This window comes from Pristiophorus japonicus, chromosome 2 (genome assembly GCF_044704955.1).
Source record: "Pristiophorus japonicus isolate sPriJap1 chromosome 2, sPriJap1.hap1, whole genome shotgun sequence".
Taxonomy (NCBI): domain Eukaryota; kingdom Metazoa; phylum Chordata; class Chondrichthyes; family Pristiophoridae; genus Pristiophorus; species Pristiophorus japonicus.
The window spans coordinates 56,935,104-57,079,282 of NC_091978.1; the positions used below are offsets into that span (position 1 = coordinate 56,935,104).

The window sequence follows — 144,179 nt, forward strand, 5'->3', positions numbered from 1 at the left end:
GTTGACCAAACATCCCACAGGATAGACAGTTTCAGTGCTGTTGGGGAGGGAATATCATCTTCAGGACAGCAGATCAGGACGGAATAGCAGATATAGAACATAAAAAATAGGAGCAGGAGTAGGCCATTTGGCCCCTCGAGCCTGCTCCGCCTTTCAATAAGATCATGGCTAATCTGGTCTTGGCCTCAACTCCACTTCCCTGCCCGCTCCCCATAATGACACCCGTATCATTCAAAAATCTGTCTATCTCCACCTTAAATATATTCAATGACCCAGCCTCCACAGCTCACTGGGATGGAGAGTTCCAAAGATTCACGACCCTCTGAGAGAAGAACTTCCTCCTTATTTCTGTTTTAAGTGCGCGACCCCTTATTCTGAAACTATGCTCCCTAGTTCTAGATTCCCCCACAAGGGGAAACATCCTCTCAGCATCTACCGTCAAGCCCCTTCAGAATCTTATATATTTCAATAAGATCGCCTCTCATTCTCCTCAACTCCAATGACTATAGACTCTTTCTTCATAAGACAACCCCTCATCTCAGGAATCAACCTGGTGAACTTTCTCAGAATTTCCTCCAATGCAAGTATATCCTTCCTTAAATAAGACCAAAACTCTACCCAGTACTCCTAGTGTGATCTCACCAATTGCTACAGTTGCAGCAAGACTTCCCTGCTTTTATACTCCATCCCCTTTGCAATAAAGGCCAACATTCCATTTGTCTTCCGAATTACTTGCTGTACCTGCATGCTAACTTTTTGAGTTTTGTAAAGTCCTTACACAATACCACAAATCCACACGAAGCACATTCTATGGACAAGGTCACTCTGTGACCTGAATCTTTATTCACAGGACCAAGAAGTGATGACCCTGCGTGGGACCTCCCTTTATATACCTGGATGACCAGGTGAGGAGTGTCTCCCACATGTTCACTCCCTGTGGGTCAAGATGTGCATTTCTCAAGTATATACAGTATTGCAGTGTTGTTACAAAAAGGTTACATACATGACATCACCACCGCCCCCCCCCCCCAACGTCTTATTGGGATCACAGCTCAAGTCTTTCGGGTGGTCTGCGCTCCCTCGTGGAGCTGGCTGTTGAGCCTTGGCCTGCGTGTCTGTCACCTGTGGTGATTCCGGCCTGTCCGGGCTGACCGCAGGGACTGTGCATGCTGCTGAATGTTCTTGTTGCTCATTCACTGGCGGTGGTGTGAATACCATCTCATGTCTTCCTCAGGTTTCTCAGTGTCCATGCTGAACCTTTTTTTTACTTGGTCCAGATGCTTGCGGCATATCTACCCATTGTTAAGTTTAACCACGATGACCTTATTCCCCTCTTTGTCTATTACAGTACCTTCAAGCCATTTGGGCCCCAAAGCGTGATTGAGAACAAATACGGGGTCACCAATTTTTATACATCTCCCCCTTGAATTACGGTCATGGTACTCATTTTGGGACTGGCGCTTGCCTTCAACAATGTCGGACAAGACAGGATGAATGAGGGAAAGCCGAGTTTTGAGTGTACATTTCATAAGGAGCTCTGCGGGCGGGATCCCCGTGAGCGAGTGCGGTCGGGACCTATAGGCCAGCAGGAGGCGCAATAGGCGGCATTGAAGGGAGGGACCTTGAATCCTGAGCATGTCTTGTTTTATGATATAGACCGCACGTTCCACCTGGCCATTGGAGGCCGGCTTGAGCGGTACTGTCCTGACATGGTTAATGCCATTACCCGACATGAACTCCCGGAATTCGTAACTAGTGAAACATGGGCCATTATCGCTAACAAGGATGTCCGGCAAACCGTGGGTTGCAAAGACAGCACGTAGACTCTCCACAGTGGTGGATGTCGTGCACGAATTCAAAATGAAGCACTCAATCCATTTCGAGTACGCATCAACCACGATGAGAAACATTTTCCCCATGAACCAGGGCCACGGGCTGAGCGGGGCCTCCTTGGGGGAATTTCCCAGCTGAGCACACGTCGTGCACCTGCGAACACAGTGTTCCAGGTCTGGATCATTTCCCGGCCAAAAACGTGTAATCAGCACGATGCCTGGGTGCTCGCTGTGGAGTTACATAGAAACATAGAAAATAGGTGCAGGAGTAAGCCATTCGGCCCTTCGAGCCTGCACCGCCATTCAATGAGTTCATGGCTGAACATGCAACTTCAGTACCCCATTCCTGCTTTCTTGCCATACCCCTTAATCCCCCTAGTAGTAAGGACTACATCGAACTCCTTTTTGAATATATTTAGTGAATTGGCCTCAACAACTTTCTGGGTGAAGAAGTTTCTTCTCATCTCGGTCCTAAATGACTTACCCCTTATCCTTAGACTGTGACCCCTGGTTCTGGACTTCCCCAATATTGGGAACATTCTTCCTGCATCTAACCTGTCTAAACCCGTCAGAATTTTAAACGTTTCTATGAGGTACCCTCTCATTCTTCTGAACTCCAGTGAATACAAGCCCAGTTGATCCAGTCTTTCTTGATAGGTCAGTCCCACCATCCCGGGAATCAGTCTGGTGAACCTTCGCTGCACTCCCTCAATAGCAAGAATGTCCTACTGTTGATACTGGATTCTTTTCCCTTCAATCTGCTTCAGCGAATTCACTGACACACGAACACTTTTAGTCTTAGCAACATAAGACCTTTATTGGAGAATCTCCCGGCCGGGACCTGTTAAGATAAAGGGGAACACACTCGAGTCAAGTTTGTCCACCTCTGTCCTGACAAGCTACGTAACAGTACAAAAGCTCAACACTTATACATTGTTAAAGCAGAACACATTTGAGTGACACTTAGTTTATACAATCATTGGTCGATTTCCCCCATAGCATACCCAATTGCAGGCTAACAACTCTTTGACATAGGGCGGGCTCCAGGGATGTGTTTATTGTTTCAATTTCCCTATTTCATGGCTGGAGATAGCAGCCCCTCGTCTGACTCATGTCTGACTTTTGCTTTTTCACGTAACTCGTGTTTGACCACAACTCTGAGTAATCCTTAGTTTGTGTCGACAGGGCAAATATCGCAGCTGGACAATTTCTCTTGGCCATTTTCCCATGATCCTTTACTAACACATTTGCAAACCTTCTATCTACATTCTCATTCCCCCCTTTTATCATTCTATGATAACCCTGGTGATTATTCCAGGGGTATCGCATTCAGCCGTTCGCATTCTTGTTTCTCATACTCTTCTTGATTCTCGAGTAAATAGGATCCCCATGATCCTCCGAGTAACCAATCTAACCAACCATCTCCTTTCTTTGGGCTCTGCCTAAACTCATCCAGCTGCTTTTTTATGGCATCAATGGCCTGGGTGATATTGTATGATTCATCCGTGACATGTGTTATACATTTGTCCCCTATAATGGTGCACACTCCTCCTTGTTGGGCCAGCTGATAATCTACGGCATAGCGGGTTTGCTGCGTATACAATCTTAGTTCAGACAGTTCTCTGTTGATGGCATCCAGTCCCTTGGAAGTGCTATTTCCCAAAATAGTCAATCCACAAATAAGGTAGTTCCTATTTTTGGCACTAATTACCCCTGCTGATCCACCTACAGACAGGGCCCCAAGGAACCCATAGCCGAGTGATGATCCTAGCATGATAGGATCCTCCCAATCGGCACAGAATTCCTTGCTGATGGCCCGTGTTACTATCCTTCTCCGGGTATGCCCCCTTTTGGGGCATGGGACAGTGAGTGGTCCTATAGTTCCTACTGCAAAGAGGACCGGGAGGGTCGGTGTTGCTGTCTTGTAGGTGCCGTTGAGGAGGAACACGAATCCTTCCTTAGCTCTATAACACTTTACGTCGGTGTTGCTAACACTCGTGAACTGCTTATACCACCATTTGCTAGGTTCCCTTGAATTTGAGCCTGATCCTACCAATTGGTAAGCATCAAACGGGTATGCCCATGTTTCTGAGCTGACACGAGTTCCGTTACACTGACCGCAGATAACTTGCCTTCCTGCGGTCACGTTCAGGCATCTTTGCTCGTTACAGGTACAGGTAAACTGGCCCTTACGCACTCGACAGTGCTGATGGGCACACTGCGTCTGCACACAGGTGGCGTTCCCGGGGACCAGGGCATATACACAACCCCACCCTTGTCCTGAGAAGCAAAGCGGGTAGCTTGCAATGTCTGAGCATACCGCTCCGTTCTTTCCCTGGGATCCTCTGCACTCAGGATTCATGGAGTCTATTAATTCCACACATCTTCCTGGTATACCCCTTCTGTATTCGCCCGTTTGTCCCTCACAGGGTGCGTCTGAGGTATCCGCCGTATATAAGTCGCGGGGAGTCCACCCAGGGGTAGCCACGAACAGGGCCTCTACTGATTGGGCTCGTGGGTAACACACAGTTCGATTGCCATGCAATCGGGTATGGGTCTGATAAAATAAGTTATCCTGTAGCCCTTCTAGTTCTGCTAGGATAGCACAAGATAGCACAATTATACCTGCTAGCTTACACATGTTTAAATAATTTTAGACGATACTACACATTAGTTAACAATAAGATAAGGATAGATAAAAAAACAGCTAGGTCTGCTTGTTCCTTTCTCCTGCCGTGTTCTTGGTGTTTTTCTTCCTGCCCCAAGGATGTGGTTTATTCAGCTATGGAGGAGAGGAAGTCTGAAACAGAAACAAGGGTTAGGACGACCAGTGAGAGGCTGATTATGAAGTAATAAGTTTAGAGTGGTGCAGGTGAACCCAGGCACTTCTCCCTTCAACCTTAGCTGCGGTGGGTGTAGTGAGTAACACCTGAAAGGGCCCCTCCCATCGTGGCTCTAGTCCCTTTCGAATCCATTTCTTAATCAGGACATACTTCCCTGATGCCACGAGGGACGATTCGGGTAAAACTGGGAGGTCGAGGTGAGCCTCTCGAACCTGGTTGTGAGCTAGTCGCAGAGCCTGAGTCAGAGAAAGAACATAGGTGGTCATCAGTCGAGCTGGGATACCATATCTAGGAACAATTTCCCTCATTAACACCTTAACAACAGTTTGAGCCTTATTATCCAGAGTAGGATAGGCTTCAATCCATCTGCTAAACACATCTACTATTACTAACACATATTTGTAACACTGAACTTTTTGCAACTCAATGTAGTCCAACTGTAAGGTCTCAAAGGGGCCTTCTGGTAGGGGCATCTTACCCCAATCACAGGTGACTCCCTTCCCTGGATTATGCTGTTGGCAAACAAGGCAGCGACTACTGATGTTCTGGGCTAGCATCTGGAGTCTAGGGTGCCACCAAGTGGCCAAAAGCGTGTCACTTGTTGTCCTCGCTCCACAATGAGTAGCAAAATGCATACATTCAATAACCCATAGAGCCAACTCGTCAGACATGCAAGTCTGTTCCGCGGGAGTGGTCCAGAGTTTAGAAACATTGTCATAAGTACATCCATAATCTTTCCACAACAGTTTATCTTTTTCAGGAGCGTCCTCCTGTGCTTTAATGACATCTTGGATGGTTGGCATTGGTTTTTCCGAGGCTAACTTATCCTTGGCAGGATTTTTAGTTTGACTCATCATTCTAGGCACCACCATTTGTTGTCCGCAAGAGGCCTGTTTAGCCTCTCTGTCAGCACGGCGGTTTCCTATATCGACCGGAGAGTTTCCGGTAGTGTGGGCAGTGCACTTGACAATAGCAATACGTTTAGGGAGCATGAGGGCTTGCAACAAATCTGATACTAGTTGCCTATGAAATATCTCATTTCCCTGTGAGGTCAGGAATCCCCTATTTTTCCATAACTGTCCGAAATCATGGGCTACCCCAAAGGCATACCTAGCGTCGGTATAGATATTGACTTTGAGGTCTTTGGCCAAGATACAGGCTCGGGTGAGGGCGAATAGTCCAACTTGTTGGGCAGAATAGGCAGTTTCAAAGGCAGCAGATTCCAAGACCTGATTCTCCTGGTTTACTATGGCGTATCCTAAGATTCGTGCACCTTCTGGATTAATAGAAGAACTTCCGTCAACATACATAATACAGTCTGGGTCTTCCATTGGTACGTCAACTAAATCTTCCCTGACCGACGAGGCCTCCTGAATTAAAGATAAACAATCATGACTGGGTTCTTCCTCATCTTGGGGTGGCTCAGTAAGAAAACAGGCCGGATGGTCAGCTTAGGATTATTCAGTAGGTAGATCTCATATCTGCTTTGCCTGACCATGGTAAGGTGTTGAGTCTGCAGTTGGCCCAGGAGGGCAGCTATGGAGTGAGAGGTGTACACAACAATATCCTGCTGGAGGGTAATGTTGGCAGCGGATTGAAGGCTATTGTAGATGGCAGTTAATATTTGAGTACATACAGGGTGCCCCAAGGCAACGGGGTCTATTTTGGAAGAGTAGTAGGCAACAGGCCTATGCTTATCCCCATGTTTCTAAGTTAAGACAGCAGTAGCACAGTCTTTCAGGATGGTACAATACAGTTGAAAGGGCCGGTCATAGAGGGGCCGGCCCAAAGCCGGAGCTTGCAGCAGGGCTGTCTTTAGTTCCTTAAAGGCTTGGACGTCTGCAGTTTTTATTTCAAAGCTGCCTTCCTTATTTGTATACGGGGTGAGGTGCTTAGTCACCAGGGCAACATTAGGGATCCAGGATCTGCAGTAATTAATCATCCCCAACCACTGTCGCATTTGTTTAGCCGTGCTAGGGACTGGAAACCGGCAAATCGGTTCGTCATCCGGGGAGGTTCTCTGTACAATCAAGTTACGTAATCGGGGGACGGTTGGCCAAAGGGGTTGTTCTGGGAGAAGTTAGAGTAAGAACCCCGTCCTCTCCCCCCTTGCCCCCCTCCTCTTCCTCCTCTTCCTCTTTCGTGCCGACGGGAGGGACACTCTCTACTCCACTGTCCTTCTTGCCCACAATTAAAGCATCCATCTCGTCTTTCCCAGCTCCGACCTCTTCCCATACCAGGCCGGGGACAGTAGGGCAGTCAGTAATTAGCAGGGCCCTGGGCCATTTGGGTGTTTGGTATAACCGTATCCCTGTTTATCCACCCAACCCTGCACGCAACACTGCGGTTCCATCTGGTATCCCCTTGGGTCGGGTTTTGGTCCTTCCACTCGAGGCAGCTCTTCCTTTCTAGTCACGTATTCAGTCTTGACCCGGGTCAGGGGTGCGCCTCCTCCTTCCCCTCCTTTCTTCTCCTGCCAATAATATTTTACCGCTCTTTCCATTTGGGCTCTACTGTTATCTGCCCAATTCATATTATTTGTCCGGATAGCGTGAGCAATCGAATAGGGCAGGGACTGAAGTAGAATAGCGCAGAATTGAGGTGAATTGTCCCCTGCCTTGAAGGCATTATTTCCTGATTGACCTCCGTATATTTCAATAAATCTTTCCATGAATTCGTCGGCAGTTTCTTCTCGTTTGGGTTTAGTTTCTAATACTGCTGCCATACTGATGGGCTTCTGAAGGTTCTTGCTGAGAGCATTAAAGATAGCGTTTAGGCGATCCTGGGCATTATTAGGGTGAGCAGTCACTAATTCATCATGGGTGGCTCGCCCCAAATTTTCTAAGAACCGGACATGTTCAGTCGGGCTCAGGGTCTGCTGCACTAAGGACCACAAGTCTCTTAATTCCGCACTATAAACTCCAATGGTGAGTCGGAGGCGATCGATAAACTTGACAGGTTCTCTCTTTCGATCTGGTATGGTAACCAGGATAGCCATAATTTCATTCGGCTTCCAGGGTACATATACATCTATGGTGGGGTGTTCCGCAACCTGCTCTGGATTGGGATTTTGGCATGGGTCGAACTGGGAACTGCCTAGTTCCTACCCTAGTTTTCTGGACAGAAGTATTATTTCCTGAGGCCGTTTCTCTATCTGAAGAGCACTCCGAGCCTGTAGAACTAATGCTGGAGCTTCGGTTATGACGAGTGGGTCGTTGCTGATGGCCTCAAGGTTCAGACTGAGAGCGGGGCTGATGAGAGCGCCCGCATCGCCTCTCTGGACTAGGAGTCTGAACGATCAGGTTACGTCCTTTAGCCTTAGATCTGGTCCTACCGGCCGCAAGGTCGGTGAACTGAGGACTTGAGTCATTATCTGAAGAGGAAGAGTCCGTCTGGGCTTATCGGTTCATTGGTGTGGGGTTACGGTTATCATCACCTCCTACCGCCGGAGTGTAGGGTGGAGGTTGGCGGGAAGGGGACTGTGGTGAGAGGCCCGGGGCTGCGGGAGGCGCTGTTGGGGTTGGGCGCCGAGTCAGTGACCATTCATCAAATTCATCATCAGCCTCGGTCAACGCAAAACCAACCATTCGACTACGTAGTCTTATCTGTACCCTTCTCAGAGGTCCCAGGGGAACTCTTAGTACGTTTCTCGTGCGCGCACTCTTTCTTTAAGACGTCTACAGTTTTAACATGTCCTCCTTCTGTCAAGGAGAGCCCTAGTTTAGTGGCGTTCTCCTGCCAGCTTGACAGAAGGGACTCATCTTTCAGCTTTTGACAGTACTGTCTCCATTTGGCTATTAAATCCTTATCTCTTTTTTTTAAACCACCGGGACCATATATTTTGTTCTTAGTCAACAAACCTATCCTTTGTGCATTTCCTGGCTCCGTAACTTATCATCCGACTATACGTAATTCAATAAGGTTCACACTCTTAAACTTCCCACATACAGGACAACACTACGAAGGGTTAAAAAAACTTTCACTGTTTGAAAAAGTGGGTGGAGCTAAAGCAAACCACAACTCCCCGGTTTCCACAACATAAGCTTTCTCATCCACAGTAAAAATCATACAAGCATTTAAAACAGACGTTCACAAGATTCTTTTTTTTTGGATCCATGACCTTTCAGGGAATTCGTAGTTTTATCTAAATTACCCATCCTTGTGTCGCCGCCCCGTGGTGATCTCAGTTTAGCTTACCCAGAGCCTAGGTGGACCAAGTGATATACAAGATCGACACCGCACCTGGCGTAAGTACAATTTAAAATTTACACAGTCCCGCGTAGTCCCGCAGCTTAATTTTACGTAATTCCCTAACCTCTGCGTTTCCCTACGCGGTTCGCGCGATTCTCTATTTACTTAGGCCTCGAACCCACACAGCCTGTTCATGACGCCGCACGACAATTCTTACTTAATTTACTTGGGCCTCGAACCCACACAGCCTGTTCGTGACGCTGCACGACAATTCTTACTTAATCTTTCTAGGTTCCCGATTTAAATCCAATCAGTGCCTAGACGGGCCAAGTGATATACAAGGTCGACGTCACACCTGACTTGGACACTTATTTTCTAAATTTAAAACGTGTTCGCCAGATTGACTTGGATCTCATTCAGACACCACCCGAGAACCAGCGAGTGGCTAAACTTTCCTCAGACTTTTGAAACCGGAGGAAACTGGAGCAGTATTGAAATTATACTTACTCCAGTGGCCATTTTCCTCTCGTCTCGTCCAAGGCTAGTCTAGCTCTTAATTCGCAAGTTTTCGGCAGTCGTCCGTTGAGATCCCACTTCTGACACCAAATGTTGATACTGGATTCTTTTCCCTTCAATCTGTTTCAACGAATTCACTGACACACGAACACTTTTAGTCTTAGCAACATAAGACCTTTATTGGAGAATCTCCCGGCCAGGACCTGTTAAGATAAAGAGGAACACACTCGAGTCGAGTTTGTCCACCTCTGTCCTGACAAGCTACGTAACAGTACAAAAGCTCAACACTTATACATTGTTACAGCAGAACACATTTGAGTGACACTTAGTTTATACAATCATTGGTCGATTTCCCCCATAGCATACCCAATTGCAGGCCAACAACTCTTTGTCATAGGGCAAGCTCCAGGGATGTGTTTATTGTTTCAATTTCCCTATTTCATGGCTGGATATAGCAGCCCCTCGTCTGACTCATGTCTGACTTTTGCTTTTTCACGTAACTCGTGTTTGACCACAACTCTGAGTAATCCTTAGTTTGTGTCGACAGGGCAAATATCGCAGCTGGACAATTTCTCTTGGCCATTTTCCCATGATCCCTTACTAACACATTCGCAAACCTTCTATCGACATTCTCACTTCCTCAGGTTAGGAGACCAAAACTGTACACAATACTCCAGGTGTGACCTCACCAATGCCCTGTACAACTGTAGCAACACCTCCCTGCCCCTGTACTCAAATCCCCTCGCTATGAAGGCCAACATGCCATTTGCTTTCTTAACCGCCTGCTGTACCTGCAAGCCAACCTTCAATGATTGATGTACCATGACACCCAGGTCTCGTTGCACCTCCCCTTTTCCTAATCTGTCGCCATTCAGATAATAGTCTGTCTCTCTGTTTTTACCACCAAAGTGGATAACCTCACATTTATCCACATTATACTTCAGCTGCCATGCATTTGCCCACTCACCTAACCTATCCAAGTCGCTCTGCAGCCTCATAGCATCCTCCTCGCAGCTCACACTGCCACCCAACTTAGTGTCATCCGCAAATTTGTAGATACTACATTTAATCCCCTCGTCCAAATCATGAATGAACAATGTAAACAGCTTGGGCCCCAGCACAGAACCTTGCGGTACCCCACTAGTCACCACCTGCCACTCTGAAAAGTACCCATTTACTCCTACTCTTTGCTTCCTGTCTGACAACCAGTTCTCAATCCATGTCAGCACACTACCCCCAATCCCATGTGCTTTAACTTTGCACATTAATCTCTTGTGTGGGACCTTGTCGAAAGCCTTCTGAAAGTCCAAATATACCACATCAACTGGTTCTCCCTTGTCCACTCTACTGGAAACATCCTCAAAAAATTCCAGAAGATTTGTCAAGCATGATTTCCCTTTCACAAATCTATTCTGACTTGGACCTATCATGTCATCTCTTTCCAAATGCACTGCTATGACATCCTTAATAATTGATTCCATCATTTTACCCACTACCACTGTCAGGCTGACCGGTCTATAATTCCCTGTTTTCTCTCTCCCTCCTTTTTTAAAAAGTGGGGTTACATTGGCTACCCTCCACTCGATAGGAACTGATCCAGAGTCAATGGAATGTTGGAAAATGACTGTCAATGCATCCGCTATTTCCAAGGCCACCTCCTTAAGTACTCTGGGATGCAGTCCATCAGGCCCTGATGAAAGCACTTGCATGTGTCTATGGGGTGAAAAAGATGCACCAGTACCTTTTTGGCAGGATGTTCGAATTAAAAATGGACTACAAGCCGTTAACATCCCTGTTGTCAGACAGCAAGGCTGTCAATGCCAATGCGTCAGCTCGCATACAGCGATGGGCTCTCACGCTGGCTGCATATGACTACACCATCCGGCACAAGCCGGGCACTGAAAATTGTGCTGACGTGCTCATCAGGCTTCCACTGGCCACCACTGAGGGGGCAGCGGAGCAAAGCGCTGAGATGGTTCCCTGATCAGTTCCCTGATGAAAGCTTCCCTGCCCCTCTGGGGCATAACTACCCAGCTGCCCCATAGTAGGCAGTCAGCTTGGATGGAAATCTCATCCATCCGCCTTTGAAATGGTCTGACCTCCTCAGAGCATGCTCCTTGTGCGGGCGCCCAATCCCCAGTCAGGACACATTTCTTAATCAAAGATAGGAGGGGATCTCTGTTGATCCAGATTTTGATCTGGCGGGCTGTGATGGGGGAGCCTGCGCTGTCAAAGGCATCAATGGCCATGACCGTCTCAGAGCTTTGCTCCACTGCCCCCTCAGTGGTGGCCAGTGGAAGCCTGATGAGCACGTCAGCGCAATTTTCAGTGCCCGGCTGGTGCCGGATGGTGTAGTCATACGCAGCGAGCGTGAGAGCCCATCGCTGTATGCGAGCTGATGCATTGGCATTGACAGCCTTGCTGTCTGACAACAGGGATGTTAACGGCTTGTGGTCCATTTCTAATTCGAACATCCAGCCGAAAAGGTATTGGTGCATCTTTTTCACCCCATAGACACATGCGAGTGCTTCCTTCTCAACTATCCCATATCCACGTTCTGCTTGAGAGAGCGACCTGGAGGCATAAACCACAGATTGGAGTTGCCCCTCAGCATTGCACTGCTGCAACACGCACCCAACCCCATAGGACGATGCATCACATTTCAGAACCAATTTCTTATAGGGGTCGTACAGGGTCAACAATTTGAACAGAGTAGGTTAAGCGCCCGATTGAAAGCCCGTTCTTGACAGTCCTCCCAAAGCCAATTGCAACCCTTACGCAGGAGCACGTGTAGCGGCTCCAACAATGTGCTTACGTTCGGCAGAAAGTTCATGAAATAGTTCAAGAGTCCCAGAAATGAACACAACTCCAATGTGTTACAGGGCCTGGGCGCTCGTCGAATTGCCTCCGTTTTGGATTCGGTGAGCCGAATCCCATCTGCAGAAACCCTCCTGCCCAAAAACTCGACTTCGGGAGCCAAAAACACACACTTAAGCTTCTTGAGTCGCAGACCTACCCGGTCCAGTCGGCGTAGCACCTCTTCCAGGTTGTGGAGGTGTTCCTCAGTTCCCGACCCGTGATGAGGATATTGTCCTGGAATACGATCGTTCCATGAATGGATTTGAGCAGGCTTTCCATGTTTCTTTGTCAGATCGCGGCCGCTGATCGAATGCCAAACGGGCACCTGTTGTAAACAAACAGTCCCTTGTGCGTGATGATTGTGCTCAGTAGTTTAGATTCGTCGGCCAGTTTGGGTCATGTAGGCTGAAGTGAGGTCCAACTTGGTGAACAGCTTGCCGCCTGCCAGCATGGCAAAAAGATCCTCCGCTCTTGGAAGCGGGTATTGATCTTGTAGGGACACCCGGTTGATAGTGGCCTTGTTGTCGCCACAGATCCTGACCGAGCCATCCGCTTTTAGGATGGGAACAATGGGGCTTGTCCAGTCGCTGAATTCAACGGGCGAGATGATGCCCTCTCTCAGCAAACGGTCCAAGTCGCTTTCAATTTTCTCCCGCATCACATACGGCACAGCTCTGGCTTTGTGGTGCACTGGTCTGGCGTCCGGGGTGATGCGAATCACTACTTTGGTACCTTTGAACGTCCTGACACCAGGTTGGAATAGCGACTCAAATTGCTGTCGGACCTGTGAGCATGAACTTCGCTCCACAGATGACACTGCATGCAAAACCCCCTATTTCCAGTTCATCTCAGCTAACCAGCTCCTCCCCAAAGTGCGGGATCATTGCCCGGGACAATCCAGAGCGGCAGCCGGTTCACTGATCCATTGTGTGTGACAGCCAACATTGCACTGCCTAGCACTGGAATAATTTCTTTGGTGTACGTCCTTAATTGAGTCTCAATGCGTTCTAGTTTGGGTCTGCTGGCTTTGAGTGGCATAGCTTTTCGAATTGTTGAACACTCATGAGTGACTGGCTGGCCCCCGTGTCCAGCTCCATGCATACCGAGATGACGTTTAATAGGACCTTCATCATCATAGGTGGCATTTTGGTATATGAGCTGTGAATGTTTGCCACATGAACCTGCTGAACTTCAGCGTCCATTAATTTGCCCAACACGTCATCCTCCCTCGCAGACCCCTCTTCTGGTCCATCCACCTCGTAAATTAGCCTGGTCGCAGGCTTTCAGCATATTCTAGCTAAAAGGCCAGTGAGGTTACAATTTCTGCAGACGAACTGTTGAAACCTGCAAGTCCTAGCAGCATATCTGCCCCCACACCTCCAGCATGAGCTGAGATTCCCATTGTTGTGAACAAAAGAGCTGTTGTCAGGCATTCCTTGCTGATTGTCCCTTTGACTGCTCTTGAGTACCCTGTTAATGGGTGTCAATGACCCCCATCCTGGGCCGCATTGTCCACTGGGATGGTGTAAATGTCCATTCAGCCTGCCATTGTCTGTGTTGAAAACCTGTTCTGGGGTCTATTGCTTCCCCACTACAGATGTTAAACTAACCGGCCTATAGTTACCTGCCTTTTGTCTGCCCCCTTTTTTAAACAGAGGCGTTACATTAGCTGCTTTCCAATCCGCTGGTACCTCCCCAGAGTCCAGAGAATTTTGGTAGATTATAACGAATGCATCTGCTATAACTTCCGCCATCTCTTTTAATACCCTGGGATGCATTTCATCAGGACCAGGGGACTTGTGTACCTTGAGTCCCATTAGCCTGTCCAGCACTACCTCCCTAGTGATAGTGATTGTCTCAAGGTCCTCCCTTCCCACATTCCCGTGACCAGAAATTTTTGGCATGGTTTTTGTGTCTTCCACTGTGAAGACCGAAGCAAAATAATTGTTTAAGGTCTCAGCCATTTCCACATTTCCCATTATTAAATCCCCCTTCTCATCTTCTAAGGGACCAACATTTACTTTAGTCACTCTCTTCCGTTTTATATATCAGTAAAAGCTTTCACTATCTGTTTTATGTTTTGCGCAAGTTTACTTTTGTAATCTATCTTTCCTTTCTTTATTGCTTTCTTAGTCATTCTTTGCTGTCGTTTAAAATTTTCCCAATCTTCTAGTTTACCACTAACCTTGGCCACCTTATACGCATTGGTTTTTAATTTGATACTCTCCTTTATTTCTTTGGTTATCCACGGCTGGTTATCCCTTCTCTTACCGCCCTTCTTTTTCACTGGAATATATTTTTGTTGAGCACTATGAAAGAGCTCCTTAAAAGTCCTCCACTGTTCCTCAATTGTGCTACTGTTTAGTCTGTGTTCCCAGTCTACTTTAGATAACTCTGCCCTCATCCCACTGAAGTCCCCTTTGTTTAAGCATAGTATGTTTAAGCATATGAATTCTTTGAGGATATAACGAGCATGGTGGATAGAGGTGTACCGATGGATGTGGTGTATTTAGATTTTCAAAAGGCATTCGATAAGGTGCCACACAAAAGGTTACTGCAGAAGATAAAGGTACGCGGGGTCAGTGGAAATGTATTAGCATGGATAGAGAATTGGCTGGCTAACAGAAAGCAGAGAATCGGGATAAATGGGTCCTTTTCGGGTTGGAAATCGGTGGTTAGTGGTGTGCCACAGGGATCGGTGCTGGGACCACAACTGTTTACAATATACATAGATGACCTGGAAGAGGGGACAGAGTGTAGTGTAACAAAATTTGCAGATGACACAAAGATTAGTGGGAAAGCGGGTTGTGTAGAGGACACAGAGAGGCTGCAAAGAGACTTAGATAGGTTAAGCGAATGGGCTAAGGTTTGGCAGATGGAATACAATGTCGCAAAGTGTGAGGTCATCCACCTTGGGAAAAAAAACAAAAAAAGGGAATACTATTTGAATGGGGAGAAATTACAACATGCTGCGATGCAGAGGGACCTGGGGGTCCTTGTGCATGAATCCCAAAAAGTTAGTTTGCAGGTGCAGCAGGTAATCAGGAAGGCAAATGGAATGTTGGCCTTCATTGCGAAAGGGATGGAGTACAAAAGCAGGGAGGTCCTGCTGAAACTGTACAGGGTATTGGTGAGGCCGCACCTGGAGTACTGCGTGCAGTTTTGGTCGCCTTACTTAAGGAAGGATATACTGGCTTTAGAGGGGGTACAGAGACGATTCACGAGGCTGATTCCGGAGATGAGGGGGTTACCTTATGATGATATATTGAGTAGACTGGGTCTTTACTCGTTGGAGTTCAGAAGGATGAGGGGTGATCTTATAGAAACATTTAAAATAATGAAAGGGATAGACAAGATAGAGGCAGAGCGGTTGTTTCCACTGGTCGGGGAGACTAGAACTAAGAGGCACAGCTTCAAAATACAGGGGAGCCAATTTAAAACCGAGTTGAGAAGGAATTTCTTCTCCCAGAGGGTTGTGAATCTGTGGAATTCTCTGCCCAAGGAAGCAGTTGAGGCTAGCTCATTGAATGTATTCAAGTCACAGATAGATAGATTTTTAACCAATAAGGGAATTAAGGGTTATGGGGAGCGGGTGGGTAAGTGGAGCTGAGTCCACGGCCAGATCAGCCATGATCTTGTTGAATGGCGGAGCAGGCTCGAGGGGCTAGATGGCCTACTCCTGTTCCTAATTCTTATGTTCTTATGTTCGTTTGAGACACGACTTCCTCACCCTCAATCTGTATTACAAATTCAACCATACTATGATCACTCATTCCGAGAGGATCTTTTACTAGGAGATCATTTATTATTCCTGTCTCATTACACAGGACCAGATCTAAGATAGCTTGCTCCCTTGTAGGTTCTGTAACATACTGTTCTAAAAAACAACCCCGTGTGCATTCTATGACTTGCTCCTCCAGGATACCCCTTGCGATTTGATTTGACCAATCGATATGTAGGTTAAAATCACCCATGATTACTGCCGTTCCTTTTTCACATGCCTCTATTATTCCCTTGATTATTGTCCGCCCCACCGTGAAGTTATTATTTGGGGGCCTATAAACTACGCCCACCAGTGACTTTTTCCCCTTACTATCTCTAATCTCCACCCACAATGATTCAACATTTTGTTCATTAGAGCCAATATCATCTCTCACAACTGCCCTGATATCATCCTTTATTAACAGAGCTACCCCACCTCCTTTCCCTTCTTGTCTATCCTTACGAATTGTCAGATACCTCTGTATGTTTAATTCCCAGTCTTGGCCACCCTGCAACCACGTTTCTGTAATGGCCACCAAATCATACCCATTTGTAATGATTTGTGCCGTCAATTCATTTACTTTATTTCGAATTTAGGTAAAGTGTTTTAATACTAGTTTTTAAACCATGATTTTTAGTTTTGACCCCTCCTGCAGTCCCTTTATATTCATACATATTGTCCCTTCCTATCACCCCCTTGTGGTTTACACTTACCCCAGTGCTACTCTGCTCTGTTGCCTCCTGCCTTTTGCATTCTTTCTTGGGGTCCTGTTCATCTGCGCTCTCACCCACTCTAACTAGCTCAGAGCCCTCTCCTGGGTTCCGAATACTCCTCACATTGAGGCACCGAGCTTTCAGGCTTGCCTTTTTATTACACTTTGACCCTTTAGAATTTTGCTGTACATTGGCCCTTTTTGTTTTTTGCCTTGGGTTTCTCTGCCCTCCATTTTTACTCATTTCCTTTCTGTCTTTTGCCTCTGTCTCCCTGCATTGGTGTCCATCCCCCTGCCATATTAGTTTAACTCCTCCCCAACAGCACTAGCAAACACTCCCCCTAGGACATTGGTTCTGGTCCTGCCCAGCTGCAGACCGTCCGGTTTGTACTGGTCCCACCTCCCCCAGAACCGGTTCCAATGCCCCAGGAATTTGAATTCCTCCCTGCTGCACCACTGCTCAAGCCACGTATTCATCTGCGCTATCCTGCGATTCCTACTCTGACTAGCATGTGGCACTGGTAGCAATCCCGAGATTACTATTTTTGAGGGTTTCGTAGGACCTCATCCATTTTTTTACCTATGTCGTTGATACCAACGTGCACCACGACAACTGGCTGTTCTCCCTCCCTTTTCAGAATGTCCTGCACCCGCTCCGAGACATCCTTGATCCTTGCACCAGGGAGGCAACATGCCATCCTGGAGTCTCAGTTGCGGCCGCAGAAACGCCTATCTATTCACCTTACAATTGAATCCCCGATCACTATCGCTCTCCCACTCTTTTTCCTGCCCTCCTGTGCAACAGAGCCAGCCACAGTGCCATGAACTTGGCTGCTGCTGCCCTGTTCTGATGAGTCATCCCCTCAACAGTACTCAAAGCAGTGTATCTGTTTTGCAGAGGGATGACCGCAGGGGACCCCTGCACTACCTTCCTTGCACTGCTCTTCCTGTTGGACTTCCATTCCCTATCTGGCTGTGGACTCTTCACCTGCGGTAAGACTAACTCGCTACACGTGCTACTCACGTCATTCTCAGTGTCGTGGATGCTCCAGAGTGAATCCACCCTCAGCTCCAAATCCGCAACGCGGTCCGTCAGGACTGGAGGCGGATACACTTCCCGCACACGTCGTCGTGCACCTGCACCTATTTCTTATGTTAAGGGTTTCCAGCGCCTGTGTGAATAGAATCCGAGCACGAGTTGCTGCCTTTAGAACAGAAAAGAAATTGGGGGAAGTTCATTTTTAAAAAAAGCAGCGTGGGTTTGGCTTGTCAATTTTACAAAACTTAAAAAAACAAAGAAACATTCACAACACCAAAAAATGCTATTGCAATGAGAAGGGAGAGATAAAAAGCTGGTTTATATTAGCAACTTTCAATAATATAAATCCATTGAAGGTTGAGGGAAAATCCCAGTGGTTCTGTGACCAGTGTTGACATTCCCAAGCAGATGCTCATGTATTCGAGTCTCAGGACTGCCTACCACAGTGCAATTAATTCAGTCAATTCTTGGCTGCACTGCTGAGTGAAGCAGCATCTGGTTACGGGAAGAGAAGAAATGAAAGCACTGATTATGCAATCATAATCATTTTTAGGATTAGAAGATCATTAGGCTCAAAATTTACATTCCTTTTTTTATTTCAACCCCGGTTATATCTCAATCCCTTCTTCCTCCAGACATAAATTTATAGTTATCTGTTAAATCCATTTATACTTCTCACGCCAACAACTTTTCCTGGTAAACTATTCTATAAGCCTTTTGACCAAAAAGTCAAAACATTTCCCCTGAATTTTCCTCTTGCTCCTGACTTCCTCATTTTTAATCTTGTGTCCTTGATTATTTGTACTCTTGGCATAGTGAACAATTTCCCTCAATCATCCGATAGGCTTGGCTTCTGTTGCCCAACCATCTGTTGTCTGAACCATTGTGCACATCAGACGCAGAAGATTTTCTGAATCATAGAATCATAGAAATTTACAGCACAGAAGGAGAGCATTTCGGCCCATCGGCCGACCAAGAGGTAACCAGCCTTATCCCACTTTCCAGCACTAGGTCCATAGCCCTGTAGGTTACTGCACTTTAAGTGTACATCCAAGTATCTTTTAAATGCGAGTTCCAGACCCCCACAAGCCTCTGGGTGAAGAAAGTTCCCCTTTAAACTTCCCCCCAATTACTTTAAATCTACATTCCCTGGTTGTTGACCCCTCTGCCAAGGGAAACAGGTCCTTCCTATCCACTCAATCCAGGCCCCTCATAATTTTATATACCTCAATCATGTCTCCCCTCAGCCTATTCTGTTCCAAAGAAAACAGACCCAGCATCTCCAATCGTTTCTCATAGCCAAAATTCTCCAGTCCAGGCAACATTCTTGTAAATCTCCTCTGCACCCTTTCCAGTGCAATCACAACTTTCCTGTAATGTGGTGACCAGAACTGCACACACTACTCCAGCTGCGGCCTAACCAGTATTTTATACAGTTCAAGCATAACCTCCTTGCTCTTGTATTCCATGCCTTGGCTAATAAAGGCAAGTAGTCCATATGCATTCTTAACCACCTTACCTGCCTGGCCTGCTACCTTTAGGGATCTGTGGGCCTGCACTCCAAGGTCCCTTTGTTCCTCTACACTTTTCAGTGTCGTACCATTTAATGTGTATTCCATTGCTTTGTTAGACCTCCCCAAATGCATTAGCTCACACTTATCCGGATTGAATTCCATTTGCCACTGTTCCACCCACCTAACCAGTACATTGATATCTTCCTGCAATCCCGCAGTTATCTTTTTCATTATCAACCACACAGCCTATTTTAGTGTCATCTGCAAATTTCTTAATCATACCCCCAACATTCAAGTCCAAGTCATTGATATATATCACAAAAAGTAAGGAACCCAGCTCTGAGCCCTGCATAACCCCACTGGATACAGTTTTAGTCACAAACACCCATCAACCATTACCCTTTGCTTCCTGCCTCCGAGCCAATTTTGGATCCCACTTGTGACTTTGCCCTGGATCCCATGGTATTTTACTTTCGTGACCAGTCTGCCATGTAGGAGCTTATCAAAAGCTTTGCCAAAATCCATATACACTACATCATACGTACTGCCCTCATCGACCCTCCTGGTTACCTCTTCAAAAAATTCAATCAAGTTAGTCAGACATGACCTTCCCATGCTGACTGTCCTTGATTAATCCATGTCTTTCCAAATGAAAATTTATCCTGTCCCTCAGGATCTTTTCTAATAATTTTCCCACTACTGAGGTTAGGCTGACTGGTCTGTAATTACTCGGTCTATCCCTTTCTCCCTTTTTAAACAAAGGTACAACATTAGCAGTCCTCCAGTCCTCTGACACCACACCTGTAGCCAGAGAGGATTGGAAAATGATGGTCAGAGCCTTTGCTAATTCCTCTTTTGCATCTCTTAACAACTTGGGTTACATTTCATCTGGGCCTGGGGATTCAAAGCTGCTAAGCCCCTTAATACTTCCTCTCTCACTTTGTTTATCTCATCTAATATTTCACACTCCTCCTCCCTCATTGCAAAGTCTGCCTAGCCCCTATCTTTTGTAAAAAAATGATGCAAAGTATTCATTAAGAATCATACCCACATCTTCTGCCTCCACACATAGATTTCTTTTGTGGTCTCTAATATGCCCCACTCTTTCTCTAGTTGTCATCTTGCTCTGAAGACTAAGGAACTTAGGGAAATGTACTTTTTACAAAAATAGTTTAGTCAACATAATTTAAGTAAGGTTATGAGTTCTTTGGTATGCTTGAACAGTGCTACTTTTTGTAGAATTTCCATTGATTTTTTTTGCGCATATGCAAAGAAAATGCTGGCTGACCATACCTCTGGCATTGCCATCATCTATTTCTATTTACTTTATTGCCAATCTTTTTCCCAAAACGGGATGTTAGAGAATTTGGTCAGGTAATCTTTTTGGAAGGAGGTAGAGTTGGGCCTTAGTGTAAGATACTGCAGAGCAGCTACAACAAAACAAAAACAGCAGAAATAAGCACAGAATGCTACAGTTTGACTCTGGTAGCTGAGCAGTTTTGTTGTGACCCCTTTTCTTTACTCCACTTTCTTTACAAAGGATAGGGGCAATGCAGACTTTGCAATGATGGAGGATTAATTAGCAATCTTGTCGTGCGAGGCCCCTTGGGGAAGAGTGACCATAATATGGTGGAATTCTGCATTAGGATGGAGAGTGACACAGTTAATTCAGAGTCTAGGGTCCTGAACTTAAAGAAAGGTAACTTCGATGGTATGAGACGTGAATTGGCTAGAATAGACTGGTGAATGATACTTAAAGGGTTGACGGTGGATAGGCAATGCCAGACATTTAAAGATCACATGGATGAACTTCAACAATTATACATCCCTGTCTGGAGTAAAAATAAAATGGGGAAGGTGGCTCAACTGTGGCCTTCAAGGGAAATTAGGGATAGTGTTAAATCCAAGGAAAAGGCATATAAATTGGCCAGAAAAAGCAGCAAACCTGAGGACTGGAGAAATTTAGAATTCAGCAGTGGAGGACTAAGGGTTTAATTAGGAGGGGGAAATAGAGTATGAGAGTAAGCTTGCAGGGAACATAAAAACTGACTGCAAAAGCTTCTACAGATATGTGAAGAGAAAAAGATTAGTGAAGACTAATGTAGGTCTCTTGCAGTCAGAATCAGGTGAATTTATAATGGGAAACAAGGAAATTGCAAACCAACTGAACAAATACTTTGCTTCTGTCTTCACTAATGAAGACACGAATAACCTCCCGAAAATACTAGGGGACCGAGGGTCTAGCGAGGAGGAGGAACTGAGGGAAATCCTTATTAGTCAGGAAATGCTGTTAGAGAAATTGATGGGATTGAAGGCCAATAAATCCCCAGGGCCTGATAGTCTGCATCCCAGAGTACTTAAGGAAGTGGCCCTAGAAATAGTAGATGCATTGGTGGTCATTTTCCAACATTCCATGGACTCTGGATCAGTTCCTGAGGATTGGAGGGTAGCTAATGTAACCCCACTTTTAAAAAAAGGAGGGAGAGAAAACAGGGAATTATAGACCAGTTAGCCTGACATTGGTAGTGGGGAAAATGTTGGAATCAATTATTAAAGATGCAATAGCAGCGCATTTGGAAAGCAGTGACAGGATCGGTCCAAGTCAGCACGGATTTATGAAAGGGAAATCATGCTTGACAAATCTTCTAGAATTTTTTGAGGATGTAATTAGTAGAGTGGATAAGGGAGAACCAGTGGATGTGATGTATTTGGACTTTCAAAAAGCTTTTGACAAGGTCCCACACAAGAGATTAGTGTGCAAAATTAAGGCACATCGGATAATGTATTGACGTGTATAGAGAACTGGTTGGCAGACAGGAAGCAAAGAGTCAGGATTAACAGGTCCTTTTCAGAATGGCAGGCAGTGACTAGTGGGATGCTGCAAGATTCAGTGCTGGGACCCCAGGTCTTTACAATTTATATTAATGATTAAATGAAGGAATTGAATGTAATATCTCTAAGTTTGCAGGTGACACTAAGCTGGGTGGCAGTGTGAGCTGTGAGGAGGATGCTAAGACGCTGCAGGATGAATTGGACAGGTTAGGTGAGTGGGCAAATGCATGGCAGATGCAGTATAATGTGGATAAGTGCGAGGTTATCCACTTTGGTGGCAAAAACAGGAAGGCAGAATATTATCTGAATGGTGACAGATTAGTAAAAGGGGAGGTGCAATGAAACGTGGGTATTATGGTACATTAGTCATTGAAAGTAGGTACGCAGGTAGAGCATGCAGTAAAGAAAGCAAATGGCATGTTGGCCTTCATAGCGAGAGGATTTGTGTATAGGAGCAGGGAAGTCTTGCTGCAGTTGTACAGGGCCTTGGTGAGACCAGACCTTGAGTATTGTGTGCAGTTTTGTCTCCTAATCTGAGGAAGGACATTCTTGCTATTGAGAGAGTGCAGCGAAGGTTCACCAGACTGATTCTCAGGATGGTAGGACTGACATACGAAGAAAGACTATATTCACTGGAATTTAGAAGAATAAGAGGGGATCTCATAGAAGCATATAAAATTCTGACTGGATTGGACAGGTTAGATGCAGGAAGAATGTTCCCAATGTTAGGGAAGTCCAGAAACAGGGGTCACAGTCTAAGGGTAAGGGGTAAGCCATATAGGACCGAGATGAGGAGAAACCTCTTCACCCAGAGAGTTGTGAACCTGTGGAATTCTCTACCACAGAAAGTTGTTGAGTCCAGTTCGTTGGATATATTCAAAAGGGAGTTAGATGTGGCCTTTACGGCTAAAGGGATCATGGGGTATGGAGAGAAGGCAATTGTGGGGTACTGAAGTTGCATGATCAGCCATGATCATATTGAATGGTGGTGCAGGCTCAAAGGGCCGAATGGACTGCTCCTGCACCTATTTTCTATGTTTCTATGATGGCGAACCCTTGCCCACCTCCAATACAGGCTGAGCCCGCTGCAGACTTACCTCTGCGGGGTCTGAAAGGACAGAAACGGAATGAACACATTCAATATGGATTTTCATCGACAATTATTCGATATAGGAACAGGAGTAGGCCATTCAGCCACTCGAGCTGTTCCGCCATTCAATTAGATCATCGCTTATCCATATTAACTCCTTACCCGCCTTGGTTCCGTAACCCTTAATACCCTTTCCTAACATTGAGCACATTCACATCCTCAGTTTATCTCAAAGCACTTCACAGCCAATGAATTACATTTGAGGTGAAGTCACCATTAGGTAAGCAAACACGGCAGCCAATTTACACACATCAAGTCCCACAAACAGCAAGGAGATAAATGATTAGTTAAACTGTTTTCATGCTGTTGGTCGAGAGATAAATGTTGGCTACGATACTGGGAGAACTCCCCTGCTCCTCTTTCAGGATTTTTTATTCCCACCTGCAGAGGCCAACAGGGATTGGTTTAATGCCTTTATCTGAAAGAATGCACCTCCTCAGTACAGCATTGAAGTAGACACCTAGAATATGCACTCAAGTCGCTGGTGTGGACCTTGAATGGATGATCCCCTGACTCAGAGGCAAGAATCCTACCCTGGAGTCTTTGCTATTGAGGGAGTGCAGCGAAGGTTCACCAGACTGTATCCTGGATGGCGGGACTGACATATCAAGAAAGACTGGATCAACTGGGCTTGTATTCACTGGAGTTCAGAAGAATGAGAGGGGACCTCATAGAAACGTTTAAAATTCTGATGGGTTTAGACAGGTTAGATGCAGAAAGAATGTTCCCAATGTTGGGGAAGTCCAGAACCAGGGGTCACAGTCTAAGGATAAGGGGTAAGCCATTTAGGACCGAGATGAGGAGAAACTTCTTCACCCAGAGAGTGGTGAACCTGTGGAATTCTCTGCCACAGAAAGTTGTTGAGGCCAATTCACTAAATATATTCAAAAAGGAGTTAGATATAGTCCTTACTACTAGGGGGATCAAGGGGTATGGCGAGAAAGCAGGAATGGGGTACTGGGTTGCATGTTCAGCCATGAACTCATTGAATGGCGGTGCAGGCTCGAAGGGCCGAATGGCCTACTCCTGCACCTATTTGCTATGTTTCTATGAGTCAAGCTGACACATGGAGCAGAAGGCAGCAAGTTAGAAGGGGAGGGAGTTGCTGGGCACAATAAGCAGCTTGTTGTAATAAACTTGCCTTGTATTGCCTGGAGTATAAAGATTGAGGGGTGATCCAATCAAGGTGTATACAATGGTTAAAAGGATTCGATAGGATAGATACAGAGAAACTATTTCCTTTGATGGGGGAAATCAAGAACGAGGAGACTAAGGCCCCTATTTCCCCAGCATTGGGCATTGGCGCCCAGCGATTTTTCTGGCATGGATGGGCATTTCAAAGTTTCCCCAATGTTTGGGGGCCGGTACTGACTAACAGTGCCGGTATCTTTGGCGCCATATATTCTGGCGCTGGTGTGTGGTAAAAAGCTGTTTATGCACCGTTTCTGGCCATTAAGGCCACTTTCCCCACCAGTTTTAAATAAAAACCACGCAGACATTGAAGACTGTTTGAAAAAACCTGACCCTCACTTCAAGAAATCAGCGCTGGCCTGCCTCTATCCCTGGCCGAAGGTCCTCCATGCCTTTTTGTAGAAAATAACTGCAGTTTAAAAGAAATTTAGCTGAAATAAAACTTACTTTTAAGGTTCTTCCTGGGTTGAGAAAACTGCAGGCAAACTTAAAACAAATCTTCCCCATTTGCCTTTTCCTTCGAAGTCCCAACTGGATCCAAATTGCCAAAGATACTCCAAGGAACATCACCAAAAATGCAGAGTAGCCTCTTCTCCCAAACAGCAGGCAAAATCACCACTTCAAGCTGAGCCTTCCTTCAGCAAACATCCAGGGCAGCCTTTTCAACGCAGCCAACTCGACCCGCTGCTATCTCTGTATCTCTGGCCCATGGTCCTCCACGCACGTGTTTTTTTCTGTGCATGCGCAGAGAGGTTTAAAATTAAAAAAAAAATTTAAGCACATATGCAGTGAACTTTTGGCGCTCACGGTTAGCTCCGCTCCCCTGCCCGAGATGGACTCAGGTAGCACGGCACTACAGTAGCTTTCATTTCGGGGAGACTAGCAGGTTCTTTTCCCACCGCTGCTGGTGGCGAGAAAAACTTGGGTACAGGTAAGTGGATGCCAGAAAATCTTCATTGGGGAAAATAGGAGCTATAATCTTCATTTAGGAGTGAAATCAGGAAGCACTTTTTCCACACAAAAGTAGAAATCTGGAATTGTCTGCCCCAAAAGGTTGTGGATGCTGGGACAATTGGGGCTTTCAAGAGTGAAAACGGTAGACTGTTTTTTTTAAGATAAGGTTATCAAGGGATATGGAGCTAAGGCAGGCAGATGGAATTGAGGTAGAGATCAGCCATTATCTAATTGACTCACTAGTGAATCAGGCACGAGGGTCTGAATGGCCTCTACCTGTTCCTGTTGGTTGAAATTGGCTCAGCATTACTAAGAGCTCAGGAGTTTGAATAGAAAAATCACTGTGGACCCTCAGTTTATTGGTTTGATTTTATGGCATTTAAAAACCTTTGCTCATTTGGCACACAGATTGCACATAGGTTTCAACAAAACCAAGTTTTTGGTATTTGGTCATGCTGTTGGAGGCATTGGCCCTTGGGGAAGGAAAAGGAAACAATATTCAGAAAAGCTACACCCTCATGCTGCTCTTACACACTTACTCGACAGCAGTGACAGGGATCCAAGAATGGATCCTCTTAGTGTCTTTGCTCCCTGCCATAAACTGCATTCCCTGGCATGTGTCTGAGCTGAAGCAGACTGTTTGCAACCTAGGTGTCATATTTGACCCCGAAATGAAGTTCCGGCCACATATCTGCAGCATAACTAAAACCGCCTATTTCCATCTCCATAACATTGCCTGTCTCCACCTCAGCTCATCTGCTGCTGAAACCCTCATCCATGTCTTTGTTACCTCTAGACTTGATTATTCCAACACACTCCTGGTCTCCCACACTTTACCTTATGTAAACTTGAGGTCATCTTAAACTCGGCAACCCATGTCCTAACTTGCACCAAGTCCCGCTCACCCATCACCCCCGTGCTCGCTGACCTACATTGGCTCCTGGTTAATCAACGCCTCGATTTCAAAAATTCTCATCCCGGTTTACAAATCCCTCCATGACCTCACAACTCCCCATATCTAATCTCCTTCAGCCTCACAACCACCTCCCCCCCCCCCCCACCCCCCACCCCAAGATGTCTGCGCTCCTCAAATTCTGCCCTCTTGAGCATCCCTGATTATAATCGCTCAATCACTGATGGCCGTGCCTTCAGCTGCCTCAGCCCCAAGCTCTAGAACTCCCTCCTTAAATCTCTCCTCCTCTCTTTCCTCCTTTAAGACACTCCTTAAAACCTACCCCTGTTGGCTATTTGCCATAATTTCTTATGTGGCTCGGTGTCAAATTTATTTGTTTGGTATTAAAACACTGCTGTGTGTGAAGTGCCTTGGGAAGCTTTACTACGTTAAAGGTGCTATATAAATACATGTTGTTGTTGTTGTAGTAGTGGCCAATGCATGGAGCACTGGAGCAAGGCAGCCCAAAAATGTTTAAGAGGAAAATATATAATAAAAACAATACATTTATATTTTATTCCAATTGTGTATATTACAATGCAATACAATAAAATCAAAATACAATTACAAGGCACCAATAAGACAAAATCATTAGTAATTTATTTTCTGTCACTGCTTCAAGTAACAATAGGTCAATTCATGTAAGGCACGGTTTCATTTTTGCTTCTGGACCAAATATATAATTGATCTAGAATCTGTGCGCAATTATATTAAACAGATCTCAGATACAGTTAATATTCTCGAACACATTTTTTGGCAAGTAAAAAGGAAAAAATGATTAATGCTATAAATTTTGTAATAAAAATGGAAATGCACAATGTGTTACTCAGCATTATTTTCAGGTGCTCCTTCTTCCTTTGCATTGGCCAGTCCAATAAAAAGCCTTTCCTCCTTAGCATACCAGTAGAGACAGAGAATCCAGCTGAAATTACCCGCCCTCTTTTAGAAACAACCTTTGGGAGCTATAAAAGATTTAGGGAGATGTAAGTCTTCTAATTAGAGAAGGATCCATGTAAATGTGTGTTAAATCAGAGACTACTATATATGAGACGCAGCACTATTAAGTGAAGAGCTTTTGTATTAGTTAGAAACAAATTTTAATTTACAGAAAAAGTGCTAGGATCCATTTACTTCTAATTCCTGGTCGTCTCCATTTCGAATATCACAGAATGCTCCCTCGCCCATGACCTTACACAGAATAATGGATACCCAAGAATTGCAATAAGGACAATAATCTCATGCTTCATTGCTATAACAGAACTGTTCAAGATACAGCCCATGGCTGCTGCTGCTGCAGTATGAACACTGGTGCAATTAAACATATACAATTGTTTTGAAGTTGTAAACTGCTTTCTGGCCATCTGACCATCTTCAATGGCTGGAGAAATCATATCACTGACCTGCACAGGCAAGTGGAGCTACTCCACCCACCAGCAGCCAGAAAAGATAGTGGCATTGACTATAGGTGCTTTCTGGGAATCTGATGTAATGACAACACAAAAATAAATTGAACGGTTATGTTTAAATTTTAAAAATGCAAGTAATTATTTGCACTTAATTACTGGAAACTTCAACGGCCAATTTTCTCCAAACAGGCACGTCGTATCAGTGCTCTTACTTCGTGGTCCATGCTGCAGCTGTAGTCTGCATCATTCTTGTTTGGAAAGTGCACTTTCAATAACCCTCCTCTTTAATACTCTATAAAGATTCAGAGATATAGCAGGAAAAAAAAGTCAAGGCATCCCAAAATTACAATTCCAGCCCTAAATTACAATTCTAAAAAAAATACTTAGGCCCTGAAATTCCTGAGCCCACTTTCCATTCAAGGGTCACCAGTAATTTGGGGAGTAAGCTAATGATGCCAGGAATCTGCCCCATTATCTGTGGCCCTTTAGATTCTAGTAGAGGAGTGGGGGGGGGGTGGGAAATCTTCTGCCCATGCCTTACATCAAGGGAGTGTTTGCAGGAATTCCACCAGTTATGCCCTCATGTCAGCTGGGATCTATAAAAGAGCCCTCAAACCAAAGAGACCTGCTTGTTTTGTTTGATAGAGAGCGTCTTTGTGGCCTTGCCAACATTCCAGCTGGTTGTTCATGGTAGGCATCGCTGATGCTCCAGTTTTGGCTATGTAAATCAACCAGTCCCGATATTTGGGATGCTATCTCTGGTTTGGGCAAACAAAAGCTCTACTCCACTACCCAGCACTTGCACCAACAGAGCGGAACCCCCAGAAAATTCAAGGCCTCTATATAAAAAGATAAGGGCTCTCCTAATGGTTCAGACATTAATTACAATGTACTGAATAGTGACAAGCGATGTGGACTCGGTCTCAGGCTCCACCCCCCGGTTTGTGCCGAGATAGCTAATTTCAGCCAGGGCCGCAGAGAGGGGAAAACACAGGATTCCCACTGTTGATTGTCATCTGCTCAGAAGTGTGTGACTGCAGACATCAGGAGTTACTGAATTGACAGGGATTTATAAAAAATCTTTAATTTCACCCTTTTTCTAAAATTACACAAACAGCTAAATATGGTCCCAGATGAACATAGGATTGGGCGCTCAACTGTGATTCCTCATGCAGTCAAATAGCCAGCTGGCATTCACTGTCTGGGGTTATATCTCAATAATACACATATTAAAGGCTTCCAGCACCTGTGTGATTAGAATCCCAGCACAAGTTGCTGCCTTAAGAAAAGAGAAATTGGAGTAAATAAATTAATCAGTGTGGGTTTGCCTTGTCAATTTTACAAAGCTTAAAGAATCAAAAAAAAACATTCACACCACCAAAAAATGCTATTGGGATGAGGAGAAGGAAGAGATAAAAAGCTGTTTTATATTAGCAGCTTTTAATAAATCCATTGAAGCTTGAAGAAAAATCCCAGTGGTTCTGTGACTATAGTGTTGGCATCCCCAAGCAGATGATCATGTATTCGAGTCTCAGGACTGCCTACCACAGTGCAATTAATTCAGTCAATTCTTGGCTGCACTGGTTACAAGAGAAGAAAAGAAATGAAAGCACTGATTATACAAACAATCATTTTTAGGATTAGAAGATTAGGCTCAAAATGTACATCCTTTTTTTATTTCAACCCCAGTTATACCTCAATCCCTTCTTTCTCCAGACATAAATTTATATTTATCTGTTAAATTCATTTATACTTCTCACGCCAATGACTTTTCCTGGTAACCTATTCTATAAGCCTTTTGACCAAAAAGTCAAAACATTTCCCCCGAATTCCCTGCTTACTCTTGACTTCCTCATTTTTAATCTTGTGTCCTTGGTTATTTATACTCTTGGGCATAGTGAACAATTTCCCTCGATCATCCGATGGGCTTGGCTTTTGTTGCCCAACATCTGTTGTCTGAACCATTGTGCACTTCAAAAGAAAGACTTGGATTTATATTCAGGCTTTCATGATCACCAGCATCTCGAAGCGCTTTACAGCCAATGAAATACTTCTGGAGTGTAGTCATTGTTGTAATGTAGGAAATGCGGTAGCCAATTTGCGCTCAGCAAGCTCCCACAGACAGCAATGTGATATTGACCAGATAATCTGTTTTTTTGTTAGATTGATTGAGGGATAAATATTGGCCAGGATACCGGGGATAACTCCCCTGCTCTTCTTCGAAATAGTGCCCCGTGATCTTTTACATTCACTTTAGAGAGCAGACGGGGCCTCTGTTTAATGTCTCATCCAAAAGACATCAGCTGGAGGAGATTTTCTGAAGACTAAGGGAAGGGAAATGCACCTTTTGATTGCTTAAAAACAAAAACAAAAATAATTGGTTTAGCCAACACGATATGAGTAAGACTTGAGTTCTTTGGTATTCTTGAACAGTGCTATTCTTTGCAGAATTTCCATTGATTAATTTTGCAGATCCAGAAGTAAAATGTTGGCTGATCACACCTTTGGCATTGCCATCATCTACTTCTATTTAAGGTATTGCCAATCTTTTTACCGAAAAGGGAATGCCAGAGAATTTTGACAGGTAACATTTTTGGAAGGAGGTTGAGTGGGGCCTAAGTGTAAGATACTGCAGCAGCAGCTACCACAAAACAAAGACAACAGCAGCAACAAGCACCGAATGCTGCAGTTTGGCTCTTGTAGGGGAGCATTCTTTTAGTGTCCCCTTTTCTTTACTTCACATTCTCAATGATGATGGCGATCCCTTGCCCACCTCCAATGCAGGCCGAGCCCACTGCATATTTACCACCGCGGCGTCTGAAAGGACAGAAACAGCTTTTCATCAACAATGCTTTGACATAGGAAAAGGAGCAAGCCATTTAAGCTCCTCGAGCCTAGTCCACCATTCAATTAGATCATGGCTTATCTGTACCTCAGCCTTTGCACGAGCGACTTCGCATCCTCGGTGATTTCAATCTCCATCGCAATTCATCAAGCTCTCTCCCGCAAGTTCACTCGCCTTCTATCCTCCCTAAATCTCTCCCTCCATGTAAACATCCCAACCCATATTCATAACCACCCCCTTGACTTTGCCATCTCTTGTGGCCATCGTGTCAATCGCAGATAAGACCATCCCTGACCACTTCCTCGTATCGCTCTTCACCCACATCCCCCTTCCCCCCCCCGCCCCCCCCCACCCCGCCCTGTCCCCTACCCTACTTTCTTCTGTGGTGGCCCCTGAAAAAAACTCTCTCCCAACTGCACTTATGAAATCCCCACTGTCCTGCCTTTGGCCCTCCATTCACCACGATAGTTCTGCCGCTACCGATCTGCTTAACCACACCCTCACCACCACTTCTGATGCCCTTGTCCCTATTAAAACCTTACTCTCTCACCCTGGTCGTTTCCCCTGCTACGGCCCTCATCTTTGCTCCCTTAAGTCCAAGGGATGCAGACTTGAATGGATATGGCGGACAACTGGTTTAGCCATTCATCGCCAGACCTGGCTGGACTGCTTAAAGCATTATCGGGTCCTGCTCTCGTCTTCCAAAATTGCTCACTATTCCAGAATCATTCTGGAATGCAAAGATAAACCCCAGCTTCTACTCTCCACTGCTAACCATCATCTTAAACTCCTGTTCCCTCCACCCCCAACTCCGACAAATGTGAGGAGCTCATGGACTTCTTTGGGCCTGAAATTGGTGGCCTTTTTTCAGCAATCTCCCCTCGGTGACAGATTCCTCTTGGTCTGCTGCCAGCAAGGGGGGTGTACCGCCCATTGACAGCCGCTGGTGGCCAAGTCGCGTAGGTGACCTCCCGCCCGCTGAGCTACTATATTGGTGCAGGCGGGAGTCGGCAGCAGCAGGGGGAAGGACTGCTGCGCGGAGGCAGGTCTAACCCAGACGGTAAGTAAGACGACCTGCAAAAAGTTAGTGAACATGTTTTAATTTTTTTTTTCAGCGTTTTACCTGTATGGGGTCCTCAGAAGGTGTTCTGGTGGATTTTTTTTGGGGGCGATTTTTATTTTTTGGTGTTCCCTCCCCTCCCTGGGCCCGACTCAATCCTCAGCGGCACTTTGGCGAGGAACGCATTTGCCATCGAGATAGAGAGCTCCCGCCCGCTGCCGCCCAGATTGATGGCGCAAGCAGTTATTTGGCTGCCGGGCAGTACTGCCATCTCTTTGAGGAATCTTCCTGGCGAAGTACCGCCCAGTCTCTCGGTGGCCCTTTGGGCAGTATTTGGGCTTTGACCAAGTTCTTCTGCCCATTGTCTCCAAGATTGAGGCCATCCATTCAGCTGCCTCTGCTGCTTTCCTCCCTTCCCCTAGCCCACCCAGCCAAACTTCTAAGGTTCCCCCCTGCCCTAGCCCTGAACTCACATCTTTCTCTAGTTTCTCTCCGATCTCTCCTCATGGCCTCTCCGCGCTCTAGAGACCCACTTCTTGCTCCCTCGCCTCTATTCCCACCAACTTCCGACCACCCAACTTCTTTTTCTGGCTCCCGTGTTAGCTGACATTGTGAATTGTTATCTCTCCTCAGGTACTGTCTCCCTCAAATCTGCGGTCATCACCCCTCTCCTCAAAAAAACCCTCCGACCTTGCAAACCACTGCCCCATCACCAACTTCCTTTTCCTCTCCAAAGTCCTTGAATGTGTTGGTGCCTCCCAAATCCGTGCCCATCTTTCCCAGAACTCCATGATTGAGTCCCTCCAATCATGTTTCCGCCCCTGCCACAGCACCAAAACAGCTCTCAAAGTCACAAATGACATCCTTTGTGACTGTGACAAATGTAAACTATCCCTCCTTGTCCTTCTTGATTTGTCTGCAGACTTTAACACGGTTGACCACTCCATCCTTCAACGCCTCTCCACCTTCGAGAATTACCTGCAATGGCTGCTCTTCCCACTCCTGAATCGTCACCTCTGGGGTCCCCCAAGGGCCCCTCCTATTTCTCATCTACATGCTGTCCCGTGGCGCTATCATCCGAAAACACAGCTTCCACATGTATACTGACGACACCCAACTCTACCATCACTTCTCTGGATCGTTCCATGGTCTCTAAATTGTCATACTGCTTGTCCGATATCCAGTTCTGGATGAGCAGAAATTTTCTCCAATTAAATATTGGGAAGACCGAAGCCATTGTTTTCGGTCCCCGCCACTGACTCTACCCCTCCTGCTAACATCGGAGGCTGAACCACACTGTTCACACCCTTGGGGTCATATTTGACCCTGAAATGTGCTTACGACCACATATCTGCGGCATAACTAAGACCGCCTATTTTCACCTCTAACATTGCCCGTCTCCACCCTTGCCTCAGCCCATCCGCTGCTGAAACACTCATCCATGCCTTTGTTACCTCTAGACTTGACTATTCCAATGCACTCCTGGTTGGCTTCCCACATTCTACCCTACACAAGCTTGATGTCATCAGAAACTTAGCTGCCTGTGTCCTAGGTCTTGTTCGCCATCACCCCTGTGCTCGCTGACCTACATTGGCTCTCGGTTAAGCAACGCCTTGATTTCAAATCCCTCCATGGCCTCCCCCCTCCTTATCTCTAGTCTCCTCCAGCCCCACAACCCCCCCCCCCCCATCATCCCCCGCCTCCCTGATTACAATCGCTCAACCATTGGTGGCTGTGCCTTTTGTTGCCTAGGCCCCAGGTTCTGGAACTCCTTGCCTAAATCTTTCCACCTCTCTACTTCTCTTTCCTCCTTTAAGACCCACCTTAAAACCCATTGCTTTGACCTGCCCTAATTTCTCCTTTTATTGCTCGGTGTCAAATTTTTGGGAATGTTGATATTTTACTACATTAAAGGCGCTATATAAATACAAGTTGTTGTTGTATGCTACCTCCACCTACTGCCTTGGTTCCCTAACCCTGAAAACCTTTGCCTAACAAAAATCTATCAATCATGGTTTTGAAATTTTCATTTGACATAGCTCAACAGCTTTTTTGGGGAAGCGAGTTCCAAATTTCCATTACCCTTTGTGTGAAGAAGTGATTCCTTACAAAAGGAAAGGGAGATCTCCAGATACCAGCCTGTGTGTTTTTTGAAAGCCTCAACTGTACATTCACTGGCCCATGGCTGTCTGCACCTTCAAACCCAAGGTTGCCAGCATATTAGTTAGGAAAGTTAGAAATGAAGATTTATGACAAAGAACTTTTAAAGTTCTGACGAAATGCTGGCGACATGAAACATGACTCCAACTCCTGTTCACCATCACCCTTGCTGAAAGCACTTATGTCGCAGGTCATCGGGTCAGGACAGGAATGGGTTCAGATATAATGTCCTCCATGATGAAAATGCTTGGTGACATTCACCGGTTACGCAGTCAAGAGTTGGAACCATGGCTAATTTTTCTCCCGCACCGTCCAGGGGAGCTGCATAATGTCCAAACAGCTATCCTGACAGACAGACGGAAGTTTGATCTTGGTACCTACAGTTCAATACCACAGTACACGGAGCATTATCCTCTTGAGCAATGGAGAAAGCACGGGGATTAATTAAAAATAAATATTGAGTAAGGGTACTCAGGTTGAAGAGATATTAATAGCACTACTTGGTTTTGGGGGGGGGGGGGGGTGGGGGGGGGGTGGGGGGGGGGGGGGAGGTGGGGAAAATAAGGGATTAAAAGGTGATGCAAGAAGGAAATCCACGATAGAATAATCGTACACAAGCTCATGGATTGAATGGCCTCCTCAGTCTGGATTTTATGTTCTTATACATCATCACAACTCTTGGAGATGTTGTGTGCCTTTAGTGCTTTCCTGAGCTTTGAGACCAGAAGAGTATGGCATTTAGCCTCAGCAGGAGTTGAGCCTTGAGGTGCCACCAGACAAGAATGGTTTTTTTTTAAATGAGGTAAGAGTGTGATTCTTGGGTGTGTGTGGTACCAGTGGGAGTTCAGGCACAAAAGCAACAAAATTCTGATGAAGCTTCATAAAACACTGATGCGACCTTAACTGAAATATTGTGTCCAATTCTGGGCACCACACTTCAGGAAGGCTGAAGGCCTGAGAGAGGATGCAGAAAAGATTTACAAGAATAGTTCCAGAGATGAGGGGCTTCAGTTACGTGGATAGACTGGAGAAGCTGGGGTTGTTGTCCTTAGAGCAGAGAAGGTTGAGAGGAGATTTGATAGAGATGTTCAAAATCATGAGGGGTCTGGACGAGTAGAGAGAGAGAAACTGTTCCCATTGGCGGAAGGATCGAGAACCAGAGGACACAGATTTAAGGTGATTGGCAAAAGAACCAAAGGCAGCATGAGGGAAAGCTTTTTTATGCAGCAAGTGGTTAGGATCTGGAATGCACTTTGAGAGGGTGGTGGAAGATGATTCAATCGTGGCTTTCAAAAGGGAATTGGATAAGTAACTGAAGGAAAAATATTTACAGGGCTATGGGGAAAGGGTGGGGAGAGTGGGACTAGCTGAAGTGCTCTTGCAGACATGGCCTCCTTCGGTGCTGTAACCATGGTATGATTCTATGTTGTTGTGTTATAATCATGCAAGTATAAAATGTGCACACACAATTTTATGGCACAGGACAGGAATCAATCACAGCAAAGAAATTATTTTAGTTTATACACAAAAAGGTGCAAGAGCACCATCTACTGTTCTCTACACTCATCTACAAGTAATATAAAATCAAAAAATACTGGAAATGTACAGCACAATCAGTATCTGAGAATGATAAATTCCTGCCTGAAAAGCTAATGTATCATCAGATCATAAAGGGAAGAACTAGGAACAGGAGTAGGCCATACGGCCCTTTGAGTCTGCTCCACCATTCACTAAGATCATTGCTGATCTTTGACCTCGACTCCATTTTCCTGCCCGATTCCCATATCCTTTGATTCCTTTCGAGTCCAAAAATCTATCAATCTCAGCCTTGAATATACTCAATGACTGAGCATCCACAGCCCTCTGGGGTAGAGAATTCCAAAGATTCACAACCCACTGTGTGAAGAAATTCCTCCTCCTCCTCCTCTCAATCACCCCTTATCCTAAGACTATGCCCCCTAGTTCTAGACATTCTAACCAGTGAAAACAAGCTTTCAACATCTATGCAGTCAATCCCCCTCAGATTCTTATAGGTCCGAAATTGATAATGTCCTGCTGCTGCCCGTTTCTCAGCGTGATTCGGGCGCCCTCCATTTTTTTTTAAAAAAGTCAGTTAGACTCGGCAAAGTTTGGAAGCAGAGGTCTGCGCATGCGCGATTTTTTTTTCGGCGACTGAGTTCTGCACATGTATCTGTCAAGCTGCCGACCTGTCTCTCCCCCACCCTGGCCCAGAGCGCGAGAGAGCGAGAGCGAGAGCGAGCGCGCGAGAGCGAGAGCGAGAGCGAGAGCGAGAGCGAGAGCGAGAGCGAGAGCGAGAGCGAGAGCGAGAGCGAGAGCGAGACACACACACACTGGGGGGGGAGGGGGGTGGGAGAAAGAGAACAGAAGAACATAAGAAATAGGAGCAGGAGTAGTCCATACCGCCCCTCGAGCCTGCTCCACCAATGAGATCATGTCTGATCTGATCATGGACTCAGGTCCACTTCCCTGCCTGCTCTCCACAACACCTTATCATTTAAGAAACTGTCTATTTCTGTCTTAAATTTATTCAATATCCCAGCTTCCACAGCTATCTGAGGCAGCAAATTCCACAGATTTACAATCCTTAGAGATGAAGAGAAATTTCCTCTCTGTTTTAAATGGGCGGTCCCTTATTTTAAGATTATGCCCCCTTGACCTCATCTCCCCCATCAGTGGAAACATCCTCTCTGCTTCCACCTTGTCAAGCCCCTTCATAATTGTATAGGTTTCGATAAGATCACCTCTCATTCTTCTGAATTCCAATGAGTAGAGGCCCAACCTACTCAATCTTTCCTCATAAGTCAACCCACTCATCCCCGGAATCAACTTCGTGAAATCCAGAAGTCACAACATTGTCACTATTCACTTCATACCCAATAAACCTGTTAATAATCCGTACACAATGCACCATCTATGGTGGTGTGGGGGGGGGGGGGGGGGGGGGGGGGGCGGGAGGAGGGGGTTAAAGTCATGCACTTGCTCTGGGGCAAGGCATTTTGGCTGGGGGAGCGATGTACTTGGACTGGACTGAAATTGGTGCAGATATTGTAAAAATCACTTCCAATTAACTAGTAGAGTGAACAAGGGGGGGAGTCAGTGGATGTGGTGTATTTAGACTTTCAAAAAGCTTTGACAAGGTCCCACATAAGAGATTAGTGTGCAAAATTAAAGCACATAGTATTGGGGGTGATGTACTGACGTGGATAGAGAACTGGTTGGCAGACAGGAAACAGAAAGTAACAGAAACATAGAAAATAGGTGCAGAAGGCCATTCGGTCCTTCGAGCCTGCACCACCATTCAATAAGATCATGGCTGATCATTCCCTCAGTACCCCTTTCCTGCTTTCGCTCCATACCCCTTGATCCCTTTAGCCATAAGGGCCTTATCTAACTCCCCCTTGAATTGGCATCAACAACTCTCTGCGGTAGGGAATTCCACAGGTTAACAACTCCGAGTGAAGAAGTTTCTCCTCATCTCAGTCCTTATCCTTACACTATGTCTCCTGGTTCTGGACTTCACCAACATTCTTCCTGCATCTAACCTGTCCAGTCCCGCCAGAATTTTATATGTTTCTATGAGAGCCCCTCTCATCCTGCTAAACTCCAGTGAATACAGGCCCAGTTGATCCAGTCTCGCCTCATATGTCAGTCCTGCCATCCCAGGACTCAGTCTGGTGAACCTTCGCTGCACTCTCTCAATAGCAAGAACATCCTTCCTCAGATTAGGAGACCAAAACTGAACACAATATTCCAGGTGAGGCCTCACCAAGGCACTGTACAACTGCAGTAAGACCTCCCTGCTCCTATACTCAAATCCCCTAGCTATGAAGGTCAACATACCATTCGCCTTCTTCACCACCTGCTGTACCTGCATGCCAATTTTCAACGACTGATGAACCATGACACCCAGGCCTCGCTGCACCTCCCCTTTTCCTAATCTGCCGCCATTCAGATAATATTCTGCCTTCATGTTTTTGCCACCAAAGTGGATAACCTCACATTTATCCACATTATACTGCATCTGCCATGCATTTGCCCACTCACCTAACCTGTCCAAGTCACCCTGCAGCCCTTTAGCGTCCTCCTCACAGCTCACACTGCCACCCAGCTTAGTGTCACTTACTTTAAGAGAAGGAATAAATGGGTCCTTTTCAGAATGGCAAGCAGTGACTAGTGGGGAACCGCAAGGTTCAGTGCTGGGACCCCAGCTATTTACAATATATATTAATGATTTAGACTAAGGAATTGAATGTAATATCTCCAAGTTTGCAGATGACACTAAGCTGGGTGGCAGTGTGATCTGTGAGGAGGATGCTAAGAGGCTGCAGGGTGACTTGGACAGGTTAGATGAGTGGGCAAATACATGGCAGATGCGATATAATGTGGATAATGTGAGGTTATCCACTTTGGTGGTAAAAACAGGAGGGCTGATTATCGGAGTGGTGACAGATTGGTAAAGGGGGAGGTGCAACGAGAGCTGGGTGTCATGGTACATCAATTATTGAAGGTTGGCATACAGGTACAGCAGGCGATGAAGGAGGTAAATGGCATGTTGGCCTTCACAGCGAGAGGATTGTAGTATAGGAGCAGGGAGGTCTTACTGCAGTTGTACAGGGCCTTGGTGAGGCCTCACCTTGAGTACTATGTAGTTTTGGTCTCCTAATCTGAGGAAGGACATTCTTGCTATTGAAGGAGTGCAGCGAAGGTTCACCAGACTGATTCCCGGGATGACAGGACTGACATATGAAGACAGACTGGATCGACTAGGCTTTTATTCAATGGAATTTAGAAGAATGAATGAGAGGGGATCTCATAGAAACATAAAATTCTGACGGGATTGGACAGGTTAGATGCAGGAAGAATGTTCCTACTGTTGGGGAGTCCAGAACCAGGGGTCACAGTCTCAGGATAAGGGGTAAGCCATTTAGGGCTGAGATGAGGAGAAACTTCTTCACCCAGAGTTGTGAGCATGTGGAATTCTCTACCACAGAAAGTTGTTGAGGCCAGTTTGTTGGACATATTCAAAAGGGAGTTAGATGTGGCCCTCACGGCTAAAGGGATCAAGGGATATGGAGAGAAAGCAGGAATGAAATGCATGATCAGCCATGATAATATTGAATGGTGGTGCAGGCTCGGAAGGCCGAATGGCCTACTCCTGCACCTATTTTCTATGTGCTTATGTTTCTAGAGGGTATGAGGTACTAAATGAGTACTTTGCATCTGTCTTCAAGAAAGGTGATGTTTCCATAGACATAATAAAAAGGAGAAGCTAGAGGGGAACTGGATGGGATAAGAATTGACAAAGACAGGGTACTAGAAATGTTGGCTGTACTTAAAGTAGTGAAATCACCAGGACCGGATGGGATGCATCCTAGAACGCTGAGGAACGTGAAAGAAGAAATTGTGGGAGGTACTGGCCATAATGTTTCAAACCTCCTTAGAGAGACAGGGGTGGTGCCAGAGGACTAGAGAATTACAAATGTTACAGCCTTGTTCAAAAAAGGGTGTAAAGATAAACCCAGCAACTATAGGCCGGTCAGTTTAACATCAGTAGTGGGAAGCTTTTAGAAATAATCTGGGACAAAATTACCAGTCACTTGGACAAATGTGAATTAATTAAGGAAAGCCAGCATGCATTTGTTAAAGGTAAATTGTGCTTAACCCTCTTGATCGAGCTTTTTGATGAGGCAACAGTGAGGGTTGATGAGGGCAATGCGGTGGATTTCCAAAAGGTGTTTAACAAAAGGCCAGCAAAGTTGAAGCCCATGGAATAAATGGGACATGGATAAGAAATTGGCGAAGTGACAGGAAACAAACAGAGAGTAGTGGTGAACGGTTGTTTTTCGGACTGGTGGAAGGTATACAGTGCTGTTCTAGGACCACTCCTTTTCTGGATATATATTAATGACTTGGATGTGGGTGTACAGGGCACAATTTCAAAATTTGCAGATGACAAAATTTTGAAGTGTAGTGAACAGTGAGGATAGTGATCGACTTCAAGGAGGACATAGACAGGTTGGTGGAATGGGCGGACACGTGGAGGATGAAATTTTACGCAGGAAAGTGTGAAGTGATACATTTTGGCAGAATGAGGAGGGGAAATATAAACTAAAGGGTACAATCCTAAAGGGGATGCATGAACAGAGATATCTAGGGGTATATGTGCACGAATCGTTTAAGGTGGCAGGGCAGGTTAAGAATGCGGTTTAAAAAAAAAGCTTACAGGATCCTGGGCTTCATGAATAGAGATAGAGTTCAAAAGCATGGAAATGATGATGTACCTGTATAAAATACTGATTCGGCCTTGACTAGATTATTGTGTCCAATTCTGGGCACTGCATTTTAGGAAGTATGTGAAGGCCTTCGAGTGGGTGCAGAAAAGATTTATGAGAATGATTCCGGGGATGAGTGACTTCAGTTACATGGATAGACTGGAGAAGCTGGGGTTGTTCTCCTTCGAGCAGAGAAGATTGAGAGGAGATTTGATAGAGGTGTTCAAAATCATGAGGGGTCTGGACAGGGTAGATAGAGAGAAACTGTTTCTATTGGCAGAAGGGTCGAGAACCAGAGGACACAGATTTATGATTAACAAAAGAACCAAAGACGACATAAGAAAAAACTTTTTCACACAGCGAGTAGTTAGGATCTGGAATACACTGCCTGAAAGGATGGTGGAGGCAGACAATCGTTGCTTTCAAAAAGGGAGTTGGATAAGTACCTAAAAAGGAAAAAGATTTGCAGGGATACAGGGAAAGGGATAAGCTGAGGTGCTCTTGCAGAGAGCCGGCACGGGCTCAATGGGTTGAATAGCCTTCTCCCATGCTGTAACCATTCTATGGTCTTATGATTCTATGAATCCGCTGCCGCCTCGCACTGACCGGTATACACTGACTTCACAAGATATTTGGGGGCGGAAAGGAAGAGTCAGTGAAAGATCTAGATACAACAGGCCATGTCCATGTTTAAAGTCTTTAAAAGGGCTTGGTGCAATGAGGGATGTCCATTGTTCGCAATTTCTGAGGTGTCCATGGTATCAGAGTGGCTCCTGTATGTTTTACTGTGTAACTTATTTGGGCCTCTCAATAGTGTTTTTTTTTAAAAAAGGTGTCCATTTATACAAGTTTCACTGTACATTATATTCCTTATTACCATATATTTAAAACAAAAATAATGTAAGTAAACTAAATTTTGGTAGATTCAAGTAAATATGCCTTCATTTGAATATATTGGGGGGAAAATTGCGGTCAGAGGCTTCCTGCTTACAAACGCCTCCGACCCGGAAAGATTCCAGTCCGAGGCCTAGATTCGCTGTCTTCCAGGTACGTATGTATGCACAAGCTGGAGTCACATGGGCCTAGACCACCAATCACTATGCAATATTCTCATTGATAAAAATGGGAGCTCTGTTTGTACAGAGTCCCATTTCTATCAATGATTAAAAACCCCTAAAACATCAAAACACAGCATAATAAGTAAGTAAAATACCTCACATTTAAAATGAATTGAAATTAAATGTAATTAAATGTTTTAGAAAAAAGAAATTTGGGGAAATTTTAAAAAGTATTTTAATAGTGTTAAAAATAAACTTACCTGAATAAACACGGTTTTTAATATAAAAATTAGTGTTTAAATTTAATTTTTATATGTTTCAAAACTTGTGCTGGTAAAAGTAAGCCATGTGCCATGTTTCAAGGACATTCGCTGGGGCCTTCTCCTGGAGATGCTGAGAATGTGTTGAGAGAAATCATGACAGATTGGAAAAGCCGATTTTTGGCTACATTGCACTCGGTCCCTTCATCCAAGTCATTAATATAGATTATAAATAGTTGAGGCCCCATCACCGATCCCTGCGGCACCCAACTAGTTACTGTTTGCCATGACCCATTTATCCTGACACTCTGCTGTTAGTTAGCCAATCCTCTATCCATGCTAATATATTACCCCAACCCCGTGAACTTTTATCTTGTGCAGTTACCTTTTATGTGGCACCTTACTGAATGCCTTCTGGAAATCCAAATACATTACATCCACTGGTTCCCCCTTATCCTTCCTGCTCATTACATCTTCAAAGAACTTCAGCAAATTTGTCAAACATGATTTCCCTTTATTGTCCGAAAACCAGACATATTTGAGGCGGCCAAGATGGCGATTTTGGGTGGCGAGGGATGAAGAAACCGGTAAAAAGCGCAGTGCTGGGGGGTCACGAGAATCGTTGAGCGGAGGAGCGGCATGATTCGACGAACGGCGAGGAGCGGAGGATCAGCAGGAATCGGCAAGGAGTGGTGGGAATCGAGGAGTGACGTGAATCGGCGAGGTCCGAAATCCGGCATGGATTCGGTCCCGAGGATTCTGGATTTCAAACTATTGATTTTCGTCTGAAATCTGGAAAAACCCAAAAACCAGCATGGACTCAGTCCCAAGGATTCCGGACATTGGAATTCAGTTTGTGGGGAAAGGTGGGAACAAGCACAGATCCTGCAGCCGTTGTGCAATGCACAGAAGTTCCAGTAGGATGCATTGCCAGCTGCTTTTTTTCCATCTATACATACAAACACACCTTCAGCTAATTTAGCCAGGAAACAGACATATACATAAATGTAGAGATCATACCTGAGCTCATGAACTAGATGTGCTGTTATCCTGGTTCCTGATGCCCCCAGTGGGTGTCCTAATGCTATAGCCCCTCCATTAACATTAGTATTTTCAGGGTCCAATTTCAGAGCCTTCTGCACAGACAAATACTGAGGAGCAAAGGCTTCATTTACCTTTTGAAGAAAAGATACATCACAATCAATAACAGTGTAAACTTTAGTTTGAAATACAAGGTTTTGAACAAAGTAAAATGCTCTCCCCGATTGCTCATTTGGTTATGGCAGTGAATTGCTGGACCACAGTCTAGAAAGATCCTAACTCCAAGCACCGATGTGTATGAAGTTAGCTGATCTCAGGCAGGAGAACAGTAACTGTAATTTGCCTCAGCACCGCTGGCTTAGGGAAGGGAAATTCAGTCAAGATTCTTGCTCCTGCTCCAGTCATTTTTCCTGGAAAGTGTGCTGTATGGATGCTGGAGGAGAATAGGACCAGGCTTGGGTGTAATGATCGAATATTCTGCCAAAACTCACTGTTCTGGCTCACGTGTGAAGAATGGACCAGTGTGAGGTACAGAAAGGAAACTCCAGGAAGGAGTCCACACCTGCAGGACAACAAGGGAGGGGAGGAAAGTGACAGGAGAGGAATTAGAATAAAAAACATAGAACACGAGTAGGCCATTCAGCCACTCCGAGTCCGCTCCACCATTTAATTAGATCACGCTGATCTAAACACAGCACAAGCCAGCAACAGGGGAAGCTAGATAAACACATGAGGAAGAATGGAATAGACGGTCATATAGAGAGGGTTAGATGAAGATTGCTGGGAAGAGGTTCGTGTGGAGTATAATCACTGGCATGGACCAGTTCGGCTGAATGGGCTATTTCTGTGCTGTATATTTCTGTGTAATTCAATGTAACCTTTCCTCTATGCTAACTTTCTAAACATGTTAAAAAGGCAAACTCTGAAAATGAAAAAAAGTGGCAGCCTGGTCTGTATTTCAGGTAAGGTCTCTGTGACTGGTAAATATGGAGGCTTATTAGTTATGCAGAGTGGAGCCGGTATTTAACAGCTCTCTATTGTATTCTGTGTTTTTTTATTTGCATTGAACTTCGATGCTGGGAATGTTGGCCTGGTCGAGGACGCTAATGTTGGTGCATCTGTCCTCCCAGGGGATTTGTAGGATCTTGGAGACATCGTTGGTGGTATTTCTCCAGCGACTTGCAGTGTCTACTGTACATGGTCCATGTTTGAGCCATACAGGAGGGCGGGTATCATTACAGCCCTGTAGACCATGAGCTTGCTGGCAGTTTTGAGGGCCTGGTCTTCAAACACTCTTTTCCTCAGGCAGCCGAAGGCTGCACTGGCGCACTGGAGACAGTGTTGGATCACGTCGTCAACGTCTGCTCTTGTTAAGAGGCTCCCGAGATATGGGAAGTGGTCCACGTTGTCCAGGGTCGCGCCATGGATCTTGATGACTGGGGGAACAGTGCTGTGCGGTAAGGACAGGCTGGTGGAGGACCTTTGTTTTGCTGATGTTTAGCGCAAGGCCTATGCTTTTGTACGCCTCAGTAAAGCACTGACCACACTTGATCAGCTCCGCTGGGCAGGCCACATAGTTCGCATGCCAGACATCAGAAGCAAGTGCTCAACTCGGAACTCCTTCACGGCAAACGAACCAAAGGTGGGCAGCAGAAACATTACAAGGACACCCTCAAAGCCTCCCTGATAAAGTGCAACACCCCCAGTGACACCTGGGAGACCTTGGCCAAAGACCGCCCTAAGTGGAGAAAGTGCATCCGGGAGGGCACGAAGCACCTCGAGTCTTGTCGCTGAGAATGTGCAGAAATCAAGCGCAGGAAGCGGAAAGAGCGCGCGGCAAACCAGTCCCACCCACCCCTTCCCTCAATGACTATCTGCCCCACCTGTGACAGAGACAGTGGCTCTCGTATTGGGCTGTTCAGCCACCTAATAACTCATGTTATGAATGGAAGCAAGGGACTGCCTATGATGATGATTATGATGATGATTTGCATGGTGATAAGTCTCTTGCAGTTTAACGGTGTGATACTTTTAATTATGGCCACCACAAACCAAATACAATTAAAAAAATGTCCTATTCATTGGTTTTCACAGACCTCTACCAGATCCATGTCCTTCAAGGACAATCCTGCTTTCTTCAGGACCCCGTTGATTGCTGCCACTGGGCCTGCCAGAGACAGAAAAAAAAGAGCCAGTTAATAATGAAACAAGTTTTAAGTTCTTGTAATAAAAACCGAAAATGTTGGAAATACTCAGGTGGTCAGGCAGTATCTGTGGAGGGAGAAACAGAGTTAACGTTTCAGGTCGATGTCCTTTTGTCAGAAGTTAGAAATGATGAAAGGTCTGTTTCTCTCTCCATAGATGCTGTCTGAGTATTTCCAGCATTTTCTGTTTTTATTTCTGATTTCCAGCATCCGTAGCATTTTGAATTTAAGTTCTTGTACTTTTCCACTAAATTCTCCAGATTTTTAAAACTACCAATAGTATGCAGTGAGATAGAATATTGGAGCACCAATGCGTTATGCCATGTGCTGGGATACAGGCTCGCACCCACAGTCTGCCCCCTGCTGAGTTCTGTTTTAGCCATTCTGCCCACAGAAGGCCATGAGCAGAGGCCAGATGATTTCCCATGGGGAGGGGTATGAAAAGGTATCCAACTTTGAAGTTCTAATGATCGCTTCATTAGTAAAATTCGTCTGCCTAAATTGACAGCTTTTGCTTGCCCGCTAATGGCTGGTAGAATGGCACTGGCAGAGGCCTGGGAGTAAGTATCATGTTTGTCAGGAAGGAGTAGGGAAGATTTTATTATTTATTTATTTTTATTTTTTTTTAAAGCTACCAATGGGACAATTCATTGCCGCTTTCCTACCCTTTCCTCCTCTCAACCAAATTTATTTTTCTCTTTTAAAACCCCTACATATCTGATCAAGGAGGGTCAGCTCTCAGGCCGTTGCCAATTTACTTGATAAAACGTGATGATCATTATCTGACCGAGAAAGACAGGATAATGTTTTGGATGTGAGCACTCACTGAAACTGGTGCGATTAGGTAGAGAAGCTCCGTTAAAGCGGTTTTTACATTGTGCAACACCCGAGTTAGTGCCTGGTGTTGCACAGCTGGCTGTAAAACTTCCAAGACAAGCCAGGATATTTCCAGTTCGATCTGTGTACTGTTAAGGATCTGATCTCAACAGGGGTGGCAGTGAAGAAATGCCACAATTGGGCATTAGCAATGCTGAGCAAAGAAGAGGGGGGGGGGGGGGGGGGGGGGAAACGACCAGGATTCTTGCTCCAGATTGCTGACCGACAACTTCTGCCAGATATTACGTAGATGATGGGCAAGGGCAGGATGAAGCTTGTGACTCTGCATTGGCGAATAGCCAGTCAACTCATTCTCTAGGCTCATGTATAAAAATTGGCTTTGGGATGACAGCCAGTGTCCAGATAATGATATCCTAGCATGAATCAGCACAGTAAAAAGGAGAACATTGGAACCAGATGATGAGGTGCTCGTCCTGTTGGGAATATAAACCTGCATCCTAATTTTCCATGGCATAGCCCACAGCAGCACTGGATCCACTTCCAATTTAAACTATGCTCACACAACACACTTAAAATATTTTTCCTACAAAGAAATGAAACAAAGTTAAAACATTTAAATTACATTATTGTAAACCAGTTTAATAAATTCATCCAAAATTCTCCTCCACTCTATTTTAATGGTGGTGTTATCCCAATTAAAATAATAATGGAGAGAAAATTTTCAGAAGGAAGAATTAAGGGGTTGAAATTTGGTTGCTAACGCTTGCTGATAACGCGTTAATTGGGAGTTAGGCAGTTAGGCAGTTGGGAGTGGCATTGGGTGCTGTTCAGCCCAACATGAAATTCATTGTTCATTTAAAAAAAAAATGTTTTAAGGGCGTTGAAACGTTATGTCCCGCCGACTAACGCTAAAGGAAATCATGACATCAGTATGCGTGCAACGCCTCCTTGGCGCCTCTATAGCGTACCGGCAGTGGTGGTTAAATAGCGGAACTTGGGCGAAATTGTTCAGAGAGCAAGGTAAGTTTTTTTTCTTTATTTCTTTCTTCATTTTTGCATTAGTTCCAACAGTGGGGAAGTTTGTGTGGGTCGGAGAAGTTTGAGGTTTTTTTTCTTTCTTCCCGTTTTCCAGCTAGTATGGCGGCAGTCTCCCAATGCAAAATTCAGTCGCCTCCCGAGCTCCTGCCTGAGGATGAGTGTGCGCTGCTCTCATCTTTGGGTGTAAAAACTGAATTTGGCAGTTAGAGCCTGCACCTAACGCTTGGCGGTAAAATCAGTATTCAGGCAGTGACACCGCCTCAAAAATGGCGGTACCGAATTTCAACCCCGAAGTATTTTGACTACAAATGCTAAACTGGGTAAACTTATATTGAGATGATTTAAGTACAAACATATAGCCCAATACTGGACTACTTTGAATTTGGTGGTTCAGCATCATCTACAGAGGAGAATTTATAGGCAGGGTTAGTTCCTGACAAGCTTTATGATTAGTTTTCCTCAGTGTTTTCTCTCATCAACGCACTGACGTACTGGACAACAGGTTATCATTGACAAGCTACTAAACTGTGCAGGGGATCACAACCAATCGTTCTCATCCTTCATCTATCCATCACCACTCTCCAATAGGAGCACATGCATATCGATCTGCAACAGGAATGCTAGCTTATTTCCTAATGCAGTGGTGCGGAGGCCAATTGCAGCCCCCAATTGCTGCTCTGGCCTGATTAATTTGCTCAACAGTCTATATGTTGAGCACGGTACCACTCCTAAGGGTGATTTTAATCACTAACTTATTGGGCGAGCATGCATTGAGAGTTAAGCAAACAATTCTAATAATCAATTTTTAACCTTCAAATTCAATTATATCATTGCATCACCAATTGTGCTCCCCATCTGTTTAGCACCCTGGGAAAATCGCCTTCAAAACTGGTCACCTTAGTGATATGGTGGTACTCACCAATTCCCATAATGCTTGGGTCACACCCACACACATGATGGGCCACTATTCTGGCCAGTGGCGTCAATTTATGTTTCTGGACAGCCTCTTCACTGGCTATAATCACTGCGGCAGCTCCATCACACACTCCCTAAAGAAAATACATCAAAAACAGCCTCAGACCTGCTGTTGTACTGTTCTTAAATCAAAATTTTGTTCAATAGTTTTGGTAAGCTAGATTCTAGGGTGCTAACTGTTTTTACACCTCGTGTCACCTGACTCATGTGCCCAAAAGAAACAAGTTAGCAGAATCTGATGACTCGGTAAGTGCCCTGTAATAAAGAACGGAGTGACTATTTGTCCTAACACGCTTCTGCGCATGCGCCTCCCGACACATGCGCAGAAGCGAGTTAGGACAAATAGTCTCCGCCACCTCCACTACCCCAACGCAATTTCCACTAACCCTTATCTGCGCATGCGTCGGAACCGGCTGCGAACACCACGTTGCCTGCTGAGCTCCCCGCCGGGCCGCGAGCGAGCGCGCGAGAAAAGAGAGACCGTTCTTCCAATCTCCTTTACACCCATACCCGACATCGTTACAGTGGATGAAATCCAGAAGTCACGACACTGACACTTCATACCCAATAAACCTGTTAACAATCCACACACAATGCTCCATCTATAGCGTTGGGGGGGGGGGGGGTTTACGATCATGCACTTGTGGAAGGGACTTAGGCTGTGGGAGGGATGCAGTTGCACTGGGGTAAGGAGGAACTTCAGCTGTGGGAGGCAGCACTTGTGCTTGGGTAAGGGATGCACTTGCGCTGGGGCAAGGAGAAACTTCGGCTGGAGGAGAGATGTGTCCTTTCTGACTTCTGAAGTCCAAATATTACAATGTGCAAAGTTAGGCTGGGCGGTTCCATTTACACAGTCCAGAGAAACTACAGGGTGTGACTTATCCTCCAAGGGGACCAATCAGCAATAGGTCATGTGATAATGGAGAGCCAATCAGAGAAACGGCTGCAATTCAGTTAGTACAAATAAATGCATCCAATAAAAGAACTGAGCCATGTAGACCAGACATGTCCCATTTTGATTGTTGATCTGCTAACTGTAGCAGCAGTTGGGGCACTCCAATAAGTATGCCGAATTAGGGAGAGGGTAGAGAAATAAAAATATCAGATAACGTTCTTATTTCTGATTGCAAAGTGACCATGTGTGGGCATCAGGAAAAGACAGGATTAAGCTTGGCTGCAATGACCCCATGGTCAAATGGCCTCTGAACACTCATTGTCTGGACTCACACAAGAATAATATCCACTTCACTAAACAACTTGCATTTAAATAGCGCCTTTAATGTAGTAAAGTGTCCCATGGTGCTTCACACGAGCTTATCAGACAAAATTTGACACCGAGCCACACAAGGAGATATTAGGGCAGGTGGTCAAAGTTGTATGATTTGAGGAGCGTCTTAAAAGGAGGAGAGAGGTGTAGAGAGGCGGAGAGGTTTAGGGAGGGAATTACAGAGCTTAGGGCTCAAGCAGCTGAAGGCACGGCTGCACATTGGTGGAGCGATTAAAAACAGGAATGTGCAAGAGGCCAGAATTGGAGGAGCACAGAGATCTGAGGGGGTTATAGGGATCCAGAAGGGGTTAGAGATAGGGAGGGGCGAGGCCATGTAGGAATTTGAAAACAAGGTTGAGAATTTTAAAATCGAGGCATCGTCGGAATGGGAGTCAATGTAAGTGAACAAGCACAGGGATGATTGGTGAACAGGCCTTGATTCAAGTTACGATATGGTCAGCAGCGTTTTGGATGAGTTCAAGGGTGGAAGATGGGAGGCTATCAAGGAGAGCGCTGGAATAGTCAAGTCTAGAAGTAACAAAGGCAAAGATTAGGGTTTCAGCAGATGAGTTGAGGCAGGGGTAGGGACAGGTGACGTTATGGGGGTGGAAGTAGGTGGTCTTAGTGATGGACGGACATGTGGTCGCAAGATCATCTCTGGGTGAAATAGGACAGCAAGGTTGCGTACAGTCTGGTTCAGCCTCAGACAGTGGCCCTGGAGACAGTTGGAGTCGGTGGCTAGGAAACAGAGTTTGACCAGTTCTATGAATCATAATCCAAACATAGAAATTTACAGCGCAGAAGGAGGCCATTTCGGCCCACCGTGTCTGCACGGCCGACAAAGAGCCACACGGCCCTCGGTCAGCAGCTCTAAAGGTTATATATAAATCTATGAACAATGGCGGAAAGGTAAAGAGCATCCGGCCCAACCAGTCCGCCCCACACAACTGCGACACCCCCTGCACCGCAACATTCTACACTCCACCCCAACCGGAGCCATGTGATCTCCTGGGAGAGGTAAAAAAACAAATTAAAAACCCAGGCCAATTGGGGAAAAAAAAAATCTGGGAAAATTCCTCTCTGACCCATCCAGGCGATCAAAACTAGTCCAGGAGATTACCCTGGCCGTATTTGATTCCTTGCATTACTTACCATCGTATCTGTGCCAGCCAACAAGAGGTTATCCAGTCTAATCCCACTTACCAGCTCTAGGTCCGTAACCCTGCAGGTTACGGCACTTCAAGTGCCCATCCAAGCACCTTTCAAATGTGGTGAGGGTTTCTGCATCCACCACCCTTCCAGGCAGCGAGTTCCAGACCCCCACAACCCTCTGCGTGAAGAAGCCTCCCCTCAAATCCTCTCTAAACCTTCCACCAACCACCTTAAAACAATGCCCCCTCAGGAAATAGGCCCTTGCTATCCACTCTATCCAGGCCCCTCAAAATTTTATACACCTCAATGAGGTCTCCTCTCAGCCTCCTGTTCCAATGAGAACAAACCCAGCCTATCCAATCTGTCCTCATAGCTAAGATTTTCCATTCCAGGCAGCATCCTAGTAAATCTCCTCTGCACCCTCTCTAGTGCAATCATATCCTTCCTATAATACGGCGACCAGAACTGCACGCAGTATTCCAGCTGTGGCCTAACCAGAGTATTATACAATTTAAGCATAACCTCCCTGTTCTTGTATTCTATGCCTTGACCAATAACAACAAGCACTTTGGACCTATCCTGTCACTGCTTTCCAAATGTGCTGCTATTTCATCCTTAATGATTGATTCCAACATTTTTCCCACTACTGATGTCAGGCTATCTGGTCTATAATCACCCGTTTTCTCTCTCCCTCCTTTTTAAAAAAAGTGGTGTTACATTAGCAACCCTCCAGTCCATAGGAACTGATCGAGTCGATTGACTGTTGGAAAATTATGCAGCGGAGGTTCACCAGACTGATTCCAGGGATGGCAGGACTGACCCATGGAGGAGACTGGATCGACTGGGCCTGTATTCACTGGAGTTTAGAAGGATGAGAGGGGATCTCATAGAAACATAAAATTTGACGGGACTGGACAGGTTAGATGCACGAAGAATGTTCCCGATGTTGGGGAAGTCCAGAACCAGAGGGCACACAGTCTTAGGATAAGGGGTAAGCCATTTAGGACTGAGATGAGAAGGAACTTCTTCACTCAGAGTTGTTATCCTATGGAATTCCCAACCGCAGAGAGTTGTTGATGCCAGTTCATTGAATATATTCAAGAGGGAGTTAGATATGGCCCTTGCGGCTAAAGGGATCAAGGGGTATGGAGAGAAAGCAGGAACGGGGTACTGAAGGAATGATCAGCCATGACCTTATTGAATGGTGGTGCAGGCTCGAAGGGCCAGATGGCCTACTCCTGTATCTATTTTCTATGTTAACCACCTGGCCTGCTACTTTCAAGGATCTGTGGACAATCACTCCAAGGTCCCTTTGTTCATCTACACGATTAAGTGGCCTACCACTTAATGTATATACCCTTTCCTTATTAGTCCTTCCCGAGTGCATTACCTTAGACTTCTCTGAATTAAATTACAATTGCCACTGTTCTGCCCACCTGACTAGATTGATATCTTCCTGCAGTCCATGACTTTTCTCTTCATTATCAACCACACAGCCAATTTTAGTGTCATCTGCAAACTTCTTAATCATACTTCCTGTATTTAAATCTAGATCATTGATGTAAACCACAAAAAGCAAGGGTTCCAGTATGGAGCCTACATCATAGGGTCTTAAAAGAAGTGGCTGCAGAGATAGTAATCTACCAAATTTCCCTGGATTCTGAGGCGGTCCCAGCGGATTGGAAAACCGCAAATGTAACACCCCTATTTAAAAAAGGTGTCAGCCAAAAAGCAGGAAACTATAGACTAGTTAGCCTAACATCTGTCATTGGGAAAATGCTAGAGTCCATTATTAAGGAAGCAGTAGTGGGACATTTGCAAAAGCATGATTTAATCAAGCAGAGTCAGCATGGTTTTATGAAAGGGAAATCATGTTTTTGACAAATTTGCTAGAGTTCTTAAGGATGTAACAAGCAGGGTAGATAAGAGGGAACCAATGGATGTGGTGTATTTGGATTTCCAGAAGGCATTCGATAAGGTACTGCACAAGATAAAAGTTCACGGACTTGGGGGTTATATATATATATATATATATATATATATTTATATTTATATATATTGGCATGAAGAGAGGATTGGCTAACTAACAGAAAACAGAGAGTCGGGATGAATGGGTCATTTTCCAGTAGGCAAACCGTGATTAGTGGGATGCTGCAGGGATCGGTGCTGGGTCCTCCACTATTTACAATCTAGATGAATGACTTGGATGAAGGGACCGACTGTAATGTAGCCAAGTTTGCTGATGATACAAAGATGGGTGGGAAAGCAAATTGTGATGAGGACACAAAAAATCTGCAAAGGGATATAGACAGGCTAAGTGAGTGGACAAAAATTTGGCAGGAGTATAATATGAGGGAAAATGTGAGGTTATCCACTTTGGCAGAAATAATAGAAAAGCAAATTATAATTTAAATGGAGAAAAATTGCAGTACAGAGGGACCTGGGGATCCTTGTGCATGAAACACAAAAAGCTAGCATGCAGGTATAGCAAGTAATCATGAAGGCAAACAAAATATTGGCCTTTATTGCAAGGGGGATAGAGTATAAAAGAAAAGTCCTGCTGCAACTGTACAGGGTATTGGTGAGGTCACACCTGGAGTACTGCGTGCAGTTTTCATCTCCGTATTTAAGGAAAGATATACTTGCATTGGAGGCTGTTCAGAGAAGATTCACTAGGTTGAATCCGGAGATGAGGGGGTTGACTTATGAGGAAAGGTTGAGTAGGTTGGGCCTATATACATTGGAGCTCAGAACGAGAGGTGATCTTATTGAAACATAAGATAATGAGGGGGCTCGACAAGGTGGATGGAGAGAGGATATTTCCATTCATAGGGAAAACTAAAACTAAGGAACATGGTCTCAGAATAAGGGGCTGTTCATTTAAAACTATGAGGAAAAATTTCTTCTCTTGGTGGGTTGTAAATCTATGCCCCAAAGAGCTGTGAAGGCTGGGTCATTATTTAAGGCGGAGATAGATAGATCTTTGAGCGATGAGAGAGTAAAGGGTTATGGGGAGCAGGCAGGGCAGTGGAGCAGAGTCCATGGTCAGATCAGCCATGATCTTATTGAATGGCGGAGCAGGTTCGAGGGGCCAAATGGCCTATTCCTGCTCCTATTTATGTTATGAGCCCTGCGGAACCCCACTGGAAACATCCTTCCAGTTACAAAAACATCCATCAATCATTACCCTTTGCTTCCTACCTCTATGCCAATTTTGGATCCAACTTGCCACTTTGCCCTGGATCCCATGGGCTTTAACCTTCATGGCCAGTCTGCCATGTGGGACCTTATCAAAAGCTTTGTTTATCAAAAGCTACACTACACACACTACCCTCATCGACCCTCCTGGTTACCTCCTCAAAATATTCAATCATCAGGATAGTCAAACACGATCTTCCCTTAACAAATCTGTGCTGTCTGTCCCTAATTAATCCTTGCCTTTCTAAACATAGATTTATCCTGTCCTTCAGGAATGTTTCCAATAATTTTCCCACCACTGAGGTTGGCTGACAGGCCTGTAATTACTCAGCCTATCCCTTTCTTAAACAAGGGTACCACATTTGCAATCCGCCAGCACCATGCCCAAATCCAAAGAGGACTGGAAAATGATGGTCAAGGTCTCTACTATTTCCTCTTTTATTTCGCTCAATAGCCTGGGATGCATTTCATCCAGGCCTGGGGACTTATCTACTTTCAAAGCTGCTGAACCCCTTAATACCTCCTCTCTCACGATGTTTATTTCATCCAGAATTTGACACTCCGCCTCAATAGCAGTATCTGCATTGCCCCTTTCCTTTGTGAAAACCGACGCAACGTATTCATTAAGAACCATATCCACATCTTGCGCCTCCACACAGAGATTAGGCTCATGGTCTCTAATAGGCCCTACCCTTTCTTTAGCTATCCTCTTGCTCTTAATATATTTATAGAACATCTTTGTGCTTCCAGGAGAGGGGGAGAGAAAAGGTTAACTGGAGAAGCAAAAGTATTTGATGGTAAAACTTGGCAACACAAAACCCGACATTAAGTAGCGTCAATTACATTTCACAAGGAAAGAGGTTTGGAACATACTGAAGCATTTGCTGCAGTGACGGTGCCATTTTTCTTGAACACAGTTGGTAGCTTGGCCATCTGCTCTGCAGTGGTCTGTGGTCTAGGGTGCTCATCCTGCACTATAGACTTTATTCCTTTCTTGGTTTTCAGCTCAATGGGAGCCATCTCCTCATTGAAGTAACCGGCTTCATGGGCTGAATTACATCAAACAGCAAAGAAAGATATTATGTATGTTGTACCATAGTAAGTGCACACATGCATTTCACTGCTTGTTTCTCAATCTGTAGTACCAGGCATCAGTTGCTGTCTAAGTTTCCTTTCTAATGAAGAAAGAAATTATTACAGACAAACATTTTCTAAAATGCAGATTGCAAATATATAAAAGTAACAAATTGCTGGGGAGTAATTTTAAGATGGACGTGGAGAAAATGTTTTGAAATGAGAAAGGCATTCATCCATTCGTTTTTAAAATAAAGTAATAACAGAGTTCGTTATTTTCCCTCCCATAGGCACACTACCTGCTCTTGAAAAACAAAAATTGTTGACCCCACTAAAACTAGTTTTAAAATATATCATTTTCTTTTTAAAGACAGGTTTAATGCTTGGACCTCTTCACAAGTTCTGATGAACCACTTGAATCATTAACATTGCTTACTCATTCAGGCTTCTAATTTTATTAAAAAGAAAAATGCTAATATTTATGAAGCAATGGTTGTGCAAAAAGCCCCCCTTTGATCCTCAATTCCAGTTACAGTTCACTGTCATTTCGGAAACTTTCAGGGCCGAGCATTGCGTGATCGCTTTGGTTGTGGAATGAAGCGATCAGAAGAAAGTTGTTGACAACTCCTAACTTGACTTTGATTTAGCTTGTCAGACAGCTATGTCAATAGCCGACCAATACTCCCGAGAATTTCGCACCATTTCCAGTCGTCAGACAACCAAGGTGACTCGCCTGCAAGTTAAAAGAAAAAGGCAGTTGGGTCCCAAGGCCTCAGCAACTGGCCAAGGTAACAGCACATTCAAGTCATGCTATCGGTGCCTGGGACAACACAATGCTCAAAGTTGTCCATATATGAAGGCAGAGTGTTTCTTCTGCAAGAAAATTGGGCATCTTGCGAAGGCATGCCGACTGAAGAGTAAACCAACTTAGAATGCTCGAGGTAGAAATCCCCATAGGACTACATAGCATGGAAGAAAAGCAACAGCATGAGGAGATACACATCAGGAGTACAAGGGTACCGGACAATGATTCACGAAGTATTGTCATCCAAGTAGACGTTGCAGGAACCAGGATACCCATGGAAATTGACAATGGTGCATCACTGACCGTAGTACTGGAAGCGCTGTATCTCGACAAGTTGAGTGATTTTCCATTACAGAAATCAAAGATAGAGCTGCGAGGCTACTCAGGAGAGCAAATCCTTATGGTAGGACGTATCGACGTATCACCGTACCAGTGAAATACAAGAATCAATTTCAGAGCTGTGGCAGGAGACAAGCCTGCCTTTTAAGATAGAAATTGGTTGGGAACTCTGAAGCTGGATTGGAGAGAGATTTTGTGTTGAAACGAGATTTGCATCGAAGGATGATTTCATCAAGTATCTGAAGGTGTTCTTCGAAACAGGCAGTCCGATCCAAGGCTTCAAGGCAAGTGTGGTAGTACAGAAGGACACTAGACCAGTTTGCTGCAAGCCACGTCCCGTACCATACAACCCTCGAGGAGAAAGTTGAGCAAGAACTCAAAAGACTAGAGACAGAGAACATTCTCTCTAAGGTAGATCTAAGTAATTGGGCTACTTCCATTGTTGTATCCAAGTCAGATGGTAAGGTAAGGTTGTGTGGTGATTATAAAGTAACTGTAAACCAGGTTTTAGAAGGTAATCTCTCCAATACATTGCCAAATGGAGAAGATTTGTTCACAACGCTGTCAGGTGATCAGATCTTCTCAAAGTTAGATCTCACAAATGCCTACTTATAACTTGAACTAGATGAGGAGTCCAAGTCATGCTTGACTATACTCATCTCGGCCTATATCAATTTAATAGGCTACCATTTGGAGTGTCTTCCACCCCACCATATTTCAAGGAGTGATGAACCAGATTTTGCAAGGTATTGAAGGGATAGTATGTTATTTAGATGACATACTCATTTCAGTAGCAAACAGGCAAATCCATAATAACGTGTTGAATAAAATGTTCAAACGGCTAGAGAAGACAGAGTACGAGTGTCTACTCGTGTGAGTTATTTCAAAACTCAGTGGAGCACTGAGGGCAGAGTAGACAAAGATTGTTTGTATCTAAATCCAAAGAAACGGCAGTTGTCATTGGACCACAAACTGAAACTTTCTGATTACTTATCATAATACTCCTCATACAACTACTGGTAGAACTGCAGCAGAGTGGTTTCTCAAAAGACAGCCAAGAACCAGTTTCTCGTTGCTAAAGCCAAACTTGGTACAGTCAGTAGAAGAGAAACCATTAAGACAGAGAATCATGATCGAGGTAAAGTTGTACCGTTTCATTTATATTGTCTCTCAACAACTACTGTTACAACGTTGTGATTGGCGGGTGGACAAAGGTCAGAATATGAGGTGCGGCGAATGTTTGTGGCAGAGGGGCGCCGAAAGATCGTGGCAGAAGTGCGGCAAATGAGGGTACGGGACCCAAAAGAGCCAAGGGCCCAGGAGCAGCACAGGCCAGCCCACACTGCGATATGTGCGTCCTCTAGGTCCGTGCAGCAGAGCAGGTCTCCAGTCATCCTGGTTAACCCTTGCCACTGGATAAAGGTCTAGCTCTGTCAAGCCAGTGTGGTGGCTGATGTGCAACGGTCACCACACGTTAAAAATATCCATGCACAGGCATCTTCCATCCCTTCAATTGGAGTTCAGGACTGGAATATCGGGTCCTCCATTGGAACATCTGTGAACCCATGTGGAAGCAAGTCATCCTCGTTCGAGGGACCGCCTATGATGATGATGACAGTTATAGATTTCAACACATGCATTCAAGACACTAATAGGAAAACAAGCAAGAAAGACTTGGATTTATGTAGCGACCACCGGACGTCTCAAAGCACTTTACAGCCAATGAAGTACTTTGAGTGTAGTCATTGTTGTAATGTAGGAAACAAGTATGGTGTGTGTCTTGATTCTACCTCACTAAGTACCAACTATAAAAGCTGTTGAAAGATGTTTCTACTACGGACTTGAAGATTGTAAAATAATTTATATAAAAGCCAATGGTATTTGCGGTGCATTCCAGCATTTTCTGCTTTAGTTTTAGATATTTAGTATTTGTGTTTATCTTTTTATTTCTACCCAAATCGAATAATCCTTCCATTCACTGTAAAAAGTGTTCTCATATGCAGACTTTGTACACGACAGCAGCACTGAGCACTCACCAGTACTCCACCTCTGCTGAGTCTTCAATGCATAGGCATCACATTCCTCTCTGCTTATTTCATACTGCTCAGCAAGATTTTCTGCTGTGAGACCCATAGGAGTTTTAATGTGGAGGTCAGTCAGTCCTGCCCATAAGGTGTCTTCCATCTGTAGAGAAATTGGTTTAAAAATAACACAAAGTAGTTTAATTTTTAATATACAAAATTTTCTGCATGCTTATCAAGGTGCAGAAGGTAAATGCTGAAATGCAATTTCATCTTCTGAAGGCAGTACCAGTAGCCAGAAAGTTACATGTAGGGTGAAACACTGTACCTCTGTCCCAACAATAAGCCTTAAACCCTTGCTATACTGCTGCCTCATTTTCATTCAGAGCTGCAACACCATTTAAGAAGCGGACATCTTCCAGAACAGAACAGTCCTGCCACTGAGGCTCAATTATTCATACCCTCTTCCATGTACCTGTACTATCCACAGATGCACTGTAGCAATTCACTAAGCTTACGGTGACAGCACCGCCCAGTCAAAACCTCAACCACCAAGGACAAAAGCAGCAAGATCTTGGGAAGATCATCAGCTGCAAGTTCCCCTCCACGTTACATACCATCCTGACTTAGACATACATAACTGTTCCTTCATCATTGATGGGTCAAAATCCTGGAATCCCCTATTTAATACCCCCGTGGGAGCACCATTACAAGTACTCCAGAAGTTCAGAGAAAAGGCCCACCACCTCCACCTTCTCACGGGCAATAAATACAGCTTTGCCAGCATAGGCAACATCCTCGAGAACAAACAACATCGGCATCTGGCGGTCATTATAAAATAGCCATGATGTGATAAAACAAAACACAGAATTCCTTACAATTACAACTTACTTTTATTGAGATGTATTCTATATTTCACTACCCTGCAAGAGAAAAACAGTTTCTACTAGTTTCACTTGAGGCTCATTGATTTTAAACTTGAATCCTTCAGTTCCATGCCTACAGACTGAGCAACTCATCCTATTCCTCTATGGCACTGCCCGGCGATGCTGTAGCCCACTAAGCCATGATCACTAAACATAAGAACACAAGAACATAAGAATTAGGAACAGGAATAGGCCATCTAGCCCCTCGAGCCTGCTCCGCCATTCAACAAGATCATGGCTGATCTGGTAGTGGACTCAGCTCCACTTACCCGCCCTCTCCCCGTAACCCTTAATTCCCTTATTGCTTAAAAATCTATCTATCTTTGACTTGAAAACATTCAATGAGCCAGCCTCAACTGCTTCCTTGGGCAGAGAATTCCACAGATTCACAACCCTCTGGGAGAAGAAATTCTTTCTCAACTCGGTTTTAAATTGGCTCCTCCGTATTTTGAGGCTGTGCCCCCTAGTTCTAGTCTCCCCCACCAATGGAAACAACCTCTCTGCCTCTATCTTGTCTATTCCTTTAATGATTTTAAATGTTTCTATAAGATCACCCCTCATCCTTCTGAACTCCAAGGAGTAAAGACCCAGTCTACTCAATCTATCATCATAAGGTAACCCCCTCATTTCTCAAATCAGCCTAGTGAATCGTCTCTGTACCCCTTCCAAAGCTAGTATATCCTTCCTTAAGTAAGGTGACCAAAACTGCACAAAAACTGACAAAAACCATGGCAAAAATTGCTGGTCATAGGAATGTGGGAAGGGAGGACCTTGAGATGATCACTATCACTAGGGAGGTAGTGCTGGACAGACTAATGGGATTGAAGGTAGACAAGTCCCCTGGTCCTGATAAAATGCATCCCAGGGTATTAAAAGAGATGGCGGAAGTTATAGCAGATGCATTTGTTACAATCTACCAAAATTCTCTGGACTCTGGGGAGGTACCAGCGGATTGGAGAGCAGCTAATGTAATGCCTCTGTTTAAAAAAAAGGGGGCAGGCAAAAGGCAGGTAACTATAGGCTGGTTAGTTTAACATCTGTAGTGGGGAAAATGCTTGAAACTATTAAGAAATAGCGGGACATCTGGATAGGAATAGTGCAATCAAGCAGACGCAGCATGGATTCATGAAAGGGAAATCATGTTTAACTAACTTACTGGAATTCTTTGAAGATATAACGAGCATGGTGGATAGAGGTGTACCGATGGATGTGGTGTATTTAGATTTCCAAAAGGCATTCGATAAGGTGCCACACAAAAGGTTACTGCAGAAGATAAAGGTACGCAGAGTCAGAGGAAATGTATTAGCATGGATAGAGAATTGGCTGGCGAACAGAAAGCAGAGAGTCAGGATAAATGGGTCCTTTTCCGGTTGGAAATCAGTGGTTAGTGGTGTGCCACAGGGATCAGTGCTGGGACCACAACTGTTTACAATATACATAGATGACCTAGAGGAGGGGACAATGTGTCGTGCAACAAAATTTGCAGATGACACTAAGATTAGTGGGAAAGCGGGTTGTGTAGAGGACTCAGAGAGGCTGCAAGGAGATTTGGATAGGTTAAGCGAATGGGCTAAGGTTTGGCAGATGGAATACAATGTCGGAAAGTGTGAGGTCATCCACCTTGGGGAAAAAAAAAAAACAGTAAAAGGGAATATTATTTGAATAGGGAGAAATTACAACATGCAGTGGTGCAGAGGGACCTGGGGGTCCTTGTGCATGAATCCCAAAAGGTTAGTTTGCAGGTGCAGCAGGTAATCAGGAAGGCAAATGGAATGTTGGCCTTCATTGCAAAAGGGATGGAGTACAAAAGCAGGAAGGTGTTGCTGCAACTGTATAAGGTATTGGTAAGGCCGCACCTGGAGTACTGCGTTAGACATTTTTCGTAACAGCAATGACTGTGGAACCAGGCTTTAGCTTTGCACATGGAAAATGTTGATCATTAATCCAATCACCATTAAAGTTTGCAAAGTGTGTTTTACCTTTATGTCAACCCCGAGCTTTGTGCCAAATCGGACATTTCGAACAGCGTAAGGAGCCTGGCTCATGCTTTCTGATCCTCCACACAATACAATCTCAGATTCTCGAAGGCAGATTTCCTGCAACAAAGAATGTTTTATGTTAAAAACACACACACACACCATTTAGAATTGATGATACTGTATTGTTGGCACACTCCCCCAAGAACCTAGCTCATTATACTTAGTGGACAACTGCCATGTAAAAACAAATATTTTATTTAAAATATGTTTTTTAAAAATGCATCCTCAAAATGTAAAATGTGCATTTATTTTAAAAAGTCAATGTATTTGACTCGAGTTAAGCCAACTACAGAATTGTGGGTAAACACATCAGTGAGCATGGTGATTAGAAACCTCTACCTATCCATAGTCAAATTTAAAGTGAAAAGAACATCTTAAAACTATGCACAGCAGCTCGATTGTCATTATTTCAGTTTAATTCATTTTTAAATGGGCTAATATTTGAATTGAAAGTTGTGTCTAAATGAGATAGAGGAACAGAGGGATCTGGGGGGTACAGATACACAAATAACTAAAAGTAGCGACGATAAAGCCATTAAAAAGCAAAGAAAGCACTGGGGTTAATTTCTTGAGGGAAAGTAGACAATTGTGTTAAACTTGTATAGAACATTGGTTAAATCATACTTCAAGTACTGTGAACAGTTCTGGTCTTCTTATTAGGAAAAGAATATCGAGGCACAAACAAGATTTGCTAGAGTGATACTAGAATGGAGAGGTTATATCCATCAGGGAAGATTGAACAGGCTGATGCTCTTTTGCCTGGGAAAAAGACTGAGGGGTGACTTGATAGGAGGTCTGCAAGATGATGAAAGGGTATGATAGGGTAGACGTAGAGAAGATATTTCCACTTGCAGGGGAGACCAGATTAGGAGCCATTCATAGCGAGGGAATTTGAGTACAGGGGCAAGGTGGTGTTGCCACAGTTGTACAGGGCCTTGGTGAGGCCACACCTGGAATATTGTGTACAGTTTTGGTCTCCTAACTTGAGGAAGGACATTCTTGCTATTGAGGGAGTGCAGCGAAGATTCACCAGACTGATTCCCGGGATGGTGGGACTGACCTATCAAGAAAGACTGGATCAACTGGGCTTGTATTCACTGAAGTTCAGAAGAATGAGAGGGGACCTCATAGAAACGTTTAAAATTCTGATGGGTTTAGACAGGTTAGATGCAGGAAGAATGTTCCCAATGTTGGGGAAGTCCAGAACCAGGGGTCTCAGTCTACGGATAAGGGGTAAGCCATTTAGGACCGAGATGAGGAGAAACTTCTTCACCCAGAGAGTGGTGAACCTGTGGAATTCTCTACCACAGAAAGTAGTTGAGGCCAATTCACTAAATATATTCAAAAGGGAGTTAGATGAAGTCCTTACTACTAGGGGGAATCAAGGGGTATGGTGAGAAAGCAGGAAGGGGGTACTGAAGTTGCATGTTCAGCCATGAACTCATTGAATGGCAGTGCAGGCTAGAAGGGCTGAATGGCCTACTCCTGCACCCATTTTCTATGTTTCTATTAATACAGCCACGAATAAATCCAATAGAGAATTCAGGAGAAACTTCTTTACCCAGAGAGTGGTTAGAATGTGGAACTCGCTACCACAAGTAGTTGAGGCCAATTGTTGAGATGCATTTAAAGGAGAAATCAATAGAAGGATATGTTGATGGGGTTCAATGAAGGGTGGGAGGAAACTCGTGTGGAGTTTAAACACCGGCATAGACCTGTTGGGCTGATTCGCCCACGTGCGATGTAATACTGTGCGATATTACACTTCCTGCTATCTGTTTGTATTGTTGCCAATCTTCTGAATCTGGCAAATGAGTAACAAAATAAAAACAGAAAATGCTAGAAATACTCAGGTCAGGCAGCATCGGTGGAGAGAGAGAAACAAAGTTAGCCTTTCAGGTCAATGACCTTTCATCAGAACTCGAAAAAGTTAGAGATACATCAGGTTTTAAGCAATTAGATTCTGAAGGGGATTGACCCGGTAGTCGTTCTTTACCCTAGCTGGAAGATAAGGCGTAGGTGATTTAAGACCGAGATGAGGAGGAATTTCTTCACTCAGAGGGTTGTGAATCTTTGGAATTCTCTGCCCCAGGGGGCTGTGAATGCTAAGTCTCCAAGTATATTCAAGGCCGAGATAGATAGATTTTGGGAGTCTAGGGAATCAAGGATATGGTGATCGGGCAGGAAAGTGGAGTTGAGGTTGATGATCAGCCATGATCTTACTGAATAGTGGACCAGGCTTGAGGGGCCATATGGGCTACTCCTATTCCTTATATTCTTAGAGGCAGGAAAAGGAGAGGGAGCAAAGAACAAAAGGGAAGTCTGTGATAGGCAGACGAGATTAAATGACAAAACGGATGATGGTGCAAGGCAAAAGGGGATACTAATGGGACAAGTAAAGAAACAACTGATGAGTCTAGAGGAGCTGTAAATTGCAATAGCAGAATCATTACCAGCAGTGGTTATGATCTGAAGTTGTTTAGTCTGGAAGGCTGTAAAGTGCCTAATCGAAAGATGAGGTGCTGTTCCCTCGAGCTTCCGTTGAGCTTAATTAGAACAGCGCAAGAGGGCAAGGACAGGAGAGGTCAGAGTGGGGCGGAGAATTAAAATGACACGCTTGCGGACTGAACGGAGGTGTTCCACAAACGATCACTCACTCAATCTGCATTTGGTCTCTCCAATGTAGGGGAGACCGCATCGAGAGTGACGAATACAGCAGGCTAAATTGAAAGACGTAGAAGTAAATCGGTGTTTCACCGCTGTGTTGGGATCCTGGACAGTGGGAAGAGAGGAGGTGCCATGGGAAGGGGAAGGGGGAAGGGTGATTGAAGGGTGGACCAGGATATCCCTTCGGAATGCTGAAAGGAGGGCCGGGGGGGGGGGGGGGGGGGGGGAGATTAGCATGTTTGACTGGTTTGCAATAAGTGTATTCGTCTTAAAAATCTCATCAGGATTTTTTGCTGATAATTACATAAAGGAAGCAGCTGTTAGATCAAAGCAGTAACTTGGGCATACACATTTCACAACTGCTCAATTTTAGTTAGATCAATTCACATCAGGCCAGAATTCTGAGATGCTTTAATTGTTTTGAAACGGGGACTGTAAGCTTAAGTAAAAAGGTTTTGTAATCAGGTGAGAAATGTTACGATTGCTCATGTTTTTGTTAATTTTGGGTCATTGTAAAACTATCGGGCAGTTTCTAGTGGTTAAGTTGGATACAACTCACATATATCCAGGGTTCCAAATTTACCATGATTTGTTGCAGAGAAACATGCTGAACCCCTGCATCCCCAATTGGAGTATGGTGTATATCGATGCTGTGATCAGGGGTGTTGTGTATCTGTAAAGCATGCACACTCATGTTCCACCACCAGGGAGCACATCCCCTGAAGCCCCAAGGGATCCCAGCATCCCTTGGGAGCACTGTATATAAGTTGGCCCCTAAGGCCTGTTACTCTGGAGTGTCTTATTAAAGACTGAGATCACTGTTACTTTAACCTCCCTGTGTGCAGCCTCATCAGTGTTAGGAACACAATAACTGGCAACAAGCATACGAATCCAACGCAAAGATGCAGCAAACTGTGGGCATCCTGGAGAAGTTCTCGGAGGGCGAGGACTGGGAAGCCCATGTCAAACGGCTAGACCAGTACTTTGTAGCCAACGAGCTGGACGGAGAAGGAAGCGTTGCAAAAAAAGGAGAGCGGTCCTCCTCACGGTCTGCGGGGCACCGACCTACAGCCTCATGAAGAATCTTCTGGCACCGGTGGAACCCACAGATAAGTCATATGAGGAGCTGTGTACACTTGTTCGGGAGCATCTTGACCCGAGGAAGAGCGTACTGATGGCGAGGTATCGGTTCTACACGTGCCAGCGATCTGAAAGTGGAGAGTTATGGCGACAATGTGAGTTTGATGGCTACCTGGTGCAGATGCTCAGAGACTTTTTTGTACTGGGCATTGGCCACGAGACCATCCTATGAAAACTTTTGACTGTAGAGACACCGACCCTCAGTAAGGCCATTGCGATAGCACAGGCGTTTATGTCCACCAGTGATAACACCAAACAAATCTCTCAGCACACAAGTGCTCGCAATGTTCATAAATTAACTGGAACTGTGTTTTCGAGCAGAAATGTACCGGGCAGAAACCACGAGTCGACAACTGCCAGCAGGCCTCAGGTGACCCAGATGACTCAATCGAGTCCGCAACAAAGGATGAATGCAAGGCAATTCACATCGTGTTGGCGTTGTGGAGGCTTCCATTCAGCCTATTCATGCCGCTTCAAATGGGTATGTTTGCAAGAGCTGTGGAACAATGGGGCACCTCCAACGAGCTTGCAAACGAGCTGCAAGCTCTGCAAAACCTGCTAACGACCACGTGGTAGAGGAAGATCGGTCCATGGTGGATCAAAGCAATTTCGAGCCTGAGAGAGGAGGCAGATGCTGAAGTGCACGGGGTGCACAAATTTGACAAAATGTCCACCTATAATGCTAAACATACACTAAAGAGCTCATCACTGTCCTAGGCAGCGCCATGGTCAAGGTCACCTATGAGGGCACGGTGCACAAACTGCCACTCTGGATTGTCCCGGGCGATGGCCCCACACTGCTTGGAAGGAGCTGGCTGGGCAAAATCTGCTGGAACTAGGATGACATCCGAGCGCTATCACATGTCGATGAGGCCTCATGTACCCAGGTTCTTAAATTTCCTTCCCTTTTTGAGCCAGGCATTGGAAACTTTTCTGGGGCGCAGGTGCGGATCCACTTGGTCCCAGAGGCACGACCCATTCACCACAAGGCACGAGCGGTACCTCACATGAGGGAGAGTGGGGAAATCGAGCTGGACAGGCTGCAACGCGAGGGCATCATCTCCCCAGTGGAATTCAGCGAGTGGGCCAGCCCGATTGCTCCAGTACTCAAAAGTGATGGCACGGTCAGGATTTGCGGCGATTATAAAGTAACTATTAATCGTTCCTCGCTACCGGACCAATACCCGCTACCTAAGGCAGACGACCTATTTGCGACACTGGCAGAAGGCAAGACGTTCACCAAGTTCGACCTGATTTCGGCCTACATGACGCAGGAGCTGGAGGAGTCTTCGAAGGGCCTCACCTGCATCAACATGCACAAGGGACTGTTCATCTACAACAGATGCCAGTTTGGAATTCGGTCGGCCGCAGCGATCTTCAAAAGAAACATGGAGACCCTACTCAAGCCTGTACCACGCACGGTGGTTTTTCAGGACGACATATTGGTCAGGAGTCGGGACACTTGAGCACCTGCAAAACCTGGAGAAGGTCCTCCAGCGACTGGATCGCGTAGGGCTGCGGCTGAAGAGGTCGAAATGCGTCTTCATGGCAACAGAAGTGGAGTTTTTTGGGGAGAAAGATCGCAGCGGACGGCATTCGGCCCACAGACGCCAAGACAGAGGCCATCAGGAACTCGCCCAGGCCACAGAGCTGCAGTCATTCCTGGGACTCAACTATTTTGGTAACTTCCTACCGGGGTTAAGCACCCTCAGAGCCCCTACATGTGTTACTGGGTAAAGGTAAGAACTGAGTATGGCGAAAAAAAACCAAGTAATTGTTTTTGAGAAAGCCAGAAACATTTTATGCTCCAACAAGCTGCTTGCATTGTATAACCCGTGTAAAAGACTTGTGCTAGCATGTGATGCATCGTCGTATGGAGTCGGGTGTGTATTACAACAAGCCAACGTTGCGGGGACGTTGCAACCTGTCACCTATGCCTCCAGGAGCTTGTCTAAGGCCAAGAGGGCCCACAGCATGATTGAGAAAGAGGCATTAAGCAGGTGTGTTCGGGCTAAAGAAAATGCATCAGTACCTGTTTGGTCTCAAATTTGAGCTGGAAACCAATCACAAGCCCCTCATATCCCTGTTCGCTGAAAACAAGGGGATAAATACTAATGCCTCAGCTCGCATACAAAAGTGGGCACTCGCGCTATCAGCGTATAACTATACCATCCGCCACAGGCCAGGTACCGAGAACTGTGTGGATGCTCAGGCGGCTACCATTGCCCACCACGGGGGTGGAAATGGCGCAGCTTGCAAACTTGTTGATGGTGTCGCAGCCCGCAGACTTGTCGATGGTCATGGAAGCGTTTAAAAATGATAAATCACCTGTCACGGCCCGCCAGATTAGGACTTGGACCAGCCAAGATCCTCTGCTGTCCAGAGTAAAAAAAAAAACTGTACTGCATGGGAGCTGGCCAGCATCCCCGTTGAAATGCAAGAGCTAATCACGCCGTTTCAACAGCGAAAGGACGAGCTGTCCATTCAGGCAGACTGCCTGTTGTGGGGTAACTGCGTAGTGCTACCCAAAAAAGGGCAGGGAGACGTTCATCTCAGATCTCCACAGCACACACCCGGGTATAGTAATGATGAAAGCGATAGCCAGATCCCACATGTGGTGGCCTGGTATCGACTCTGACTTGGAGTCCTGTGTACAGCAATGCAGCGTGCGCATTCAGTTGAGCAATGTGCCCAGAGAGGCACCACTAAGTCTGTGGTTCTGGCCTTCCATGGTCAAGGATCCATGTCGACTATGCTGGCCCGTTTCTCAGTAAAATGTTCCTGGTGGTGGTGGATGCTTTTTCAAAATGGATTGAATGTGAAATAATGTCAGGAAGCACCGCCACCGTTGAAAGCCTGAGGGCCATGTTTGCCACCCACGGCCTGCCTGACATACTGGTCAGTGACAACGGGCCATGTTTCACCAGTGCCGAATTTAAAGAATTAATGACCTGCAATGGGATCAAACATGTCACCTCAGCCCCGTTTAAACCAGCCTCCAATGGGCAGGCAGTACAAACAAAGCCTTAAATGAGTCACAGAAGGCTCACTCCAAACCCACCTGTCCAGAGTACTGCTCAGCTACCATACGAGACCCCACTCGCTCACAGGGGTGCCCCCGGCTGAGCTATTCATGGAAAGGACACTGAAAACCAGAATCTCGCTGGTTCACCCCAACCTGCATGATCAGGTAGAGAGCAGGCGGCGGCAACAAAATGTAAATGATGGTCGCGCCACTGTGTCACGGGAAATTGATCTGAATGACCCTGTGTATGTGCTAAACTATGGACATGGTCCCAAGTGGATTGCGGGCACGGTGATAGCTGAAGAAGGGAATAGGGTGTTTGTAGTCAAACTAGACAATGGACAAATTTGAAGAAAGCACCTGGACCAAACGAGGCTGCGGTTCACAGACTGTCCTGAACAACCCACAGCAGACACCATCTTTTTCGAGCCCACAACACACACCCAAAGGATCAACGATACCACCCCGGACCAGGAAATCGAACCCATCTCTATCAACAGCCCAGCAAGGCCAGGCTCACCCAGCAGCCTTGCAGGGCCAACATGCCCCCGGACCAGGAAATCGAACCCATCTCGATCAACAGCCCAGCAAGGCCAGGCTCACCCAGCAGCCCTGCGGGGCCAACACGGTAGCCCAGCGAGGGCACAGCCAAAACACCAGAACAGACATTTGTACAGAGGCGGTCCACCAGGGAAAGAAAGGCTCCCGACTGCCTCACCTTGTAAATAGTTTTCACTTTGACTTTGGGGGTAGGGGGGGTGGGGGCAGGGAGTGATGTTGTGTATCTGTAAAGCATGCACTCCTATGTTCCACCACCAGGGAACACATCCCCTGAAGTCCCTAGGGATCCTAGCATCCCTTGGGAGCACTGAATATAAGCCGGCCCCCAAGGCCTGTTACTCTGGCGTGTCTTAATAAAGACTGAGATCACTGTTACTTTAACCTCACTGTGTGCAGTCTCATCTGTGTTAGGAGCACAATAAGGGGCATGGTGGCAATGTATATGGTGAGTTGTTCTGTTCATCATGCCACTTGTGAGAACAGTTCTTGGTACCCTCTAAGTGCTATTCTCACTAGTTGCCTGATAACAAATAACTCTGCTTCTGAGAAGGAGCGTAAAAGTAAGTGGTTTATCTTTGTGATCAAGTTGACGCCAAGATGACATGGCTGGTGATGGAAGATTGGAACCCTGTCAACCTTTCACAGTAGACCACGGTCAGGTGAGACCACAGTACTCAAGGACACGTGGCAGCCAGCCTAGCTCGTTGATTGGAACTGGAGAGTAGATCGGTCATTGGGATCTAGGATTTCCACCCTCCCTGCAGCTCCAGAAAATCTTGATCCCAGCTGGATAAGCAGAAAGCAAACTTTTTCTCCAATTTCTTCCAGTTGTAACAAAGGTCATTGATTGGAAAGATTAACTCAGTTTCGGTCTCTACAGTTAGTGCCTGACCTGCTCAGTATTTCCAGCATTTTCTGTTTTTATATTAGAAGCAGGAAGTTGTGTTGGTAATCTGCATGACTTGGGCTAATACCAGCAACATGCCTGTGCATACTTTGGAGTCCCTTTAAGTGTTGGCGGTTGCTAATTTGTGCCTAGGTATCTGGACTTTGGTAGTGGGGTGTGTGCCTATAAGGATAGTGTGTGTATTTCATAGGAGACAAACAGAAACTGTAACTGTGTAAATTTCTCAGTGGCTTGGTTTGGAAACTCTCCAATACACACTTCCAGAGAATTAGGTTAAGAGGGAAGAAAGCCATGTTCCTGTGACATGTCCAAGTTCCATAAATGAATTAGGTTGACAGGTGAGTCATCAACAATGCCTTCAAGTATTGCAGATCTGCGTGGCTCAGGGATTGGATTACCGACTCTGCCACAAAGACTCCATTTAGTTCCAGTCTGCATCCACCACCCCTTCAAAAAGGAAAATCATCACAATGATTCAACTAATAAGTATAGGTTTTGACTAGAGTATTAAAGTATCCCAATACTCTAAGGTTTTTTGGCACTAACACAGTGGGCTGCATTTTTCCAGTCCTTTGCACTCCGGGTTTCGCCCTGGGAGGGGCGTGATGGGCAACGTTAAGGTCTCCTGCGCCCCGTCACGATCCTCCGGTCCCGTTTTGCGGTGGCACTGAGCAGCACCGCCGAGCGTGCAACGCCTCTCATTGTGACACCGACAGTAGTTTGGACTTTCGCCCGATTCGTCCGCCCAGAAGTGCGCCCACAATGACCGTCCTGGAAATCAGTGCGGTCCAGCATAGCCGGTGGCTCAGAGGAAGGTAAAGTACTCTAAAGGTAAGTGCAACTGTTTGTTCTCCTAATTTAGTTAACGGTTTGTGTTGTGGTGGCATGGCCGATGTTTTGGGAATGTTTGTGTTTTTTGTGTTAAGGTTTCTCCCCCCAGGCCTCTCTTAGAATGCACATGGGCTGGCAGTTTAGTTCGCAAGTTTCCCATCCTTGCGCCACAAAAAGTGCCTTTCTTTTGGCCTCCCTTCATAATATGCCCCCTGACGCAGGGCCCAGGTGCCGAAACTTCCTTACCAAAGCGCAAACTATTCCCGGCGGGTAACTTTCCCACCACACTTCTGTTTCGCCCCAAAAGCTGAAAAGCCGAAAATCTAATTAAGTAATTGGACGGGGAGGGGGCACATCCATTTCCCTTCATTCATTAAGCTCCCAGTCTCAGCTATGGTAGTGCAGAGACCAGGTGCTTCATCACTGCCAACCTTGGAAGATAAAAATCAGAGGAGTATTGTTTCCAGCCCTCCTAGCAACTAACTCTAGGCAACACTAGTCACAGTTCAACATCTTACACCATCTTAAATCTTAAGGTCACAAGACCAAGGAAAGAAAGAAAAAAAGTATTGCCCTCAAATACACAAAAGATGACCACGTAGTGTAATAGTCTTACAACAAACAGCTTCCATTAAAAATATATAGACACAGTAATACTGGTTGTGTGTGGCATACCATGCTTAATTCACTAATGCAGAATGCACTGCAATTATTCAATACCTGTGCTCCAGAGATGATTGATTGAAAGCCAGATCCACAGAGTCTGTTTACAGTGAGGGCAGGTACTGGGATAGGAATTCCAACTTGCAGTCCAACATGTCTCGCAATATAAGCAGCATCTGGAGAACTCTTTTTTAAAAAAAAACAAAGAAAGTATTAATTTAAAAATCCCACTGCTTTTAGCAGAACACTGGACAGGGTAGAGTCTGTAATCGAGCAGATTATGCATGATCCTTGGAAGCAAATTACTTGAATGGAAGGAAGATAATTCCCCCCCTCCCCGCCCCCAACAAAAAAATGTTCCTTTAAAACACTAGCAGAAAGTTAAGATTAAAATAATTTATAAAGTGTCTGTTTACATATAAGAAACATTAATGATGAGAAAAGCCCTTTTAGTCCACTAAAGCTGAATTTTCCAGCCTTACATCCAATGGTGTTTTGAACCACTCAGGGATGGTAGCACTGATAGCACTACCCAACAGTCTGTTGATCAAAATTTTGTTTTGAACCACTGGAAATCTGAAACCTAGTTTAAAAGGTCAACATGAATAAAAAGCAAACCTCTTTACTGACCACTGCATTTTCAGTGATTGCATGGAGGGTTCAGCAAAGCCAGTAGCATGCCAAGGAAATTAAGTCTTGAAGTATAATCAGAACAAAGCACTCACTCCAGGATTCCCCCAAGGATCTATCCTTGGACTCTTCACTCCATTATCTACATGCTGCCCTTCAGTGATATCAGCTGCAAGCATGGGGTCAGCTTTCACATGTCAGTATTTTCTTGACCCCTTGATTGTCTCTCGGCTATCAGACTTCTTGTTCAAAATCATGTTTTGGATCATTGGAAAGACCAAAAGCCATTACCTTCTGCCCCTGCCAAAAGAAAAGTGGCTCCCTTGACATTGACTCCATTCCCTTACCCAGTCATGCATTCAGGCTAAACTAGTGCGTATACGTGGCATCTTCTGCCTCCTTGCCACTGAAATGCATTATCACCTGTGTCACCTCCAGTCTCGAGTCCTCCAATATTCTTTCGAGTCTCCTGTCCTTTACCTTCCATAAACTGCAACTTATCCACACTTCTGCTGCACATATCCTGTTCCACATTACAAATCTACTCTCCCAACATTTGCTTCATGCTGACCTGAACAGACCTCCCTGATGTCAGCCTTGGATTACTGCCGGAGTCAGAAGATCATAGGTTTAAGCCCCACTCCAGAGACCTCAGCATATATCTAGCCTGACACTTGTCTAAATAAAATAAACCACCCACTAATGTGGGGAAGTATATGTTTATTACATTAAAACAAGTACTGATTGAACCAAGTAAATGTTATCATAACTGAAGTGAAGCTTAAATGATTCATGTCAACCTTATCTCATCAAGCTTTTGGTTTGCACACCTTGAAGAAGTACATGTGCAAAAGACAATTATCTAGATCATGTCACAAGGCTGCATTTTTGTTATACCCTCGAGTTATACAATTGTGGAAGTAGATAAAGGGCAGTGTGCGAACACTTTCACAAAAGACATTCAGACTGCAGCTGATGCAGTAAACCCGAAGAGACCTGAATTTTTAAACAGACAGTTGAAGAGTGAAGTTCTCTCTGCTCTGTAACAATCTCAGAAGAATATCACCTCTATACAAGTGTGACATTTTTACTTTTCCTACACCTCATGTGAGATTACCAATTGGGGCAGTTTTGCGTGAGGACCCATGCCATCATGAATTGGACTGAGATTTCTCAAAACTTATTTCACACAAAACCGTTAGTCAGCAGACTGAAGTCGATCATACTGTCAACCTGGATTGAATTTGAATAGAGATTCCAAAGGCAAAATGCAATTCTCTAACCCACTGTAACACCTAGCTCATTAATGTTTTTTTTTTTAATTATCTGTGCAGGGTTAGCTGATCTTAGCCATAGCAGCAGTGGGAACATTACCATTTCTTCAGTGCCCCTGGGGTAGGGATGAAAAAATTCAACTGAGGATTGCTAGCAAATGATACTTGCTGAAGTATGTGTCTGTATCTACACATTACATAAGAACATGATGGAGCCCAGTTATAAACACAGTAAAAACGTACATTTATATAGCGCCTTATCATGTCTCTCAGATATGTTCCAATGAATTTTTAATTCATTGCTGTGAACAAAGGGTGAACAGCCTTCTTTGCTACATCCAGGCTCATGCATGAAGAATTTCCACTTCAGCAAATGTATCCAAGATCATTGGCACCAATGAAACTGTAGTTTTCCAATGAAGTGAAATGAAATTGATGAAAAAATGCCAACAAAATGAAACCAAAGTTTACAGTAGTAGATTTCAACACATTATTTTAAAATTCATCAACTAAAACTTACCTACACTAGCTCCTTCACAAGAGAGCAGAAAGTCAAAGTGACCTTTAGAACATAGGTCATCAAATGAGTCCGTGAATATCAGGGGGCTCCTGAAATCATCGGAGTTCATAAGAACATAAGAAATAGGAGGTGTAGGCCATTTGGCCCCTCGAGCTTGCTCTGCCATTCAATATCATGGCTGATCTGATCCTGGCCTCAAATACACTTCTCTACCCGCTCCCCATAACCCTCGACTCCCTTATCATTCAAGAATCTGTCAATCTCCGCTTTAAATATATTCAATGACCCAGCCTCCACAGCTCTCTGGGGCAGAGAATTCCATAGATTCACAACCCTCCGAGAGAAGAAATTCCTCATTTCTGTTTTAAATGGGCGACCCCTTATTCTGAAACTATGCCCCCTAGTTCTAGATTCCCCCATGAGGGGAAACATCCTCTCTGCATCTACCCTGTCAAGCCCCCTCAGAATCTTATATTTTTCAATAAGATCACCTCTCAGTCTTCTAAACTCCAAGGAGTATAGGCCCAACCTGCTCAACTTTTCATATGACAACCCCTTCATGTGAGGAATCAACCTCGTGAACCTTCTCCGAACTGCAATACTTCAGGTATGGTCTTACCAATGCCCTGCTCAGTCCCTACTTTTATGCTCCAACCCATTTGCAATAAAGGCCAGCATTCCATTTGCCTTCTTGATTACTTGCTGTACCTGCATGCTAACCTTTAGCATTTCATGCACAAGAACCCCAACATCCCTCTGTACTACAGCATTTTGTAATCGCTCTCCATTCAAATAATAATTTGCTTTTTTATTTTTCCTACCAAAGTGGATAACCTCACATTTTCCCACATTATAGTCCATCTGCCAAATTTCTGCCCACTCACTGAGCCTATCTAAATCCCTTTGTAGATTCTGTGACATCCTCAACTTGCTTTCCCACCTACCTCTATCAGCAAATTTGGCTACGTTACACTCGGTCCCTTCATCCAAGTCATTGATAGAAATTGTAAATATTTGAGGCCCCAGCACCGATCCCTGTGGCACCTCACTAGAAACATAGAAATTTACAGAGCAGAAGGAGGCCATGACAGCCCATCATGTCCGTGCCGGCCGACAAAGAGCCACGTGACCCTCGGTCAGCAGCCCTGAAGGTTACATATAAACCTATGAACAATGGCGGACAGATAAAGAGTATCTGACCCAACCAGTCCACCCCCCCACAACTGCGATACACCATGCATCGCAACATTTTATGCTCCACCACACCTGGAGCCATGCGATCTCCTGGGAGTGGCAAAACAGATAAAAACCCAGGCCAATTAGGGGGAAAAAATCTGGGGAAATTCCTCTCCAAGCCATCTAGGCAATTGAAACTAATCCAGGAGATCACCCTGGCCGTATTAGATTCCCTGAAGTACTTGTAATCATATCTGTGCCAGCCAACAAGGAGTTATCTAGTCTAATCCCACTCACCAGCTCTAGGTCCATAACCCTGCAGGTTACAGCACTTCAAGTGCCCATCCAAGCACCTTTTAAATGTGGTGAGGGTTTCTGCCTCTACTACCCTTCCAGGCAGTGAGTTCCAGACCCCCACAACCCTCTGCGTGAAGAAGCTTCCCCTCAAAAACTTCCACCAACCACCGTAAACCTCTGCCCCCTCATAATTGATCCTTCCACCAAGGGAAATAGGCCCTTGTTATCCACTATATCCAGGCTCCTCAAAATTTTATACACCTCAATGAGGTCTCCTCTCAGCCTCCTCTGTTCCAAGGAAAACAAACCTATCCAATTTGTCCTCATAGCTAAGATTCTCCATTCCAGGCAGCATACTCGTAAATCTGCTCTGCATCCTCTCTAGTGCAATCACGTCCTTCCTATAATACGGCGACCAGAACTGCACGCAATATTCCAGCTGTGGCCTAACCAGAGTATTATACAATTTAAGCATAACCTCCCTGCTCTTGTATTCTATGCCACGGCCAATAAAGGCAAGCATGGGATTTGTGGACAAGCACTCCAAGGTCCCTTTGTTCATCTACACTATTAAGTGGCCTACCGTTTAATGTGTATACCCTTTCCTTATTAGCCTTCCCCAAGTGCATTACCTCACAATTAAATTCCATTTGCCACGGTTTTGCCCACCCGACCAGTAGATTGATATCTTCCTGCAATCCATGACTTTCCTCTTCACTATCAACCGCACAGCCAATTTAAGAGTCACCTGCAAACTTCTTAATCATACCCTCTTATATTCAAATCTAGATCATTGATGTATACCACAAAGAAAGGGACCCAGTATTGAGCCCTGCAGAACCCCATTGGAAACATCCTTCCATTCACAAAAACATCCATCAACCATTACCCTTTGCTTCCTACCTCTAAGCCAATTTTGGATCCAACTTGACACTTTGCCCTGTCTCCCATGGGCTTTTATCTTCGTGACCAGTCTGCCACGTGGGACCTTATCAAAAGCTTTGCTAAAGTCCATATACACTACAGTGTGCACACTATCCTCATCGACTCTCCTGGCTACCTCGTTGAAAAATTCAATCAGGTTAGTTAAACACAATCTTTCCTTAACAAATCCGTGCTGACTGTCCCTAATTAATCCTTGCCTATCCAAATGCAGATTTATCCTGTCTTTCGGGATTTTTTCCAATAATTTTTTCACCACTGACGTTAGGCTGACAGGCCTGTAATTACTCGACCTATCCCTTTCTCCTTTCTTAAAAAGGGTACCACATTAGCAGTCCTCCAATCCTCCAGCACCATGCCGGAGTCCAAAGAGGACTGGAAAATGATGGTCAAGGCTTCTGCTATTTCCTCTTTTGCTTCGCTCAACAGCCTGGGATGCATTGCATCCAGAGCTGGGGACTTATCCACTTTCAAAGCTGCTAACCCCCTTAATACCTCCTCTCACTATGTTTATTTCATCTGGAATATCACACTCCTCGATAGCAGTATCTGCATTGCCCCTACCTTTGTGAAAACAGATGCAAAGTATTCATTAAGAACCATATCCACATCTTCCACCTCTACACACAGATTACCCACATGGTCTCTAATAGGCCCTATCCTTTATTCAGTTATCCCCATGCTCTTAATATATTTATAGAACATCTTTGGGTTATCCTTGATTTTACTTGCCAAGAATTTTTCATGCTCTCTCTTAGCATTCCTAATATCCTTTTTAATTTTACCTCTTAACTTTCTATATTTCTCCAGAGATTCTACAGTATTTAGCTGTCGGTATATGACATCAGCTTCCCTTTTTTTCCTTTATCCTCCCCTGCAAGTCACTCGACATCCAGGGGGCTCTAGAATTGTTATTCCCACCCTTTTTCTTTAAGGGCACATGTTTGGCCTGAGCCCTCCGGATTTCCTTGAATGCCTCCCACTGTTACGGCACTGATTTACCTTCTTCAAGTAGCTATTTCCAGCCGACTGTGGCCAAATCACTTCTTAACTTAGCAAAGTTAGCTTTTCCCCAATTTGGAACTTTTATTCCTGGTCTATCCTGGTCCTTATCCATAAACTATCTTGAATCTGACTGAATTATGGTCACTGGCACCCAAGTCATCATCATAGGCAGTCCCTCGAAGACTCGCTTCCACTCCAAATGAGTTCTTGGGTGACTGAACAGTTCAATATGGGAATTACAGTCTGTCACAGGTGGGACAGACAGTTGTTGAAGGAAAGGGTGGGTGGGACTGGTTTGTCGCACGATCCTTCCGCTGTCTGCGCTTGGTTTCTGGTCGCTCAGCAATAAGACTCGAGGTGCTCAGCACCCTCCCGGATGCACTTCCTCCACTTAGGGCGGTCTTTAGCCAGGGACTCCCAGGTGTTTGTAGGGATGTTGCATTGTATCAAGGAGACTTTGAGGGGGTCCTTGAAACATTTCCTCTGCCCACCTTGGGCTCGCTTGCCGTGTAGGAGTTCCAAGTGGAGCGCCTGCTTTGGGAGTCTTGTGTCAGACATACGAACAATGTGGCCCGCCCAGCGGAGCTGTTCGAGTGTGGTCAGTGCTTCGATGCTGGGGATGGTGGCCTGGTCAAGGGCGCCAACGTTGGTGCGTCTGTTCTCCCAGGGGATTTGCAGGATCTCGGAGACATCGTTGGTGGTATTTCTCCAGCGATTTGAAGTGTCTGCTGTATATGGTCCACGTCTGAGCCATACAGGAAGGTGGGTATTACTACAGCCCTGTAGACCATGAGCTTGGTGGCAAATTTGAGGCCCTGATCTTCGAACACACTTTTTCTCAGGCGGCCGAAGGCTGCACTGGCACACCAGAGGCGGTGTTGAATCTCGTATCTCGTCGTCGATGTCTGCCCTTGTTCATAATAGGCTCCCGCTGATACCCCTTCCACCTGCCCAGCTTCATTCCCAAAAATTAAATCCACAACCGCCCCCTCCTGTGTTGGGCTTGTTACATACGGACTAAAACGTTCTCTTGAATGCATTTCAGGAATTCCAAACGTTTCTGTACTAATGAAATTACTTCCAAGTTATTTCTTTTATCGCATACTAATAAAAATACGTTTTGCAATTATAGCACTGTTTTCCTTTGGATGACCAGCACGCTGTTCAGAAATGTGGGCAAGGCAGGATCTCTGGGTGTCAAATATTTGCAGGGATCTTGCCCAGATACTGAAAGATTTGAAGAAACAACAGCAGCTGCAATGTTCTCAGACTCTAGAATGGAGGTCCACCTCACACTCACCTGCATTACATTGCCGACAATGACGCTGTCCACCAGTTCGTGGCTGACCTTTCCAGCAGCCAGTGCGGCCTTTGCAGCATGTGTGGCTAAATCTGTGGCACTGTGGTCCTTCAGCACTCCTCCATAGGTACCGAAAGGAGTACGCTTGGCAGCAACAATGAATACACCTTTAAAAAAAAATGCAGAGAAACTTACAGCACTTTACTATGTACTGGACATACCGCTCCACAAACCTGTAGGAATAATAATATACCAACTTTAAGGCGCATTCATAAGTCTCAGCTATAAAATAGCACCTCCATTAATGCAGCAGTTCCTCTGTACTGCCCTGGAGAGTCAGGTTGGATTGGTGCAAATTCATGGTTCGAGACTCGAATCTACAACCCAGAGACAAGAGATCTACCAATTGTTTGTCTATTAGTGCTAATTTCTCAACACTATCAACTGCTCCTACATTGGCTCCCGGTGCAGCAACGCCTCTATTTTTAAATTCTCATCTTTGTTTTTAAATCTCTCGATGGTCTCGCCCCTCCTATCTCCGTAAGCTCCTCCAGCCCGGCAACCCTTCCAGATCGCTGCACTCCTCCAGTTGTGTCTTCTGGTGCATTCCCACGTTTCTTCACTCCACCACTGGTGGCCGTGCCTTCAGCTGCCTAGGCCCCAAGCTCTGGAATTCCCTCCTTAAACCACTCTGCCTCTCCCTCCTCCTTTAAAGATGCTCCTTAAAAACTACTTCACCTGTCTTAACAGTTCCTTATGTGGCTCGATATCAAATTTTGTTTAATAATCACTCGTGAAGTCACTTGTTGTATTTTACTGCATTAAAAGCATTATATAAATGCAACTTGTTGTATATAATATACATATTTAAAAAAATATCGGCCTCCAATTCAGTATGCAATGAGTGTAACAAAGATATTTTAGTTTAAAATAGATGTGGCCAGTATGGATCAGCTCCCCTAGAGGAGGGCCCCACCTCTGCATTTTAGTGCAACTGCATTGTGTGAATTTATAGCTACCAAACTCTGCTGACAGCTGCCTAAATAACAGAGGTATGTGAATGTTCTGCAACAGGTGACACATGTGCACCAGTTACACAGAGACAGCTGCCTATAGAGGAGTTGGATTTTACTGCACTAATGCTGCCAACTTAATTTTAAGCATGTTGATGTCTCGTCTCAAATAATGGCTTGTTGACATTTGCTGTTTCAATTGTTAGCTACATTACTTAAAAAAAATAATATAGATTCAATTAGCTGCTCCAATGGCTCAGTTGATGCAGGATACCATTCTGTTCCTGATTCCTTCCCCCTGCCTGATCGCTCACTCAGGCCAAATCAATGATGTACAACCTCGTGTCCTGTATGACCATGAGCAGAAACCCCCATCAGCAAGACCCCCTGCTTCCAACTCCGCAACGTTGTCAATCTCCCTCTTTATCTTGCGCTCACTGTTGTGGAAAGTCTTATCCATTTTTATCATCACTTCCGGGCTCAATTTCACCAAAGTTCTCCTGACTGGCTCTGAAGATCTCTCATATGTGAGCTACAACTTACACAAAACTTTACCACCCACACCCCATCCTGCACTCTTATCATCCCTGCCCTTTCCAAATTTCAATGGTTCCCTGTCCATTGCATGGCATTTAATATCCTTGCCCTTCCCTACCAGTGCAATCTACTCAACTCCTACACTCCATTCTTCTATCTAACTTCCTTCGCATCCCCCTCTCCATCTGCTCCGTCTTCAGACACAGGGCTTCAGTACCAGCTTGGAACAGTGTTCTCAAGCCTCTCTACATTATGATCTTCTGTTGGAGTGCATAGTGAACTGTAGTGATGTATAATTGCATCCCATATTTCATGTTGTATTAGATATAAAGGCCCCAAGTTTCTACACGCGGAGAAAAAGGCGCCCCTCAGAGCTGGGCGGCAGTTTTTCGCGCCAAAAACGGCGCCTGAAAAAAAAACACGGTATTCTCGAGCTCCTTGCAGCTCGATGTCTGCTTGGCGCGGCGCACAGGGGGCGGAGCCTACCACTCTCGCCGATTTTGTAAATAGGAGGGGGCAGGTACAATTTAAATGAGTTTTTTTGGTGCCGGCAACCCTGCGCGTGCGCATTGGAGCGTTCGCGCAGTCTGAAGTAAATATTGGCACTCGGCCATTTTTAAAAGTGCTGCAGAAAAAGTGAAAATTTGTTTATTGAACCCTTGCAAAGGCTTGCATTTTAATTTTCTTGATATTTCTGTGTGTGAGGGAGTGCTTTTAGCAGCACTGCTGAATAAATCACCTGCTGAATTAATGTTGGCTCTTTAACCAGTGTTACTGCAGCAACTGTGCATTTTAATTCAGCCTTTACAACTCGTTACCGTTTCAATCTCCACCACTCATTCTGTAATTAAAGATAGACTGTGATAAACGGGACACATGCACTTGTTTGAGACTATTCAAATTCTTTGTAGCTGTTCAATTTTTAACATTTTTTAATAAAACCACATTGCCCTTCCATGATCAGCACTGAGGCCACTTGCGGCTTCTTGCCTCTGCCGTCGGGACCGACGCCACACCGCTGCCTGAAAGGCCTGCCTGAAGCACTTACACACAGATAGGAACATGGTTTATTTAATCTTTTCTTTGCTTATAAATTTTTATTCAGGTTGGATTTATTTGTATAAGTATAACTAAGGATTGATTGTAGAATTTAATGACTTCCCTTCCCCCCCTTCCCCCCCCCCCCCACCTCGTTCCCGACGCCTAATTTGTAACCTGCGCCTGATTTTTTTGTGTGTAGACAAGGTTTTTTCAAGCCTACAAAAATCTTCACTTGCTCCATTCTAAGTTAGTTTGGAGTACGTTTTCACTGTGGAAACTTTCAAATCAGGCGTCAGTGGCCAGACACGCCCCCTTTTGAAAAAAAAATTCTGTTCAAAAGTGAAACTGTTCTACCTGACTAGAACTGCAGAAAACTTAAATGTGGAGAATTCCGATTTCTAAGATACTCCGTTCTCCACCAGTTGCTCCTAAAAATCAGGAGCAAATCATGTGGAAACTTGGGGCCAAAGAACCAAAAGCAATGCAAGAAAAAACTTTTTTTTTTTAAAAACGCAGCGAGTGGTTAGGATCTGGAATGCACTGCCTGAAAGGTTGGTGGAGGCAGACTCAATTTTATCTTTCAAAAGGGAGTTGGATAAGTATCTGAAGGAAAAAAATGTGCAGGGCTACAGGGAAAGGGCGAGGAGTGAGACTAGCTGAAAGTCGTCACGGGCTCGACGGGCCGAATGGCTTTCTTTCATGCAGTAAAAATGATTGTTTTTTATATCATCTAAAGTAGCTTCTTTTGATATTTTCTTAAATCACATTATTTAAAGCCAGTTACTGACAGCAACAAATGTAAATGTGAAAAAAAATAAACTGCGAGAACATAGGCTTGCACTCTGTGCTTATCATTCATAAAATGATTACTTAAAAACATATGAATATTATCTTTTGAACTATCAGAAAAGGAGCATTGATAGCCCACCATAACTAGAAAATTCTTCTCGCAAACAACCTTGAAGGATAAGAACCAATTAATACTGAAACACTTCAAAGTGAATTAAAGATACCTCGAAACAGATAACAGAGGAGTCGCCACCATAAAGTCGGAGTGGAACTCTATCCCATTATTGGGAAATGTGGAGCTGTGGAGCTGTGGAAATTGGAAAATTACAATCTTACTCAAGAGCGAGCAGTTAACCCCCATCTAAATTAAAACAGATTATCTGGTCATTGTCACACTGCTGTTTGTCAGAGCTTCTTGTGCACAAATTGGCTGCAGAGTTTCCTACATTACAACAGTAACTACACTTCAAAATTTGCTTTGCTGGCTGTAAATCGTTTGAGACGTCCTTAGGCCATGAAAGGCACTACACAGGTTGAATGTTGAAAATTGGGAAGCCTCAGGACCGAGGCCATTCTGGATATTTCCAGACTTCGGAACATCTTTCTGACGTCCCGAATCCGCAAACGCCCGAGCCCAGGTTCAGCTATTTCCAGACTTCGGAACATTTTTCCGATGTCCCGAGTCCAGAAATGCCTGGGGTGCCCGTGAAGCCGGCGTGCAAAGCTCGGGGTCCCACGGTCTGCAGTTTAGGTGCGCCCGTGTACTGAGCGAGGGAAGGGGACCTGAGTGCGGACCCAGGAGCAGCGGTGCCTGTGAAGACCTGGAAGAAGAGGTAGGGTTGGAGTTTGTTTTTTTTCCATTTATGAGAGTGTTCTGCGAATTCGATTTTTGGATTTTCCCTGGGCCCGGCTGGCGGTAAGCGGTTTTGCAGGGTGTCTGGGTTCCAGAACATTTTACAGATTCCGGACGACCCTGCCACGGATCATCTCGGTGTCTAGATTCCGGAACTCTGGATTTTCGATGCGCAACCTGTATATAAATGCAAGTCTTTCTTTCTAAGTTAGCAGTCTGTTATCAATGAATGGGACATGAGAGGGCAGTAAAACTTGCAGGTGTTTGTAAAGCTAACAGGAATCAAAGGAAAAACAACATAAAAAGGGTGACTTTTGGACTTGGGTTTGGTACTCTTGCCCTGACCAGCCAGGCAGTCCATTCAATGCCACCAGCAGTTAGGTCATGCACTGAAACATACATGTTTTTCAGCCATGTTTTAGGGGACTCATATCCTGCCCAAGCAGGGAGTCTCCCAACGCTACTACCAGATGGACCACTGAAGGAAACTTGCACCCTTATCCAGAGTTTTCCCCAAACACCACCAGTGGAAGGGTTACCGACCAAAGACATTATCCCGGGATGAAATAGGTGACTGGGAGTACTGATTAAATATCAGTGATAGTCATGCTAACCAAGTAACTGAGCTGTGATGAATAAATCTGTTAAATAATTAAAGAAGTGTTGCTTTACAAGACATTGTGGTTTGATGTGGTTGTTTCTGGGTCTCAACAATGAGCACAGCAAGAAGTGGGATCCGATATTATAAAGTTAAACCATTTCATCATCATGTTATATTGGTGTTTATGTACAGACAGCATAGATTCCCTTTATATCAAGAGACATTAAATTATTTGTATGTGTGTGTGTGTGTGTGTGTGTGTGTGTGTGTGTGTGTGTGTGTGTGTGTGTGTGTGTGTGTGAGAGAAAGAGAGAGAGGAGAGGAGAGAGAGTCATGGGGGTTGGACTTTTTTTTTAATTCTAGATGAATATGCTAAAGTGGACTCCCTCATCTGTATCTAACTTGTAAAATTGTTGTTCCATATTTCCCTTTGAGATTGGGAGCTTATCATATAGAATAAAGTGTCAGCTGTGGTTCCGTGACCAGCGCCCTCACCTGAGTCAGAAGGTTGTGGATTCAAGTCTCACGACAGGGACTTGAGCACATAAATCTAGGCTGACACTCCAGTGCAGTGCTGAGGGAGTATTACACTGTTGGAGGTTCTGTCTTTCGGATGAGACATTACCCTGTCAGGTGAAAGTAAAAGATCTCATGACACTATTTCGAAGAGAAGGAGAGTTATTCCTGGTGACCTGGCCAATATTTATCCCTCAATCAACATCACTAAAACAGATTATCGAGTCATTATCACACTGCTGCTTGTGGGAGCTTGCTGTGTGCAATTTGACAACAGTGATAACACTTCAAAAGTACTTCATTGGCTGTAAAGCGCTTTGAGACGCCCGGTGGTCGTGAAAGGCACTATATAAATGCAAGTCTTTCTTTCCTTTTTAAAATACACCATACAAAACCACTGATTTAATTTTTCAGGATATAGCAGAGAAATGGAACGTGCTGCAACAATCTCTACCTCTGGAATCAGCCATTATTGATGCTCCTTCAATCATTACTATAACATTTACAGTGAACAGTTTTCCTCTAGTGCCCTGAAAGCTACAACAACTTGTATTTATATAGCGCCTTTAACGTAGTAAAACATCCCAAGGTGCTTCACAGGAGTACTACAAGACGAAAAATTCTGACACCAAGCCACATAAGGAGAAATATGAGCAGATTTGTGGAAGAGGTAGGTTTGAAGGAGCATCTTAAAAAGGAGGAGAGAGGTAGAGAGCTCTTAATGTGAGGAGTAGTTTACAGCCCAACACGTTGTTCTGAGGCACAGGACACCTCCTTACCCATTTTGCTTGAGCAGTTGTATCTGCACATCAGCAGCAAGTGCCTTTGAACAGCAACGCATCAAAAGAGCCAGCACTCTTTCAGTCAAAACCTCAAGAGGCGAAGAGGTTTAGGGAAAGCTGCAGCCAATGTTTGCATAATCAGGGATTCAAGCAAGTGATCCTGAGGTCAACACAAAGACCAAGTTAAAGGGTAACCGTTTATTTGGAATGCTTCTTACAGCACCATGTATTTTCTCTTAAGTTTGTATTCAACAGTTGACCCCATCTCAAAATGGAGGACCAATCTAAATTGAGTTCTCATTCTCCCCTGCTGTACTCCTGAAGGCATCTCCCAATAGATGCTGCTCAATAGATAGCAACTGGGGTTACAAAAAATGCTTCTGCGGTAGCTGTGATATTCCACTTTCCTCCCCATGGGAACAGCAGACAGCAGCTCCAATACTTCTCATGAACAGATTGGCAACTCCTGAAATGCCCTACCAGTCTGTGACGCATTGCACTCCACCAAAGTACTTTTATGAAAAAACAATTGCAAACTTAGACAAATATCTGACCTCAGGACTGGAGTACAGCTGCAGCAGTTATGCATTTGAGGTTGTTGACAGGTTTATTTTGGCAGTGAGGTGGAAAAGCAAACAAACCGTTGAACTTTGGTTTAGAAAAAAAAAGGGATTTAAAAATGACCTCATTGACTTTGCAATAAAAAAAACACCAACCATAATACTTCAGAGAGGATACAGTGACAAAATGAGTCATACATTCAGCATTTTCAATAAACAGTGAACAGTCCTTCTAGATAAGCAGACAATTTAAAATGGTAAATGCCAATGTAAAGTGAAGTTACATACCATGCTAATATTTGTGCTCAGAAGCCAGGAAACAAAATGCAATACTTAAAATAGTCATTGTTGTCTCAGTTATTTTATAGTATCGCCTTGTCACCCATTTGAGAATATGTTTGTCCCACATCATGTACCATTATCAGCTGGAGAGTGAAATGAACCTGGAACTTTCCTGCTCCATATGGATCAGCTCCCAACTTACTGGTATATCTGCCAAATGCCTAATCATCTCCTTTCTGTACAAGTGAAACTTTTCTGTCCCTGACCACGAGCATATAATGGGATCCACTTCCACTAAATACCAAATGCTTTGGATGTCTCAGAGATGCACAATAAAAGGCGCTACATTACCATGCAACCACAGCTGGACGTGTATGAACCTATCCTTTGTAATGACATCACCCCATCAATAATGTGTCAATAATTGTTTTGGAGTAAATATAGACACTCGGCAGTGATTTCTGGAAATGTCCGCACACTTGTGGTATATGCAGTCTAATAATTTAAGAAGTGAGATAGAACATGTCCAGAGAATTATAGACCAGTTAGGTTAACATTGGTGGTAGGACAGATAATGGAATCGCTATTAAAAGGAGAAAATAAAAAAAACTGTGAAACCAAAAATATAACAATGAATATTCAGCATGGCTTTCAATAGGGAAAGTCTTGTTTGACCAAACCTCATTGAATTTTCTGAGGTGGTAAAAGAGAGCAGACAAGAGTAATGCAGTAGATGTAATATATCTAAATTTCCAAAAGGCCTTCAATAAAGTTATCACATAATAGACTAATGAATAAAGTCAGAGAATGCAGAGTCAGGGGACAAGTAGCAAAATGGATAGCTAGCTGACTGCAAGACAGAAAGCAGAGAGTAGGGGTAAAGGATAGTTATTCAGATTGGCAGAAGGTGGGTTGTGGTGTTCCACAAGGATCAGTGCTGGGACCACTATTGTTCACAATTTACATTAACGATTTAGACTAAGGAATCAAAAACACAATTTCTAAAATTGCAGATGACACCATATTGTGGGGGGATAGTCAAAACTGAGGAGTACTGCAACAAATTACAAGACGACATTAATAAACTTGCAGAATGGGCATATAATTGGCAAAATAATTTCAACACATAGGTGTGAGGTACTACATTTTGGTAAGAAAAATTAAAGGTCACATATTACTTCGAAAATAATAATCTAAATGGGGCAGTGGAGCAAAGTAGCAGCCATAAAGAAGCAAAGCAAGCACCAAGGTTTATTTCTAGAGAGATACAATTGAATAGAAAAGTAGAGAGGTTATGCTAAACTTGTATCGATCCTTGGTTAGACCACAATTGCAGTTCTGTGCACAGATCTGGTCACCATTTTATAACATAAGAACATAAGAAATAGGAGCAGGAGTAGGCCATTTGGCTCCTCGAGCCTGCTCCACCATTCAATAAGATCATGGCTTATAAGGTGACTATAGAGAATGAGAAGGTGCAAAAACGATTTACAAAGATGATACTGCGAGGTTGTACAGGTTGGACCTCTCTTACCCAGCACCACCCCTCGTCCGGCATGATTCCGGCGGTCGGGGGCACATGCACAGAATGCGGCCGACCTCCACCCCGACTTTGGGGCCGCGCTGACACACGTTGGGGCCGCACCGACACTCTGCCCGCCAACACTTCCTTCGCGGCCCGTCGACACTTCGGGCCTGCCCAGGATGCCGACATCGGGCCGCTGACCTCCCCTCATCTGGCAAAATCCCTTATTGGGCACAAGCCAAGTCCCGAGGGTGCCGGATAAAGGAGGTTCAACCTGTACCTCTTAAGATAGGACAAACAAACTGGGTCTCTTTTACCTTTTTAAAAAAAAGAGAAGGCCTAATAGAGGTCTTTAAAATTATGAAAGGTTTTGAGAGAGTAGACACAGAGAGAGCATTTCCTAGGATCAATCCTTAACCCCCTCCTATTTTCTCATCTATATGTTGCCCCTTGGCAACGTCATCTGAAATCAGTGTCAGATTCCACATGTACGCTGACAACATTCAGCTCTATCTCACCACCACTTCTCACAACCCTCCACTTTCTCTACATAGTAAGAGGAGCAGAAATTACCTCCAACTAAATATTGGGAAGACCGAAGCCATTCTCTGCCACACACTCCATTCCTCTCCCTGGCAACTGTCTGAGGCTGAACCAGACTGTTCGCAACGTTGGTGTTGCATTTGACTCCAAGATGAGTTTCTGACCACACATCTGCGCCATCACTAAGACCGCCTATTATCACCTCCATATCACCCGACTCCGCTCCTTCCTCAACTCATCTGCTGCTGAAACCCTCATCCTTTATTATCTCTAGACTTGACTATTCCAACACACCCCTGGCTTGCTTCCCATCTTCCACCCTCCATAAACATCCGAAACTTTGCTGCCCGTATCTTAACACCCGTTCACCCATCGTCCGTGCTCGTTGACCTACACTGGCCCTGGGTTAAACAGCGTCTGAATTTTAAAATTCTCACCCTTGTTTTCAAAGTCTAGAACTAGGGGACAATGTCTCAGGATAAGGGACCGGCCATTTAAGACTGTGATGAGGAGGAATTTTCTCACTGAGGATTGTGAATTTTGGCATTACAGAAACATAGAAACAGAGAAAATAGGTGCAGGAGTAGGCCATTCGGCCCTTCCAGACTGCACCACCATTCAATGAGTTCATGGCTGAACATGCAACTTCAGTACCCCATTCCTGCTTTCTCACCATACCCCTTCATCCCCCTAGTAGTCAGGACTTCATCTAACTCCTTTTTGAATATATTTAGTGAATTGGCCTCAACAACTTTCTGTGGTGGTAGAGAATTCCACAGGTTCACCAGTCTCTGGGTGAAGAAGTTTCTCCTCATCTCGGTCCTAAATGGCTTACCCCTTATCCTCAGACTGTGACCCCTGGTTCTGGATTTCCCCAACATTGGGAACATTCTTCCTATATCTAACCTGTCTGAACACATCAGAATTTTAAACGTTTCTATGAGGTCCCCTCTCATTCTTCTGAACTCCAGTGAATACAAGCCCAGTTGATCCAGTCTTTCTTGATAGGTCAGTCCCACCATCCCGGGAATCAGTCTGGTGAACCTTCGCTGCACTCCCTCAATAACAAGAATGTCCTTCCTCAAGTTAGGAGACCAAAACTGTACACAATACTCCAGGTGTGGCCTCACCAAGGCCCTGTACAACTGTAGCAACACCTCCCTGCCCCTGTACTCAAATCCCCTCGCTATGAAGGCCAACATGCCATTTGCTTTCTTAACCGCCTGCTGTACCTGCATGCCAACCTTCAATAACTGATGTACCATGACACCCAGGTCTCGTTGCACCTCCCCTTTTCCTAATCTGACACCATTCAGATAATAGTCTGTCTCTCTGTTTTTACCACCAAAATGGATAACCTCACATTTATGCACATTATACTTCATCTGTCATGCATTTGCCCACTCACCTAACCTATCCAAGTCACTCTGCAGCCTAATAGCATCCTCCTCGCAGCTCACACTGCCACCCAACTTAGTGTCATCCGCAAATTTGGAGATACTACATTTAATCCCCTCGTCTAAATCATTAATGTAGTGTAAACAGCTGGGGCCCCAGCACAGAACCTTGCGGTACCCTACTAGTCACTGCCTGCCATTCTGAAAAGTACCCATTTACTCCTACTCTTTGCTTCCTGTCTGACATCCAGTTCTCAATCCATGTCAGCACACTACCCCAAATCCCATGTGCTTTAACTTTGCACATTAATTTCGTGTGTGGGACCTTGTTGAAAGCCTTCTGAAAGTCCAAATATACCACATCAACGGTTCTCCCTTGTCCACTCTACAGGAAACATCCTCAAAAAATTCCAGAAGATTTGTCAAGCATGATTTCCCTTTCACAAATCCATGCTGACTTGGACCCATCATGTCACCTCTTTCCAAATGCGCTGCTATGACATCCTTAATAATTGATTCCATCATTTTACCCACTACTGAGGTCAGGCTGACCGGTCTATAATTCCCTGTTTTCTCTCTCCCTCCTTTTTTAAAAAAAAAAGTGGGGTTACATTGGCTACCCTCCACTCGATAGGAACTGATCCAGAGTCAATGGAATGTTGGAAAATGACTGTCAATGCATCCGCTATTTCCAAGGCCACCTCCTTAAGTACTCTGGGATGCAGTCCATCAGGCCCTGGGGATTTATCGGCCTTCAATCCCATCAATTTCCCCAACACAAATTTCCCTACTAATAAGGATTTCCCTCAGTTCCTCCTCCTTACTCGACCCTCTGACCCCTTTTATATCCGGAAGGCTGTTTGTGTCTTCTTTAGTGAATACCGAACCAAAGTACTTGTTCAATTGGTCTGCCATTTCTTTGTTCCCAGTTATGACTTCCCCTGATTCTGACTGCAGGGGACCTACGTTTGTCTTTACTAACCTTTTTCTCTTTACATATCTATAGAAATGTTTGCAGTCCATTTTAATGTTCCCTGCAAGCTTCTTCTCGTACTCCATTTTCCCTGCCCTAATCAATCAAACCCTTTGTCCTCCTCTGCCGAGTTCTAAATTTCTCCCAGTCCCCGGGTTCGCTGCTATGTCTGGCCAATTTGTATGCCACTTCCTTGGCTTTAATACTATCCCTGATTTCCCTTGATAGCCACGGTCGAGCCACCTTCCCTTTTTTATTTTTTACGCCAGACAGGAATGTACAATTGTTGTAGTTCATCCATGCGGTCTCTAAATGTATGCCATTGCCCATCCACAGTCAACCCCTTAAGTATCATTCGCCAATCTATCCTAGCCAATTCACACCTCATACCTTCAAAGTTACCCTTCTTTAAGTTCTGGACCATGGTCTCTGAATTAACGGTTTCATTCTCCATCCTAATGCAGAATTGCACCATATTATGGTCACTCTTCCCCGAGGGGCCTCGCACAACTAGATTGCTAATTAATCCTCTCTCATTACACAACACCCAGTCTAAGATGGCCTCCCCCCTAGTTGGTTCCTCAACATATTGGTCGAGAAAACCATCCCTTATGCAACTCCAGGAAATCCTCCTCCACCATATTGCTTCCAGTTTGGTTAGCCCAATCTATGTGCATATTAAAGTCACCCATTATAACTGCTGCACCTTTATTGCATGCAACCCTAATTTCCTGTTTGATGCCCTCCCCAACATCACTACTACTGTTTGGAGATCTGTACACAACTCCTACTAACGTATTTTGCTCTTTGGTGTTCTGCAGCTCTACCCATATAGATTCCACATCATCCAAGCTAATGTCCTTCCTAACTATTGCATTAATCTCCTCTTTAACCAGCAATGCTCCTTTTCCTTTTATTCTATCCTTCCTGAATGTTGAATACCCCTGGATGTTGAGTTCCCAGCCCTGATCATCCTGGAGCTATGTCTCTGTAATCCCAATCACATCATATTTGTTAACATCTATTTGCACAGTTAATTCATCCACCTTATTACGGATACTCCTTGCATTAAGACATTAAGAAACAAGGCTTGTTTTTTTAACACCCTTTGTCCTTTTAGAATTTTGCTGTACAGTGGCCCTTTTTGTTCTTTGCCTTGGGTTTCTCTGCCCTCCACTTTTCCTCATCTCCTTTCTGTCTTTTGCTTTTGTCTCCTTTTTGTTTCCCTCTGTCTCCCTGCATTGGTTCCCACCCCCCTGCCATATTAGTTTAGCTCCTCCCCAACAGCACTAGCAAACACTCCCCCCAAGACATTGGTTCCGGTCCTGCCCAGGTGCAGACCGTCCGGTTTGTACTGGTCCCACCTCCCCCAGAACCGGTTCCAATGCCCCAGGAATTTGAATCCCTCCCTGCTGCACCACTGCTCAAGCCATGTATTCATCTGCGCTATCCTGCGATTTCTACTCTGACTAGCACATGGCACTGGTAGCAATCCCGAGATTACTACTTTTGAGGTCCTACTTTTTAAATTTAGCTCCTAGCTCCTTAAATTCGTTTCGTAGGACCTTATCCCTTTTTTTTTTTAACCTATGTCGTTGGTACCAATGTGCACCACGACAACTGGCTGTTCTCCCTCCCTTTTTAGAATGTCCTGCACCCGCTCCGAGACATCCTTGACCCTTGCACCAGGGAGGCAACATACCATCCTGGAGTCTCGGTTGCAGCCGCAGAAACGCCTATCTATTCCCCTTACAATTGAATCCCCTATCACTATCGCTCTCCCACTCTTTTTCCTGCCCTCCTGTGCAACAGAGCCATCCACGGTGCCATGAACTTGGCTGCTGCTGCCCTTCCCTGATGAGTCATCCCCCTCAACAGTACTCAAAGCAGTGTATCTGTTTTGCAGGGGGATGACCACAGGGGACCCCTTCACTACCTTCCTTGTACTACTGTTCCTGCTGGTCTTCCATTCCCTAGCTGGCTGTGGACCCTTCACCTGCGGTAAGACCAACTCGCTACACGTGCTACTCACGTCATTCTCAGCATCTTGGATGCTCCAGAGTGAATCCACCCTCAGCTCCAATTCCGCAAAGCAGTCTGTCAGGAGCTGGAGGCGGATACACTTCCCGCACACGTAGTCGTCAGGGACACCAGAAGTGTCCCCGAGTTCCCACATGGTACAGGAGGAACATATCACGTGACTGAGCTCCCCTGCCATGACTTAACCCTTAGATACACTTAAATTGGCAACAACAATGTTAAAAGTTACTGACTGATATAAAAAAGAAAGAAAAAGAAAAGCTACTCACCAATCACCAGCCAATCACTTACCCCCTTGGCTATGATGCCACCTTTTGATTTCTTTCTACTTCTTTTTTGCTTTCTCTCCCAGCTGGAGCTGTATCTACCCCAAAGGGGTGTGGATACTGAGTCTTTGAGTATATACAAGGCTGAGATATATAGAATTTTTGACTCTCGGGCAATCAAGGGGTATGGGGAATTGGGCAGGAAAGTGGAGTTGGGGTCGAGGATCAGCCATGATCTTATTGAACGGCTCGAAGGACCGTATGTCCTACTCTTACTCCTAATTCTTATATAAATCCTTCCATGACCTCACCCCTCCCCGTCTCTGTGGGCTCCTCCAGCCCTACAACCCTCCGAGATATCTGTGCTCCTCCATTCCTAGTCTCTTGCACACCCTATATTTTAAATCGCTCCACCATTGACAACGTGCCTTTAGCTGCCGTGCTCCTAAACTCTGGAATACCCTCTCTAAACCCAGAATCCCTGTCCTAAACCTCGCCGTCTCTCTCCTCCTTTGAAACACTCCTTGAAACATACCTCTTTAACCAAGCTTTTGATCATCTGCCCTAATATCTCCTTACATGTCAAATTATTTTTTGATAACGCTCCTGTAAAGCACCTTGGGACATTTTCCTATGTTATAGGTGCTATATAAATGCAAGTTGTTGTTCTTCCCATTTATGGGGAAGAGCAAAACTAGAAGCCATCAATAGAAGACAGTCACCAAGAAATCAAATAGGGAGTTCAGAACAAACTAAGATATTGTCTATTGACAGATGTTAGAAGTTAGAATTAAGCTTATTTTACACGTCTTTAATTAATGAATAACCTGTATGTTTGTAACTTCCTTTATATGCATTGATTGTATGTAAAACTCGCTTATAAATGATAGAAAATGGCCAAAGGCCGAGAAGCAAAGAATCATGGTAAATTGAGCCATTCTGATAACCATTTTTGTAACTGCTGATACAGCTTCATTTAGAACTAGAATGATCAAGGCCAAAATTATCAATAAGATAAAGGTATGCAGCATGTACCATTTATCATAATAATTTTGTAAAGCCAAGCTCAGTATAATTCTGTGTGACATGGTCTGTATAATTCTCAGAAGTGATTCCTGCCACAGAGAGGGAGGGGAGATAGAGATAACATAGAAGGTCAAAAGCAGTAGACTCAATATGATCTATTGTAAGGCTGAAACAGCTGCAGATTTTCACAGCATTTGAATGGGAGGAAAAGGGTATAAAGTAACAACTCTTCCACCAGGAAGGCTGTGTGAAACAAGACAACAGGAGATAAGGAGTCAGCACCTCAGTCAGCTCGAGAGGACACTATCGAGATTCAGGCTGTAACTATAAATTTATTAAGTATTACTTTTTGTAACAGAAGGTAAATTACTTGATAAACCTCTTGTTTTTACTCAATTTACCTGTATTAAAAGCATTTGTTATAATCTGAACAAAGGTCTCCTAGTTTGAATTAAATATAAACCTTGAGAATAGTTGCATTGCTATAATTAGCAAAGCGGCAAAAAGCTGCTAAGTAGTTAAAAACTATAAAACTTCTTTACCTAGGTGTTGAGAATGTGGAAGTCACTACCACAGGGAGTGGTTGAGGCGAATAGTATAGATACATTTAAGGGCAAGCATATGAGGGAGAAAGGAATAGAGGGTTACGCTGGTAAGTTAGTTGAGGAAGGATGGGACGAGGCTAGAGTGGAGCATAAATGCCGGCATGGACTGATTGGGTTGAATGGCCTTTTCCAGTGCTGTATATTCTATGTAACATCACTGAGACAATTTATCTAGTCATTTATCTCATTGGCATTTGCAAGACCTTGCTGCGCAGAATTTGTCTGCCACATTTCCCTTCCTTTGCAAAAGTGACTATCCTTCAAAAATGCTTTATTGGCAGTGAAGTGGTTTGGCACATCCGGAGGTCATGAAAGGTGCTATATAAATGCAAATTCATCATCTTTCCTTTCATTATCTTTTTCAAAATCCAGAACTGAGCAAACCACAAACTCCAAATGATTTAAAATCCCTTTTACAGTATCGCACAATTCTGCAATGTATATGCATGATTTCCAACATTACAACAGTGACTACACTTCAAAAAGTACTTTATTGACTGTAAAGCACTTCGAGACATCCGGTGGTCATGAAAGACATTATATAAATGAAAGTTCTTTCTTTAACAGATTCATTAAATCACATTAGAAGTTCTGTTTTGAAAAATGGGACATAATTTGACAATATCTCATTAAAATTAAGTGCAGTTTCACTTATTAGAATCTTTTTCACTGTTTGTAGCTGTAAATCTATATCCTCCAAGTCTCTTGAGCTATCGGGGAAATGTCACCAGCAGGTGAATCACTGTAAAGAAAACCTCCCAGATCATGTGTTTTGGAAGACCTATGCTGTCATGGACAAGAGATGTACTATGGGAGAATACAGCTATAATGCATTAGCATGGGAGCAGGGTTTGAACAAAAAAAAAAATCAACTGAAAATCCACTGATATGTTATAACCTAAATATTATTTCAACAGACAATATATACACAAATAATTCACAATTACCTCTGAAACAAGACTTGGTAGCAAGTTTGGAAGACACAGCATATAAAACTATATTGATTTTAGAAGAATGGGACACAAGAAATAAGTGCAAGTGCTAGATTTCCAACAAAAAAAAACTCCCCAACAGACTGGCAAATCTCCTCTGGCCTGCTGTGCCTCCCTCTACCCTCAGAGCTTTCAGCTGCCTCAGACCTATTTTTTAGAACCCTTCCACAGTTAGAACCCACTACTCACTTCGCTACCTCCTTCCCTTCTTTTAAAAACATTCTTGTCATCCCTTTGACTACCCCTCCCAGAAAGATGCCTTTTCTCAAACTTGGCTTTTTTTGTTAAAATTACAAACTGAATTCCCTGATCAGGCAATCATCATAAATCAGACTGGGCATAGATGTCACAAGACAAGGCAGCTCTATTATCCATTCTAAACTCCCCAAGCTGTTTATCACCACACCTCTTGCCCCACCTGTGGCAGGGACTGTGGTTCTAGTATTGGACTGTTCAGCCACCCTAGGACTCATTCTAAAGAGTGGAAGCAAGTCTTCCTCGATTCCGAGGGACTGCCTATAATGATGGTGTATACGAGTCCCACCATTTCAGTAGGAAAACATTCTATCACCATCCAAGGTTTCTGATCTTCAGCCATGCCCAGACTTGACCTGTACTCAGTTGTTAATTTTATTAGTTTAAAGAGATAACCTACTTTGAAAGACTTTTCATCTTTCGGATGAGGTGTTAAACTGAAGCCACATCTGCTCTCAAGTGGACGTGAAAGATTCCATGGCACTATTTCAAAGAAATGCAGGGGAGTTTAAAAAAAAAGGGGGATTTAATAATGGGAAATGTGGAAATGGCTGAGACCTTAAACAATTATTTTGCTTCCGTCTTCACAGTGGAAGACACAAATACCATGCCAAAAATTGCTGGTCATAGGAATGTGGGAAGGGAGGACCTGGAGATGATCATTATCACTAGGGAGGTAGTGCTGGACAGACTAATGGGACTGAAGGTAGACAAGTCCCCTGGTCCTGATGAAATGCATCCCAGGTTATTAAAAGAGATGGCGGAAGTTATAGCAGATGCATTTATTATAATCTACCAAAATTCTTTGGACTCTGGGGAGGTACCAGCGGATTGGAGAGCAGCTAATGTAACGCCTCTGTTTAAAAAAGGGGGCAGGCAAAAGGCAGGTAACTATAGGCCGGTTAGTTTAACATCTGTAGTGCTTGAAACTATTAAGGAAGAAATAGCGGGACATCTAGATACGAATAGTGCAATCGAGCAGACGCAGCATGGATTCATGAAAGGGAAATCATGTTTAACTAACTTACTGGAATTCTTTGAGGATATAACGAGCATGGTGGATAGAGGTGTACCGATGGATGTGGTGTATTTAGATTTCCAAAAGGCATTCGATAAGGTGCCACACAAAAGGTTACTGCAGAAGATAAAGGTACGCGGAGTCAGAGGAAATGTATTAGCATGGATAGAGAATTGGCTGGCGAACAGAAAGCAGAGAGTCGGGATAAATGGGTCCTTTTCCGGTTGGAAATCAGTGGTTAGTGGTGTGCCACAGGGATCAGTGCTGGGACCACAACTGTTTACAATATACATAGATGACCTAGAGGAGGGGACAGAGTGTAGTGCAACAAAATTTGCAGGTGACACTAAGATTAGTGGGAAAGCGGGTTGTGTAGAGGACTCAGAGAGGCTGCAAGGAGATTTGGATAGGTTAAGCGAATGGGCTAAGGTTTGGCAGATGGAATACAATGTCAGAAAGTGTGAGGTCATCCACCTTGGGGAAAAAAAAAAAAAACAGTAAAAGGGAATATTATTTGAATGGGGAGAAATTACAACATGCTGTGGTGCAGAGGGACCTGGAGGTCCTTGTGCATGAAACTCTTTTGGAGTTTACCTGTAAAACATAAACATTAATCGGTGCCACCCGACCTGGATGACACACCAGACATTTACAAGGCCCCTTTTTTTTTTCTTTTTTGTGTTTTTTTTGTGTGTTTTTCTTTTTTTTTTGGGGGGGGGGGTTTTTTTGGGCACTAAAATCACTTTTTTCCTCCAGTGCCCCCTATAAAAGGGGAGGGGAACACTAAAAGCACCAGCAATTAAAACAAATTAAACTTTAAAACATAAAATCAAATTAAAATTTGGTTGCCGGGCGTGATGATGCACTCCAATCCCTCCGGTGCCCACCTCTCGCGGAAGGCCGCGAGCGTACCGGTGGACACCGTGTGCTCCATCTCCAAGGACACCCTGGACCAGATGCAAGAGCGGAAGAGAGGCAGGCAGTCAGGTTGAACGACCCCCTCGACCCCCTCGACCGCCCGCTGTCTGGACCGGCTGATTGCACCCTTGGCCGTGCCCAGGAGCAGTCCTACGAGGTCCTTGTGCATGAATCCCAAAAAAAGGTTAGTTTGCAGGTGCAGCAGGTAATCAGGAAGGCAAATGGAATGTTGGCCTTCATTGCGAAAGGGATGGAGTACAAAAGCAGGGAGGTGTTGCTGCAATTGTATAAGGTATTGGTAAGGCCGCACCTGGAGTACTGCATGCAGTTTCGGTCACCTTACTTAAGGAAGGATATACTAGCTTTGGAAGGGGTACAGAGACGATTCACTAGGCTGATTCGAGAAATGAGGGGGTTACCTTATGATGATAGATTGAGTAGACTGAGTCTTTACTCCTTGGAGTTCAGAAGGATGAGGGGTGATCTTATAGAAACATTTAAAATCATGAAAGGGATAGACAAGAGGCAGAGAGGTGGTTTCCATTGGTGGGGGAAACTAGAACTAGGGGGCACAGCCTCAAAATACGGAGGAGCCAATTTAAAACCCAGTTGAGAAAGAATTTCTTCTCCCAGAGGGTTGTGAATCTGTGGAATTCTCTGCCCAAGGAAGCAGTTGAGGCTGGCTCATTGAATGTTTTCAAGTCAAAGATAGATAGATTTTTTAAGCAATAAGGGAATTAAGGGTTACGGGGAGAGGGCGGGTAAGTGGAGCTGAGTCCACGACCAGATCAGCCATGATCTTATTGAATGGCGGAGCAGGCTCGAGGGGCTAGATGGCCTACTCCTGTTCCATGTTCTTATGTTCTTATGAGTTATCCCCAGTGTCCTGACCAATATTTATCCCTCAATTAACATCACTAAAACAGATTATCTGGTCATTATCATATTGCTATTTGTGAGAGCTTGCTTGTGCACAAACTGGCTGCCACGTTTCCTACATTACAACAGTGACTACCATTCCAAAAAGCACTTAATTGGCTGTAAAGCACTTTGAGACGTCCAGTGGTCATGAAAGGCGCTATGTAAAATCCAAGTTTTTCTTCTTCGATGAAAGGTGTTCTTAAAAATGAATACAACTCCCCCTGCTTGAATAAGATTGCAATGTTTCTTTCCCAAATCTCACTAACACTTTCTCAACGTTGTCTTCCCTGCACAACTCTTCGCCCCTTAACACGCTCCAATATCACACACAGCTCAGCACTAGTCACCCCGTCCACTCAGACCACAAGTTTGAAAAAGTGACTCCTGATATCTCCTAAATGTTAAGTCTCCATCGCAGTTCCTGTAAATCTTGCATCTGGTTATAAATGTCTTTCTCCCCATAAAAGTTTGAATGGAGGTTGTAACAGGACAACTCAAAAGTACAAGTAAGTAAAGGGTTCCTTCCACCCAGCCCTTAATTTATCCCTCTTTCAAATGTTGGCAGAACGGCTGCAAAGTGCCAACATTTTCCGCTTTTACTACAAGGAAAAGGGAATTGCCTTGTTTGTTTAAACTCGGTACATAGATTGACTGACCTCTGAGGAGAGACATGGTGGAGACGCCTCTGCTGAATTCACTGAATGTTCGTTCACTCAGCTCAGGACTACTCCAGGACTCACCACACACGCAGCTCTCCCTCCATTCGCGGAACAACATTCCATTCACTGCTCACTTACATTTATTAAATAAGTCACCGCAGTACTAAATTAAACAGCGGCTTTACAAGAAAAACATGTTATAGTTTAATTTAATTGAAGAATTCAAATGATTTTCAGGTCTGAGGCCATTATGACGAAAGTGCTGAATTAAATTGTCAATCCAGATGTAGTTGCTAATCATGATTGACAGGGCACGCGTCCATTAGAAACGCGCAGTGCCATTGATTGACATTTACACAAGCCAATCGCTGCCGCCGAAGTGGAAGGCGGGGTTTCGGTCGGCAAAAAGTTAGCCTGTCTGCCCCTCCGCGCATGCGTGCGGCGGGCGCTGATCCGGAGCGAAGGCGGGACTCGAATAGCAGGTTAGGTTGAGGGAGAAGTCGGTTGTACTTTTACATTTTTTTTAAATGTAGACATTTATCTGAGAGGAGCTGAGTCAGTGCTTCTCAATGAAGAAACGGATTCACACTGAAGCGGGCCAGTCCCCATCTCTATAATTGATTGAACGAGTGTCAAATCCTTACCCAGGTGAACGCAGATATTTTCCTTATATGATCGGGCCCTTGTGTTTGGGCCTGAGATGATTCAAGTAACATTTGGCGATGGGACCGTGGTGTGTGTGTGTGCGGGCGGGCCCGGGCTTTAACCTTTCCTTTTTAATTCGTTTCGTGTTTTAGATTTTAGATAAGAAACTTTACAGTGGCTCTAGGTTATTCCCCCCACCCCCAAGTCTCTGCAAAAGGCTATACACCATGTTCTTGAATACATTGTCCTTTTTTTTCCTCCATTGTTTTATTTTTTCCCTTAATCCATCTTTCATTTGGGTGTTTTTAAATATATATATTTTGGGAGGGGCTTTGTGTTTGTTTTAATTTAGTATGGATAGGGAGAATATAGGTGATGGGAGTTGTTATAGTGTTACAATTTTAATAGCAAGGTAGGTGTCTGAACGTTTAAGAAAAGTGGTCGATGATGACTAGCCCACTGCGCAATCTGAGTTCCAAAGTGAACGTTACTGATGGAGCTAGTGCTGTCAAAAGTCTGAGACCACATAAACAAGCATATTGGGCTGAAGGACGGACCTCGTGGTTTAATTTAGGGAGGGCACAGGGAGATGTTCATTAAGAAGAACTGCAGTGCACATTCAGAAAGTATTTTCATTAACATTTTCAAACTTCTGTGCAATTGGATAGAGGGGACAAAAAAAGGGTGGTATTTATTTTTACACAACACGGACTAGATTCCCCCCCCCCCCCCCATCTAGTCCTGCATATTCCATTGTTCATATGTATCTCAAATGTGTTTAAAATATTAGTTATTTATGAGGATATTGGATGAGGACAGGGATTGGTTCTGATGCCCTTCCCTCATGGTCAAATTGCCTGCTAGAAAAATGTGAAGAATGGGATCATCATCAACAAGATGTGGAAGTATCATTGACACTTGGAACCCCAGCTTGAATCAATGCTTTTGGGGTGGAGGAGGGAGAAGACAATTACCATTTGACAATTTGACTGTAGGAGGGCCATCATAACTAGACATCCACAAATGCACTTTGCAGCAGATGATACTGGTCGTCAAAAGTAGGAACTGTTTATTTTTTTCTCACCTCTAGCACAAGGATCCTAAGGACAATTGTAGCACCCCCAGCTGCTTGTGTGGATGACTGATACATTGATGCAGGTTGGACCTGGTCTCTTATGTTTGAGTTCCATACTGGACAGTGTATTTACCAACTGAGATATCAAAGGAGTTCAATAAAATTAGTTTTACAAATAACAAGTGTGTCATTTCCTTATCTGCTTGAGATTGAATGCATATTGCAGCAACCATGATCACTGGACATTGTCTCTGTTTAAATGTTTACATTAAAAAATGGACATGTCTGTGCATGCTATTAAATCACTAAGAATACTTGGAGATGGAGTTAAAGTAAGAATCGTTGTGTAGTGCCTTATTCCATATCTCAAACATCAGAACTTCACGCACAATGAATCACTTGGGTCAAATGTGGTAGTTGCAAACAAGATTCCCACAAACAATGAGGTAAGTGATCAATTAATCAGTTCTTTGTGGTACTGAGTATGGGAGAAATGTACTCTTTGAATAGTGACATGGGATCTTTAATGTTGACCTGAGCAAATGGACTAAACAAATGTGGCTTGATTTAATGTGAAAGACTGACTATCCAGTGCAGGACTGAATGAGTTCTATCAAGATTCTGAGGTCAAATCCCAGAGTGGATTTGAACCCACAATTTTCTAACCTGTGCTACCTAAGAGATTCCTAATGAGCCTAGCAGGATCTGCTTGAGAGCTGGGAGCCAGAAGCTACTGTATGCATACATCCCAATTGCCAGTTGTTAGTGATAGGCGGGTTAGGCCATACGCTGCTCCTTTGAAGGTCGGGACCTTCAAATGAACATACCACTTCAAGGCACAGTGCGTGCTGGGGAGCGACGTGTGAAGAGAGCGACTGGATTAGACATCACCAAGATATAGGTCGCTGATTGGGCAGGTACAGCAGGAGCAGCGAGGTTGGTGCGCAGGCATGGCATGTGATCGGGGCCCAGGAGAGGTAGGAGTTCAGGACGCAGAAGAGGCGCGGGCCCAGGGGCAGCACGGGCCAGCCCACACTGCAATATGTATGCGCACTAGGATCGTGCAGCAAAGCTGGTCTCCAGTCATCTTGGTTAATCCTTGCCACTGGACCAAGACCTAGCTCTGTCAAGCCCGTGTGGTGGCTGGTGTGCAAAGGCCACCGCATGTTTAAAAAAAATCCACGCACAGGCATCTTCCACCCTTCAACATGTAGTTCTGGATCTAGAATATTCGGTCCTGCATTGAAACACCTGTGAAGTCATCTGTTTTTGGCATGAAAACAAATCATCCTCAATATAAGGGACTGCCTATGATGATGATGGTGATAGGCCTAACAATTTGTGAATCTTCACAAGTTGTTGATATTTGTGCATGCATGTAACTCCTGGCTCGCTGATGGATAAGGAAACCAAAAATAGGAGCTAAAATTAGGAATTTTTACAAAAAGAAACTTTATGCAAAGCTTCGGTTTAACATCTCATCCAAGAGACGGCACCTGCAACAGTGCAGCACTGCCCTGGGTGTGTCAGCCTAGATTTATGTGCTCAAGTCCCTGGAGTGAGACTTGAACCCACAACCTTCTGACACATAAGAACATAAGAAATAGGAGCAGGATTAGGGCATTTGACCCATTTGCTCCACCATTCAATACGATCATAGCTGATCGTACACCAGTGGCAGGTTGGGGCCATAAAAGGAGCGGAGGTGAGCAGCCTGGGAGCAGCGCGGAGGCCCCGACCTGTGTGAGAACACCAGCAGTAGGTCGGGGCCATAAAAGGAGCGGCCCGGGAGCAGCGTGGAGGCATACTACTCCAGGGTACAGCGTGAGCTGGTGCAGGAGGGCGACGGCAGCGAAGAGTGATGTCATGAAGGTCCAGGTTGGGAATTGGAGCGTAGGCAGATACAGCAGGAGCTGCGAAAGTTTGTGGAGGAATGTGATCGGAGCCCAGGGGAGGCGTGGATTCGGGACCCAGGGGCAGCACGAGCCAGCCCACACTGCTATATGTGTGCGCACTAGGTCTGTGCACAGAGCTGGTCTCCAGTCTTCATGGGTAATCCTTGCCACTGGACCAAGACCTAGCTCTATCAAGCCCGTGTGGTGGCTGGTGTGCAATGGCCACCACATGTTTTAAAAAAAAATCCAAGCACAGGCATCTTCCACCCTTGAGGATGTTGTTAGTTCAGGTCCTTCATTTGAAACACCTGCGAACTCATCTTTTTTTGGCGTGGAAGCAAGTCATCCTCATTTTGAGGAACTGCCTATGATATAGAGCTGATCTGGTCATGGATTCAGTTCCACTTTCCTGCCCACTCCCCATAACATTTTACTCACATATCGCTCAAAAATCTGCCTGTCTCTGCCTTAAATATATTCAATGACTCAGCCTCCAGAGCTCTCTGGGGCAGAGAATTCCATAGATTTACAACCCTCAGAAGAAATTCCTCCTCATCTCAGTTTTAAATGGACGGCCCCTTATTCTAAGACTATGTCATCTAGTTTTAGTTTCCCCTACGAGTGGAAATATCCTCTCTCCATCCACCATGTCGAGCCCCCTCATTATCTTACATGTTTCGATAAGATCACCCCTCATTCTTTTGAACTCCAATGTGTGTAGACCCAACCTACTCAACCAATCTTCATAAGTCAACCCGCTCCTCTCCGGAATCAACCTAGTGAACCTTCTATGAACAGCCTCCAATGCAAGTATATCCTTCCTTAAATACAGAGACCAAAACTGTACGCAGTACTGTAGGTGTGGCCTCACCAATACCATGTACAGTTGTAGCAGGACTTCCCTGCTTTTATACGCTATCCCGCTTGCAATAAAGGCCAACATTCCATTTGCCTTCCTGATTACTTGCTGTTCTTGCATACTAACTTTTTGTGTTTCATGCACAAGGACCCCCTCTCTACTGCAACATTTTGCAATTTTTGTCCATTTAAATTGTAATTTGCTTTTCTATTTTTACTGCCAAAGTGGATAACCTCACATTTTCCCACATTATATGCCATCTGCCAAATTTTTGCCCACTCACTTAGCCTGTCTGTATCCCTCTGCAGATTTCTTGTGTCCTCCTCAGTTTGTTTTCCCACCCATTTTTGTATCATCAGCAAACTTGACTACATTACACTCAGTCCCTTCATCCAAGTCATTAGTATAGCTCGTAAATAGTTGAAGGACCTAGCACCGATCTCTGCAACACCCCACTAGTCTAGTCACTGTTTGCCAACCGGAAGATGATCCATTTATCCCGACTCTCTGTTTTCTGTTAGCTAGCCAATCCTCTATCCATGCTAATATATTACCCCCAACCCCGGGAACTTTTATCTTGTGCAGTAACCTTTTATGTGGCACCTTATCGAATGCCTTCTGGAAATCCAAATACATCACATCCACTGGTTCCCCCTTATCCACCCTACTCGTTACATCCTCAAAGAACTCCAGTAAATTTGTCAAACATGATTTCCCTTTCATAAAGGCATGCTGGCTCTGCGTGATTGAATTATGCTTTTCCAAATGTCCCGCTACTGCTTCCTTAGTAATGGACTCCAGCATTTTCCCAATGACAGATGTTAGGCTAACTGGTCTATAGTTTCCTGCTTTTTGTCTGCCTCCTTTTTTAAATAGGGGCGTTACATTTGCGGTTTTCCAATCTGCTGGGACCTCCCCAGAATCCAGGGAATTTTGGTAGATTACAACTAATGCATCCATTATCTCTGCAGCCCTGTCTTTTAAGACTCGAGGGTGTAAGCCATCAGGTCCGGGGGACTTGTCCGTCTTTAGTACCGTTATTTTACCGAGTATTACTTCATTAGTGATAGCGATTGTATTAAGTTCCTCCCTCCCTATAGCCCCTTGATTATCCACTATTGGGACATTTTTAATGTCTTCTACCTTGAAGACCGATACAAAATATTTGTTCAACCTCTCTGCCATTTCCCTGTTCTTCATTATTAATTCCCCAGTCTCATCCTCTAGGGGACCAACATTTACTTTAGCCACTCATTTCCTTTTTATGTACCTGTAGAAACTCTTGCTATCTGTTTTTATATTTTGTGCTAGTTTATTTTCATAATCTATCTTCCCCCTCTCTCTCTTTTAGTTCTTTGCTGGCTTTTAAAAGTTTCCCAATCCTCTGGCCTCCCACTAGTCTTGGCCACATTGTATACCCTTGTTTTCAATTTGATACCATCCCTTATTTCTTTAGTTAGCCACGGATGGTTATCCCTTCTCTTACAGTCTTTCCTTCTCATTGGGATATATATTTATGTTGCAAGTTATGGAATATCTCCTTAAATGTCTGCCACTGCTCATCAACCGTCCCATACTTTAATCTATTTCCCCAGTCCACTTTAGCCAACTCTGCCCTCATACCTTTGTAGTCTCCTTTATTTAAGCTTAGGACCCTGGTTTGAGAACCAACTTTCTCACCCTCCAACTGAATTTGAAATTCAACCATGTTATGGTCACTTATTCCTAGAGGATCCTTTACTACGAGATCATTTATTAATCCTGTCTCATTATACAGTACCAGATCCAAGATAGCCTGCTCCCTGGTTGCTTGGTTGCACAACGTACTGTTCAAGGAAACTATCCCGGATACACTCTATGAACTCTTCTTCAAGGTTGCCCTGGCCAATTTGCTTTGTCTAGTCAATATGAAGGTTAAAATCGCCCATGATTATTGCCGTTCCTTTATTACAAGCCTCCATTATTTCTTGATTTATACTCCGTCCAACTGTGTAGCTACTGTTAGGGGGCCTATAGACTATGCCCACCAGCGACTATTTCCCCTTATTATTCCTTATCACCACCCAACTTGGTTCAATATCTTGATCCTCTGAGCCAATATCATTTCCCACTAACGCACTGATCCCATCCTTTATTAACCGTGCTACCCCACCTCCTTTTCCTTTCTGTCTGTCCTTCCGAATTGTCAAACACCCCTGGATATTTAGTTCCCAGTCCTGGTTACCTTGCAACCACGTATCTGTAATGGCTATCAGATCATACCCATTTGTATCTATTTGTGCCGTCAACTCATCTATTTTGTTTCGAATGCTATATTCATTCAGATAAAGAGCTTTTAAACTTGTTTTTTTATTATTTTTTCCTGCTTTGATCCCACTTTCTGATTCATCTTTATGTTTATACGCTCTTTCCCTTCCTGGCACGCTCTGGTTTTTATTTCCCCCAGTGCTACCCTGATTATTGCTACCTCGTTACTTGACTTTTTAATTTTCGCTCAGCTGAATCCCCCCCCCCCCCCCCCGCACTAACTAGTTTGAGGCCCTCTCTATAGCCCTAGTCATTTGGTTCGCCAGAGCCCTAGTCATTTGGTTCGCCAGGACCCTAGTCCCAGCACGGTTTAAGTGGAGCCATCTGAATGGAACAGCTCCCTCTTACCCCAATACTGGTGCAGTGTCCCACGAACCAAAACCCATTTCTCTCACACCAGTCTTTGAGCCACATGTTTAACACTCTGATCTTATTTACCCTATGCAAATTTGCATGTGGCTCAGGTAGTAATCCAGAGATTATTACCTTTGTGGTTCTGCTTTTTAATTTGGCCCCTAGCTGCTCATACTCTCTCAGCATAACCTCTTTCTTTATCCTAGAGGCAAGTGTGTTACCTGCTGAACCAAGCTGATACTGTCATAAACAGCAAATGAGATTAATGACCTATGTTACCATATTTTTTTTTTTGTTTTGGTTGAGGGAGGAATATTGACCAAGACAACTTGCTTATCTTCAAAAACTGCTTATACATGCAACTTTTTTTCTTTATCTGTGGAGGCAGATAGGGTCTTGGTTTAATGTATTTTTCAAAATATAGTATCCCTGCAAAGACGGCCGATATTAAGCCCTTGGATCCGTATTCGAGCTTTAACCTACAACCGTCGTGACTGCAATGATTTTTTAAAAAATATTTAAACTTGCATTTGTATAGTGCCATTTACAATCTTGGGTCATCCCCGATTACTTTTGAAGTCCAAACACTTTTGTAAGGGAACACAGCTGCCAATTTGCACACAGCAAGGTCCCACGAACAACAATGAGATAAATGACCAGATAATCTGTTTTAATGTTGTTGACTGAGGGTCAAATGGTGGACAGGAAACCTGGAAAATTTCACTGTTTGTCTTCAAAGAAAGTGCCATGGGATCTTTGAAGTGCACCTGAGAAGGCAGACAGAGCCACAGTTTAACATTGCATCTGAAAGCCACTATCTCCCAACAGTACAGTGCACCACTTCTTCAGTACTGTATTGAAGTGTCAGTTTAGGTATACGCTCAATAACAACTTGCATTTATATAATGCCTTTTAATGTAGTAAAACATCCCAAGGTGCTTTACAGCAGTGTTATCAAACAAAATTTGCCACAAAGCCACAGGTTTAAGGGGCATCTTAAAGGAAGCGAGAGGTATGAAATTCCAGAGCTTGGGGCCCAGGCAGCTGAAGGCACAGCCCACAATGATAAGCGATTTAAAATCAGGGATGCGCAAGAGGCCAGAATTGGAGGAGCACAGAGATCTCGGAGGACTGGAGGAGGTTACGGAGATGAGGAGGAGCGAGGCCATGGAGAGATTTGAAAACAAGGACCACAATTTTAAAATCTAGGTGTTGCTGGATCAGGAGCTGACACTTAAAGCAAGGAGGTGATGAACTTACAACAGGGGTTCTCAACGGCGTTTTGGGGTCCACAAGAAGATTTGAAGGGAGCTACCGATGCCAGCACCCCATGGCTTCTCCCAACACCATCAATCTAGCCCCCGGATTGAGTCAGCTCTCACCGACTGCTGAAAGGCAGCCATCACAGTCAGCACCATACTAGTTATGTGACCCGTCTGACCTCTTGCCTCTGATGAGCCAGCAATTCATTGACTAAGTTAAACATTAATACTCAACTGCCGACAATATTTACAATACATTTTTCATTGTTTAGATTCAATAATAAAATGTTTTATGACCACATGATGTTTGATTTATTACCTTTTTCTCCCAGTGCTGCTCCCTAACCTCCGTGCTTCTAGATGGCACAAGCTGGTCATTCTGTTTGAATTATTGGTGCACGCGGGGATAGAAATTTTGATAGAGGGCTCCGGGTACTGGAGACAGTGAGGGCTCCGGGTACTGGAAACCATATAAAACAGCACCGAACCAGGATGAACATGACATGCACATGTGCTTGTCGAAGTTACCTCTACCTCTTAACAGAATTGTTGCTCAGCACCCGCAATAATTTTTACATTAACAAATCATAGAAACTTATAGCACGGAAGGAAGCCATTTCAGCCCATTGTGTCTGTGCCGGCTGACAAAAAGCTACCCGGTCTAATTCCACTTTCCAGCTCTAGGTGCATAACCAATTACTTTTTAAATATGGTGAGGGTTTCTATCTCTACCATCCTTTCAGGCAGTGAGTTCCAGGCGCCCACCACCCTCTGGGTGAAAATATTTCCCCTCAAATCCCCTACCTATTACTTTAAATCTATGCCCCCTGGCTGTTGACCCCTCTGCTAAAGGAAATAGGTCTTTCCTATCCACTCTATCTTGGCCCCTCATAATTTTATAGACCTCAATAAAGTCTCCCCTTCGCTGCCTCTGATCCAAAGAAAACAATCCCAGCCTATCTAAACTTTCCTCATAGCTAAAATTCTCCAGTCCAGGCAACATCCTCGTAAATCTCCTCTGTACCCTCTCTAGTGAAATTACATCTTTCCTGGAATGTGGTGACCAGATTGGCATGCAGTACTTTGCTGTGGCCTAACTAGTGTTTTATACAGTTCAAGCATAACCTCCCTGCTCTTGTATTCTATGCCTCGGCTAATAAAGGCAAGTATTTCGTATGTCTTCCTAACCACCTTATCTCATTGGAATTCAGAAGAATGAGAGGTGATCTTATCGAAATGTATAAGATTATGAGGGGGCTTGACAAGGTGGATGCAGAGAAGATGTTTCCATTGATGGGGGAGATGAGAACTAGAGGGCATGATCTTAGACTAAGGGGCCGCCCATTTAAAACCGAGATGAGGAGAAATTTCTTCTCTGAGGGTTGTAAATCTGTGGAATTCGCTGCCTCTGAGAGCTGTGGAAGCTGGGATTTAAATTTAAGACAGAAATAGACAGTTTCTTAAATGATAAGGGGTTATGGGGAGCAAGCGGGGAAGTGGAGCTGAGTCCATGATCAGCCATGATCTTATTGAATGACGGAGCAGGCTCGAGGGGCCGTATGGCCTACTCCTGTCCCTATTTCTTAAGTTCTTATCTACCTGGCCTGCTACCTTCAAGGATGTGTGGAACTGCACTCCAAGATCTCTTTGTTCCTGTAGACATCTTGTTGTCCTACCATTTAATGTGTATTCCCTTGCCTGGTTAGCCCTCCCCAAATGCATTACCTTTCACTTCTCCGGATTGAATTCCATTTGCCACTGTTCTGTCCACCTGACCAGTTCATTGATGTCTTCCTGCAGTCTACACCTTTCTTCTTCATTATCAACCACACGGCCAATTCTTAAACATACCCTCTATATTCAAGATTAAATCATTCATATTTACTACAAAAAGCTAGGGACTTAGTACTGAGCCTTGCGGAACCCCACTGGAACCAGCCGTCCAGACACAGAAACTCCCATCAGCCATTACCCTTTGCTTCCTGCCTCTGAGCGAATTTTGGATCAAACTTGTCACTTTGCCTTGGATCTTATGGGCTTTTACTTTTGTGACCAGCCTGCCATGACGGACCTTATCAAAAGCTTTGTTAAAATCCATATACATTACATCATACGCACTAACTACTCTCATCGACCCTCCTTGTTACCTCCTCAAAAAAGTTAGTCAGACACAACCTTCCTTGAACAAATCCATGCTGACTGTCCTTGATTAATCCTTGTCTTTCTAATGAAGATTTATCCTTTCCCTCGGAATTTTTTCCAATAATTTTCTCACCACCGAGGTTAGGCTGACTGGCATGTAATTACTCGGTCTATCCCTTTCTCCCTTTTTAAACAAGGATACAATGTTAGCAGTCCTCCAGTGCTCCGGCACCAAACCTGTAACCAGAGAGGATTGGAAAATGATGGTCAGAGCCTCTGCTATTTCCTCTCTTGCTTCGCTTAACTATGAAGTAAGTAAAACAAAAATAATAAACATACGTTTGATTGTATAACTAATTTTTATATAGAAAATATATTTGTGTTACAGGAGGTCCGTGGAATTTTTGGAACACGGGGATGGGGACCTCCGAAACAAAAAGATTGAGAACCCCTGCTGTACAAGACCTCAGTTAGACCACAGTTGGAGTATAGTGTAGAGTTTTGGATAACCCATTTATAGCAAAGATGTAAAGGAAATGGAAAAGGTGCAGATTCACTAGGATGCTAGTAAGGAAGAGACTTGGGCTGTTTTCAGTACAGCTAATGGAGCGAGCTTTTGGCTTAGTAGTAGCTTTCTTGCCCCAGAATCAGAACTTGCAAGCTTCAAACCCTGCTCCAGATATTCCTAGCGAATGGAGCTCTAGGTTGACATCCAGCAGGTTACTTATATCTGGTGAATGTGGGTTCTCTGACTGCTCTCCCACATTCTACTCTATGTAAACTTGAGGTCATCGAAAACTCGGCTGCCCGTGTCCTAACTCACACCAAGTCCCGCTTACCCATCAACCCTGTGCTCGCTGACCTAGATTGGCTCCCAGTTAAGCAATGCCTCGATTTCAAAATTCTCATACTTGTTTTCAAATCCCTCCATGGCCCCACCCCTCCCTATCTCTGTAATCTCCTCCAGCCCCACAACCCCCCCGAGATATCTACGCACCTCTAATTCTGCCCTCTTGAGTATCCCTGATTATAATCACTCAACCATTGGTGGCCGTAACTTCTGTTGCCGAGGTCAAAAGCTCATTTCAGGATCAAATATGACACCGAGGTTTCGAACAGTATGGTTCAGCCTCAGACAGAAGTCGGGGAGAGGGATGGAGTCAGTGGTTAGGGAATGGAGTTTGTGGCGGGGTCCAGAAACAATGGCTTCGGTCTTCTCAATATTTAATTGGAGAAAATGTCTGCTCATCCAGAATTGGATGTCGGACAAGCAGTCTGACAATTTAGAGACCGTGGAGGGGTCGAGAGAAGTGGTAGTGAGGTAGAGCTAGATGTCATCAGCGTACATGTGGAAACTGATGCTGTGTTTTTGGATGATGTCACCAAGGGGCAATATGTAGATGAGAAATAGGAGGGGATCAAGGATAGATCCTTGGGGGACACCAGAGGTAATAATGTGGGAGCGGGAAGAGAAGCCATTACAGGTGATTCTCTGGCTATGCTTAGATAGATAAGAGTGATACCAGGCGAATGCAGTCCAACCCAGCTGTATGACGGCGGAGAGGCGTTGGAGAAGGATAGAGTGGTCAACCGTGTCAAAGGCTGCAGACAAGTCAAGAAGGACAAGGAGGGATAGTTTGCCTTTGTCACAGTCACAAAATATGTCATTTGTGATTTTGATGAGAGCCGTTTCGGTGCTGTGGCAGCCGCGGAAACCAGATTGGAAGGATTCAAATATCGAGTTGCGGGAAAGATGGGCATGGATTTGGGAAGCGACAACACGTTCAAGGACTTTGGAAAGAAAAGGGATGTTGGAGATGGGGTGGTAGTTTGCAAGGACGGAGGGGTCGAGGGTTTTTTTTTGAGGAAAGGGTTGAAGAAGGTAGCTTTGAGGGAGAGGAGAGAGAACTGTTAAACAATGTCAGCTAACATGAGAGCCAAAAAAGGAAATTGGGTGGTCAGCAGTTTGGTGGGAATACGGTCAAGGGCGCAGGAAATGGGTCTAAAGGAAGAAAGAGCGGCGGAGAGGTTAGGGCCTTGGCAACAGAAGTCACAGCCACCATGGTTGAGCGATTTATAATCAGGGATGCTCGAGGGCAGAATTAGAGGAGTGCAGACATCTCGGCGGGAGTTGTGGGGCTGGAGGAGATTAGAGATATGGAGGCGCGAGGCCATGGAGGGATTTGGAAACAAGGCTGAGAATTTTGAAATCGGGGCATTGCTTAACTGGGAGCCAATGTAGATCAGCGAGCACAGGGGTGATGGGTAAACGGGACGTGGTGCAAGATGAGCACAGGCAACCAAATTTTGGATGACCTCAAGTTTATGTAGGGCAGAGAATGGGAGGCCAGCTAGGAATGTGTTGGAATAGTCAAGTATCCAAGAGAAGAGTGTGAAGATATGAAACAACAGCTAGAGCTAATAAGGTTTAGGGGTGACCAGATAGAGGTCTTCAAGATTATGAAGCATTATGCTGAGGTAAATAGTGGTAGAAAGTTACATTTTTCTCTCTGGATGCCCAACCCGTGCAGTGTACCTGAGAGGAAGTAGCTACCTGTGTTATGCCAATTACCAGTGGAGGCTTAGGCAGTCACTGGACTCGCCCAAGAAATCCCAAGGTAATGGAGTGGAAATCTGACATAATAGGTCTCTGTCCCTTTTTCCTTTTCACTGTGCCTGGAAACACCATTGCATAGGTACAGTGAGAAGGAAAAACTACCCTAGATTAATTGGTCAGTGAGAGGACACAAATTGAAGATAATGGGAAAAATAATTAAAAGGCAGGTTAGAAAAAAAAATCTTTGATGCTGAAGATTGTTACAATATGGAATTTTCTGCCAGCAACCATTGTTGATGCAGAGACCTTAAATTATTTAAAAAAGGAATTAGATTGCTGCTTAAACCTTTTAACGGTTATGGAGAATGTGCAGGAAAATAGGATTAAACTAGGTGACTTGTGGAGAAAAACACCAGCACATACCTGATGGGCCGAATGGCCTGTTTCTGTGCAATAGCAATAGATGCTTCTATAAGATTTAAACAAAAATTACATTCTGAAAGCATTGTCTACAGATCCTAATTTTTGAAAGTCACATTAACTAAGACAAACCAAGTCACTGGTTATGCAAATACACACTTTGAACTAGTGTTATTTTTTTACTGCACTTGTTTGTGTTCAAAATGCAAAGGTTAAATTAATAAAGCCAACTGTATTTGGCGTACATGCAATCACTGGAATTCAGGCGAAAGGTCAAAATCTGCCTTTTCCAACAGAGTGTGTAATTTCATTCATTGACTGTGAGTGAGGGGAATGAAAATCTCGGCAAAAGAATTGAACAAAATATGGAGTGAAAAAAGGATGTTTGGTCCATCAAACTTGCTTCTTCAACATATATACTGCACCCTACTTAATTTCCCAGAAGAAAGTTCTGTACAAGTACTCCAAGATCTCTAAAGGTAATTGATTAAAAGGACAGAAACAGCCACTTCCACATCTCCCCTATTCAATCTTAGTGTGTTGCTATCAACGGGTCACAAAAGCACAAGAAGCATTCATTCCCATGCAGCATTTATTATCCCTATCCAGCAACTCCTAAAACTTCCAATCCCATTCCTAATCTGTGTTTTTTAAGCCGTGTATCAAGTCAACCTAAAATCTTACAGCACAGAAATAAGCCATTCGGCCCATTATGCCTATGCCAGCTCTTTGTCCAATTTAGTCCCACATCCCAGCTTTTTCTCCATAACCCTGCAAATTAGTCCTCTTCAAGTACATGTAAAATTACCTTTTTGAAAGTTCCTATGGAAGCAGATTCCACCATTCTTTCAGGTAATGCATTCCAGATCTTAACAACCCTCTGAGAAAAATTTCTCTTCATTTCCCCTCTAGTTCTTTTGCCAATTATTTTAAATCTATGACATGGTTACTGACCCACTTGCCAGAGGAAACCGTGCAAGTTGGGAGAAACTAAACCCCTCATAATTTTGAATACCTCTATTAGGTCTCCCCTTAACCACCTCTATTCTAAGGAGAACAATCCCAGCTTCTCCAATCTCTCCACATAACTGAACTTCCTCATCCCTGGTAAACCTCTGTACCCTCTCCAAGGCCTTGACATCCTTTCTATTAGTGTGGTGCCCAGAATTGTACACAATACTCCCGCTGAGGCCGAACCAATGACTTGTAAAAGTTTAGCATGACTTCCTTGTTTTTGTATTCAATGCCCCAATTTATAAAGCCAAGTATCTCATATGCTTTATTAACAGCCTTCTCAACTTGCACAACCACCTTCGAAGATTTGTGAATTTGCACCCCCAGATCCCTCTGCTCATGCACCCCCTCAAAATAGTACCATTTAGATTATATTGCCTCTCCATGTTGTTCCTCCCAAAGTGCATCACTTTGCACTTATCTGTATTAAATTGCATCTGCCATGTGTCATCCACAAACTTTGAAATTGTGCTCCCTATATGCAAGTCTCAGTCTTTTATATATAAAACAAGAAAAGCAATGGTCCTAATACCAACCTCTGGAAGACCCCACATATTCAGTATTCTTCCAATTTGAAGTCTAATCTGAAGAATTTTAAACGTGTCCTTTTTATAGTCTGCACTGTTAACAAGGATAAGAATAAAAATATTCAGCCAGTTAGCTTTGTTATTCTGGTTCTGTTTTAAGCAATTTTTTTTTCCAAGGTCAAACCTTTAAAACTTGCTGACCGATGAATTGCTCAAGTTTCAGAAAGATAAGGTTGAAAGACGCAATTTAGCCCATCAAATGTATCCTTCGAATGCTATGGTCTTCTGTTAAAGCATTTGACTGCCTCTTGAATGATTCCAGAAATTTTGTTCTACTACTGTAGAGCATGTAATTATATAAAAATGACCCAAAGTTATTTTTCACTGTTGCCTGTCAGCTGTCAATCAGGGTCAAAAGGGTTCATTGGACTGGTGCCAATATCTGATGAGTCCGATGCTGAACAAAGGCCTCAGCATCTGGACAGCACACTATAATGACTGGTATCTAACCCTCAGCTGCAGTAAGTATGCATTAATTAGCATAGAGGTTGGAAAAGCCAGTGTGCTGCACAGAAAGGAGGCTTTAATGAACCAGTTTAATGAGGAAGTGGATTCCACGGTGCATTGCCTAGCTAATGGTAGAGCAGCAGAATCGAACAAGATTCAGGCTGAATTCCTAAAAACTTTTAGGTTATTTGTGTGAACAGTGGGAGGAAGGAATGCCAACGCCCTCGGGAATATTGCCATAAACACCACCTCATCATGAAGTTGTCCCTTTTGAAGCTGTTGGAAAAAATTCAATTTAAGGCTTAGTTTTTAGAAATAAACACCAACATAGCAACAGTTAAGTGTGAGGGAGCTGGGTGCAGAGGGCTGCAACACATAAAAAAGTGAAGCCTTTATATATTCCTATTATAAAGCAATTTGAATAAAACCAGATGGACCCCACTCGGCCTCGGCACCGGTTACAGACACAGCAATGGCACACCCAGCCCAGACGACCCTGCAAAGTCCTCCTCACTAACATCTGGGGACTTGTGCCAAAATTGGGAGAACTGTCCCACAGACTAAAACCATAAGAAATAGGAGCAGGAGTAGGCCATTTGACCCCTTGAGCCTGCTCTGCCATTTAATAAGATCATGGCTGATCTGATCATGGACCCAGCTACACTTCCTTGCCCGCTCCCCATAACCCTTTATTCCCATATCGCTCAAAAATCCGTTAATCTCCGCCTTAGATATATTCAGTGACACAGCCTCCACAACTCTCTGGGGCAGAGAATTCCACAGATTTACAACCCTCCTGAGAGAAGAAATTCTTCCTCATCTCAGTTTTAAATGGGCGCCCCCTTATTCTGAGACTATGTCCCCTAGATTTAGTTTCCCCTATCAGTGGAAACATCCTTTCTGCATCCACTTTGACAACCAACCTCATTATCTTACATGTTTCGATAAGATCACCTTTCATTCTTCTGAACTCCAATAAGTATAGGCCCTACCTACTCAACCTATCTTCATAAGTCAACCCCCTCATCTCCGGAATCAACTTAGTGAACCTTCTCTGAAGTGCTTCCAATGCAAATATATCCTTCCTTAAATCATAGGCAGTCCCTCGAAATCGAGGAAGACCATATCCTTAAATATGGAGACCAAAACTGTATGCAGTACTCTAGGTGTGGCCTCACCAATACCCTGTACAGTTGTAGCAGGACTTCTCTGCCTTTATACTCTTACCCCCCTCCTCCCCACCCCCCTTGCAATAAAGGCCAACATTCCATTTGCCTTCCTGATTACTTGCTGTATATGCATGTTAACTTTTTGCGTTTCATGCACAAGGATCCCCAGGTCCCTCTGTACTGCAGCAGTTTGCAATTGTTCTCCATTTAAATTATAATTTGCTTTTCTGGTTTTTCTACCAAAGTGGATAACCTCACATTTTCCCACATTGTACTCCATCTGCCAAATTGTTGCCCACTCACTTAATCTGTTTATATCCCTTTGCAGATTTTTTGTGTCCTCCACACAACTTGCTTTCCCACCCATCTTTGTATCATCAGCAAACTTGACTACATTACATTCGGTCCCTTCATCCAAGTTATTAATATAGATATTAATATAGTTGAGGCTCCAACCGATCCCTGCGGCACCCCACTAGTTACTGTTTGCCAACCGGAATATGTCCCGTTTATCCCAACTCTCTGTTTTCTGTTAGTTAGCCAATCCTCTAACCATGCTAATATATTACCCCCAACTCCATGAACTTTTATCTTATGCAGTAACCTTTTATGTGGCACCTTAACGAATGCCTTCTGTATACCACTGTGCCCCCACCCGTGATGAGTCTGTTCTGCTGGTGGGACAGGACATATCCAGGGATGGTGATGGAGGAGTTTGGGACATTGTCTGAAAGGTATGATTCTGTGAGTATGACTATGTCATGCTGTTGCCTGACTAGTCAAAGCAGGAAAAAAATGGTTAAAAAAAAATTTTTTAAACCTCTTTATCTGAATGTACACAGCATTCGTAACAAAAATAGATGAGTTGACGGCAAATGGGTATGATCTGATAGCCATGACAGAGACGTGGTTGCAAGGTGACCAAGGCTAGGAACTAAATATTCAGGGGTATTTGACAATTCAGAAGGACAGACAGAAAGGAAAAGGAGTTGGGGTAGCTCTGTTAAAAAGGATGAGATCAGTGCATTAGTGAGCAACTATATTGGCTCAGAAGATCTAGATGTTGAATCAGTTTCGGTGGAGATAAGGAATAATAAGGGAAAAAAGTCACTGGTGGGTGTAGTCTGTAGGCCCCCTAACAGTAGCTACACTGTTAGATGGAATATAAATCAAGAAATAATGAAGGCTTGTAAAAAAGGAACAGCAATAATCATGGGTGATTTTTAACCTTCATATTGATTGGACAAAGCAAATTGGCTAGGGTAGCCTTGAGGAAGAGCTCATAGAGTGTATCCGGAATAGTTTCCTTGAACAGTACGTTGCGGAACCAACCAAGGAGCAGGCTATCTTGGATCTGGTACTGTGTAAGAGACAGGATTAATAAACAATCCCCTAGTCGAGGATCCTCTAGGAATGAGTGACCACAACATGGTTGAATTTCAAATTCAGTTGGAGGGTGAGAAAGATGGATCTCAAACCAGTGTCCTTAGCTTAAATAAAGGAGACTGCAAAGGTATGAAGTCAGAGTTGGCTAAAATGGACTGGGAAAATAGATTAAAGTGTGGGACAGTTGATGAACAGTGGCAGACATTTAAGGAGATATTCCAGAACTCGCAACATAAATATATCGCAATGAGAAAGAAAGACTGTAAGAGAAGGGATAACCATCTGTGGCTAACTCAGGAAATAAGGGATGGTATCAAATTGAAAACAAGGGCATACAATGTGGCCAAGACTAGTGGGAGGCCAGAGGATTGGGAAACTTTTAAAAGCCAGCTAAAAAATAATAAAGAGGGGGAAGTTAGATTATGAAAGTAAACTAGCATGAAATATAAAAACAGATAGTAAGAGTTTCTACAGGTACATAAAAAGGAAAAGAGTAGCTAAAGTAAATGTTGGTCCTTAGAGGATGAGACTGGAGAATTAATAATAGGGAACAGGGAAATGGCAGAGACTTTGAACAAATATTTTGTAATGGTCTTCAAGGTAGAAGACACTAAAAACATCCCAATAGTGGATAAGCAAGGGGCTACCACTAAAGACATAGTACTTGGTAAAATAATGGGACTAAAGGCGGACAGGAAGGTGCAATGAGACCTGCGTGTCATGGTACATCAGTCATTAAAAGTTGGCTTGCAGGTACAGCAGGCGGTGAAGGCGGAAAATAGCATGTTGGGCTTCATAGTTAGGGGATTTGAGTATAGGAGCAGGGTGGTCTTACTGCAGTTGTACAGGGCCTTGGTGAGGCCTCACCTGGAATATTGTGTTCAGTTTTGGTCTCCTAATCTGAGGAAGGACATTCTTGCTATTGAGGGAGTGCAACGAAGGTTCACCAGACTGATTCCTGGGATGGCAGGACTGACATATGAGGAGAGACTGGACCGACTGGGCCTGTATTCACTGGAGTTTAGAAGAATGAGAGGGGACTTCATAGAAACATTTAAAATTCTGACGGGATTGGACAGGACAGAGGCAGGAAGAATGTTCCTGATACTGGGGAAGTCCAGAACCAGGAGTCACAGTCGAAGGATAAGGGGTAAGCCATTTACGACCGTGATGAGGAGAATCCTTTTCACTCAGAGAGTTATTAACCTGTGGAATTTTCTACCGCAGAAAGTTGTTGAGGCCAGTTTGTTAGATATATTCAAGAGGGAGTTAGATATGGCCCTTACTGCTAAAGGGATCAAAGGGTATGAAGAGAAAGCAGAAAACGGGTACTGAGGTGAATGATCAGCCATGATCTTATTGAATGGTGGTGCAGGCTCGAAAGGCCAAATGGTCTACTCCTGCACCTATTTTCTATGTTTCTATGACCTCTGACAGTGGCACCACCTGGTGGCTAGTAACCCTAAGTATACGTACATGACACATCCACTCAGCTCTTTTGGCTGAAGATGATTGCAAAAGCTTCAGCCTTGTCCTTTGCATTCACGTGCTGGGCTCTGCCACTATTGAGGATGGGGATATTCATAGAGCCTCCTCCTCCTGTTAATTGCTTAATAGTCCACCGCTATTCACAACAGGATGTAGCAAGACTGAAGAGCTTTGATCATATCTGTTGATTGTGGGATCACTTAGTTCTGTCTATAGCATGCTGCTTTCGCACCTTAAGCCTGGTGCTGCTTCTGGCATGCTCTTCTTCATTACTCATTGAACCAGGGTTGGTCCCCCTGGCTTGATAGTAATGGTAGAGTGAGGGATATGCTGGGCCATGAAGTTACAGATTGATGTGGATATAATTCTGCTGCTGCTCATGGCCCACACCACCTGATGGAGGCCTGGTTTTGAGCTGCTATATCTGTTTTGAATCTATCCCATTTGGCACGGCGGTAGTACCACACAGAATGGAGTGTGTCCTCAGTGTGTAGATGGGACTTCGTCTCCACAATAACTGTGCGGTGGTCATTACTACCAATGCTGTCAAGGACAGATGCATCTGTAGCTGGTAGATTGGTGAGGACGAGGTCAAGTAGGTTTTTCCCCTCGTGTTGGTTCTCTCACCACCTGTTGCAGACCCAGTCTGGCAGTTATGTCCTTCAGGACTCAGCCAGCTAGGTCAGTAGTGGTGCTACTGAGCCACTCTTGGTGATGGACATTGAAGTCCCCCACCCAGAGCACATTCAGTGCCCTTGCTACTCTCAGTACTTTTTCCCAAGTGGTGTTCAACATGGAGGAGTACTGATTCATCAGCAAAGGGAGAACATAAGAAATAGGAGCAGGAGTAGGCCAACTGGCCCCTCGAGCCTGCTCCGTCATTTAACAAGATCATGGCTGATCTGATCATAGATTCAGCTCCACTTCCCTGCCTGCTCCCCATAACTCTTTACTCCCTTATCGCTCAAAAATCTATCTCTGCCTTAAATATATTCAATGACCCAGACTCCACAACTCTCTGGGGCAGAGAATTCCATAGATTTACAACCCTCAGAGAAGAAATTTCTCCTCATCTCAGTTTTCAATGGGTCACCCCGTAGTCACTCTGAGACTATGTCCCCTAGTTTTAGTTTTTTCTATGAGTGGAAATATCCTCTCTGCATCAACCTTGACATTATACTCAATTCCTTCATCTAAATCATTGATGTATACTGTAAATAGCTGGGGTCCCAGCACTGAACCCTGCGGCACTCCACTAGTCACTGTGTACCATTCTGAAAAGGATCTGTTTATGCCGTCTCTCTGCTTCCTCTCTGCCAACCAATTCTCCATCCACATTAATACATTACCCCCAATACCATGTGCTTTAATTTTGCACACCAATCTCTTGTGTGGGACCTTGTCAAAAGCCTTTTGAAAGTCCAGATACACCACATCCACTGGTTCTCCCTTATCCACTCTACTAGTTGCATCCTCAAAAAATTCTAGAAGATTTGTCAAGCATGATTTCCCTTTCATAAATCCATGCTGACTTGGACCAATCCTGCTTTCCAAATCTTTAATAATTGATTCCAACATTTTTCCCACTACCGATGTCAGGCTAAACGGTCTATAATTCCCTGTTTTCTCTCTCCCTCCTTTTTAAAAAAAAAAGTGGTGTTACGTTAGCTACCCTCCAGTACATAAGAACTGATCCAGAGTCGACAGACTGTTGGAAAATGATCACCAATGCATCCACTATTTCTAGGGCCACTTCTTTAAGTACTCTGGGATGCAGACTATCAGGCCCTGAGGATTTATCGGCCTTCAATCCCATCAATTTCCCTAACACAATTTCCTGACTAATAAGGATGTCCTTCAGTTTCTCCTTCTCGCTAGACCCTCGGTCCCCTAGTATTTCCGGAAGGTTATTGGTGTCTTCCTTCGTGAAGACAGAATCAAAGTATTTGTTCAATTGGTCTGCAATTTCTTTGTTCCCCATTATAAATTCACCTGATTCTGACTGCAAGCGACCTACATTGGTCATCACTAATCTTTTTCTCTTCACATATCTATAGAAGCTTTTGCAGTCAGTTTTTATATTCCCAACAAGTTTCCTCTTATACTCTATTTCCCCCTCCTAACTATACACTTTGTCCTCCTCTGCTGAATTCTAAATTTCTCCCAGTCCTCAGGTTTGCTGATTTTTCTGGCCAATTTATATGCCTCTTCCTTGGATTTAACACTATCCCTAATTTCCCTTGTTAGCCACGGTTGAGCCACCTTCCCCGTTTTATTTTTACTCCAGACAGGGATGTACAATTGTTGAAGTTCATCCATGTGATCTTTAAATGTCTGCCATTGCCTATCCACCGTCAATCCTTTAAGTATCGTTCGCCAGTCTATTCTCGCCAATTCACGTCTCATACCATCAAAGTTACCTTCCCTTAAGTTCAGGACCCTAGTCTCTGAATTAACTGTGTCAGTCTCCATCTTAATAAAGAATTCTACCATATTATGGTCACTCTTCTCAAGGGGCCTTGCACAACAAGATTGCTAATTAGTCCTTTCTCATTACCCATCACCCAGTCTAGGATGGCCAGCCCTCAAGTTGGTTCCTCAACATATTGGTGTAGAAAACCATCCCTAATACACTCCAGGAAATCCTCCTACACCCTAATGGTTAGCCCAATCTATATGTAGATTAAAGTCACCCATGATAACTGCTGTACCTTTATTGCACGCATCCCTAATTTCTTGTTTGATGCAGTCCCCAACATCACTACTCCTGTTTGATGGTCTGTACACAACTCCCACTCGCATTTTCTGCCCTTTGGTATTCTGCAGCTACCCATACAGATTCCACATCATCCAAGCTAATGTCCTTCCTTACAATTGCGTTAATTTCCTCTTTAACCAGCAACGCTAACCCACCTGCTTTTCCTTTCTGCCTATCCTTCCTGAATATTGAATACCCCGGGATGTTGAGTTCCCAGCCTTGGTCATCCTGGAGCCATGTCTCCATAATCCCAATTATATCATATTCATTAACAGCTATCTGTGCAGTTAATTCGTCCACTTTATTACGAATACTCCTCGCATTGAGGCACAGAGCCTTCAGGCTTGTCTTTTTAACACACTATGTCCCTTTAGAATTTTGCTGTAATGTGGCCCTTTTTGATTTTTGCTTTGGGTTTCTCTGCCCTCCACTTTTACTTTTCTTCTTGCTATCTTTTGCTTCTGCCCCCATTTTACTTCCCTCTGTCTCCCTGCATAGGTTCCCATCCCCCTGCCATATTAGTTTAATCCCTCCCCAATAGCACTAGCAAACACTCCCCCGAGGACATTGGTTCCGGTCCTGCCCAGGTGCAGACCGTCCAGTTTGAACTGGTCCCACCTCCCCCAGAACCGGTTCCAATGTCCCAAGAATTTGAATCCCTCCCTCCTACACCACTCCTCAAGCCACAAATTCATCTTAGCTATCCTGCTATTTCTATTCTGACTAGCACGTGGCACTGGCAACAATCCTGAGATTACTACCTTTGAGGTCCTACTTTTTAATTTAACTCCTAGCTCCCTAAATTCAGCTTGTAGGACTTCATCTCGTTTTTTACCTATATCGCTGATACCCATGTGCACCATGACACCACGATACCTATGGCTGTTCACCCTCCCCCTCCAGAATGCCCTGCAGCCGCTCCGAGACATCCCTGACCTTTGCACCAGGGAGGCAACATACTATCCTGGATTCTCAGTTGCGACCGCAGAAACGACTATCTATTCCCCTTACGATAGAATCCCCTACCACTATAGCTCTCCCATTCTTTTTCCTGCTCTCCTGTGCAGCAGAACCACCCACGGTGCCATGAACTTGGCTGCTGCTGCCTTCCCCTAATGAGCCATCTCCCCCAACAATATCCAAAACGGTATATCTGTTTTGGAGGGAGATGACCGCAGGGAACTCCTGCACTGCCTTCCTATTCCTGTTCTGCTTGATGGTCACCCATTCCCTATCTGCCTTTCGTAACCTTTGCCTGCGGTGTGACCAACTCACTAAACATGCTATTCGTGACATCCTCCGCATCACAGATGCTCCAGAGTGAATCCATGCGCAGCTTCAGTGCCGTCATGCTGTCTGACAGGAGCTGCAGCTGGATACACTTCCTGCGTACATAGTCATCAGCGACACTGTCCCTGATTTCCCACATAGCACAGGAGGAGCATGATATGGGGCTGGGCTCTCCTGCCATGACTTAACCCTTAAATTAATTTAATTTGGCAACTATGCCAAAGGTTACTTACTGATAAGAAAAAGAAAAAGAAAAAGATAAGGAAAAACTACTCACCAATCACTTACCCCCTTGGCTGTGACATCACTTTTCGATTTCTTTTTACTTATTTTTTGTCCTTTCTCCCAGCAGTAGCTTGCTGCTGGGCCTTTAGTCGGCCTCTTGCCGCTTGCTGCTCCCGCCTCCCGACTGCTGCTCCCGATGCTGCTGGGCCTTTAGTAGGTCTCTCACCTCTTGCTGCTCTGCCTCCCGACTGCTGCTCCCGCGCTGCTGGGCCTTTAGTAGGTCTCTCACCTCTCGTCGTCATTGGGCTGTACGCATGTGTGTGCGGCCCAGGTATAAAAGGCAAGCCATCATGTAATGTAATCATTTTGGGCCCTAATAAAGCAGAGCCAGGTTGGCATCTGTGTTAGTTTACAGTATCCAGTCTATTGAGTTATTACATACATAACAAGATGATCCCTATCGGTCTCCTCCTGAGGTCCCCACCATCATAGAAGCCAGTCTTCAGGTAATTCGATTCACTCCACATGGTATGAAGAAATGGCTGAGTGCATTGGAGACAGCAAAGCCCCGACAACATCCCAGCTGTCGTGCTGAAGACTTGTGCTGCAGAACTAGTCACGCCTCTAGCCAAGCTGTTCCAGTACAGCTACGACACTGGCATCTATCTGACAATGTGGGACGCTGCGCAGGTATGTCCTGTCCATAAAAAAGCAGGACAAATCTGGCCAATTACCGCCCCATCAGCAAAGTGATGGAAGGTGTAAAAATCAATCGGGGAAGGTAGCTCAACCGTGGTTAACAAGGGAAATTAGGGATAGTGTTAAATCCAAGGAAGAGGCATATGAATTGGCCAGAAAAAGCAGCAAATCTGAGGACTGGGAGAAACTTAGAATTCAGCAGAGGAGGACAAAGGGTTTAATAAGGAGGGGGATAATAGAGTATGAGAGGAAGTTTGCAGGGAACATAAAAACTGACTGCAAAAGCTTCTATAGATATGTGAAGAGGAAAAGATTAGTGAAGACCAATGTAGTCCCTTGCAGTCAGAATCAGGTGAATTTATAATGGGGAACAAAGAAATGGCAGATCAATTGAGCAAATACTTTGGATCTGTCTTCACGAAGGAAGACACAAACAACTTTCCGGAAATACTAGGGGACCGAGGGATTAGCGAGAAGGAGGAACTGAAGGAAATCCTTATTAGTCAGGAAATTGTGTTAGGGAAATTGATGGGATTGAGAGCCGATAAATTCCCAGGGCCTGATAGGCTGCATCCCAGAGTACTTAAGGAAGTGGCCCTAGAAATAGTGGATGCATTGGTGATCATTTTCCAACAGTCTATTGACTCTGGACAAGTTCCTATGGACTGGAGGGTAGCTAATGTAATCCCACTTTTTAAAAAGGAGGGAGAGAGAAAACAGGAAATTATAGACCGGTTCGCCTGACATCGGTGGTGGGGAAAATGTTGGAATCACTTATTAAAGATGAAATAGCAGCGCATTTGGAAAGCAGTGACTGGATCAATCCAAGTCAGCATGGATTTATGAAAGGGAAATCATGCTTGACAAATCTTCTAGAATTTTTTGAGGATGCAACTAGTAGAGTGGACAAGAGAGAACCAGTGAATGTGGTGTATCTGGACTTTCAAAAGGCTTTTGACAAAGTCCCACACAAGAGATTGGTGTGCAAAATTAAAGCACATGGTATTGGGGGTAATGTACTGACGTGGATAGAGAATTGGTTGGCAGACAGGAAGCAGAGAGTCGGAATAAATGGGTCCTTTTCAGAATGGCAGGTAGTGACCAGTGGGGTGGCGGAGGGTTCAGTGCTGGGACCCCAGCTATTTACGATATACATCAATGATTTAGATGAAGGAATTGAATGTAATATCTCCAAGTTTGCAGATGACACTAAGCTGGGTGGCGGTGTGAGCTGTGAGGAGGATGCTAAGAGGCTGCAAGGTGACTTGGACAGGTTATGTGAGTGGGCAAATGCATGGCAGATGCAGTATAATGTGGATAAATGTGACTTTGGTGGCAAAAACAGGAAGACAGAATATTATCTGAATGATGACAGATTAGGAAACGGGTAGGTGCAACGAGACCTGCGTGTCATGGGTACATCAGTCATTGAAGGTACAGCAGGCGGTGAAGAAGGCAAATGGCATGTTGGCCTTCATAGCTAGAGGATTTGAGTATAGGAGCAGGGAGGTCTTACTGCAGTTGTACAGGGCCTTGGTGAGGCCTCACCTGGGATATAGTGTTCAGTTTTGGTCTCCTAATCTGAGGAAGGACGTTCTTGCTATTGAGGGTGTACAGCGAAGGTTCACCAGACTGATTCCCGAATGACAGGACTGACATATGAGGAGAGACTGGATCAACTGGGCTTGTATCCACTGGAATTTAGAAGAATGAGAGGGGATCTCATAGAAACATATAAAATTCTGATGGGATTGGACAGGTAAGAGGCAGGACAAATGTTCCCATTGCTGGCGGGTTCCAGAAGCAGGGGTCACAGTCTAAGAATAAGGGGTAAGCCATTTAGGACTGAGATAAGGAGAAACTGCTTCACTCAGAGAGTGGTTAGCCTGTGGAATTCCCTGCCACAGAGAGTTGTTGAGTCCAGTTCGTTAGATATATTCAAAAGGGAGTTAGATATGGCCCTTACGGCCAAAGGGATCAAGGGCTATGGAGAGAAAGCAGGAAAGGGGGACTCAGTTTGAATGATCAGCCATGATCTTATTGAATGGTGGTGCAGGTTCGAAGGGCCGAATGGCCTGCTCCTGCACCTAATTTCTATGTTTCTATGTGTCGTCGACAGTGCTATCAAGTGGCACTTACCAACCAATAACCTGCTCACCGATGCCCAGTTTGTGTTTCGCGAGAACCACTCAGCTCCAGAACTCATTTCAGCCTTGGTCCAAACATGGACAAAAGAGCTGAATTCCAAAGGTGCGGTGAGAGTGACTGCCCTTGACATCAAGGCAGCATTTGACCAAGTGTGGCATCAAGGAGCCCTAGTAAAACTGAAATCAATGGGAATCAGGGGGAAAATGCCACTGGCTGGAGTCATACTAGCACAAAAGAAGATGGTTGTGGTTGTTGGAGCCACAGGACATCACTGCAGGTGTTCATCAGGACGGTGTCCTGGCCCACCCATCTTCAGTTGCTTCTTCAATGACCTTCCCTCCATCATGTCATAAGTGGGGATGTTCGCTGATGACTGCACAGTATTCAGTTCCATTTGCAACTCCTCAGATAATGAAGCAGTCCATGCCCACATCCAGCAAGACCTGGATGACAATCAGGGTTAGGCTGATAAGTGGCAAGTAACATTTGTGCCACACAAGTGCCAGGCAATGACTATCTGCAATAAGCGAGAGGCTAACCACTCAATGACATTACCATCGTCGAATCCCCCACCATCAACATCCTGGGGGTCACCATTGACCAGAAACTTAACTGGACCAGCCACATAAATACTGTGGCAACAAGAGCAAGTCAGAGGCTGGGTATTCTGCGGCGAGTGTCTCACTCCTGACTCCCAAAAGGCTTCCCACCATCTACAAAGCATAAGTCAGGAGTGTGATGGAATACTCTCCACCTGCCTGGATGAGTGCAGCTACAACAACACTCAAGAAGCTCGACACCATCCAGGAAAAAGCAGCCCGCTTGATTAACCACCATCTTAAACATTCACTCCCTCCACCACCGAAATACCATGACTGCAGTGTACCATCTCCAAGATGCACTGCATCAACTCGCCAAGGCTTCTTCGGCAGCACCTCCCAAACCCATGATCTCCATCACCTAGAAGGACAAGATCAGCAGGCGCATGGGAACGTCAGCACCTTTAAGTTCTCCTCCAAGACACACATCCTGACTTGGAAGTATATCGCCGTTCCTTCATCAATGCTGGGTCAAAATCCTGAAACTCCTCCCTGATAGACTGTGGAAGTACCTTCACCACATGAACTGCACCGGTTCAAGAAGGTGGCTCACCACCTTCGCAAGGGCAATGAGGGATGGGCAGTAAATGCTGGCCTTGCCAGCGGCGCCCACATCCCATGAACGAGTTTTTTTTTAAATTAACGTACAGTAAGAGAAAGCTGCAGTGGCTACATGGGGAGTTAATTCATCAATTTACACTCAGGAGCAGATGTTTTAAGAGTTATAAATGGAATAATAGTCCATCAAATAGAGAAAGGTACAAGAAACAGTGTTGTCTAAAAAGGTATCCAAAGAGCTAAAATGAATCTAGAGAAGAAGCTAGTAGAAGATAGCCAGGACAATGGGACTTTTTTTTTGCTTATGTTAGGAGTCAACGGTTGGTTGGGGAACAAATAGGACCATTGCAGGATGACTTGGGAACAGTTATGTGGAAGAAGAGTTGTATAGCTATTTTGACACTGTGTAGGATTGTGTAGGATTTAGAGTAAGTAAAGAGAAACTGTTTCCAATGGCCGAAGGATTGATAACGAGAGGGCACAGATTTAAGATGATTGGCAAAATAACTAGAGGCGACACAAGGAAACAGTGGTTAGAATTTGGCATGCACGGGCTCTTTTGAAGATTAATCCAGTTTTGCAATAATGACAAAAAATAATTTGACCCCTATTTATCTGTTTTTAACTGCGAAGGTTGCCTGGCTGATAGGACTTAAACCTTAGATCGATTGTTTGTAGCTAACATGAGGAAAAGTGCTAATTAAATTAAAAGGACTCCAGATTTTTTTTAAATAACCCAACAAGTCTAGATTAAAGCTAACTGTTCCCTCAAAGTTTCAACACAATGGCATGAATTACCAACAACGTCAATATTAGCATTGAACTACTGTGTGCCCTAATTCACCAGTGGTGAATTTACACCAAAATTTGCTAGAGAACTGATTAGAATACGCCACAGTGGGCATAGTGAGGAATCCGAAGCGGCACAGCAAATGGGCAATTCTGGGGGAGCAGCAGTAAAATTGAAGCGTCCTTTTCATAGAATCATAGAACAGTAAAGCATAGAAGGAGCCCTTCGGCCCATCGAGTCTGCGTCATCTCTTTCACAGTTAGTCCCACTCTTTCCCCATATCCTTGTAATTTTTTCTCCTTCAAGTATTTATCCAATTCCTTTTTGAGGCTATTATTGAACCTGTGTCCACCACCCTATCGGGCAGTGCATTCCAAATTCTAACCACTCGTTGCATGAAAAAGTTTTCCCTCGTGTCGCCTCTGGTTCTTTCGCCAGTCACCTTAAAACTGTGCCCTTTCGTTATGGACCCTTCAGCCATCGGAAACAGTTTCCTTTTATTTACTCTATCTAAATCTTTCACAATTTTAAACACCTCCATCAAATCTCCTCTTAGCCTTCTCTGCTCCAAGGAGAGCAACCCCAGCTTCTCTCATCTATCCATGTAACTGTAATCCCTCATCCCTGGAACCATTCTAGTAAATCTCTTCTGTATCCTCTCCAAATGTCCTTCCTAAGGTGTGGTGCCCACAATTGGACACACTAGACCTGAAATTGCAGTCGACGGCGTAGCTAAGGAGTATGCTGCTGACCTCTTAAAGAAATCCGCACTTAACCTGGTGTGAGGCCTCCTTCGGAAACTTGTGTTGTTTCGCTGCAGAGTTGAGCGCAGCATAGAAGCCCACAGATCTCAGTGGTGCACCGTGTGCGTAAGCATATCTGGGATCATGTGGGGCAGTGCTCCAATCTGGAAACCGAAATCGCCAAGGCACATTCATGATTTTTTAGTTTCAGTCTCAATCACCCTGGTAAATGAATAAATAAATAATTCTCTCGGTTGTGTTGGGATCAGGAGATAGTTAGGTGGATATAGATTTTTTTCAAGTTTTTTTTATTGTGGTGGGTGTATATTTCAAGCTGCTGCATATCCCCCTGTTTGCACCAGCCGTAAAATGTTCCTGCATAATTGCTGGGCAGGCTCCTTGCCTGGATGAGCACGGCTCTAACAACACTCAAGAAGCTCGACACGATCGAGGACAAAGCAGCCTGCTTGATCAGCACTCCATCCACCACCTGAGAGTTCTTGTGCATGAAACACACAAAGTCAGTATGTAGGTACAGTAAGTAATCAGGAAGGCAAATGGAACGTTGGCCTTTACTGTAATCGGGATGGAGTATAAAAGCAGAGAAGTCCTGCTACAACTGTACAGGGTATTGGTGAGGCCACACCTAGATTACTGCATACAGTTTTGTCTCCGTATTTAAGGAAGGATATACTTGCATTGGAGGCAGTTCAGAGAAGGTTCACTAGGTTGATTCCGCAGATGAAGGGGTTGACTTATGAAGGTAGGTTGGGCCTATACTCATTGGAGTTTAGAAGAATGAGAGGTGATCTTATCGAAACATATAAGATAATGAGGGGGCTTGACAAGGTGGATGCAGAGAGGATATTTCCACTCATAGGGGAAACTATAACTAGGGGCCATAGTCTCAGAGGGGCGGCCCATTTAAAACCAAGATGAGAAGGAATTTCTTCTCTCTCAGGGTTCGCTGGAATTCGCTGCCTCAGAGAGCTGTGGAAGCTGAGTCATTGAATATATTTAAGGCAGAGATAGACAGAATTTTGAGTGATAAGGGAGCAAAGGGTTATGGGGAGCAGGCTGGGAAGTGGAGCTGAGTCCATGATCAGATCAGACATGATCTTATTAAATGGCGGAGCAGGTTTGAGGGGCCAAATGGTCTACTTCTGCTCCTATTTCTTATGTTCTTATGTTAAACATTCACTCCCTTCACCAGCGTACCGTGACTACAATGTGTACCATCTACAACATGCACTGCTGCAACTCGCCAAGGCTTCTTCAGCAGCACTTTCCAAACATGCGACCATGACCACCTAAAAGGACAAGGAAGGGCAGCAGGTGCACGGGAAAATCAGCACCTCCAAGTTCCCCTCCAAGTCACAACATCCTGACTTGGAAGTATATCACTGTTCCTTCATCGTCGCTGGGTCAAAATCGTGGAACTCCCTCACTAACCGTGCTGTGGGACTACCTTCACCACACAGACTGCATAATTGCTGGGGAAAATGTTGGAATCAATCATTAAGGATGAAATAGCAACCCATTTGGAAAGCAGTGACAGGATCGGTCCAAGTCAGCATGGACTTATGAAAGGTAAATCATGCTTGACAAATCTTCTAAAATTTTTTGAGGATGTAATAGCAGAGTGGACAAGGGACAACCAGTGGATGTGGTGTATTTCAAAAGGCATTTGACAAGATCCCACACAAAAGATTGATGTGCAAAATCAAAGCACATGGTATTGGGGGTAATGTACTAACGTGGATAGAGAACTGGTTGGCAGACAGGAAGCAGAGAGTCAGGATAAACGAGTCCTTTTCAGAATGGCAGGCAGTGACTAGTGGAGTGCCGCAGGGCTCAGTGCTGGGACCCCAGCTCTTTACAATATACATTAATGATTTAGATGAAGGAATTGAGTGTAATATCTCCAAGTTTGCAGATGACACTAAACTGGGTGGCGGTGTGAGCCGTCAGGAGGACGCTAAGAGGCTACAGGGTGACTTGGATAGGTTAGGTGAGTGGGCAAATGCATGGCAGATGCAGTATAATGTGGATAAATGTGAGGTTATCCACTTTGGAGATAAAAACACGAAGGCAGAATATTATCTGAATGGCGGCAGATTAGGAAAAGGGGAGGTGCAACGAGACCTGGGTGTCATGGTACATCAGTCATTGAAAGTTGGCATATAGGTACAGCAGGCAGTGAAGAAGGCAAATGGTATGTTGGCCTTCATAGCTAGGAGATTTGAGTATAGGAGTAGGGAGGTCTTACTGCAGTTGTACAGGGCCTTGGTGAGACCTCATCTGGAATATTGTGTTCCGTTTTGGTCTCCTAATCTGAGGAAGGACATTCTTGCTATTGAGGGAGTGCAGCGAAGGTTCACCAGACTCATTCCAGGGATAGCTGGACTGACATATGAGGAAAGACTGGATCAACTGGGCCTTTATACACTGGAGTTTAGAAGGATGAAAGGGGATCTCATAGAAATGTATAAGATTCTGACGGGACTGGACAAATTAGATGCGGGAAGAATGTTCTCGATGTTGGGAAAGTCCAGAACCAGGGGACACAGTTTTAGGATAAGGGGTCGGCCATTTAGGACAGGGATGAGGAGAAACTTCTTCACTCAGAGAGTTGTTAACCTGTGAAATTCCCTGCCGCAGAAAGTTGTTGATGCCAGTTCATTGGATACATTCAAGAGGGAGTTAGATATGGCCCTTACTGCTAAAGGGATCAAGGGGTATGGAGAGAAAGCAGGAAAGGGGTACTGAGGGAATGATCAGCCATGATCTTATTGAATGGTGGTGAAGGCTCGAAGGGCCGAATGGCCTACTCCTGCACCTATTTTCTATGTTTCTATGTTTCCTTAAGTACTCTGGGATGCAGACTATCAGGCCCTGGGGATTTATTGGCCTTCAATTTCATCAATTTTCCTAACATAATTTGCTGACTAATAAGGATTTCCTTTATTTCCTCCTTCTTGCTAGACCCTTGGTCCCCTAGTATTTCCGGAAGGTTATTTGTGTCTTCCTTAGTGAAGACAGAACCAAATTATTTGTTCAATTGGTCTGCCATTTCTTTGTTCTCCATTATAAATTTACCTGATTCTGACTGCAAGGGACCCACATTTGTCTTCACTAATTTTCTTTCTTCACGTATCCATAGAAGCTTTTGCCGTCAGTTTTTATGTTCCCTGCAAGCTTACTCTCATATTCTATTTTCCCCCTCCTCTTTGTTCACCTCTGCTGAATTCTAAATTTCTCCCAGTCCTCAGGTTTGCTGCTTTTGTTGGCCACTTTATAAGCCTCTTCCTTGGATTTAACACTATCCCTAATTTCCCTTGTTAGCCATGGTTGAGCCACCTTCCCCGTTTTATTTTTACGCCAGACTGTGATGTACAATTGTTGAAGTTCATCCATTTGATCATTAAATGTCTGCCATTGCCTATCCACCGCCAAACCTTTAAGTATCATTTGCCTGTCTACCCTAGCCAATTCACGTCTCATACTGTCAAAGTTACCTTTCTTTAAGTTCAGGACACTAGTCTCTGAAGTAACTGTCACTCTCCATCTTAATGAAGAATTCTACCATAATGTGGTCACTCTTCCCCAAAGGGCCTCGCACAACAAGATTGTTAATTAATCCTCTCTCATTACACAGCACCCAATTTAGGATGGCCAGCCCTCTAGTTGGCTCCTCGACATATTGTTCTAGAAAACCATCCTTTATACACTCCAGGAAATCCTCCTCCACCCTATTGCTACCAGTTTGTTTAAGCCCAATCTATATGTAGATTAAAGTCACCCATGATAACTGCTGTACCTTTATTGCACGCATCCCTAATTTCCTGTTTGATGCCATTCCCAACCTCACTCTGACTGTTTGGTGGTCTGTACAGAAGTCCCACTCGCGTTTTCTGCCCTTTGGTGTTCCGCAGCTCTACCCATACAGATTCCACCTCATTCACGCTAATGTCCTTCCTTACTATTGCGTTAATCTCTTTAAGCAGCAACGCTACCCCACCTCCTTTTCCTTTCAGGCTCTCTTTCCTGAATATTGAATATCCATGGATGTTGAGTTCCCAGCCTTGGTCACCCTGGAGCCATGTCTTCGTAATCCCAATTACATCATATCCGTTAACAGCTATCTGCGCAGTTAATTCATCCCTCCCAGGAGGGTGTAGACCAGTCTGCTGCCGGCCCTTCCAGACCCAAAGCTGCTTGAGGACATCCTAGAAGGACATCTGTATCTTCCACACAGGGAAGGCAGCAGCCTTCCCAGATGCATGAGTCAGCCACAGGGGAGACTGAGGCGAAGTCACAGGTTAGTAACGCATAAGAGGGTTTAGGGTTATAAGGGTATAAGTAAATGCGCAAGGGTGGTAAATGATGTTTATATGTTATTTTTCTGCACTGTTTATTGTTCTGGTAGTTGTTTGTAGCTATATTGATTATGTATTAAATCTTTATTTTTCGCAACTATAGCTGGGCTGCTGTATAATGTGAGGTGAGTATCATCATCATAGGAATAGAGGATGACTTGCTTCCACTCGGAAAATGAGTTCTCAGGTGACTGAAGTGTCCAATGCGGGACCTACAGTCCCTGTCACAGGTGGGGCAAACAGTGGTTGAAGGAAAGGGTGGGTGAGGAGTCTGGGTTGACGCATGCTCCTTCCATTGTCTGCACTTGATTTCTGGTTGCTCTCGGCGATGTGACTCGAGGTGCTAAGTCTCCCGGAAGCTCTTCCTCTACTTTTGGGTGGTCTTGGGCCAGGGATTCCCAGGTGCCGGTGGGGATGTTGCACTTTATCAAGGGGGCTTTGAGGGTGTCCTTGAAGCGTTTCCTCTGCCCACCTGGGGCTCGTTTGCTGTGTCGAGGCTCCGAGAAGTGGTGAGGCCGATAAAGGCCCAACGTCGGAGGAGGAGCGGCAGTTCGAGCAGCGCGAGTCCGGGGTGCGTGGTGAGGCCTATAAAGACATGCTTGTGCAGCTACAGCGGGGACAGAAGGCAAAAAAGAAATCGAAGGGTGACATCACGGCCAAGGGGGTAAGTGATTGGTAAGTAGTTTTTCTTTTTCTTTTTTATTTCAGTAACATTCAGCATTATTGTTGCCAAATTAAGTTAATCTAGGGGTTAAGTCATGGCAGGACATGTATTATGCTCCTCCTGTACCATGTGGGAAATCAGGGATGCCTCCGGTGTCCCTGACGACTACGTGTGCAGGAAGTGTATCCGCCTCCAGCTCCTGACAAAGCGCGTTGCAGAACTGGAGCTGTGGATGGATTCACTCTGGAGCATGCACGCTGCTGAGAATGATGTGAATAGCACATTTAGTGAGTTGGTCTTACCATAGGTAAAGGGTCCACAGCCAGATAGGGAATGGAAGACCAACAGGAGGAGCAGTGTAAGGAAGGTAGTGCAGGGGTCCCCGCGGTTATCCCCCTGCAAAACAGATACACCGCTTTGGGTACTGTTGAGGGGGATGACACATCAGGGGAGAGCAGCAGCAGCCAGGTTCATGGCACCGTGGCTGGTTTTGCTGCACAGGAGGGCAGAAAAAAGAGTAGGAGAGCAATAGTGATAGGGGATTCGATTGTAAGGGGAATAGATAGGCGTTTCTGTGGCCGCAACCGAGACTCCAGGATGGTATGTTGCCTCCCTGGTGCAAGGGTCAAGGATATCTCAGAACGGGTGCAGGACATTCTGAAAAGGGAGGGTGAACAGCCAGTTGTAGTGGTGCATATAGGTACCAACGATATAGGTAAAAAACGGGGTGAGGTCCTACAAGACGAATTTAGGGAGCTAGGAGTTAAATGAAAAAGTAGGACCTCAAAAGTATTAATCTCAGGATTGCTACCAGTGCCACGTGCTAGTCAGAGTAGAAATCGCAGGATAGCTCAGATGAATACGTGGCTTGAGCAGTGGTGCAGTAGGGAGGGATTCAAATTCCTGCAACATTGGAACCGGTTCTGGGGGAGGTGGGACCAGTACAAACCGGACGATCTGCACCTGGGCAGGACCGGAACCAATGTCCAAGAGTTTGCTTGTGTTTTTGGGAGGAGTTAATATGGCAGGGAGATGGGAACCTATACAGGGAGACAGAGTGGAATAAAATGGAGACAGAAACAAAAGATAGAAAGGAGAATAGTAAAAGTGGAGGGCAGAGAAACCCAAGGCAAAAAACATAAAGGGCCACTTTACAGCAGAATTCTAAATGGCCAAAGTGTGTTAAAAAGACAATCCTGAAGGCTCTGTGCCTCAATGCAAGGAGTATTCAGAATAAGGTGGATGAACTAACTGCGCAGATAGCAGTTAACGGGTATGATGTGATTGGCATCACGGAGAGATGGCTCCAGAGTGACCAAGGCTGGGAACTCAACATCCAGGGGTATTCAACATTTAGAAAGGATAGACAGAAAGGAAAAGGAGGCGGGGTGGCGTTGCTGGTTAAAGAGGAAATTAATGCAATTGTAAGGAAGGACATTAGCTTGGATGAGGTGTATTCTGTATGGGTGGAGCTACGGAATACCAAAGGGCAGAAAACGCTAGTGGGAGTTGTGTCCAGGCCACCAAATAGTAGTAGTGAGGTTGGGGACAGCATCAAACAAGAAATTAGGGATGTGTGCAATAAAGGTACAGCAGTAATCATGGGCGACTTTAATCTACATATTGATTGGGCTAACCTAACTGGTAGCAATGTGGTAGAGGAGGATTTCCTGGAGTGTATTAGGGATGGTTTTCTAGACCAATATGTTGAGGAACCAACCAGAGAGCTGGCCATCCTAGACTAGGTGATGTGTAATGAGATGGGACTAATTAGCAATCTTGTTGTGCGAGGCCCCTTAGGGGAAGAGTGACGATAATATGGTAGAATTCTTTATTAAGATGGAGAGTGACAAAGTTAATTCAGAAACTAGGATCCTGAACTTAAGGAAAGGTAACTTTGATGATATGTGGCGCGAATTGGCTAGATTAGACTGGCAAATGATACTTAAAGGGTTGACAGTGGATAGGCAATGGCAAACCTTTAAAGATCACACGGATGAACTTCAGCAATTGTACATCCCTGTCTAGAGTAAAAATAAAACGGGGAGGGTGGCTCAACCGTGACTAACGAGGGAAATTAAGGATAGTGTTAAATCCAAGGAAGAGGCATACAAACTAGCCAGAAAAAGTAGCAAGCCAGAGGACTGGGAGAAATTTAGAATACAGCAGAGGAGGACAAAGGGTTTAATTAGGAGGGGGAAATAGAGTATGAGAGGAAGCTTGCCGGATACATAAAAAATGACTGCAAAAGCTTCTATAGATATACGAAGAGAAAAAGATTAGTGCAAAAAACGTAGGTCCCTTGCAGTCAGATTCAGGTGAATTTATAATGGGGAACAAAGAAATGGCAGATAAATTGAACAAGTACTTTAGTTCTGTCTTCACAAAGGAAGACACAAATAACCTTCCCTATGAACTAGGGGTCCGAAGGTCTAGTGAGAAAGAGGAACTGAAGGATATCCTTATTTGGCGGGAAATTGTGTTAGGGAAATTGACGGGATTGAAGGCCGATAAATCCCTGGGGTCTACACCCCAGAGTACTTAAGGAAGTGGCCCTAGAAATTGTGGATGCATTGGTGATCATTTTCCAACAGTCTATCGACTCTGGATCAGTCCCTATGGACTGGAGGGTTGCTAATGTAACACCACTTTTTAAAAAAGGAAGGAGAGAGAAAATGGATAATTTTAGACCAGTTAGCCTGACATCAGTAGTGGGGAAAATGTTGGAATCAATCATTAAGGATGAAATAGTAGCACATTTGGAAAGCAGTGATAGGGTTGGTCCCAATCAGCATGGATTTATGAAGGGGAAATCATGCTTGACAAATCTTCTGGAATTTTTTGAGGATGTAACTAGTAGAGTAGACTGTGGAGAACCAGTGGATGTGGTGTATTTGGATTTTCAAAAGGCTTTTGACAAGGTCCCACACAAGAGATTGGTGTGCAAAATCAAAGCACATGGTATTGGGGATAATGTACTGACGTGGATAGAGAACTGGTTGGCAGACAAGAAACAGAGAGTCGGGATTAACGGGTCCTTTTCAGAATGGCAGGTAGTGACTAGTGGAGTGCCGCAAGGCTCAGTGCTGGGACCCCAGCTCTTTACAATTTATATTAATGATTCGGATGTTGGAATTGAGTGTAATATCTCCAAGTTTGCAGATGACACTAAACTGGGTGGCGATGTAAGCTGTGAGGAGGATGTTAAGAGGCTGCAGGGTGATTTGGACAGGTTAGGCAAGTGGGCAAATACATGGCAGATGCAGTATAATGTGGATAAATGTGAGGTTATCCACTTTGGGGGCAAAAACACGAAGGCAGAATATTATCTGAATGGTGGCAGATTAGGAAAAGGGGAGGTGCAGCGAGACCTGGGTGTCATGATTCATCAGTCATTGAAGGTTGGCTTGCAGGTACAGCAGGCAGTGAAAAAGACAAATGGTATGTTGACCTTCATAGCTAGGGGATTTGAGTATAGGAGCAGGGAAGTTTTACTGCAGTTGTACAGGGCCTTGGTGAGACCCCACCTGGAATATTATGTTCAGTTTTGGTCTCCTAATCTGAGGAAGGACATTCTTGCTATTGAGGGAGTGCAGCGGAGGTTCACCAGACTGATTCCTGGGATGGCAGGACTGACATATGAGGAGAGACTGGATCGACTGGGCCTGTATTCACTGGAGTTTAGAAGGATGAGAGAGGATCTCATAGAAACATATAAAATTCTGACCGGACTGGCAGGTTAGATGCGGGAAGAATGTTCCCGATGTTGGGGAAGTCCAGAACCAGGGGACATAGTCTTAGGATAAGGGGTAAGCTATTTAGGACTGAGATGAGGTGGAACTTCTTCACTCAGAGAGTTGTTAACCTATGGCATTCCCTACCGCAGAGAGTTGTTGATGCCAGTTCATTGGATATATTCAAGACGGAGTTAGATGTGGCCCTTGCGGCTAAAGGGATCAAGGGATATGGAGAGAAAGCAGGAACGGGGTACTGAAGGAATGATCAGCCATGATCTTATTAAATGGTGGTGCAGGCTCGAAGGGCTGGATGGCCTACTCCTGCACCTATTTTCTATGTTTCTATGTAAGAGCGCTTGCTTTGGGAGTCTCATAAGAACATAAGATCTAGGAACAGGATTAGGAAATTTGGCTCATCGAGCCTGCTCCACCATTCAATAAGATCATGGCTGATCTGATCATGGACTCCGTTCCACTTCGCTGCCCGCTCCCCATAACCCTTTACTCCCTTATCGCTCAAAGATCTGTCCATCTCCGCCTTAAATATATTCAAAGTCCCAGCCTCCACAGCTTTCTGGCGCAGAGAATTCCATAGATTTAAAACCCTCTGAGAGAAGATACTCCTCCTCATCTCAGTTTAAATGGGCAGCCCCTTATTCTGAGACTATGTCCCCTAATTTTAGTTTCCCCTATGTAAGAGAAAATTGGCATTAGGGGTATAAGCGAAATAAGGTTTAAAGTGCCGGCTTCTACATTGGCTCAGCAAAAGGGACAGAAGATCTGTGACTGACCTCACATTCTAACATATTCCAGTACCAAGGACCCAGAGGCCTCTGATTCAATATTGATGTACAATTGATGTACCCAAAACACTAGATAACATTAAGATACGTTCAGTCCGACGAGATAAGACTCTGTGAAAAGACTCTAAACAGACTTTTAGAGGTTTCGTACGATCAGTAAATTCTAACCCAATGAGGTCATCCCAGTTAAGGTCTAAAAGTTGCCTTGATATCTTAGTCTGTCAATCCAACATATTACTAATAAGGTAACCCAATTAGAGATCGAGAGAGGTCGTACCAGGGAGAGGCGAAGGGATCTATGAAATGTATAAATGATGTACAATTTTGCTATTCGGAGAGCATCTCCACTCATAGGCGGCTATGATGAGAGGTGTTCCCGGATGTTCGTAATTAAAGATCGTTATACCTTGCCATCCGTCTCTGTCTGCTAACTTCGAGAACGGCTACGCGGGTTGGGGCGAGCGTCGACCCTCTATATCAGGGGGCCCGCTTGTGGGAGGAGAAGCCTTCATTTTCCCCTACATTTGGCGCTGCGAGCAGGATACAAGAACTTCCCGAACGGAACAATGATCCAGCTGTTGGGGTGAGTATGTTTAATTTACCACCTTCAAGTTAGAGCTGTGGCATTGTAAACTGGGAGGGAAGGACATCTGTACAAAGAACCATCTGTAGCAGGTCCTGGAGGGATGGAGACAGAGGACAGGGACGATCTAGGGGTGGGAGGGGGTTAAAAGGCATACTCTGAGATGTGCGCGTGTAGGAAGCGCGGCAGTGAGAGGGTACGACGCAAGGGAAGACATATGGACGAGACCTATTGACCCAAGCGGTACGAGCACACGCGCAGGGACAAGACATATTGACCTGAAGCGTGGCAGTACGGGTGTACGCCGCAAAAGGAAGGCATATAGACAACATCCCCGCAGAGACGAGACATATTGACCCAAAAGCGTGGCAGTACGAGTGTACGGCGCCAAGGGGGGACATATAGATGACGTCCTGCATCCCAAACACGAATTAAAGGGAATGCCCAAGGCCTCTACACCTTCCCCAAAATAACATGCGTAACCTGGCTAGTAAAAAGGCGAATAAAACCAATGAGGGAACAGGAACCCAGGCCAGCAAAAAAAAGGAGGAAGAATGTAACTGGGGACCAAAAGGGTCTCTACTAAATAAGGTGTATGTCCCAAAGTGTGACATGGTAATAACACGGAGAAGCCGGTATTGATCCTGCGCAGCGCAAACAAGAAGGAATACAACCTAAAAGTTGGGGTGTGACCCCAGGATCCTAGGAAAACTGGCCAGTGGGATAAAATGCTAGCTGAGAAAAATGGAAAATTAATAAAAGAAAAGAAAAATGCTGGAAAAACACATTGAATTTACAAAGGACGGCGTGTTTTTATCAAAAGATAAAAATATGACCTTGAAAGCTGCACCTGCTAGAAAGAGAAACAAAGATCTTTAGGGAAATGGACTGGAGGAAGATCATCAAAATACAAAACCTCATTTGAAGAAAGGAGATTTAAATTGGCTGTGAAAAAGATATTGGTTTAAATATAAAAACTTACGAGTTAAACCCGACACAGAAGTTTTATGCCGAGAAAGAGAAACAAAGATGTTTAAATATGGGATACAGGAAAGTCATCAAGAAAAATTATTAAGTTCAGATTCAAAAGAGAAAAAAAAATCTAAGTTATGCAAACTCAGCAAAGGAAGAAAAAAAACTGGAAATTAGAGAATTCTTAAAAAAGATGGAACCGGCACAGAAATTTAGATTTTAGAGAAATAAAACACAAGATTTGCCCAGTGAATGGGACCATAAAAATCAAATGCTGGAATGTATATAGCTTGTGTGAAAATTGGATTTCAGTAAACAAAATAACTATTAAAAATGTGTAGTCTTGTTTTAAATCAATGAAAAAATCTACGGCAAGTATTTGAATTGCAAGTTTAGAGAAATTGTTTAATCTAAAACGCTGTCTTTCCCGATGAGAAGGTTTTATTATGATAACTTTACTAATAATTTCTGCTGTTTTAACAGATTCCTAATTTCTAAGCAAGTTTTGAAAGCACAAAGACTTAGGAAACATTTTTTGGATGATTACGCAAAGTCACATAATGACGTCAGGCCTTCTTACAAACCTGTAAAGGAGTTAACCCTTTCCATTGACAGCTGTTTTATACTGGACATATTAATAAAAGAAAGAAAGACTCACCTGACAGACAGAGAAAATGTGGGATTTTCAGAATAAAAATAGAACGAAGAAAGCCTATGTAATAATACTCGCCTGCTACAAAGGACAGATAGATACTCAAACAAAACAAATTCAAGAGTTTGAAACTAAGATAAATAAGTTGGAAGAGATAAAGACAGGACCAGACGGATAGTGCAGTGCACAGTCATAGCACCATCAACTATGGTAATAGAGCTAATGTACCCCACGGTGGGTAACTGTAGACGGAACCCAACGAACAGGATGGACAGTGGTGGACAACAATGGACAAGTCAGGAAAAGGGGACCCTTAGAGGGAAATCTATCGGCTCAGGTAGCGGAATTGGTAGCCCTCACCAAAGCAGTAAAACTAGCAGCAGGGAAAAGGGTCAACATATACACCGATAGCCGTTACGCCTTCGGGGTGGTACATGATTATATGACTGCTTGGAAGAGGCGGGGGTATGTGACATCAGGAGGGGGACCCATTAGGCACGAAGAGATAGTTAAAGAATTGGTAGAAGCATTCCTCCTCCCTCAGGAATGTGCAGTGATAAAAATTAAAGTGCATCTAAAGATCACGGACAGGCACCAACAGGGAAAAGTCTGGGCAAACAAAGCTGCCAAACAGGCAGCCGAATTAGATATGACTAGTAACGCCTCGACTGGCTCACGTATTACCCAAATGGAGGAAGTAAACATACTCAAGATACAGAGAGAATCCACCCCGCAAGAAACAGAAAGGTGGGAACAGAACGGAGCTAAAAGGGGGGTGGATGGAGTTTGGAGAAAAAATGACAATGTAGTGGCCCCGGAATGTATCCACCAGAACCTATTGAGTCACTACCACGGATGCAGCCATACCGGTAGGACCGGCATGATGAACTCCATGTCACGATGTTGGTGGTGGAAAGGAATGGGTAGAGACATAGAAAACCATTGTAGGAAATGTATAACCTGCACTAAACACAACCCGGGGAAAAAGGTAAAGGTCCGGCTGGGACACCAAACTCACCCAAAGGGACCCTGGGAAGCCTTACAAATAGACTTTACTGGACCACTGCCTAGCCAAAGGGGAAAAATGTACTGTCTGGTAATAATAGACCAATTTACAAAATGGGTAGAAACCTTCGCCACTAGAAACTGCACCGCTGATACAGTAACTAAGATCCTGGCCGGGGAAATAATACTCAGTTGACGAATGCCACTACAGTTGGACTCAGACCAGGGTACAAACTTTACGAGAAAAATAATGAAACAAGCTTGGGATTAAACAAAAATTCCATATCCCATACCGCCCTGAGTCTTCCGGATTGGTAGAGCGAATGAATAGGACCTTAAAAACAGCACTGGCTAAGGCAATTGAGGAGACCGGACAGTGTGGGTTGAGTTACTTCCATGAATCCTAATGAAATTGAGAGCTATCCCTAACCGGACTACTGTACTGACCCCTTTTGAACTAATGACAGGAAGAGCCATGAGGCTCCAGAAGTGCTGATTACTGGAAGTGATGACATAGGGCCCTACAAGGATAAGATACGGAGATTTGTGATGGAACTCTGTAAACAATCACATGAATTATGAGCACAAGCCAGAGACCAACAAATTATTAGGGATCTAGAAAGGGACATGAAGGAACAAAGGGTTCAGGTACCTCAAATAGGGAGCCGGGTCATGGTAAAAATAAATCCTGAAAGATCCGGATTCTCACCAAAATGGACCGGACCCCACCAGGTGATTATGGTTAGGGACACATGCGCTTGCATAGACATAGGAGGTGGTGGCAAATGGAAACACTGGACCCAGTTGAAACAATTTGGATCCTAACCAACTGGTGGCCACTGGAAAATGTGTTTTTCAGGATTCTATCCCTCCTTGGAGCCGGAACATCCACTGATGAAGAAAATAACAGACCTCAAGGCCTATATTATAAGACGTCGGAAAACGTTAGCTGTGATCCCGATTCAAAAACCCTAATACTGGTAGTCGGCACAACGGTAGATTTAAATTGTAGCATTGGACTAACGGGCATAACACAACTTAACAGAGATTCCAACCGACAGTGGGGGTGGAACAATAACAGGGGCATAACATTAGCAGTAAATGAAACCGCAGTATGCTCCGTGTTAGAAGAAGAACGAGGAAGTTGCACTCGTAGGGAGGGGATACAGATACGGTAAATGCCCGTCTTCACTCAATTCTCAGGAAGGCCACGACAAGGGGATACCAGGTGGAAGATATGTCCGGCCTCCCTATGAGTGGGTACGGACCAGTGGTGTTGGAACATTCTTGTCCGAGATAGACCCCCTACCGCTGCCCCGACAACCATTCTGGGGACAACAACTCTTCCCAGCACAACCACGCAAGCCCCGGCCCCCGTCCATAAAGACTGGAGCCAAAGTGGGGCCAGTAATAAAGGAATCTAAGGAAAGGATATAATTTGGGGAGCGTCAGCGACTACTTTCAGTAGTCCTAAACCTAACGGATATCATCCATCCTATCTTCTGTGGGAATAAAACTATAAGTCTATACCAGAACCTGACACAACGAATCCTCGAAGGCCCAGAATCCACTATCCTGAGATTTAATGTCAGAAAGGGAACAGGACAAGGTTGAACAAAAAGGGGAATACTGGAAACATTAGGCACGGGTTATGCGGCGGGGGTTGCAACAGTGAATTCTATAGACCTGTATGCAATAGACGACCGGGTTAACACCTTAACGCAAATCTTAAGGGGTTTATTGGGGAGGGAAATAGATAGCCAAGCCCTCCAAGCACAGTTGGGAGATGGCGCGGAAGGGGAACTGTTACAAGTGGCCCACACATTACAGGAACATGCCAAGACCATAAATTTGATCCACGCAATGGGGAAAGATCTAAGTAAACGATTACAAGCTGAGATACTTTGCTCCAAGTCTGGGGCCTGGATACTGAGTGAGATACAACATAACCTGGAGCAACTCCAGAATGGGTACATACCAGAATGGATCCCAAACGGCATATTTAATAATTGAACTCTAGACAAAAACATGAATAACACGTGTGAGATAGTCACGGAAAAATAGTCCGCATGGGTGCCAAAATTTAGATGTATTACTGGACATGTGAATATGATCAGATTCGTGTTATCAATACACAGTATGACGTAACAAAGGGAGACGCCTTATATCAAACCCACAATATCGGTGAAGTAAGAAACCGAACACGGTTGCGTTACCATCAACCCTCCAGACAGGTGATTAAAATTAACAAAAGTACCAAAGACATTGACATAACCAACTGCTATAAAAATAACCAAGTGGTTTTATGTCGAGATACGCCAAGAATGACGGATGATGATTGCGGATTCCATCAAACCAACGGATGCATGTTGAGTATCACTCCTTTGAACGCGATTCCGAAACAATTGCTGCTCCACAAGGGAATGGAGATTGGTGCGTGAGCAGAGGAGCAGTCAACCTGACGATTGAGACCAGGGGAGGAGTCACCTCTAGAAACATAGAAACATAGAAAATAGGTGCAGGAGTAGGCCATTCGGCCCTTCTAGCCTGCACCGCCATTCAATGAGTTCATGGCTGAACATTCAACTTCAGTACCCCATTCCTGCTTTCTCGCCATACCCCTTGATCCCCCTAGCAGTAAGGACCTCATCTAACTCCTTTTTGAATATATTTAGTGAATTGGCCTCAACAACTTTCTGTGGTAGAGAATTCCACAGGTTCACCACTCTCTGGGTGAAGAAGTTCCTCCGCATCTCGGTCCTAAATGGCTTACCCCTTATCCTTAGACTGTGACCCCTGGTTCTGGACTTCCCCAACATTGGGAACATTCTTCCTGCATCTAACCTGTCTAACCCCGTCAGAATTTTATATGTTTCTATGAGGTCCCCTCTCATTCTTCTGAACTCCAGTGAATACAAGCCCAGTTGATCCAGTCTTTCTTGATAGGTCAGTCCCGCCATCCCGGGAATCAGTCTGGTGAACCTTCGCTGCACTCCCTCAATAGCAAGAATGTCCTTCCTCAGGTTAGGAGACCAAAACTGTACACAATACTCCAGGTGTGGCCTCACCAATGCACTGTACAACTGTAGCAACACCTCCCTGCCCCTGTACTCAAATCCCCTTGCTATGAAGGCCAACATGCCATTTGCTTTCTTAACCGCCTGCTGCACCTGCATGCCAACCTTCAATGACTGATGTACCATGACACCCAGGTCTCTTTGCACCTCCCCTTTTCCTACTCTGTCACCATTCAGATAATAGTCTGTCTCTCTGTTTTTACCACCAAAGTGGATAACCTCACATTTATCCACATTATACTTCATCTGCCATGCATTTGCCCACTCACCTAACCTATCCAAGTCGCTCTGCAGCCTCACAGCATCCTCCTCGCAGCTCACACTGCCACCCAACTTAGTGTCATCCGCAAATTTGGAGATACTACATTTAATCCCCTCATCTAAATCATTAATGTACAGTGTAAACAGCTGGGGCCCCAGCACAGAACCTTGCGGTACCCCACTAGTCACTGCCTGCCATTCTGAAAAGTACCCATTTACTCCTACTCTTTGCTTCCTGTCTGACAACCAGTTCTCAATCCATGTCAGTACACTACCCCCAATCCCATGTGCTCTAACTTTGCACATCAATCTCTTGTGTGGGACCTTGTCGAACGCCTTCTGAAAGTCCAAATATACCACATCAACTGGTTCTCCCTTATCCACTCTACTGGAAACATCCTCAAAAAATTCCAGAAGATTTGTCAAGCATGATTTCCCTTTCACAAATCCATGCTGACTTGGACCTATCATGTCACCTCTTTCCAAATGCACTGCTATGACATCCTTAATAATTGATTCCATCATTTTACCCACTACCGATGTCAGGCTGACCGGTCTATAATTCCCTGTTTTCTCTCTCCCTCCTTTTTTAAAAAGTGGGGTTACATTGGCTACCCTCCACTCCATAGGAACTGATCCAGAGTCAATGGAATGTTGGAAAATGACTGTCAACGCATCCACTATTTCCAAGGCCACCTCCTTAAGTACTCTGGGATGCAGTCCATCAGGCCCTGGGGATTTATCGGCCTTCAATCCCATCAATTTCCCCAACACAATTTCCCGGCTAATAAGGATTTTAATTAATTAATTAATTAGCAATCTCATTGTGCGAGGCCCCTTGGGGATGAGTGACCATAATATGGTGGAATTCTGCATTAGGATGGAGAATGAAACAGTTAATTCAGAGACCATGGTCCAGAACTGAAAGAAGGGTAACTTTGAAGGTATGAGGCTTGAATTGGCTAGGATAGATTGGCGAATGATACTTAAGGGGTTGACTGTGGATGGGCAATGGCAGACATTTAGAGACCGCATGGATGAACTACAACAATTGTACATTCCTGTCTGGTGTAAAAATAAAAAAGGGAAGGTGGCTCAACCGTGGCTATCTAGGGAAATCAGGGATAGTATTAAAGCCAAGGAAGTGGCATACAAATTGGCCAGAAATAGCAGCGAACCCGGGGACTCGGAGAAATTTAGAACTCAGCAGAGGAGGACAAAGGGTTTGATTAG

General features: G+C 44.6%; 2 protein-coding genes, 1 long non-coding RNA gene and 1 other non-coding gene across 7 annotated transcripts; 1 reads left to right on the forward strand and 3 right to left on the reverse strand.

Annotated features, from left to right (window-relative positions):
* Window positions 1-2,622: 2,622 nt before the first annotated feature.
* LOC139238711 (uncharacterized) lies at window positions 2,623-17,920 on the reverse strand. The gene is made up of 2 exons (XR_011588595.1): window positions 17,741-17,920; window positions 2,623-2,673 (listed from the first exon to the last, which is right to left on the reverse strand). It is a non-coding gene; the product is annotated as an uncharacterized lncRNA (long non-coding RNA).
* LOC139238675 (uncharacterized) lies at window positions 2,623-24,921 on the reverse strand. Of its 3 annotated transcripts, none has more exons than XM_070867491.1 (2): window positions 24,890-24,921; window positions 2,623-4,632 (listed from the first exon to the last, which is right to left on the reverse strand). In XM_070867491.1, the coding sequence occupies exon 2, from the start codon at window positions 4,471-4,473 to the stop codon at window positions 3,142-3,144; it is 1,332 nt and encodes a 443-aa protein (XP_070723592.1). In that variant the 5' UTR covers window positions 4,474-4,632; window positions 24,890-24,921; the 3' UTR covers window positions 2,623-3,141. The 3 variants fall into 3 exon arrangements, with proteins under 3 accessions (XP_070723592.1, XP_070723591.1, XP_070723590.1); XM_070867490.1 differs by lacking the exon at window positions 24,890-24,921 and adding an exon at window positions 12,399-12,633; XM_070867489.1 differs by lacking the exon at window positions 24,890-24,921 and adding an exon at window positions 9,374-10,004.
* A 156-nt stretch (window positions 24,922-25,077) lies between these two features.
* On the reverse strand, window positions 25,078-97,607 carry acaa2 (acetyl-CoA acyltransferase 2). Of its 2 annotated transcripts, none has more exons than XM_070867493.1 (10): window positions 97,394-97,607; window positions 77,285-77,451; window positions 70,198-70,326; window positions 60,287-60,403; window positions 57,397-57,544; window positions 54,016-54,191; window positions 47,470-47,599; window positions 44,568-44,638; window positions 42,451-42,605; window positions 25,078-25,176 (listed from the first exon to the last, which is right to left on the reverse strand). In XM_070867493.1, exons 1-10 carry the CDS (start codon window positions 97,512-97,514, stop codon window positions 25,080-25,082), a joined length of 1,311 nt encoding a protein of 436 aa, XP_070723594.1. In that variant the 5' UTR covers window positions 97,515-97,607; the 3' UTR covers window positions 25,078-25,079. The 2 variants fall into 2 exon arrangements, with proteins under 2 accessions (XP_070723594.1, XP_070723595.1); XM_070867494.1 differs by lacking the exon at window positions 25,078-25,176 and adding an exon at window positions 26,839-30,571 and having other exon boundaries at window positions 97,394-97,604.
* Window positions 97,608-98,479: 872 nt separating this feature from the next.
* LOC139252911 (small Cajal body-specific RNA 18) lies at window positions 98,480-98,566 on the forward strand. Its single transcript, XR_011591705.1, has one exon. It is a non-coding gene; the product is annotated as a small Cajal body-specific RNA 18 (non-coding RNA).
* The last annotated feature ends 45,613 nt before the right edge of the window (window positions 98,567-144,179 follow it).

Coding starts and splice junctions, on each gene's coding strand:
- LOC139238675 (XM_070867491.1), bottom strand. CDS start 4,473: ATGTGTAAGCTAGCAGGTATAATTGTGCTATCTTGTGCTATCCTAGCA.
- acaa2 (XM_070867493.1), bottom strand. CDS start 97,514: ATGTTGTTCCGCGAATGGAGGGAGAGCTGCGTGTGTGGTGAGTCCTGG. Junction 54,192..57,396: donor TCAGCAGAGGTGGAGTACTG/GTGAGTGCTCAG, acceptor GATGTAATTCAG/CCCATGAAGCCGGTTACTTC. Junction 47,600..54,015: donor TCACTGCAGCAAATGCTTCA/GTATGTTCCAAA, acceptor TATTTTCTTTAG/GGAGTGTGTGATGGAGCTGC.